The sequence below is a fragment of the Lynx canadensis genome, chromosome D4, assembly GCF_007474595.2.
Source record: "Lynx canadensis isolate LIC74 chromosome D4, mLynCan4.pri.v2, whole genome shotgun sequence".
NCBI lineage: Eukaryota > Metazoa > Chordata > Mammalia > Carnivora > Felidae > Lynx > Lynx canadensis.
Window position 1 is genome coordinate 91,261,804 of NC_044315.2, and position 138,602 is coordinate 91,400,405.

General features: G+C 65.9%; 1 protein-coding gene and 1 long non-coding RNA gene across 4 annotated transcripts; one reads left to right on the plus strand and one right to left on the minus strand.

Annotated features, from left to right (window-relative positions):
* The first annotated feature begins 4,417 nt into the window (after positions 1–4,417).
* On the plus strand, positions 4,418–6,699 carry LOC115500086. The gene is made up of 2 exons (XR_003964378.2): positions 4,418–4,600; positions 6,279–6,699. It is a non-coding gene; the product is annotated as an uncharacterized LOC115500086 (long non-coding RNA).
* Positions 6,700–10,318: 3,619 nt separating this feature from the next.
* RXRA (retinoid X receptor alpha) lies at positions 10,319–106,534 on the minus strand. 3 transcript variants are annotated; one of them, XM_030293541.1, is made up of 10 exons: positions 106,449–106,534; positions 38,138–38,403; positions 32,698–32,848; positions 32,200–32,379; positions 24,250–24,419; positions 21,398–21,527; positions 19,538–19,670; positions 17,355–17,446; positions 15,539–15,644; positions 10,319–13,937 (listed from the first exon to the last, which is right to left on the minus strand). In XM_030293541.1, exons 1-10 carry the CDS (start codon positions 106,474–106,476, stop codon positions 13,790–13,792), a joined length of 1,404 nt encoding a protein of 467 aa, XP_030149401.1. In that variant the 5' UTR covers positions 106,477–106,534; the 3' UTR covers positions 10,319–13,789. The 3 variants fall into 3 exon arrangements, with proteins under 3 accessions (XP_030149401.1, XP_030149402.1, XP_030149403.1); XM_030293542.1 differs by lacking the exon at positions 106,449–106,534 and adding an exon at positions 61,874–62,024; XM_030293543.1 differs by lacking the exon at positions 106,449–106,534 and adding an exon at positions 39,603–39,624.
* Between the last annotated feature and the right edge of the window lie 32,068 nt (positions 106,535–138,602).

The window sequence follows — 138,602 nt, forward strand, 5'->3', positions numbered from 1 at the left end:
TGCCTCTGGTCACGCAGAGCCGTCACGGCCCTCAGCCACCCCCACACCGGGCACCCGTCCAGAGACGTCCCCGATGCAGATTTCATCTTCTGATTCTTTGTGGACACATTTTGGAAGATCCGTACCTAACGGCTTTTGTGAACACAGTGGCTCTCCAGGCTGGTCCCCGGGGAGAGTTGTCAAAGCAGGTAGCACCCAAGCGGGCTGGCCTGGGCCCCGGCAGCAGCGAGAGACTTTCAGTTCGGCCTAACGAGGACCAAACAAGCAGGAACCAGATAATCCTACCGGCCCTGCCTGCTTACAGACAAGTCTAGAGAATCCCCAGGTAACACATAGGCCAAGGTTCTGGAAGGTTCACAAACACAGGCACAACGGCCCTGTAAGCAGCAGTGGGACCAGGCCAATAGAGCTCAAGATTTGGGGCCCACCTGGCATAGCTGAACCCCCAGACCTCAGTGTCTCTAACAAGAAGATGGGAAAACATCAGCACTGGCCCCAGCGGTAGAGATAAGCCCTAACAAGAGGGCTTAAGCCAATGGTTCCTTCAGGAGCACCCGGTGGGGCGGTCACTGAAGGTCCTTGATTTCTCCAGACTGTCCTCGACCGTCATGAGCCCCACCCGGGGTACGGGGAATGGAAGCCGAAAACTTTGCGCTCACTCAGAGAACTGCCTAGTCATCCTTCAGTGCCCAGCTCGAAGGGGGAGCCTTCCAGCCCCTCCTCCGTGGGTTGCGCTCTCCTCTGTTCTCCCACAGGACCTTGAACGGGACCTCCTCCTGACACGCATCGGCCCACATTTGCTGCCTGCATGCAGCCCCATGAGAATGTTCTGGACTTTCACGGTCCGATACGCCAGCCACTAGCCACATGCGGCTTTGGAGAGCTTGAACGTGACTTGTACAAGTGGAGATGGGCTGGGAGCGTAAATATATACCAAATCTCAAAGACTTTGTACCCCCAGACCAGATGCAAAATAGCTCATTAGTAACTTATATTGCTTGCATATTGAAATGACACTGACTCTACATGCTGGGTTAAATAAAAAAAAATTATCAAAATTCGCGTGCTTCTTGACGTGACTACTGGCACATTTTTAATCCCGTATGTGGCCCACACTGCATTTGTGTCACAGGGACTCTGCTAACTGCTGTCTATGGAACCAGCTCAGATTTCCAGGCAATGTTTGCTGAATGAATGAATGAATGAATGAATGAGTGGGTGGGTGCTCAGGCCGAGGGCCCCGGAGCCTCTGACTCACCCCAGCGTGACTGTCCTGTCGTCCTGCAGCCCCCTCGTCCGGGCTACGGCCCACCCACATGTCACGTGCTCAGCTGTGCGGGGCACCTGGTCCTGTGCTGGGGTCTCAGGGCCCCCGAGAAGACGGGGAGCCCCCGTGAGCAAGGAGCCTCAGATTAGCATGTCCCTGACCAGCTGGGGACATGAGGGGGAAGGCATGGCGCTGGCCTTTTTCTCAGAGTCTGCGAGGCCAAGGAGAGGGAAGCAGGAGGGTCGTGGACAGTTGGTCGGGGGCAGAGTCACTTGAAAGGCGGTTGGGAGGAGGCCTCTGGAGCCATCAGATGTCTGGCTGACGCTTAGCCGTGTGGGCCTCATGCTGCCCAGCCTCTTTCCCAACCTCCTCCTGGGCCCCAGGCACAGGCTGCTTCCTCCCCGTCTCTACTCTGAGCAGTTCCTTGAACACCTGACACACTCCCGCCTCTGAGCCATCGCCCCTGCTGTTCCCTGCTGGGTGGTCCTTCCCTGGCTCGTCACATGGCTGGCTCCTCGTTGAGGCCTGCTCCCACTATGTACCCCAGGTTGTCTTCCCTTGATTCCTCAGAGTGCTTGGCTGGGGCTGATGGCCCTGGCCCCCCATTGGCCACTGGATGCCCTGCAGAGGCTGCTGGTATGTCCCTCACTGCCCTTCTCTTACACGACTTGCTCAGAACTGGAAAGGTGCCCTCCTGGGCCTTTCTGCAGGCTCTGGGGACAGGCCGGGGGCATCACCTTGGGGTCCAGGGTGGTCACAATTCATAATCACGTCACACCGGACAAGGTCTGGCCACGGAGGGGCTCCCACTGGACCTCCCCCAGGCCTGGGGGCCTTGATCCCCTCGTCCTGCATCCCTCCCCGCCCCCCCCCCCCCAGCAGGTGCAACCTCCCCGCCGACTCCCTGCCCTCCAGGTGTGAGATGACCAGCTGGGAGGCGCATGCAGGGGCTCTGCGGGAGGGGGGGGGGCGGGGGGCAGGCGAGGCAGGTCACAGGGTTCCCGGGGCCTTCCTGTCTGGCTTGGAAAGCTCCCTCTCTTGTTTTCCGCTCTGTTTCCAGAACAGGATGTGGGAAAAGCAAGCATTTAAGGACAAGAGGACCCCTCAACCAAAATGAAACCAGAGATGCTGATATCGGGCCCCTCGACGCTTCGGGGCTCCGGGTCGGGCAGCTCCCGGGCCCCAGGCGCGCGACAGGGCGCCGGCGGCCCCGGACCACCCCGCAGGCAGCGCGGGGCGCCTGGACGCGGGGAGAGGGCGGGCCGGAGACGGTTGCCAGGGAGACGGCAGGCTTAGCCAATCAGCAGGGTCCACCGCCGGGCGGCGGGCCGCGCTCGGCGGGGCGACGCTGCCCTCTGGTGGCGGTCGCGGGTGCCGACAGCCTGTGCTGCAGTGTCCCCAGACACCCGAGGGAGGCCTGACCTCATTCCAGGTGCATCACACCTGTCCTGAGGGGCAGGGGCTTCTCGGGGAGAAGGCTGGAAACCTCCAGGTGTGGCGAGGTTCCCGTCCATCCCGTGCTCCAGGGACGTCACTTTTTGTCGGAATCACGCCCACGTGCAGCCCCACAAGTCAAGGAAAGGGGTTTGCAGGGACTACAAAGAGCTCGTGAAATGTCTCTTTGAATTTGACTCCGTTCAGCGCCGTAATCCGCAGAGTTCAGCGTGTGCAGAGATCGGCTTTACTGAACCCGCTAGTTCCATAGCATATGTATCCCCTAAAGTTGCAACATCCAGGGACTTCCAGCTTGGAATAATTGGATGGCGCCACCCACTGTCCACCCGGAGATGTGCAACCCAGCTGTACAAGCGGCAGTAACTCCTGGGCTAGGGGAGGGGGTCCGGGACCGTTGGAATTCCTGGAGCCCTAAGAGGGCCTGTCCAAAGTCACAGGGGTGGCCGCCCAAGGGGGCTGGCTCCAGACCCTTAAGCCGGCTGCCCACTTGCCCCCTCACCCCCAACTGACCCAGGGGAGCAGGTGCACAGTGACAGTTCCGGCTGACTGGCTGGCGGGTGCCCTGCCTCCACTCTCCTGAAGCCGCCGCAGACCCAGCCCGTCAGGCCTCCGTCTCCTGCCCCCAGACAAGACCTCAGAGTCCTTCTCAGCACAGCGCTCCAGGCAGCTCGGCCATTGGTTGGAACCGGCAATCAGCCCGCCCCCCAATCCAGTCCGTTTCCTCCTAACTCGTTATTTGTGTGTGTGTGTGGATTGCTTTTGTTTTCCTAATGAAAATCCATTTGCTGTTGTAGCCAACGGCCATTGGAGTTGTCCTCACTGGCAGACTCCCACGCCCCTCCCTCCGACCTGCTCCCCCCACCCTGGGGCCCTCTGAGACCTCATGGCCCTCCGGCAACGCCCGTATCTTGGTCCTCGGCCCCGTGGGCAGCCTCCACTTGGCTCACCGGGGACCCTGCAGCCCAGGCAAGTCCCGCCTTCCACTCCCACCCCCCACTCCCCACCCCCTGCACTGACGCCCTGCTTGCTCTCCCCTCCTACGACCGTGGCCACCCAACCCCGGACGGGGAGAAACTCTCAGAAACCCTGCCTGTCTGGAGGGAAGGCTTGCCTGCAGGTTCCTGGCTCGGGGGCCCCTCCACCCCGGGTCCGGCGGGCCTAGGGCTCGGCCAGTGTTGCGGGAGAGCTGGGGGCTGAACCACAGAGCGTAACGTGCGCGCGGTGTGGCCCCTGCTTCCGAGGTCCCCAGTGTGCTCAGGACCCTGGGCGCCCCTCCTTTCACTTCCCTTCCCCCCCCCCCCCCCCCCCCTCCCCCCCCCCTCCCTTCCCCTCCCCCCCCCCCCCCCCCCGCCTCTAAATATGAGATACTAATAAGGGCGTGCTGTGGCATCTTTCTGGAAAAGCCAAGTCTTCACTTACAACAGCTGGAATATCTCACAGGGAAACGCATGGGTTTCCGTAAGTAAGAGCTCAGACAACAGTCGATGACTTTTTTTTTTTTGTATACATGCCGCTTCGATTTTCTAAATAAACTTTTTGAATTTCGAACAGCATTAGATTTACGGAGAGGTACAAAGACGGCTCAGCGGCCCCCCACGCTGAGCCCCCCCGCCCTGCCCCCCAGCGGCCTTTCCACGCTGTCCTGTCACGCTGCTGGGCACATTTGTCCTAACAAACGAGCCAGGACTGGTGTGTCGGGACTTTGTTTTTCACCCAGTGCCCACTTCCTGCCCCCAGGGTCCCCAAGACCCCACGTGACATTTAGCCACCACATCTCCTTGGACCCCCCTGGAAGGAGAGTTGCCCAGACTTCCCTTGTTCGGAGGATGATGGGCCGGGCGTCCCGTAGAGTGTCCCTCCGGGGGATCTGGTCCCCAGGTGGGTGCTCAGGTGCGTGCTTAGGTGGGTGGGGGTGGGGACCACCAGGTGAGGCACCGTCCTCACCACATCCTCTCGGGGCGCACGCTGTGGCCGTCACCGGCGGTGGCTCTGGCCACTGGCCGAGGTCACATTGCCCGGCTTCTGCACTGTGGAGCCCCCTTCTCCCCTTCGACACCGTCCCTCGGCCCAGCCCGCGCTCGGGAGCGGGGTCAGGCACCACCTCCCGGGCGCGAAGCATCTTCGCCAACTATCTAGCATTTTTCTCACGGCTCTTTGACCGCCTCCCCGTTATGTGTTCAGGTGAGCACGGACGGACTCACGGGTGTCTGTGTCACAGCTGGAGCCGTCGGCCAGCATGACCTCCCTCCGGCCGTCCTGGGCCACCCGGAGCTGTGCGGGTCACGCCCCGTGTCCGTCCGATGAGCCCCACTCCTCGGCCTTCGCTGTTCTGGTTGACCGGACCCCTTTCCCTCTCTGGCCCCGAGACGCTCTGGGCTCCTCCGGTCCGTCTCCCGCCCGCCCAGCCCTAGAATCGTCCCCATCAGAGGCCGGGGTCTGGGTGCCCGCCGGCGGCTTCTGGTCCCCTCGGCTGATGGCGCGGGGAGGTCCCGTGTGCCTCCCAGCAGGAGCGCGCACTCCCGTCTCCAGCTCTGACCCACCGCGTGGCGGCCGCAGCCTCTGTCCCCGCCAGCCTGTCACCCCCACTCCAACAGGGACAGGCCCGGGCCCCCCCACTTAAAGGCACGTGCCGGATCTGGCACCCCACATCCCGGGAACGGCTCCGTGGGCCCCAGCTCGCCCGCACACGCCCCCTCCGCCTTTAGCTTCGCAAACCCCCACCTCTGCCCCCCCCCCGCCTCCCCCCGCCATCCGTGAGGCGGCCGTGCACATGGCACTACATGCGGGAGCCTGTTCTGCGCCCGTCTGCCTCCGCCCCGCATTCTCCGGACGGCCTGGGGCCCTCGGTTTGCACACCGCAAGGCTCCCTGCTGGGGCGGCCAAGGGCTGTGGGTTTTGACAGGCGCGCAACGCCACGCACCCACCGTTTCGGGGCTCGCCGCCCCAAGGGGTCCCCTGCGCTCCACCTGCCCAGCCTCCCCCTGCCGAAACCAGCGTCTGCTCGCCCGCTCGGTGGCTTTGCGTTTTCCAGGAGGCCCGGCGAATGGAGCCACACGCCGCGTCGCCCTCTCTCTCCCCAGCCTCCACCGGCCGCCAGCACGCGTGCGCGATGCGTCCAGGTCCCTCTGCGGCCTGACAGCTCATTTCTCGTTCTCGCTAAGGGTGCTCCGTGTCCATCACCTAACCGGGAGGGGGGGCGGGTCTGGGCTGCTTCCCGTGCGGGACGATGGTGACCAGAGCTGCCGTGAGCGTTCGTGCGCGGGCTTGGGTGGGCGTGTCGTCAGGGCCGTTGTGTAAACGGCCAGCCGTGTGATCGCTGGGCGACATCTCGCTCTGGGGGAACCCACCGCCCCGCCTTGCAGCCTCCTCTGAGGGAGACGACGTGCCGAAGCCTCTCCACCTTCGAAGCTCCCACCTGGCCTCGGGGAGCTAGAGCGTCCGGTGAGGGGAGGTCCGCAGGCGTCGGCCGGCCTGCTCTTCCCCCGAGCGCTGCCTGGAGGCCGCGGTCCAGGCTCCACTGCCCTGTGCGACCCTGATTTGTCTCCTTCCCTCCGAGGTGACTCTCAACTCGGAGCCTTCGCGGAGCACGCTCTCAACCGCGTTCACCCGGCCACAGACAGAAGACTGAGGCCGGGAGGTACGCGTTGCACCCCCAGATCTCCAGCTGGGGTTGGACCCGGGGGCCCGGCTTCCTGACCCTCCAGCCTCCCGGGATGGCCCTGGCCACCGTGGCAGCTGCTGGTGTCGGCAGGGCAGGGGAAGCCAGGCCCTCTCCCGTCTGCACCAGAGGCCTGTCGTCCCCACCGCCGGGGAGGCTGTCGAAGCTGCTCCCCAGCCCTGCTGCACCGGGACACCCCCGAAGGGCAGGCGGCCAAGGAAGGTGCCATCTGGTTCACTCCGGCCCCTGCCCCATGATCCTCTCTGGGCAGCGGGCCACACTGGCCCGGAAGCTCCCAAGCAACCCGTGCCCGTACACACCGCAGCCAACACCGGTCCCCACGCCGGTCCCCACGCCAGTCCCCCAGTGGGAGCGGGTTCTCAGCCCCCGCGTGTGCAGCGTGCTCTGCTTCATAGGCGTTGGTCACAGACCCCACAGCCAGCCCTGCCAGCTTGGGTCAGGGTCACCAGGTGTCAAGACAGGGCCTGAGGCTCAGGGTCAAGAACAGCTGTGCTCGGGTTGCAGTGTGGAGTCCAAGGGGTGGGGCGTGTCGTCCAGTGAACGAATGAATGAATGAATGAATGAAGTCCCCACCCTCCAGATTCCCACCGCCCCCCCCCCCCCCCACGCAGGCAGCTCCAACCTGCCCTTGGATTTTCACCTTCAAGGGCACAATGATGCCCCACCTTCTGGGTCCCCATCTCCTAAAGCCACCTCCTGGGCCCCAGGCCCCAGAACCCGGGGCCCACAGCCCTGGCCTTTCCAGAGGTGGACCCCCGGGGGCTCTCTCTCTCTCTCTAAAGGCTCCAGCCCCAGCCCCTGTCCAGGTCCTCGCCCCGTGTTGGAGTCTCTTCACAGCAAAATAAAACAGCATAGTGGCAACTTCAGAGCATCTGACCCGGATGACCAAGGTCTCGTACACCCACATCACAGTTCTGGGGTGTGAGGCCTTTTGCCTTCATTGTGGGGGGGGGCGGGGAACCGAGGTCCAGGCGGAGCACACAGTGGCTGGGCTGCCTGGGCCCCCCCCCCGCCGGGCGTGTCCACAAGGCACATGTGCCGGCTCCACCCCAAACCGTCACATTTATGGGCTCGGGGGCCGGGAGCCGGCTCCTGGGGACGCTGATGCACAGAGAATTAGGAGCCGCCGCGGGTAGGGGCTGCAGGGGCGCCTGCTGACGGACACGGATGGGACAAGAAGGGAGCGGAGGAGGCAGGGTGAGCTCTGCCCCGGCACCTCCAGCAGAGGGCAGTGCCGCTCTGTGCCTCGGGCACCCAGGCGCCAGGGGTTGGGGTCTGGCTTCCCGACCGGGCTCCCCCCACCCCCAGAGGACTCCCCAGGGGCTCTGCATGCATCAGGGAGGCTGACCTGGGTGCCCTGGGCCCCCCGGCTGGAGGGCGGCTGGAAACGACGCGATGGCGATGTCTTCCGACACTCCCAGAACACAAGGTCCCCAGCAGCCCTTGAGTTTAGGGACCGATGGGACCGTTTGGGCACTAGGGGCTGGGGACTGAGATCTTTACATGGTCTCCCCTCCCGAGCTCCAGCCCCTTGCTGCCTGAGGTCCCCACGACTTCCCTGACCAGCTCCGAGGGGTTCCTGTCACTGGATGCTGCCGTCCTCATGCCCAGCGATGGCACCAGCTCCTGTCATGTGTGTCCTAGGCAGGGTCTCTCCCCTGCAGCCGCCACCCCCCCCCCCCATTTCCCATCCTCCCATCACACTGCCGGCTTGCTTTCTGATGGCAGGGCCAGCCCCTTCCTGTCACTAGAGAGTGAGTGCTCAGCACCGTCCCTCCAAATCCCCCTGCCCCACACTCACCTCTCCCGTTACCAACCCCAAGCCCTGCTGGGCCCATCCTGCTGGTGGCAAACCTATCAAGCCCAGCATCTCTGGTCCAGGTGATGGCCCCAGGCAGGTGTCACGGAGGCAGCTGGAGGCAGCAGGGAGGCCCGAGGCCAGGTGGCCGTGCCGTGTGGGCCCATGCGGAGCCCGGGGCCTCTGCTGGACCGCTGGAAACTCAATAGCACACAGTGGTGCTCCCGCTCCGGGGGGTCACCAGGGCCCCTGCTCACCGCAGGAAGTTGGTGTCAGAACCTTGCCCACCTGCACTCACTTGCCTCCTGGCCCCATCCTTCAGCCTGACTCCTCTGTGCTCCCTCACCGGGATGGGGCGGGGGTCAGCACGCTGTCCCGGGTGTGCTCCCCAGAGCCTGCGTCCTGGAGAACACTTGGGAGGACCCTGGGTTGGGGCAGGGTGGCCCCCACAGAGGTCATCTCAGACCCCTGGCCACCCGGGACTGACTCAGACTGACAGAGAGGGCCAAGCAGCTCGGCCCCTGCCTGGAGCGCTCCCCCGCCCCGCCCCCCCCCCCCCCCCCCCCCCCCCCCCCCCCCCCCCCCCCCCCCCCCCCGCCCGGCTCATTAGGAAGACACAGGTCTGCCCTCCGAGCACCAGTGCAGGGCCTGGGGAATACTGCTTTCCTGGTCTCCCGCAAAGGACCCTCGAGGCCCCTCCTGGCTCTGCAGCTGTCCGGGCCGCTCTCGGACGGGGACATGTACACCTGGGGCCCTCCCAGCCCACAGGAGCCCTCCCCACACGACCACTCCCGAGGGCCTCGTCCAGAGCCGGGCTGGCACCTGCTCGGGGCACACGACCGCCGCTCAACAGTGGGTTTGGTCGCGTGGAAGGTAGGAGAAGGGGTCCGTCAGCAGGGAGGAGCCCTCCCAGTTCTCCAGGCCCTCCCAGGACTGACCCTCTCTCCAGACCAAGGAAGCGGCCCCCCGTGGCTGGTATACACGTGCTTTCGACAGGAACGGAGCGTGGGCCAGTCCCGGCGAGGCCCAGAGTGGGGGTGCTGTGCTGCGGGGAGAGGTGGGGCTCCCCGTGCCCGCCCCCGTCCAGGCTGAGCTTGTCCTGGCTGAGCTCCCGCGGGCAAGGCCAAGGCCTTGACCCAGGGGAGGGTACACGGAGGGAGCACACCAAACCACGTCGTCACTTGCTCTAGTCCCACGGGTGCCCCCGACCCAGCCCTGGGGCCCGGGGAGCGACTCGAGGTGGCGGTGCGGCCGCCTCGTCAATAAGCCCCGGGGGGGAGAAGGCGGGTGAGCCGCTCCCGCTGCGACCGCCTCGCACGTCCTGGGGCTACTGAGGTCCTTGCACCCGTGTGTGGGTGTGTGCATGTCCTGTGTGCACTGTGGGAACGTACGTGTGCGTGCACACGCGTCTTGTGGGTACGTGTCGCGTGGGGGGCCAGTTGTGCACGTGCACACGTGGGTGAACGCACGCACGTTGTGTGTTCGCGTGTCGTTTGTGTGCACGTGTGTGTGAGCACATTCGGGGGGGGGGGGTAACGAAAAGGGAGCCCCCGGCCTGTGGTCGGCTGCACGCGTTCTGGCCGGGAGCCGCCCTCACCCTCGGGCCAGCTGTCTGGTGCCACAGAGCAGGACCCCGCCCTCAGGGCTCCCAGAGTCTCCCTGGGAAGGTGCCCGCTGGACAGAGGGCACAGGCACCACCTCCAAACCGCGGCCTGGCCCGGCCCGCAGGCAGCGTGGACGCGAAGAGCATTTATCACACGGGACGCAGCAGACGGGGTGTCATCACCTCGTTATTAACGGGGCAGCAAGGTGACCTCCTTCGTTTTGTGGCCTGTGTGTGGACCGCTCCCCCGTTCGGGCTCGGGCAGCCTGGGGCAAAGCAGGTGGCCGCTTGCCCAGTGCCCACGGATGTGGGGGGACCCCTCTCGGACCTGTGGCCCGGCCCCGGGGGGCTCTGGAGCCGAGCAGACCCGGGAAGGCCCCGCCCCCCCCCCCCCCCCCCACCGCGGCAGCCGGAGGCCCCGCTCGCCCCTCGCGAGGCCGACTTCCAGACCCAAAGCGGGAGGCCTCCCCGCCCCCCCTCCCCGCCCCCAGAACAAACGAGAACCGAACGGGGACGTATTTTTAAACGCTCATATTTTGTTTCTCCTCTCAGTTTTTCTGTGTTTCTTTCCACGTTCTGACACCGTTGTTCGTCCGTGCCCGGCACCTGCGGTGGCGGTGTTCAGAGAACAATCACGCAGGGAAGGAAGTTCACAGCCAAACAGAGTCTCGGGAAGGCCGGCTGGCAACGGGGGCGGGACAGCGCAAGGCTTTAAAGACCTCTCGGAAGGGGAAGAAAACCCTTGAACGTCTCGGGCCCACCTCCGCCCGAGGGGGACGTCTGCGCGCAGAGGTTCGTACAAAGCCCGTGCGCCGCGCCCCAGGCTTCGCGGGGAAGCTCTCGCCTCCGTGTCCAGAAGCAGAAACAAAACAGGTCCCACCCCCCCTCCCCCATCATCCAAGTATACATGAGGGATAAAATTACATTTGTACAAAAATAGATTTTTTTTTTTTTTTTTTTTACCTTTCCCGATGCTTTAGACATTTTATCTCTGTATGTACTTGTCAACCTCTCTAAAGCGTTAGCTACGCGTCCCAGCTAAGGCATGGCTAAGGATCGGGGACTGATGAAGCTGCTTGCTCCAAAGCATCTTAAAATAGATGCACTCCTTGCCTTGACATATTCATTCGAACCCGGATTTCACCAAAGGAGGGGTCCTTATTACTTGCTCACATGAAGCAAATGTACAGGAACACGGGAGGAGGGGGAAAGTCTGGATTAAAAATGAAAACAAAACGCTGGTAACCGCTACGCGTGTGCTGCGTGTCGACGGCGTGTGGCTCCACGCAGGTCCTCTCTGTACAGCACGGACATTTTACACCACACCCCTGCGAGGGCAGGGACCAGGCCACGCGCCCGAATTCCGTGATGGGGACAACATCAGCCGATTACCCACTGACTGCACGTCTGGCCGGGCCCTCCTAGGGGCCCCCTGCAGAGGAGGGAGCCCTGCCGTGGCTCCCCATGCTTGCCGCCGGCCCGAATCCTCTAGGAACGCCGAGACTTGGAAAGCCGAGGGCGTGGGGCCATCTTCCCCCAGAGACCGTGTGTTTCCAGGTGACAAGGGCAGGCTGGCTTCCAAGGAGACACTTGACGGGGGCTGGGGGGGGGGGGTGGCAAGCCAGAGCCTGGCTCTGCGGACACCTTGCAGACGCGGGACGCGGTCATCTGGGCTCCTCTGCCGTGGGAACCCCGTCTGCATGTCAAAGCGGGGCAGTGAGTCCGCGGAGCAAGTACGCGGAGGCACCTGCAGGCCGGGGCCCGGGCGGCGTCCGGCCCGGCCGAGGCGGGACGGGCAAGAGGTGGCTAACGAGCTGATGTTAGTGCTATCTTTAGAAAATTAAAGATTGTCCCACCAAAATAATAATAATAATAATAATAATAATAATTACAAAAAAAATCACCTTAATGGAACCAGATTGGTAATACTATTAAAGGTCTGGTCACATAAAAATCCTACCTCTCTACTGAGCAACGGGCCGTCTCCCCATCTACCGCCTTCTCAAACAGCACAGGATGGATGACAAGGACAGCAGACAGATGGAAGAGAAGGGCAGCCCAAGGCCCTGGGATGCTGTGCCTGCGGGCTGTGGGGGGGCGGGGCGCAGAGGGGCTGGGGGTTTCTGGCTGTCGAGGTGGCGGGAACCCGGGGGCCTCAGTGCTTTACGGACTAACAGCCGGGGCCCCCGAGGCCCGGAACGATGACGTTCCCACATGCCCGAGGGGGCGGGGTGGGGAGGACCGGGTGCACAAGGCACCAGGGATGCTGGGCGAGGGGCAGTCTACCATTTATTTCCACGACCGGGGACCCCGCGAGGGAGTCCCCAAGCGTCCCTGCGCCGCTGCTGGTCACAATGGAGCCCCCAGAGGCTGCTGAGATTTGGGGGAGCGTCTGGGAGCTGGGCAGGCCCCAGCACACCCCGCCTCTGCCGCCCGCCCAGCAGGGGACACCTCCCCACGTGATGAACGGGGTGGACGGTGGAGAAAGGAGAGTTTTGTGCCACCTCAGAGCCTCTGCCCGGAGCCTCACTTTCCAGCTTGGCCGGGGACTCTGGAAGGAGAAGAGCCACAGCTACTTTCCCCACGGAGGCCTGAGGGCCAGCAGGCCTGCCTCTCCGCATCCTGCCTCAGGACCCCCCCCCCCCCAGGGTACAGGTCATCCCCTCAAGGGCCAAGAGGGCAGGAGCTGTCTGCATCCCCTCACCCCCCATCCCTGCTCAGGCCCCCACTAGTGACAAACGCTGGGTTCATGGAGTATGAGGGGCGAGAATGGAAAGTACTCAGACCAAAGGGAGGGCATTACAGTGCAAAAGAAGCCGGTTCAACCTGAGAGAGCCCCTGCACCCCCGGAGCTCGGAGCGTGCCCCCCCCCCCACCACCCAGGAGGCAGCGCCCCTGCCCGGGTCGGCAGAGATGCTACGGAAGCAGGTGCTGGGCTGGACTGGGGAGCCATGAGCCGGAGCAGGTGTCCGATGGAGCCCCACATAAGGCTGTTGCCCAGACAAGACAGCAGCCGGGCTGGCTGTCCCCGAGGGGCATCTAGCCACAGGCCCGAGGACGCTGGCACGCGACGTCCCCGATTCCAAGAGGTTCCTACACACAACAGCCAGCCAGCAAAGGGGGCCTCTGTCCCAGCAGCTCCAGGAAGCAGCCCCCCCACCCCTGCGGGCCTCCCCTCCTCCCACCCCTGCGGGCCTCCCCGGAGGCCATCTCTGCCCGCGAGGTCAGCTGAGTCACACCAGCGTGGCCCGGACTTCCAGGAAGGCCGGGAAGCGGGCTCGCCCTCCAGGAACCGGGCGCGAGCCCGCCCCTCCTCACAGGCCGAAACAGAAGGCAGAACGGAGACGGGCCACACACTGGGTCTGGCTACCCTGGGTCGGACGGGGCTGTGCGAGCGAAGAAGCTGAAACCAGGGTGATGCAGAGAGAAAACCGAGGTGGGAAGGTGGGTGACCCCAGTCCCGGCAGCCTTGAGGTGGCCCCAGAACCCCGCACGGAGGTCAGTTCCCGTTCCGGTCGGCTCGGGGGCGAAGTTGCAAGCCATCTTTGGGAAGGGGCTGCTGGCCCGTCCCTGCGAGGGAAGGGGAGCCCGGGGCCCCGGAGCCCCTCTCAAGTGCGCCGGGGCGGGGACGGTGCAGGCGGGGTCGTTGGCACCCCGCCACTGACGCTGGGCGGGGCGCGCTGGCCGGGGGGGCACCTGACGGGCGGCGAAGGGGCCACTGCAGACACAGGAGGGTGGCGCGGGATGTTCCAATCACCAGCGGCTGCTACAGCTCCAGGGCAGGCCGGCGGCCAGGTGAGCCGCGCTGCCCTGAACGTAAGGAGGCGTCGGCAACTCCGAGGCTTAGCAGGCTGCGCCCCCACGTCGAGCAGGCCGGGCGGAGAAGGGGCGGGGACGGGGCTCCGCCGGGACGAGCAGCTGGCGGCCAGGCGGGGTGGCCAGGCCGGGGGTGGGGGAGCAGGCGGGCGCGAAGGACGGGCCGCGGGCCTAAGTCATTTGGTGTGGAGCTTCCAGCATCTCCATGAGGAAGGTGTCGATGGGCGTGTCCCCGATGAGTTTGAAGAAAAAAAGGTGTTCCAGGCACTTGAGGCCGATGGAGCGCAGGGCAGGAAGGCGCAGCAGCAGCTTGGCGAACCTGTGGGAGGGCCCGAGGAAGAGGAAGCGGACGGCCCTCCCCCCTCCCCCTTTCCCCGTGCCGGTGGCCGCCCGCTGGGCGCCTGGGGACAGGACCCAGGTTGGTCCTGCGCCCACCGCCCACCGGTGCTGAGCCCGAGGGGGAGGTGGGGCCGCTCAGCCGGCCAGGGCCTGGGGGCGGGAACAGGCAGGGTGGACACAGAGACCCCGAAGGAAGATCCAGGGAAGAGAGACCTGGGATGAAGAGTCAGGGCCAGGCAGTGGCTGGGCTGGCGCAGGCTGAGTCGGGCGTTACGGGAAAGCTAAAATATGTGGGTTCTCTCTCTCCAAGGGCAATAGGGAGCCACGGCAGGATTTTAAGCCGGGGAGAGAGCTACAGAAACGGATCTGAGTATCAGCAGTGCCTTTGGCCACAGCGGGGAGACTAAGGTGGGGCCGTTCGTGGGCCAGGCAGCAGGTCTGTGCTCGAGCAAGCCTCACCCCATGAAGCGCTGGCATCCCGGGTGCCCCATGCCAACGCCCACCCCTTCCCCAGAAATAGCTCTATTGGAGCTGGGCCAGAGGCATGATCCCCAGGCCCTGCCCGGCCCCTGGGGGTGGGGAGGGGCAGACTGACTGGGGGAGGGAAGGGGGAAGGCTGGGGCTCTTGGAGGAGGGACACCAGGCTTAGCTGCTCTGCCACCAAGGATAGTGCCCTGTCCCCTCCGGGGATGTCCACAGCTGCCCCCCCCCCCCCAGCAACCACACGGACCCTCGAGGGGCTGCGGGGCCTCGTTAACTATTCACAGCGTCTGTATTTCAGGGGAGAAAGCCCTGGGGTTGGCTGCCATGCAACCCACGTTTTAAAGGCAAAAACGCAGCATAGAGGCTGGACCGGGGCCAGAGAAAGCGGTTTTCTGCTGAGCTGGCGAGATGGGCTGCGGCGTGCAGCCAGGAAAAACAAGCAGGCCTGCCCTCCGTCCTCCCCGGGAAGTTTCAGTTTAAACCAAACCAGATGAGGCTGGGAGGGAGCGGGGCACAGTCGGGTGCGCGAGCCAGCGGGCACCGCGGGGCGGGCGGGGGAGAGGGAGGTCTGGTGTCCGGGGCTGGGGGGCACACGCCCTGCCGGGAGAGGCCCTTCCGGAGGGAGGGGCTAGAGTAGGACGACAGGCACAGCAGCACCAAGCCACCTCCTGTGCGTCTGGCGCCGTGGACCCAGAAATGAGGCCCAGCCCTTCCGGTGCCCCCGTCAGGTGGGAGGCAAACTCTGAACACGTTTAGGAAGCACCCGCTCTGTGCTGGCCCCCGTCCCTGCTGGGGGCTAGCACGCAAAGGCCCCGCCTCTAGGGGTTCCCTTCAGGGGCGGAGGAGACCGCTGGCTTCATTTTCATACCCCACGGAGACCAGCACCTGCCGCGTGCGGACCGTTTCCGGTGAGTTGCAGGGGGGTGACAGCGCATCCGCGGGGTCCCCGCCCTCCACACACCTTCCCTGACGGAGGCGGTGCCGCCTTCTAGTTCCCACAGCCGTGCGGGAGAGCGGGTGGCCGTCCGGCCTGGGGCCGGGGGTCTGGAGTGAGGCCCCGAGGGCCCCCGGGGCAGGGGGCCAGGGCCGCGGGCTCACCTTCCCGGCTGCTCAGGGTATTTGTGCTTGCAGTATGCCTCCAGGGACGCGTAGACCTTCTCCCGCAGGGCCTCCACCTCCGCTGGGTTCGAGAGCCCCTTGGAGTCTGCAGGGGAAGGGGCTGCGGGTCAGAGGCCTTGGCCCGGGAGGCTGCACGGGACACCCGGGCACTCAGGCGAGCTCCCCGCTCGGACGAGGCCGGCAGCCGCGGGCGGGTGGGCTCTGGGTCCCGACTTGCCACTCGCTGGCCACGGGACCTCAGGCCCATCCCTGGACTTCCCGACACAGTTTCCCCATCGGGGCTCGGACGCAAGGGGACCGCCCTCCCCCCCCCCCCGCCCCGGTTACCGTGGCAACCAGGCTGATGTCCCACCCTTGCTGCACTTAGGACTCCGTTCCTTTGAGGTGGATGAAAGCTCCGAACCTTCACCCCAGCAACACCCCAGAAACAGCCGCCCGCCCCCCCCGAGTCCTGGGACCCTGAGGGCGGGAGCCCGGTCCGGAAGGGGCTCTGCCCGTGGACGGCGATGCCCGGGACCACAGCCACCAAAGCCTCCAGGACCCGCAGGTGGGATCCGAGGCGCACGGGGCGGGCCGGGGCTCGGCCGGGTGAGCGTCGTGGGGCTCCCGGAACCAGTCGGAGCCCACCGGGCCAGGCAGTTCCGTCCAGCGTCCTCTCTGCCTCCTTGTCTCCCGGGGCTTCCCAAGGCCCAACAAGCCAACGTCCGACGAGCCCATCTCTCCCCGCAGCAGCCAGCCCTTGGTGGTATCGCGCTACGGTTCACGAGGCCCCGGGTCTGGTCCCAGGCAAGTGTGGTCCAACCCGATGGCTTGGGGACCGGAGGCTGGAGCCCACCACTGCCCGCTTGCTGCCGTCTGAAGCCGCCGCGGCCCCACAGCGGCTCAGCCACGGGACGGGCCCGCCGTCGGGTCGCCTCTGGGCCCCAGGTCGGGGGGGGGGGCGCTCACAGCAGCACTGCCCTGGCAGCCTGACATCCCGGCAGGTGCGCCGAGGCCCGGCTTGAATGCCGCAGGAGGCCTGGGGTCCTGGGCCTCTCGGGGACGCGCCAGGTTTCTCCTTAGCTCAGCGCCCCCAGGCCCTGAGGAGGCCCCAGCTGCAGCCATCTCCTTCCTGTCCCCAGCAGCCCCACACCCAGGACTCGGACATCGAAGGGGCACCAGCGGCCGGGCCACGCACAACTTGAACGGGGACCCCACCCGGGCGGGGCCGAGATGGTGTGGCCCGGCCTCCCATGCTGGCAAGATCACAGGCTTAGAGCATAAATCTGGGGGACAAAATGCCCCACAGAAATGGGGTCTCCCCTAAAGGAGACGTTCACGGATCCACAGGCGGATCGCTCAGCACTGGAGCGGCCGCAAGGCAGGAAGGCAGGGGGGCCCGCTAACCCCCCCCACCCCCGCCCCCGCCTTCCCCACGGCCCGGCCAGCTCGCCCACCTCTTCCTAGAAGCCCGCGGCGGCCCCGAGCCTGCCCCCCTGCGTCCCCACCCGCCCCTAGCAGACCGTCCGGGCTCCAGACCTTCCCTACGAGAAGTTCACGAGGACGCTGCCGCTTCCAGCGACCGGGATCCTGGCGGCCGGTGGTGCCACGCCGCGGACGCGGGGCTCGGAGGGCTCGGCCACAGGCCCCGCCGCACCGCGAAGGAGGAGCGCGAGCCACTGAGCCCCACTGCCCGCGGAGGCCGCCACGCTCTCACGCTCACGAGAGCCATGAGGCGGCGGCGTGCCCGCTCCGCCAGCGAGGAGGCCGCGAGCGATGGGCCGCGAGCGCCCGGGGCGTGCCAGGGGGGCCGTACCGGGGTTGAAGAGGACGATGGCGCGCAGGCAGCCCAGCTCCGTCTTGTCCATCTGCATGTCCCGCATCTTGGACACGAGCTCCGTCAGCACCCTGCGAGGACGCGGCACCGCGGTCCCAGTCAGGCCGTGGCCTCGCCGGGGACCCCCGCGGCTTCCCCAGGGGACTCGCTCGGGAAGCGGCGTGGACGCCGGGCACAGCCGAGAACGGCCGGGCCAAACCGGGGGGCCGCCCGGCCGGGGCCTGACGTCCCCCGCGCCCCGCGTGTGGTCCCACCCGGAGACGGGCGGCAGGTGGGATTTGCCAGGAAGGGACCCGTGACAGCTGCACCGAGGGGAGCCAGGGACCCGGACACGGTGGGAAGAGTCCGCCGCCACGGCTCCCCACGGCTCGAAGCAGGGCCGTGGCGCACGGCGCCCACACCGCTCCTGTGGGTCCCCCGGACGTGGCCCCCCTTGCTCCCTCCCGGCTGCCCGAGGGGGCTTCACTTCCAGACCAAGCCACGCCACCTGTCACGGGGCGAGCCCCGACCCAACCTCAGCTGGCCCAGCCCCTGCGGGCAGCGGGCTCCTGGGTCCCCGGGCTGCCTGCGCTCCCCGACCTCGCCGGCCTGCTCACTGGCCCCCAGAACTCGACGGCCGTGTCCAAGAAGTGGCAAGTGGCTGGCGAGGCTGGGCCACAGGGGACCAAGGACGGTGACCTGGGAAGAAGCCCCCAAGGGTCTGCGGGCTGGAGAGGGGAAGATCCCAGGGAGCCTCGGGGACAGAGTGGGAGGGGACAGGCGCTTACGTGCCCCACCACCTCTGCTGCGGCCAGCGGGGCCCTGGGGCAGGGGTCACCCGTTCCATTCGCTCGAAGGGCAAGGAGGAGCGGATTCCTTCCGATGCCGCTCTGGGCCCACTCGGGGTACAGCCCCACGCCTCTGCCGCTGTCACCTCTCTAGCAGCTGTGACACAGAACTGGCGGCTGGGTGCACGGTTGGGGCTGCATTCCTAAAGCAAAGCAGATCCCAGCAGGCCATCCTCTCTAAAGAAGGCCTCTGTGGACAATGGTTGCACCCCGCAGCTGCCTTTGCTGACACCTTGTACGTCAGCCTGTTAAAGGCCCTGAGAAGTCCTGCAGCAGAGACACGCCTGTATGCTGTTTAAACCAGCACTCGCCAGGGTACGTGGCCACAGCCCGTTTGCACTTGACGCATCCCGGGGAGCTCGAGGGCCGACTTCTTGGTCCTACCGGAACTGCCCTACAGGGCAGCGTGGTTCCTACGTTTACTCTCCCGTGGGTGACGGCCGGGGGGCCCCGCTCACCTCTGACGTCAGGGCTCCCGCACTCGGGCTCCCTGGGAGCCCTGCCACCACCTTCCCTCACTGCTCCCGTGCTGCGTCCCCCGCCCCAGGGACCCTACGACGTCTCTCCCAGCCCTTCGTCTGCAGCTGGCCCAACCAGACACCCAGGTGCCTGCAGCCGGGGACGGGCAGCTCCCGTCCACCCTGCCGGGTGGAGCACAAGGGAGCTGTGTGTGTGGAGCCACCAGACTGGGGGCGCGGGGTCCCGCCACCCCCGCCAGCGCTGCCTCCCTGCGTGTACGCTACGGAGCGCAGGGGTGCGGGGAGGTGAAGGAGCAGCGGCCGACACGGCAGGGCGCTCTCAGGCTTCGACTATTAAAAACACAGCAGCTGCTGTAAGATGGTGACTCCTCCTTTTCAGAAAGTGCAGCGCTCCTTCCCCAGCACGGGAGTTTAAAGAGAGCCAGGAGGGGGCCCCTGGGTGGCTCCGTCGGTTGAGCGTCCGACTTCGGCTCGGGCCACGATCTCGCGGTCCGTGGGTTCGAGCCCCGCGTCGGGCTCCGCGCTGACGGCTCGGAGCCCGGAGCCCGCTTCGGATTCTGGGTCTCCCTCCCTCTCTGCCCCTCCCCTGCTCGTTCTCCCTCTCTCTCTCTCTCCCTCTCTCTCTCTCTCTCTCTCTCAAAAATGAGTAAACGTTAGAAAAAATTTTTAAATAAAATAAAATAAAGAGAGCCGGGAGAAAATAAATCAAAACGTTAGGCTGTGGCTGTTGGGTGCCCCTCGCTGACAGACTTAGGGAGACGCGAACCTTCGTGCCTACACTTGCGTGTCCGCATCTGACACCCGCGTGAACGGAGCCCACGCTAAGCGGGACGGGAATGTGGGCCGGGGGCCCCACCTGTCAAAGATGGCGCCCACCCCGGCGCTGTGGGCGCTGTTCCGGTGCACGTGCAGCCCGGTGGCCAGGAGGATCCCGTCCTTCACGGCGATGGACCGGTGGGAGAAGGAGGCGATGAGCAGCTCGTTCCAGCCTGGGGGGAGGAGGGCGCAGGGTCACGCGGCTGCGTCCGGGCCCCGGGGCCACCCGTCCCCCCGTGGGGCTGCCATCCAAGGCAGCCCGCTCCATCACAGGACCATCCCAGAGTGGGGTCTGGGGAACCCCTACATGAGCGTGCCACAGGAACGGGGTTCCCGAGCACCTCTGTTTGGGAAATGCCTCTTTCTTCTACGGTGCAAACTGCGGCGATAAAGGCCCTGAGAAGTCCTGCACGGAGCGCCCGATTCGGCTCTGTTTAACCAGGTGCTCCCAAACTCACGTGCCCAGAGAAGTCTCTTCCCACAAGGGTGCGCAAGCCACGGAGGATGTGGGGGACTCTCTCCAGGGCGACCCCAGAGCTGCTTCCGTGAACCTTGTCTCAGCAGCGAACTCTCGCGTTAACGTGTGCCACCTGGGGCACCACCAAATAGTACGTTATCAAAGTGAAATAAGGCTGAGCCTCAGGCAAACCGGAGCCTCTCTTTACATGAGTTCCCAGCGCAGACAGACCAGAGCAGGTATCTCGGGTCAGGAAAAGGTACAGAAGAAAAAGTTGAAATGGAAACAATTTCTGTGCTTGGTTCTCACTGACTCCTGTGGAACCGGGAAGCCCGGAGCCTCTTCCCCCAGGACAGCGAAATTCACAGCCACACTCCCAAGGGCTCGGAAGGCTCCGGGCTCCGTGGCAGACGGGATCACGTAGACCATCCCGTTCAACACTGACTACAATCCTACAACAAAACCAGGAGTGGCCCCGTTTTACAGAAGGGGAAACTGAGGCACAGCAGGGGTTACCCCACCACAGCGAGTCAGGTCAAGAACGTGGGCCTCTGCCCACCTTCCCCTGATGGCTCTGGGTGTTGGGTTTTATGCCCCAACTAGAGTGGGAGCTCTTGGAGAAGGCGCCCCTCCCCTCCCCGCCAGGCTGGGGGCAGAGCCGGCCCCAAGAGCACCTGTCCTCCCCAGCCGGCCCCAGCCCTGACACCGTGGGATCACTCAGGAGTCACTCTGCTCTCCCTGCCGCCCCGCGGGGCCTGCCTGGTCCCCTCCTACCTCTGGGCCCGGCTGCCCTCTGCCATTCCCTCAGCGCCCAGCCGGGGGCACGGCCGGGGTCGGGGTACGGCCCCAGCCGGTGGACACAGCACCACCCAGCACGTGCAGGTGGCCCGGTGGGGCAGGAGGCTGGCGGGTGGGGGTGCCCCTGCCAGCACCCTCTGAAGGAAGGCCCAGCATAGCTGGTTCCCCCGTCCCTGCTGTCCCTCTGGCAGGAACTTGCTCTGAGGACCCTAGTCTCACGGCAGAAACCGGCAGAAAACGGCACGCCCATCACGTGTCGGGAACTGGGCCTGAGCTGAACCCCAGTGCCGACGCTCCCACCCACCTGCCGGCATCGCAACCCCCACCCACAGAAGGAGCTGAGGCCTCGGTGTGGGGAGAGGGCAGGACACACACACAACCCCCTCACCGGGGCAGCCCGTGACAGTCACAGTCCCCTCACCCTCTCCAGAGGTCCCCAGACAGCGCTTTACCTCTCAGAAGGCCACTTAGAGACCCCAAACCCAATACCTCCTTCGGGAGGGCGGAGCGAGGCCAGACGGGGCAGGGAGCCCCACGCTGCGGGAGGATGGGGCGTCCCAGGGTCTGGCCCAACCACGGGGCCCCAAGGCCCATGCCCTCTCCCCTCCGATGCCTTCCCCGGCCCCGACCAGACCGGCCACTTACCTGCCCTCAGCAGGATGACCTGGTCGTCCAGGGGCAGCTCTGAGAAGTGCGGGATCCGCTTGGCCCACTCGACCAGGGTAAAGAGCTGCTTGTCCGCTGCCTGGCAGATGTTGGTGACGGGGTCGTTGGGCTGGGCGGGGGGAGGGGCACACAGTGAGTGCCCTGCTGGGAACGAGGCCCGGACCAGGTCCCCCCACCCCCCCGTGGCACCTGCCCCGGGCTGAGGAAGGCCGCAAGACCAATGTGCGAACGGGCCACTTTACATCTCCCTTTGGGGGCATGCCCCGGCGGGACGACGACGGAGGAGACCGGGTCAGAGACGGGAACAGTGAGCAGGAGAGACGCTCGCTGGAGGACGCGAGCCAAGGACGCCTCCGGCACCCGGGAGGGCAAGGGGGCGTCCTCCCCAGCAGGACCCAGCCCTGCCACACCCGACCCCAGTCCGCAGACACGGATTTGGGACCGCGGACCTCCAGGACCAGGACCGGAAGATACTAAAAACGCTGCCGTCTGAAGCACTCAGTGCGGGGCCCGGTGACCCTATGGCGCAGTCGGGGAAAGAGAAAGGCAGGTGTGAAGCTGGAGCTGGGCCGGGGGGACCCGGGGGGCGGGGGACAGTGCTGGCCCCTCCGTGCCATTTCTTCCTCCCAGCTGTGGAGACGGTATCCAGATGCGGGCATCAGAGCCGCTTCTGCAAAGTTCTAGCCAGAAGGGACCTCTCCACTCATCCTCACCGATGAGGAAACGCAGGCAGGCCTCCCAGGCTCCTGGCAGGCGGAGCCTCGGGTCCTGAGCGAGGGGGGGTGGGGGCAGAAATCCGTCGCTCCGGGAACCACAAGGGCCGGGGCCCCCTGGCAGGGGCAAAGGCTCCTCTGAGGAGCTTCCCCAGACAGCGGCCATCTGCCCTAAAGGGAGGCGCAGACTCAACACCCGGGGTCCCGCGGGAGGGGCCTGCTGAGGGCTTGCACGGGAAGCCAGGTGACAAACTGTCACAGAGGCCACCAGGTGGGGAGGGGCTGGGTGAGCAGGGGGGGGATGCGGGCTGTAGGAACAGGCGTCAGCCAGGGCTTCTGGGGCTCACGGACGGACCCCCAGCCCAGGGTGACGGCCCCCAGCACACCCCTATACTTGCCCTCACCCCAAAATCCCTCTGCTGCCCAGGGCTGGCCTGTGGGGGTGGGTGTTCCCCCCTGCGTTCCCTGCAGCAGATTCCGCGTCGACCAGAAGCCGGGGGCCAGGCTCTGCTCAGGGCACACGTGTCCCCACGCAGCACCCCCATCATCCACACTGGCACCAAGGCTGGCCTGCATGGGATCCCCAGCTCATGAGGGCGACACACCCAATAGGTAGCCTTGTCCGAGGCCACCCCTGCCGGGCTTAGCGCCTCCGGCCCCGTCAGGTCAGGTGGAGTGGGGCCCAGGGAAGCCTTGTGGAGCGAGGGGGGGGGGGCGCGTGGAGGAGCCTCAAAGCTCCTGGAGGAAGCCCAGGGAGCCAGCCTCCCTGGCCACCGGCTGTTGGCCCCCTAGGAGCCCACAAGGGGCCCAGCGCAGCCTCTGAACCACTCCCAGGCAGTGGCCTCTGCAGCTGGCCGCACAGGTCACGTGTCCCAAGAGATGACAGCCGCCCCCCCCCCCATCCTGGCCCCAGGGCGCAAAAGGTGCCACTCCAGAGTGAGCCACCCTCCTGCTGTCTGAGGGACGGGGCCTAATGAGTTGTCCAAAGGGGGGCCAGGCCGACCCAGAGGAAGCTGTAACGAGGCCAGCCACAGGAAGGCAGGCTGGCGCCCCCCAATGCGGCCAGCCCTCGCACGGCCCGAAGCTCCGGGCCGGTTCTGAGAGCAGGGGGAGCAGGGGGCAGCTGGTTTTTCCTAATAACGTCTGCACTCGACGGAAGAAAAACGTCGAGAGCCCCTGGTCTATCTCCCGATTTTGTCCCGGAGCTTCTGTCCCACCGTGAACCCCTCGAAGCCGCCCCCCCCCCCATCCCGGGGCCCTGAGGGGTGGGCTCGGTCCACAAGCAGAGTGCCGGACGCCTGCCTTCGGGCCCCGCGTGCACCTGCTCCCCGGCTGGGCGCCAGAGCGGAGGCCCGACAGGGGCTGTGGCCCTGGGCACCGGGCGCCCCCACGGGGGTCCGGGGAAGCCAGGTGGCCAGCCACGGCGGCCTCACAGTGCCGGGGCCTCGTGAGCACACGGGACACGCGTAGCCGGGGTGAGGGCTGCGTGCGAGCACCCGCGAGCAGGCGGGGTCCCTGGCCGGGGCCGGAGAATTAACCCACCACGCACCCCGCGACCGGCTGCCGTGTGCCGGGGGCCGTGAAGGGAGCTCTGAGCCACGCCCTGGGGCCAGGCCTGCCTTCACAGGGCCGTGGAGGAAGGCCACAGGGGGCAAGGGCCCCAGGAAGAGAGACCCCTGAGCCCAGACAGACGTGAGAGGAGGAATCAGAGAGAGCTGCACGTGCAAGGGCCCTGGCGGTGCACGGGTGGACGAACAGGGCGTGTCCAGCACGGTGGGAGCCGCGGCGAGCCAGGCGGAGGACGGAGAGAGAGAGGCCAGTGCCACCTTGGGGCCACAGGCTCTGGGCCCAGCCCTGACCCCACGTGGGGGCACAGGCGGAACAGCAGAGTGGCCTGCACACCTGGGGCACACACGGGACCCCCGACACCCAGCTGAGCGCGGGCTGCAGTCCCCGTGGGGCAGGACAGCACGTGCGGGGTCCCGGGCGTGAGCACGGCCCACGACAGATGGGGCCTCTCGCCCACAACGCTCACCAGGGGCCAGAGGTCCCCAGGCAACGCCGGCCCCTGCGGTCCCGGTGGGGAGGGGGGACCACATGGGCAGGGGTGGCGCTCACCGAGTTGGGGTTCAGCCCCATGTTCGCGTCCACGTACGTCTCGGTCTTGGGCTCGACGGCCAGCTCTGCCTCCAGAATCTTCTCCACCGGCATGTCCTCGTTGGCACTGCTGGTGGACTCCACCTCGTTCTCGTTCCGGTCCTTGCCCCGCTGCCTCTCCTCCTGCACGGCTGCAGGGTGAGGGAGGCCATGGTCAGCCCGCGGCTCCCTGGGCAGCGCCTCCCGCCCCCCAGACCAGGGGCCAAGCCATGTCGGCCCCGAGCCAGCGCGCCCGGCAGGGCCAGTGAGGGCCAGACCACGGCCCGGTCTCTGCCTCTCAGCAGCCACACACACTCACAGAGCACACCCGCCTCTCGTTAATTCATCCGGCTAATTCCACATCAGGACCTGTCTGGGGCCAGGCATACACAGGCCAGGGCACACGGGGCCCAGCTCTCGTGCAGCTGACGGATGGTTCAGCAGGGAGCCTAAGGGCTCCGAGAAGGGTTTTGATGGGCTCAGACAAAGCCAGGAAGGCTGCCCGGAAGAAGCGGCAAGGAGAGTAAAGAAACACGAAAGACAAGGGTAATAGTTCAGGCAAAGGAGGCAGCGTGTGCAAAGGCCCAGAGCCAAATCAGAGATACTCCTGATGAATGGGCCTCTTACACCAGCTGGAGACCCGGTACAAGGGGTACACGGGAGCAGGGGCAAGTTCCTGTGCCACAAGAAAGGGACAGGATAGGACACACACCTCTGAAAGTCCCATCCAGCTGCAGAAAGAAAAGGGGGGCCCAGGGGAGACCAGGAGCTGGATGCCAACCCAGAGCATCAGCCAGGATGGCTGGGTCAGCCCGGTAGGGAATGGGGCAGCCCTGGGGCTGGAGGGCTGAGCAGATGGGTGGACAGGGCATGGCCCAGTCCCTGGGAACCCAGGGAGAGAAGCCGATGGAAGGAGGCAGAGAGGGGGGCATTCACTTGCACACTGCCCCAAGGAGACCCACATGGACAGAAGGGAGGACACCAGGGCACCGTGCAGATGGGCGTTTACAGACCTCAGACTTCAGAGTCCACGAAGTTCAAACTGCCCTTCCCGAGAGAGGCCGGGACCCAGGGGTCAGGCTGTGGACCCCACCCAGAGCCCCACAAGCACCCAAGATGGCTCCTCGGGGCTGCCGCAGCCTCCTGGGGGACCCCCACCTCCACCCCTCCTCTCCAGTAAGAGAACTAAGGGCCCTGGACTGGGGCAAACGAGTCAGCCGTAGGGAAAAGTCACAGCCTGCAGCCCGGTGCGGGGCCAGAAAGGCTGTCCACACGGTACTGTTTCAGCCTGAGCCAGCTAGGAGTGTCGGGAATGCCCAGATGCTGTCACAGCAGCCTCCCCCGAGCCCACCCAAGCCCACCCAAGCCCACCCTCCTATGGTCCCCCTCCACCAGGCCCCTGGGGTGGCCTCGACCTCCTCAGAGCCGGCTCCTCGGCTCCCCCGCCCCCAGACAAGGTCCTCGGTTTCTTGAAGACCCCATCACAGAGTGGGAGCTTGGTGAGGGGACTTCCAAGAGTGTAGCACGGAGACTTTTGTCCCCAGGCCCATCTAAGCTGAGAGGAAGGGCCTGGAAATAGCCCCTCACTGCAGAGCCCAGAGGCAGGCCGACCCCTGGGAGGCCCCAAGGACCGAGAGAGCTGGACCCACCTCTTGCGGCCACATCCAAGCCCAGAGGGCTCCCGTAAAAGGCAGAAGATAACCCTGGGCTGGGGGAGCCCCACATGCCAGGCCCAGGTCCCCCACAGCACCCCAGGGGTACAGGCAGCTCACTCCCTTACTGGAAACCCGAGGGCTTTGAGACCTGGGCGAGTGCTTGTGGCACACAGTCCTCGGACTCAGCCCCTCGCAGCCCCCATGACTGCACCCGGCAGGCCACTCTGCCGAGCCAAGTGCCCAACAAACCTCACGAGCCCCTCAGAACCCTCACCTGGATGGATGCCCAGACCACCCGACTCAGAGCAGCTCGCCTCACCGTCCCGCTCCGGGATCGCAGGACCCGGACCCCCACCGTCCCGCTCCTAGATCGCACCCTGAGCTGCAGCACCAGAGGCCCTGGCGAACGGCCAGCTCCTGGGGGGCTCGTGGGTAGAGCACGAAGATAAAATACAGTGACGTTTGCAGGGAGCCGAACCTGCAGCCCAGGTCACGCTCCTGCATAGGAGCCAGCTGAGGTCAGCTGACTCCAACCGCTGCAGGCCCTCTGGACCACTGCCCAGCTTCCGGCCAGCCCTGGAGGTGGGGGCTCAGCCAGGGGGCCTCACGGCCCTCCCGAGGATGCTGGCCACACCCTCCTCCTCCAGCGGGCCTTTCCTTGGGCCATCCGGGTCTCCCACTCCCCATTGCTGACCAGTCCCTGATTTATATTCCCAAAGCCAGCTCAGAGCCCCTGCCCTGCAGACCCCAGCCTGGCATCCCTCCCTCACACCCTCACACTCTCAGGGCACTGTGCTCAGTGCCCTCTTTCCCGGTCCAATGTCCTGGGGCAGTGCCTTCTGGAGAGCGGAAGGTGCAGCCTGGCCTGGGGCTTCCTGAGTCAATGGCCCCCTGGGCCTCAAATGGGCTCATTCTCCCCTCCAGGACATCTCTGTGGGGCACAGCACGTCCCCGAGTCTCACAGATGCCAGCTGTCACGAGACCACCTCCTTGAACCTCCAGAGCCCACCCCCGCTGCCCTGGCTCTGAGGGCCCGAACTCGGGCTGCCTTACCAAGTCCTCTCCCCTTTGGTTTCCTGATGGGTTTGGCAAATGCAACGGACGGGCAGGAGGGAGGAGGGCGGGAAGAGGCGTCCGTGGCTCTGGCGCCTCCCCGCCCAGCCTCGGCTCTCACCTGCCACCTCCTCCCAAGGCCATGGCTCCTGGGGACCAGCCCTCCCCCGGGGATCCGTGAGCCCCCCTTCCTCTCTCGCCGCTCCAGCCCGGGGGGCATGAGGGCTCCCTGACGGTGCTGGCCCAAGGGTCCCACAGGCCTGCCTGTTCCCTGACAGCCCAAACGGACACCTCTCTACCACCCCGCGGGGCTCCCTGAGGGCAGGCGATGTCTGCCACGCCGGCCGGTGGCTATTTAGAGCCAACCCCGAGCCAGAGGCTATGCTCTCCGAAACCCAGAGCACGGAAGAGGGCCTTTGCACTCACAGAGTGCGACTCAAGGACGGGGGCCAGCTCAGCACCTGCAAATCGCAGCAGTTGGGCCGAGGAGCCAGGCAGGAAGCCCAAGTCAGAGTTTCTGCAAGGCCGGCGCTTCCCAAAGGCCGACAGCAGGTGGGGGCTGCGGGGGGCGGGGGGAGCTCCAGCTGGCGGGCAGGTGGCGAGGAGGCACGGTCGTGCTCCGGGCCCTCTCCAGCCAGGCTTCCAGACCCCAACATGTGGCAGGTGCCGAGCTGGGGCAGGGCACCTCCTCGTGGTCACCCTGCTGCCACCGTGCACGGACTGACGCTGCCAGCAGCTGGGGTGACGAACACAGAGTCCAGGCAGGCCCGTGTCCCCGAGACCCTGAGCGGGGGGGGGGGGGGGTCCCGGGGTCTGTGCTCTGGGCACAATCCGAAACCTTCAGGGCCGGGACACAGCCGAGAGGCATGCGCTTTGGCTCAACTGCCTCGTTCTTCCAGCTGGGGACGCAGGTCCAGAGCAGCACGGGGGCACGGCTGAGCTCACAGGACAGCGGGTGGCTCCGGGCGCCGTGGCCCTACCCCTGCCAGCTGTGTGGCCCTGCTTCCCCCCCGCCCCGGAGGGAGCACCGCAGCCCCGGCCCCGGGCTGGCCCCGCGCGGCGCTCCCGCCTCCGGCCCCCACGCTCCCCACACGCCGGTCACAGATTTCCTCCCACTGCACAGGCGGGCGGACGGGGCGGCCCGAGTGTGGGGGCAGCGCCCGGGGCGGCAGTGGCGGGTGGGGGTCCCCGGCACCTGCCTCCTCGGCGGGGGCGGCGCGAATTAATTAGCCAATGCTTCGTGAAGCACTTTGAAGCCGTGGAGGGCCGGCACCTCTGAGCGGCATCATTATAAATATTATGGTTGTATTTGTAGCTGGCAGAGGGGGCGGGAGGAGCCCGGGGATTTATGTTTTGCCAGCTCAGTCACCTTCTAGACGTAGTCATGTTTGACTTACGTTCTGCCAGCGCCGGGGAGCCTCAGGCGGGAGGCGTCTGCGAGCACAGGGCCTCGTTCCCTGCCCCCCCCACCCCCGCCCTGGGCCTGAGCCCCCCCCCCCCACCGCCCCGGGAAGACCAGAGAGGGGGCCGCCAGACATGCGCCTGGGAGGGGGGCTCCGCACCCGACAAGACCGGGGTCCCAGGCATCAAGGGAGACGCTGACATGGGGGTTAGGGAGCGGGGGCCACCCCGACCCACTGCCGTGTCCGCCGCACCCCTGCGGGCCGTGGGGGCTGGGCGGGAAGCCAGGCGGGGGAGGGGGTGGCTATGGGAGAAGCACCCAGCCCCGCCGCCTCCTCTGTTTCCAGCACAGAGACAGGCAGGCCTGGCCCAACGCCCCTTCTTTAGCCGGGGCCACTGAGACCCAGAGAGGGGGTGTCCTGCCGGAGGGGCTCTCTAGCTCAGAGGACACGTTCCCCCCTTCCTTCGGGACTCAATCCAGGACAGTCAAGGGGTCTGTACTCGAGAGCAGCCACACACACACACACACACACACACACACACACACACACGAGGCACTGCCCCCTCTGCACCCCGGTCTTTGGATTGGGAGACGGAGCACAGAAAGCAAAGGGAGGCAGGAAGGAAGCAGGGAGAGGCCTTCCTGGAGGAAGAAGGAGGAAGCAGAGAGGCATACAGAGGGGCGACCCCTCCAGCCTGGAACAGCACCACCCCTGGTGGGGGCCGGATCCCCCCCATCGGACCAGGAGAGCCAGCAGGCCCCCCGAGCCCTGCCCCCGCGTGCTCCAGCAGACAGGCCCGGGCTCAGCCTGGCGGACGGCTGGCATCTCCCCCCGGAATGCCGTGGAGCGAGTCCCAGGTGGTGCAGGTGCGTGCAGGCCCCGGCATTGCCCAACACAGATGCTATCTGCCTGCCTGCAGCGCCCCTCATCAGCCAGCACGCGGCGGGGCGGTCCCCATCCGTGCCCACCCCGACCGCGCCCTCCCGCGCCGCACTGGGCAGCGCTGCCTGGGCCCGCGCCTGGGTCCTCGCCCGTGACAGAGGCGTGATCGAGGGCCTCACCGACGGGCCCCGCAGCCCGGGCCAGCCTAGAAGCCAACACCTCACATCCTACGCGCTCCCCTACGGCCCACGGTCCCGCTGCAGCAGCCTTGTCCCCAGGGCAGCAGACAGGAAAAGAGCTGTTTCAGGACCAGTTCTGGGGGGGGGGGGGGGGGGGGGCTGGGGGCAGTTTCCAGCCCCCAGTCACAGGCCTCTTGGCCTGGGAGACCGTGGAGCCCCCTGTGGGGCCAGCACTAAAGCCACACTGCGGCCACTGGTCACCCCTCCCAAGGGTGAGGCTGTGGCCTGGGCCCTGCCACAGAGCTACACACGGGAAAGCATGGGTAAGAGTGCCGTCTGAGGCACGAGAGAGCTCCGGAGGAGGGTTTTTACCGCACGTTCGTGACTCATAAATCCAGTACGAGGCAAAGGGGAGGTGGGCCCTGACGGGATCAGGTATTTATCTAACGGCCCATAAATCAGGTCTCGAGGGCCGTGCGCCGCCTCGGGAATGCGCCCAAAGCACCAGATTTATCCATCAGGCGAGAGAGACAAACGGGCTGGTGCCACCCCGGACCAAGCCAACGGCTGCAGACGGGATTCGGCCTGTGCTGGCCCGGAGACCCCCCAGGTGCCCACCCCTGCAGCCCGTCTCTCTGTGAGTGAAGTCAGGGCAGAATCCCCACACCACGGGCAAGGGGGCTAGAGTGAGTGTGGAGACGGGGCCGGTGCCCAGTGAGGCCCCGCACGAAGCAGCTGTTTCTAACAGCCACTCACCAGACCCGGTCACTGTGGGCGCCAGGAGGGGGGTCAGACCAGGTCTCCCCAGCCCTGGGACCCAGCAGCATCCACTCTCTCCCAGACCTTCGGGAGGTCAGGCAGCTGGGGTCTGATGACGCTCAGGCTGAGGGGGCCTTAGAGAGAGATCCGCATTTAGCAGGCAGTCCCGGGGACCCACAGAGAGTGACTCTCTGGGGCCGGGAATGGCATCCAGGCCTTGCAGCATGCCGTATCTGCTGATGCCCTCGGCCTCTGCACACGCCATCCCTTCCGGCTAGGCACCCGGTCTACCCCGACACCCTTCCGCCCTGAAGGCATCAGCCTGACATCTGCCTGTAGCTGGGTCACCGCCTCCTCTGAGTCCCCTGCCAGCGCTGAGCACACCTGGGGGCCCCGCCTGGTAATGTGACAATCCCTTGCAGCGGACGCATGCCCACGGCTCGCTGCTGCGTGCCCAGTGCCCAGCGTGGCGCCTGGCACCAGGAGTGCTGAGCTCGGCCAGTGAGTGGTCTCGGGCGCTGACCCGAGCTCGCTCTGTGCTGGGGTGTCCTCAAGGGAGCCCGAGCCTCCCCCCAGCCCACTGGCACCTGGCCATCTGGCCAGTGCCCTACGCCCGGGGAACACACTCATCCACCACCCACCATGCGCCTGCCCCGCCCAAGTCCCCATCCCGGGAACACAGCTGTACGGGCCACCTCCGGCCAACCCTCCCTGATTACAAAGGGCACCCAGAGGAACCAGGGCCGGGTGCACACCTCCTCTGGCCCCCTGGATAGCGTAAAGGAACGAGGACAGCACCAGGGGCCTGGGTCCCGCCTGGCACGTGGCCTCGGACAAGTCCTGGACCTTCTGGGCTTCAGCTCCTCTGCCTTTCCGAGGAAGGGTGGGTGGGCAGACACTCCTCGAGGCCCCGGCCAGCCCCTGCAGCTCAGCGCTGCAGCTCCCGAAGCCCCCCCCCCCCGGCCAGAAGCAGTGCCAGATGCAGGACATCCCGTCGTCCCGCTTGCCCTCGTGGCCTCGAGGAAGAAGTCCCACAGGACCACCTGGCCCGGCTGGGGTCTCAAGTTTCCTAACAAGGACGAGTGGGGTAAAACAGGAAATGAGACGAGAGCCGCAGGCACCCCAGGGGACGGTCCTAGGTGGTGAGGCCCCACTGGAGGCCCCACGAGGAGGTCAGAGATGCACACCCTGACCCCACGCAGCACTTCTCCAGCCCCGTGAGGCGCCGGCTGCGAGACTGAGCGCAGAGGCAGACGTAACAGCGACCCAGGATGCAGGACTCATCAAGCCTGCAGACGGGGAAACCGAAGCCCATGGATGGCTGGGGGGCCGAGCAGAGGTCGCACCGCGAGTTGGGGTCAAGGGCTCAGACCCAGGTCTGGCTGAACAACTGGACGATTTCAATGACCTCAGGTGGCCTTCCCTACCTGCTCCGAACCCCTGCCCGTAACAAACGGTTGTCAATAAAACGGGCTCTGAATCCAAGGCGGAGACGCCCGCTGAAGGAGGTCCGAGGGAGGGGGCACGGGGCACAGGGCGGCCCCCCCGCATGCAGCAGGGCTCAGCGGCACCCCCCCGTGGCATCTGGGGCTCCCTGCTCCACTCCGCCCCCTCATCAGCGCTGTCCCCGCCACGGCGTCCCCGACTGTCCCCTTACCAGTCGGCCGCAACACGACCTCAGGACCCTCCCTCTCCCCATCTCGCACCTGCAGCCTCGGCCCTCGCCCGGGTCCCAGAGCCCACGCCCTGGGCCACCGGCACCTGAAGAGGCTTTGATCGCGTTCCCCCGCGGGGCTGAGAGCCGCCAGCGGGCAGGATGGAGGCGGCCCCCGCCAAGCCCAGGGCCTGGCGAACAGCAGGCGCCCGGTGAAGAGCAGGCGGGCCCAGGGCCCAGGGCGAGCCACGGGGCTGGCCCCTGGAGGGAGCGAGCGCCCCGTCGGCTGGGCGTGCGCGGGGCGGGGCCGTGGGAGGAGCCGCGGGGACGGCGCCGGGCGGGCCTACCTTCGCGCTTCATGCCCATGGCCAGGCACTTCTGGTAGCGGCAGTACTGACAGCGGTTGCGTTGCCGCTTGTCGATCAGACAGTCCTTGTTGTCCCGGCAGGTGTAGGTCAGGTCCTTGCGCACCGTCCGCTTGAAGAAGCCCTTGCAGCCCTCGCAGCTGTACACCCCGTAGTGCTTGCCTGCGGGGAGCGGGGCCGTGAGCGCGGCGCCCGGGCGCGTGCGGCCTCCTCCACCCCCGCGGTCGGGGTGCAGGGGCGCGAGGCCGGGCCTGCCCCCTTCGCCGTCGCCCCCCGCGACGGAGGCCTCCAGGCCCCGCCCACCGCCGTCCCCGCTGCGGCCTCCCCCGCTCGCGATCGCTGTGCTGCGAAAACACCAGAAGGTCCGGCGCGAAACCCCCTCCTGGGCCCGGCCGGCCGCCCACCTCCCCGCACCGCTGCGCCCTGCCCAGGGGGCGGTGGGGGCAGTCCTGCGGTCCCGCTGCAACCACGACGGCCTACCTGAGGAGCGGTCCCCGCAGATGGCACAGATGTGCTTGGTGAAGGACGCCATGTTCCCTGAGGGGTGGGCCGGGACTTTGAGGACACCATTGAGGCCCAGCGGGGGCTTGATGTCCTCGCTGCTGCTGACGGGGTTCATGGGCGAGCTGAGCTGAGGAGGGAAAACCGGGGGCGTCCAGGGGGGCACGTGCCAGCATCCCCCCACCAGCCCTACCATAGGAAGGCGCCAATGAACCTCCCCCCCCACCTTGCGGAGAGGAAACCGAGGCTCAGAGAGGGGCGATGCCAGCCACAGGCCACACAGCACAGGAGCGGCAGGGCCCAGCCCCGCTGAGCCCTGCCCTGCCCTCAGGGACCCCCCATGGCCTCAGAGGAGGACCCCCCCAGGGCCCTGCTTACACCCCCTGACTCTCACCCACCTCCCATCACTGAGTGAGCCCTGGACAGGGCAGCGTGAGCTCGCGCCCCTCCCCTGTGAGGAAGGCACTTTGTTTTGGGGACCCCCAACCCGCAGCTGGGCGCCGAGGCCTGGTCACAGCAAGGAAAGGGAGCTGAGGTCCACCTCGGCAGCACACCGCTGGGGGGGGGGGGGGGGGGAAGCTCGGATCACGTGACCCAAGGAGAGCAGGACAGACAGTGCCCCTCCCCCGCCCCGCCCCACCCGGAGGCTGACAGCCCGATGCTGCCCAGGAGGAAGCGCCCAGGAGGAAGCGTGGGAACCTCACCGTCACCCTGGCAACAGCTGCCGCTGCAATGACACAGCAGTTTTGGTTCCGCTGCATCCACCCCAGCTCTCCCGGCAGCGCTAGGGCCCAGGGGTGCTTCCCGCTGCGCCCACGGGCTGGCCTGTCTCCACTGGCGCCAGGACCCCGGCCCGGCGGCCCCCGGCCCCCCACTTCTGCAAACCCTGACAAAGGCGGAAACCGGGCGGTGTGCGCGCCTCTGGGAAAGGACAGCAGGCGCCTGGCTGCCCCCGGGTAGCCCCGGGCCCCTCCTGCCAGCGGGAACCTCACCTCCTTCCTTCCCCACGGCCCCGGACCTCCACCGCTTTCTCACGGGGCAGCGAGAACTTGGTGCTCCGAGCACACAAAGCAGAAGGCCCCCAGTGCCTGTTTCCACTCCGGCCAGGGAGGCTGGGAGGGTCATTCCAGCCCCTGTGGCTCTGGGCCCCTCCCCCGCCCGGGGCCCTGTGACTCTGAGTGCACTGACCACCCCCCACCCCCCCACCCGGGACTCCGGGGGGCTCCCTAGAAACCCCTGGGGGCCATCAGGTGAGAGGGCGCCACGGACCAGAGCGGCCTGTCCAGTGGCACCAGGGCGCACTCTGCGCACCGTCCCCAGGCCTGGGAGCGTTTCCCACAGGAAAGGGGACAGAGAAGGGGCCGTTTGCGGAGGGCCCTGTGCCCAGGTGCGCCACACACGTTCGCCTCTGCCATGTGGAAAACCCCCCGTCCCTTCCCAGATACGGATGTGGAGGCTCAGGAGGTCAGGGGCCCGGCAGGCAGGCCTCTGGGTAGCAGGCGGTGGGCACCAAGGCGATGCCCGCATGCTGCAGGGGGAACAGGCCCAGAGCCACTCGGGGACCCCACCCGTCACACGCCGTTCCCTAAGTGCCCAGCGACACAGGACACACAGCCCCGCGCAGCCCTGCAGAGCTCGCTGGCTCGGTGGGGACGGGGCGGAGGCGGGTGGTGGGAACAGCACGGCCTATGGCGGGGCCCCTGGATTATGCCCTCTTCCATCCACTGTGTGACTTTGGGGAAATCATTCAATCATTCTGAGGTTCGTCGAGGGCCAAGCTGAGGGCCGCCGTCAGGAAAACAGCCGACACAGGGGCAGCTTGCTGCACACACTCGGCCTCCAGGAGACGTTGCGGGCTGGGTCCCAGGTGGAGGGGCCGCTGAGCCGTCCGGGAAGGGCACGACATGGGTGCAGAGGGGGCCGACGGGGGGGAGTCACTGAGGACATGGGAGCGGGAGGCCTGCCCCCGCTGCAGCCTTCCCCACACTGTGGGAGCCCAGCCAGGACCCCACGTGGCTGGATCCACTCGAGGGCACCAGGGAGAGGAACCTGGGCATTTCCTCTTTCATGCTTGCCCACACCGTGCTGGGTGGGTGGCAGGCCACCTGCCCTGTCCCCCGTGTACATGCAGGCCCTAAGAACTAGTGACTGCCCTAGGTAAACTGAGGCAGGGCCACTGCAGTGAGGAAGGCTGGGCGGGCCCCACGTGGGAAGGAGCTCCAGGCGGGAAGGACAGTCAGTGCCGTGGCTGTCGGCCATGTGCCGGAGGCATCCCTGCCCTCCCGGCCTGAGGCTTCCCAGGGGCACAGCAGTCAGCCCAGAGGCCTCTGGGAGCCCTAGCAGACCCTGCACACGTGGGGAGACGAGGCTGGCTGCAGCCCCCCACTCACCACAGGCCTGGGGCCACCCACATCGATCCTTTGCCTCAACTAGTAAACGGTGCCCATAAGGCCACCAGGGCCAGGCTGTGCGGGGTCAGGGGTCACACTTCGCCCTTCCCAGCTCCAAGCTGATGCGCCTTGGGCTGGCCCCCCCATTCTTTGAGGAGCTGTACCCCTTCCCCCCTGCACCCCATCCACGGTGCCAACAGCCCCTGGCTAGGGCCTGGAGGCCATGTGGTGTGGCCAGGGCGGGGCCCGGTCCTATTTCCCCTTTCATATCCTTGGCATTTTTTTCAGTTCCCACTGGAGCCTACAGGACTCGCTGAAACAACCAGCAGCCTCATCAGGGCCCCGCCAGGGTCTCCTGCCGCCTCTGGAGGCTCCTCTCTTCTGCACCCGCCACGCCCTTCCTCCTGAGCCAACAGCAGGCTTCCCCGCCATCCGCGGCCAGAACTGGGGGTGGAGGCTCAGGCCTGCCGCCGCGGGACCAGGCCCTTGGCCTCGCCTGCCTCACAGGACCCCCAAGGCAGGGGCAAACCGTGGGGACGCCGTGTCCTTGGAGGCCTCACGGCCACAGGACCGCCGACAAAGAGCAGGCAGTGCCAGCCGGCCCACTGGCCTGAGCAGATCCCCCACCAGGGAAGGTCTGCCGGGCTGGCGAGGGCTACATGCTGTGGTGCCCACGGCAGGCCCGGTGGGGCCGGAGGGCTCTGGGGCGCGGTGGGGGTGCTCCCGGGCCCTGTGCTGAGCCCCCAGACCAGGAAAGGCACAGGGCAGCCCGGGTGCCGGCGCCTGGGATCTGGACCCCCAGGCACCCATTTCTGGGCAGGGAGGGCGAAGCGAGGCAGACGGGGGGCGCTGGCGGGCCTTCTGGGCTGCGTGGACTCAAGCAGGCAGCCCTCGGCAGGGCGCCAGCCCTTCTCCGGCAGCAGAAATCGGAGAACCTCGCTGGTTCCGCCAACCATGACTTCGCGGTTGTGGTTTTGGGGCAGAGGGTGGGGCATGCCCCCCTTTGAACTCCACCCACACTCTTCGTGAACATGGGGAACCCCAGGTTTCCAGGATGAGCTGCTGAAGCCCAGAAGCTCCACTCACTCCAGGAAGGCGCTACCGGGAAACTGAGGCCTCGCCAGGACGGGCAGCCACGGGGGAGGCCGAGTGCGTGGCTCAGACCGTGGCAAAACTCACTGTGGCGCGGCTGACTGATGGACAGAGGGACACGTGGGACGGGTGGCCACAGGACAGCAGTGACCATCTGGGGCACAGCGGGCTTGCTCCCCACACCCTCTCCCAGGCCTGACTCTTGCCCCAATCCCCTCATCAGCCTCAAGGGGCCAGGGGCCCCTCACTCACACGCAACCTGGGTTCAACCAGCACCACCAAGTGCCAGGAACCTGGCTGGGTGCCGAGGATAAGAGAGAACAGGACAGATGTGGTCCCCCAAATCCCTCAGTCCCCAGTACTACCCCGCCCCCGCTCCCAGACGGGCAAACAGTGCCATGTGGCAGGTGACCCCAAGGTCTGGGGGACACCACTGCCACGCCCAGGCTCCTGTTGGACACGAGCCCTCAGGGCGTCCAGGGCAGGTGGTAGGCCTACGACCAACAAGGAGCCTCATGGGGCTGAGGGCCAGCAGGTGACTGCCTCTGTCGCGGTCCCCAGGGGGGCAGGTGCAAGCTCAGTCTTCATCTGCCCCCTGGCTCGCTGTGCAGCCAGCAAGAATGGGGGTGGGGCGGCTGTGCTAAAAATAACCTGGCCAGGCCCAGCAAAGCAGCCGAGCCTCCCTCAGGCCAGCACCTCAGGCCTCCTGCCTGCTCCGGGGGCCAGGTGACGCGAGAGGAGCACGGGAGCTCTGCACTGACGCCTGAGACCGCAGCTCTTTTGCTCCCGTCCCCCAGACACAAAAGGTTGACAAGGTCACTCTGGAAAAGCCAGCAAGATTCTCCCCCCAAGGCCGGCTCTGGAGGCCCAGCGAGAGGGGCAGTGGGCTGGCTCCAGCTCGGTGGTACCCCGGGGCCAGCAGCAAAGGCGACTGCCCCGCAGGCAGGGGCTTGGGAGCCCACAGGATGTGGCTGTCATGAGGGCATGTGTGGCTCTGGGCAGGGAAGCCTGCGCCCAAGTCTCTCCCCAGGAGGCTGTCCTGAGGCTCCGTGGAGATGTGCCCCGAGGCTCTCCACCACGGGGCTGTCATCTCGGGGCAAGAATGGCCGAACCCAGCCTTGGACTCGGACCTATTTCAGGAAGGACGGCTCGAGCCCCAGAGAGAGGGAGGTCCCGCTGGGATTCAGGCAGGCCCTCTGGCCGCCCAGCAAGAAACCCAGCAGGAACCGCACGCAGCTGGGAGAGAGGACACCCCGCTGGGCCCCGGGGACCCGTCACCACCCAGGGATCTCCAGAAGAGCTCCGGACAGCTCTGCAGGGGTTTGGACGACAGGTGCCCAGGGGAGGGTGGACTGGGCCCCCACGGTCCCCACGGCAAGAACCAGACCGAGCCAGGCCCGCCAGGCACCACTTCCTTCCTGATTCAGAGACAACCCTGAAAGCCAGACTGTTCCAAACCCACGCCCGTGGAAAATCCCACCGAGCCCTGACAGATGAGCTGAGACTACCGTGGGGCCTGGGGCCCGGCCTGAGGAGAGCACATCGACACAGCGCCTGGAGACACCACCCGGGGCTCTGGGCCCGGGGCGCCGGAACCACCTGGTGTGGGCATGCGCGGCGGCCAGGAGGGAAGGGCCCAGAAGGGACAGGGGCTCAGGGGGGTGGGTGGGTGTGAATGCTGAGGAAGGCGGCACCCCACCCTACAGAGCTCCGAGTCAGGGGAGCAAGGGAGCCCCCCGCGGGGGGGGGGGGGCACACTGGAGTAAACAACCAGCAGCGGGGAGGCCGGCTGATAACCTCGGAGAGTCGAGGTCAGCCAGACCCGGGCTCAAACTCAGGCCGAAGCCACCGCTCGCTCTGAGGCTCGGCTTCCCAGACATAAAGGGGGGAGAGGACCCCCCGAGGGTCCGCAGGACGGGGCCCGCCTCTGCACTTACCTGGGGGCTGCTGGTGCCGAAGCCCAGGGTGGGCGTGGTGGGCACTGACATGGAGTGGGGGCCCATGGGGGAGCTGATGACTGAGAACGGTGGGCCCATGCCGTTGATGGGCGGGCTCAGGGTGCTGATGGGCGAGTGCAGCTGGCCGGGGGAGCCGAGCGAGGAGCCGATGCCGGGCCCCAGAGAGGGGTGCAGCGAGGGGGCGGCCATGGAGCCACGCCCCGTGGGGGAGTTGAGGGAAGAGGAGTTCACCTGGGTGGAGAAATCTGCAAGACAAGAAGCCAGAGGCGGGCGGTCAGGAACCCACACGGCCCGGCCTGCTCCCCGCAGGGCACAGAGACCGCGGCGAGGCCGGGCCCCAGCGCCCCCATGGCGATCGTAACGGCTCGGGCCGCAAATTCCCCCCAACACGAGGTCCGGCCGGGCCAGGGCTCCGGAAGCTCCCCCTCCGAGGTGGCCCCGGTGCTGGGGCTCAGGCTGGGCCGGGGGGGGGGGGGGGGGGGGGCAGACGCCGGACAGGCAGGGAGACGGGAAGGCTGCCTGTCCGCCTGGGATGCCTGGTCACCACGAGCTGCCAGTCCCTTTGCCCATATGCTCAAGGGGCTGAGGTAAAGGTGTGGGAACAACGGCACAAAGGACGAGACCAACGCCTCAGGGTGCCCACGCCGTGGCAGAAACCAGCCCGTGTCCTCAGTGTAGATTAATGCAAGGGAGGAGGTGGGAGGCCTGCGGCAGGCGCTATTATCACCCCCTTTAACAGACGGCACATCTGGGCCTGTGTTCTTACAGTGCCCAGGGCCCGGACGCTCTGGCACCAGGAGGCGCCCCAGCAGCCGGGGCCCTCTGCCCCACGAACCCCAGATAGATGCGCACTTCCTGTGTGCCCCAAATCCGCGCTCCCGAGAGGGCTGGTGCTCCGAGCGAGCAGCCCACAGAGGCTGTGGGGAGGGGCCGGGACCTCCCACACACAGACTTTCATCTCAGGGATTTCAAAGCCCGGCAAGCGCTAATTAGGCCTTAGGCCTCCGCACCCCAGCCTGGGGGCTCAGCAGGAAGAAACCTCCCCGAGGGAGGCTCTCAGGTGGTGAATGTGCTGCCCACAGGGCGAACACTCCAGCATTCCATCAGGAACCGGCGGAGCCCGAGGGCGAGGGCGGCAGAGGCCAGTGGACTCCACCCCCCCCCCCCCCCCCAGGCAAGCAGGGGCCCCTCTGGGCCTCAGCCTTCCTGTTGGCAAAATGTTCCCTCGGCCCTTCTCGCTCCAGCCCACGGTGACCACAGGTGCTTCCGCCAGGTCGAGCGGGACCACAGACACGATGGCGTGGCCTCTGTCCACATGCACCCCAGGTCAGGGGGCTGCACCCCTCGACGGCCCCGTGCAAAACCCGCCTCCGCCAACCTTGCAGTGGCCGTGTCCTGAATGTTCCCTGTGCAAACGGTCTCGGGGGGGGGGGGGGGCACGCACCGTCACACTTCAGGACAAAGCTGCCAACCGGCAGAGTCGGAGCCTGGCACTCGTGACTCCAGCCGAGACCCTCATGCAGGGATTTATGAACTTGTCCCTGGAGACGCTGGGGGGAGGGGGGGGGGATCAGCCCGAAGGGCGCGGTGGGCGGCTCCGGCAGGAACACAGCAGGCTCTGCCACTCTGCCAGACGCCCTCCTCTGCGAGCCTATACCTGCCCCCATCGCGCGGCCCCCTGCCCGCTGGGCACTTCCCGCTCCGTGGAACCAGAGTCCCACAGTGGAGTCGGGGGTGGACGAGCCCGCCTGCCACTGCTCGCCGTCCGACTCCACTAGTGGGCAGCTTCGTCCGATCCGTCTGAAATCCCAGCCATTCACAAAAGTGGAGATCAGCCGCTTTGTTGAACTTGAAAACCCAAACTGAAGAATTCCAGAGCCGGATGGTAGCAGCACCTGCTGGCAAGGATGGGTACTGCAGATCGGCCCTACTAGTCCTTAAGGGCCCCAGGTCCGCAACCCGGGAACTCCCGCGGGAAGCCTGCGGTGGGGGGGCAGGGCTGACGAGAGAGGACAGGCAGGGAGAGGCCAGGCGGTCGAGCACAGCAGACGCAGGCCCGGCTGCAGATCTTGGATCTCACGGAGCTCCCACGTCCCTGCCTACCCACTTGTGACAGCCGAGGGTATTGAGGCACAGAGAAGGCAGCGGACCCGCCCAAAGACAGGAGCCCAGAAACCCGCAGCTGCCCCTGCACCAGGCGAGCACTGTGGCCCGCCTCTCCGGCCTGCAGTCGGCTTCACCCCTACCCGAGGCTCGGCTTCCCCCTCCGCACGCCTGCTCCACAGGAGGTGGCCACAGCCTGGACCAGGGCTGTCCCCTCCACGCGGTCTAGAGAAGCACCTGTCCGACTTCTGGGTGGCAGGAAAAGGGGAGCAAGATGGACCCTGCAAAACAGGCTTGGCGGACGCCTCCCAGGGCAGCACAGAGAGAGAGGCAACGCAGGCAGGGGCGTCTGGGGCTCCCCGCCTCAGGATGGCGTCCCTGGGGGAGCCGCCCACCTTCCTTCCCACAAGTGGGAAGGAGACCATGATTCCAGGGCCGAGCAAGAGAAGCCACTCCTAGATTCCAACCCCCCCCCCCCCCCCCCGGTACTCCTGGGGGCCCTTGGGCCCTGATTAGAGCAGGGCCCGCAGGGTTTCTCTGCGGCTGTTCTCCATCAGGGGCCGGGTGCAGCCGTAGCCACAGCCACTGGGAGGGGCCTCTGCTGCCACCAAGGCTCACAGCTGCAGGGGCCGGTGCCCCCGGAGCTGCTGGTTGTTTGTTTGTTTGCTGCTCCCCCCCAAGGAAAGGGAGGGAGAGGCAGGAGAAAGCTTGGCCGGAAGGGGGGAGGGTGGCAGGGAGGGAGGCCGGGAGGGAGGAGGCCTGTTTGACTGCCAGCCGCCAGCCTGCACCCCAAAGCTCCCCAGCCCCCCAAGGCATTGCCTGCACCCAGCCCGAGTCTGCGAACCAGGAGGAGGGGAGCCCATGGGGGAAGGAGCACCCCCCTCGAGCCTCTGCAGCAGGCACCCTGCCCACCCGGCCGGAGGCTTCGTGCTCAGTGTCCAGCAATCGCTCCACCCTGCTGTGAGCCCCTGGGGCTGCTGGGTCCCAGGACCCCACCCCACCCCAGCCCGCCTCCTCAGGACCCCTGCTGCTCCCAGGCCCCCCACTCTGGGTGCTTCCTGTTTACATAGAACATCCACAGAAGACACTTTCCCGGAGCCTGGGTGACAATGGGCTGGGTGTGTTTTCTGGAGTCTTCTGGAGAGAGACACTCTGGCCAGGAAGGGGAACATTAGAAAGAAAAGGCAAAAAAATGCCCAAACATCCTCGGCTCGCAGAGGCCCTGCCCACCCCCTTCCACGTGGGTGCAGGCCCCACCGCTGCCATCCGCCCCTACCCGCTGATAAGCGGAGGCGGCGATAAGGCCTTATTCTTTAAAAGTCATACTTTGGACTTGCTGGGGCCTTGTCACTGGCTGATCGCCACACACTTATCTGATCCTCGCTCAGTGGGGCTGGGGGGGGGGGGGCGGGGCTGCAGGACATCAAGCTCAGACACGGGGGAGCCAGCTGACACCCAGCCCTCCCTGCCCAGGGGGGTGCAGAGGGGCATGTGGGGAGGGGCGGCGCCCAAACGCCGAGCCTCACACCCTCAGCACCCCCGCACCTCACACCCCTTCCACCGCTCCCCGCCGCCATGCCCTCTTTGGGACGATGAGGCATCAGTGGGACTCGGGAGCTCATAGGGACCTCCACGAGACAGGCCTCTGTCCAAACGGACGGGAGGCCCAGCAGCCCCCACACAGGCAAAGACACCTGGACAGGCTGCCAGATTCAGTCCAGGAAGGCTGCACGGAAGAGGTGGTGGACGGATCTCTCCTTTAGCACAAAACATACTCGAGGCCACAAAACTGCATCTCACACACAAATACTTGGAGGGCAGCCTCAGAGCCACGGGCAGAGGTGGGAAGCCCTGGGCTCTCAGCCCCAGAGCAGGCGCCCAGAACCTCCCTGAGCCCCAGAGCCTGGGGGTTAAGAGCTATGCTTGATAAAGTTTGAAGCCGAGAACGGTCTCCTGGGGACAGACAACGGCAGGGGCCGCTTCTTCCGGCGGTGGGCTCTCGGTCGCGGCTGCTTACAAGCGGAAACCACTGCCACCACTCAGGAACAGGTGGCCCAAGGTCCCTTGGAGAGAGGGAAGAGACATCTCCGCTCTCCAAAATTCCACAGCCGCATGGGGTCCCGCCAGGACACCCCCCCCTGCCCTTGGGACCCCACGGCAGGAAGCCGGGGAAGCCCCACCGCCTCCTTTCCGGTGGCTGCATGGCAGGAGGGAGGCGGGGAGGAGGCAGGAAATGCCAGCCTCACCGCGGTGGGGTGGGGGCGCGCCCCGGGGGCTCCACCTCCCCCAGACAGCCAGGGAACCCCTGACTCTTAGAAAGGGGTGCTGGGGCTCCTCCAAGGCCCTTCTTGGCAGGACCGATCGGGGCAGGGTCCAAGCAGGCCACGGGCTGGGGCCGCGTGTCCAGTGGGAAGGAGGAGGACACTGGGCGGGCCACGCAGGAAGCACCGACTGGGGAGGGAGGGACAGGAGGTCCAAGTGAGGGAGCCCGGGGAGGGGTCCCACTTCGGAGAGGGGCAGGAAGGCCGGCGTGGGGGCGGGAGCGAAGGTGCCCAGGAGGAAGAGGGAAGAACGTTGTAAGAACAAGAACAGTTCTGAGCACAAGCTCCCCCCACCCCTGCAACGCTTCGCCCCTGCCCGGGGACCCCCCCCCCGGAACCGAAACCCCACATCGAGGAGCTGGCAGGCCCTCAGGAGCGTCCCAAGACACCCACCTACAGCCCCCACCTTCCGGAAGGACTGCTTCCCCGAGGCCGCCAGGGGAGGGAGAAGTGGCGGCCTGGTGGGGACACGGTGAGGACCGCGGCGCGTCTGGGTTTGGGGGAAGCTGCGAGTGGCTGGAACACAAGGAGGGGGAGAGGGGAAGCTCCTGCTGGCCCCACGGGGCGAGGGGCCTTCAGGAACTGAGGCCGGCTGGGCAGATGGCCCCTGACATGCGGAGGCTCCAGCCACAGGGAGAGCGGACCGCTGCCGGGACTCAGGGCCCCTGGCCTGTTTCCCCTTCTGCCAACAGAGTGCACCCAAGGCAGCAGCTACTGTGGTGGCCCCTGTGCCCCGTCCGTGCCTGCTTCCCACCCTGCAGAGGGTGGGCTGGGACCCAGGGGCCTGTCACCTCCGGCCCTCGGAGAGCATGGCCCACCGACGACCTCCTGGCCCAGTGTCAGCTTACGGCTCAGGTGGCTCAGGCTGAAATTTCAGCTCCTCTGGGGTCACTCTGCCCTCTCCCAAACCAGTGGTCCCAGCCCCAAGTCTCAGCCCCTGCTAAGGAGGACACAGGTGAGCTGGGCCTTTACAGAGGTGAGGAGAAACCCCAGCCTGCCTCTGTCCTGCCCCAAGTCAGGGGGCCTCGAGCACGAGGGTCTCTGTCCTGCCCCAAGCCCAGGGGCCTCGAGCAGGGTGGCGAACGTGCCAGGCAGGCAGCTTCGGGGGTCTCGTTCTGCCGGGCTCAGCGAGCACACGGACCCAAGGGGGCCAGAACGTGGACCTGCCCAGCTCTACACAGGGTCCGGGGTGGCCCAGATCCACCCAGACCCCAGAGAAGAGAGGGAGGGAGAGGACAGGGACAGCAAGCCAAGACGTGCATTCCTTCACCCTGCCCCCACATGCCCACAGGAAACGGCTCCAAGGGTTTTGGTCCCTGGGCACCCAACAGGGACTTCACCCCCATGGGTCCCATGGAGACCACCAGCTGGCCTCTCCAAAGTCCTATTTCCTGGCACGACCCCACCCCGCCCTCTGCAACAGACAGGGATGCCTGGGGGCCCAGGAGGGGAGGGGTGGAGAGGGGGCAGGCAGGGTGGACACCGAAGGCCAAGGGACGGACATCATGACCCTGCCGGCCCCAAGGCCTTGTGTTGGCCCCAGAATGAGCAGCCACCACGGACCTAATAGGTAGAGGCTCTGCCCGAGACTCGGAAAGAGTCAGGGGCTCCCTTAAGAGCCTCAGGCGTCCTCCCCTCAGAGTGACGCCGGGTGGGCTGGGTCAGGTCAGGGCCCTGGGGCCCAGCTGAGCACAAGGCCTCAAGAACTCAGAGACGCCAAACCTGTCTTTAAGGCCCCTGACCCCACCCACATCAGGCAAACCAGGGGCTCGGCTCCTTTCCCCACCCCAGAAGCAGCCACGCAGCTGGGCTCTCCTTCCTTGAACTCATACCCTGGCCCCCAGGATGTGATCAGGGGCTGAGAGTAGGAGTGTGGGACGCACGGAAAAGCGAGGGGCTGCGCATCAAAGCCCCTCACAGGAGGGTGTATGACACAAAGCATGGCTGCTCACACGTCTGGACCCCCAGGGGAAACAGATACAAAGGCCAAGAGTAGGACTGCAACCCCGATCTGTAGGGCCCCAGTCAGGCCGCTCTCCCGAGGAACTCCCTGGCATCCCAGGGTGTGAGAACAAGAAACAGTAACACAGGCGCTGGGACTTCTGGGTCCCAATGAGGAGACACCAACCTAAAGCCCTCAGCCCTGACCAACTTCAAACTCCCAGGGTAGATGGAACACTCCTTGCAATGCGCCTCATGGAGAAAGACCCCAGAAAGGCCCAAAGGGTCTAACAGGGGAAACCACTCTCTGTAACAAAGCCCAGGGTAACACAACGTCTGTGCTGATATCCACTGAGCGCTCGATGACAGATACGTCTATACCATCACCATCAACATCACCACCATCACCATCATCACCATCAACCTCACCACCTAAGCAAACCCCTGTCCTGCCCCACGGCACGCATGAAAGCCTAAAGCCCAGAGAGACTGACGCTAAGTGGGTTTTGCCGCAAGCAGCGAAAGGGATGGGGTTTTGGGGTTCTGCTGGCCATACTGAGCAGGCCAGGGCTGGTGAGGGGCAGGGGAAGAAGAGTGGCGTGGCCGCCCTCGCCCAGCCACCTCGTACGGAAGGGGTATCGCAGCTGGGCCCGGGGGGCAGCAGGTGTGGCTGGAGTCCAGCCACCGTGGAGGAAGTGAGCAGCACGGCCGGGAGGCAGGGGGTGGCCAGGAGGGGCTCAGCAGCCAGCCAGTGCCCGGGCCCGGGAGGTGCTGGAGAAAGAGCTGAGGACAGCACCAGTGCTCCGGGGCACTCCCACCGCGGTCTTTGCCGGAGGCTGCCCGCCGGGGCCACACCAGGCCCAGCCACAGAGTCAACCAAATGCACCTGCACCCCTTCCCCTCATTCTGGCAGCAGGGGGTGTCATCACCCCCCCCCCGCCCAGGCTGGCAGTGCTCTGATGGAGGCCCGCGGCGAGCACTATCTGGGGTACCTGAGGACGAGCTGCACACCCAACCTAGGGAGGCACCACTCAGACCACCACGGAGCAGAGAGGGCGGGGAGTCCTGGAGCGGCACACAGCCCGAAGTCTTCGCAGCTTAGGGACACACGACGCCAGGAGCACAGCGGGGCCGCGCTCCCGCCGGAGCCCTGCCTGTCTGGCCCAGCCCCGTCCTCGCCCGGCCACCCTTGTGTGCCCAGGTGCGACAGGGAGAAGGCCCCACGGGCCGCTCACAGCTTCAAGGTAGCAGGTACCAGGACCTGTCGCACAGACAGCCCCAAACGCGGCCCAGGAAACGCCAACTCCCCACCTTCCTTTCCCTCTTCCCCGTGACTCCAGAGCCTCCCAGGACCCAGGGTAGGGCCAGTGTTTCCAGAAGCCACGTGACCACGGGCGATGGGCAGGGGGGCGCTGAGCACCAGCAGACAGGTGGTCTGCAGAGGCCTAGGGACTCGGAGGGGCAGTGGTCAGGACCGGCGGCGTCAGGTCAGTGGCTGTGGGACAGAAGTCCCATCCCGAGGGCTCGGGCAGCCTCCTGTCCCCGGTGCCGTTCCTCCATCCATCCATCCATCCATCCATCCATCCATCCATCCATCCGACAGGCAGAAACCTCAAAGATGCCCGGCCCCCGAGTGCAAGCCACACAGCCACCACCTAGGGCCCCCAAATCTTGAGGGGCTCCAAGGCATCTGATCTCACCAAGAGGTGCCCACATCCCTCCACCCCAGAGACAGTCGAGGGGGCAACAAGGCTGCCGGTGGCCTCGCCGATGGGGCTACCCACCAGCCCAGCAACCCCGGCCAGCACTGCAGGGGGAGCCAGGAGAGGGCCCCAATCATCAGTACAATGCTCCCAGAAAGATGCCAAGGAGCCCCGGACAGTCCACAGGGCTGGTTTCCAGCCCTGTGGCCAGAGACCCCCGGCAGGCTGGCCGGGCCCGCGTCCCCGGGCGCAGCAGGCAGACCTCCCCACGCTGCGGCCAGACATCCAGGCCACGGCCCCGCTTGGCAGTCTAACACACGCTGCCTGCTGGACGGCCTGCCGGACGGGCCAAGAAGCAGCAGCCGTGGACGCCCCCAGACCTGCTGGAATGCCGGGGGAGGAGGCGCAGGGACAGAAACGGGGGGGACAAGAGGAATGCGGAGGAACCGGCAGCCTGCCCGGATGAGCCTGCCGTCGGCACCCCGGCCGCTGCAAATCAGAGATCCCCACGCACGCGAGCCTGCCCCGCGGCCCCGCAGAGGGCTGTGAAGTCTCCCCGAAGACACCCCCGTATCGCAGAGGGCGAGTCTAAGCAGGACTCGACAGCACACCGGCCCCACACACCCCGTCTGATCACGGGAGCTCTCGTCCAGCGGGCAGGGGGAGGGCTCGGTGGGAGAGGCTCCTCCCGAGCCAGAGCCAGAGCTGCCGGCCAGGACCCTTCGCCCTCACGAAGACCCCCCACGGCCAGCGGGGCGGCCGGGCACCGAGCCGCAGGCACAGAACCTGGCGCCCAGCAGCGCCGCCCACCGTGGGGACGGAGCGCAGGGAGCGGGAAGCGCGCTCACCTCTCCGAGGCCAGGCGAGGGCTCCTGAGTGCCACGGCCTCCCCTCCAGGCTGTCCCCTCCACTGTCCCCAGCACCTGTGGGGCGCTGCCCAGACTGTGGAGGAAGGTGGGTGGGAAGGGGGGATTCCTGGTGAAACCCCGCCTGCGGCAGGAGAGCTTGCGGGGGAGAGAGGGCCCCGAGTCTGCGGGCTGGTTGAACCAGTTTCTTCTCAACAGGAAAAGAAATGATTCTTGTTTCATTTTGAGCCACGTTGCCCTGGCTGGCGCAGAGGCCCTGCTCCGTCGGGGAACACGCCTGTGCGTCCTGCCCCCGACAGCTGTTTGTTCTCACTCTCACGTGCATCCCCGTCGGGCCCTGGAACACATCTGCAGACACCAGGGCTGAGCCTGCCCACACCCCACCCGCCTGTGGTGGAGTGTGGGGGCCTCCAGGCAGGTGGCCGGGCAGGTCAGAGCTTTCCGGAAGGGCCAGGGAGAGGAGATGCTCCGGGTGAAACTCCTGTGGGCCTGGGGTGGGCGGGTCGCACCTGGAGACACTGCCACGTCCCCCCTCTGCCCAGGAGCACCACCGTTTCACGGCCGTGGGCACGAATGCTCAGAGCCCGGGGCCGCACGGTGGGTGGGGCGCGGCCAGGCCAGGGGTCCCCGGGGAAGAGGGCATCTGCTCAGCTCCCAAGGAGTTCCCGGAGGGCTTCCCATGACCCCCACTGCCACGTGCTGTGAGCCCTGGCCACGCTCCCCTCGGCAGAGGCTCACCCACGCCGCACCGACTCAGCCAGCGGCTCCCGGCCGGTGTCAGTCGCGTGCGGGGGCCCGCCTGGCGGGGCCCTGCAGACCGGAGACAGGGCCTCACCAGTGACACAGACCGAGAACCTGTCGTCTGCCCGCTGGAGCAGGGGCTTCCCCGTCTCAGCTAGAGCAGGGGCACCTCCCTCCGCAGGCGAGGGCCTCTGTGGGTGCTCACCTGGACAGCACAGCAGCCCAACCCCCGCTCCCCACCCCCCGGGCCCTACAAGGCCAGGGCAGCCTCTTCAAAGGTCACCCTGGCACGCCACCCCGCCCCACCTCTGCTGAAAACCCTGCCAGCTCTTCTCTGCTCTGGGCAAGAAGCTTCTGTGCAGGAGCCGCTCTGGGACCAGCACAGGCTGACCTGTGAGCCCCTCGGGGCCTGCGAGGCCGACGGGCTGGGCTGGGCTGGACTGCCAAGCTGAGATCTGCCGGGGACCCGCTGTGTGCCAGGCTCCGCCCGCTACTTTCCCCTCTGGGCCCCCAGCAAGAGCAGGAGGGGGGAGGCAGAGGCCCCGAGGTGGCCGTGTGAGCACAGGGCCAGGCCTGGCTGACCCCAGAACCTCTGCCCTGTTCACAATCCAACCACGCCCCCAGGACACCGACTCCTGCCGTACCTGGGGAAGGGCGGGGGGGGGGGGTGAGGCCATGGAGAGGGACAGGCGGCATCTGTTCCCAAGCACCCAGGACAGGGCTCCAGGGAGCACCCCCGGGAGCGTCCAGCCCACAGGGTCCCCAGGCAGAAGCGGGGATAAAGAGACTGACAGACGGCCCAGGAGGGCTTCCTCCTGGGCTCTGGATGATCACGACCTCCATCTGCCCAGCTCTGCCCCCGGCAAACGCCCACCAGTCCCCCTGGTACAGAGGCCCGGCCGCGGCCACCTCGGCACGGTGTCCCCATGGCCACCCCCGCCGCTGGTCACCTGGCAGGATGGTCATGGTCCACCGTCACTCCTAGAACCTACCATGGCTCCCCATTATACAGCCCCCAAATCCCAAAGCCCCCGGCCCATCCTGGAGCCCCGGGGAAGCCCCGTGGCTGCCCAGTGCTCCTGCCTGCTCGCCCCGCGGGGCCGGGGCCTCCACCCGCACACTCGCTGCCCCCGTGCCCCTTCCTGGCCCCCTCGGGCTCACCAATGTCCACTTCCCTGGGTGTCACGAGCAACCCCCAGGGGGTGGCCAAGGCCAGAGTCAATGTGGGGGAGGGAACCTGGGGAAAGTATGTTTCCACCATTTGGTACTGTCCTTGGGAATATCTGAAAACAGCTTCTATGAACTACCAACAACACGCATTTTTGAATGCCTCGGGGTGGGGGAGGGTAACAGGGCTGGGGGCCGGCCAGCCGCCACAAGACGAGTCAGGTGACCAAGTGTGCTCCCCGCGGCAGGGCTGAGGGGCCCAGGTGACCCGGGCCCCGCCCCGGGGCGCTGGAGCTCAGTGAGGCCAGGCGCAGAGCGCTGGGGGGAAGCCAGCCGGCAGATAGCTGCACCCAACTGTCACCCCAGCCAGGGACAGCGGACACCCTGTCGGCATGAGAGAGAAGCGGCGAGGGCCCAGAAACACGCCTTCTCAGACGTGGAACCCACCCCACTTCCCGAAACCCACACACAGTCCATGCAGCAGCAGCCCCTGCCAAGTGGGAAAAGGGTCTGGATCCTTCCAGCAAACACACAGCTCGCCGGATGCCTGGGGAATCCCTACCACCTGGCCCCGCGGGCGCCCGGCTGTGTCACCTGGACTGCGAGGACGTCAAAGAACAAGCTGGCTCCGTCAGAGATCTCCCACCCAGACGTCGGAAGACCCCAGATCCAGGTGCAGAAACACCCCAGAGACCAGCAAAAAAAGCCTCAAGCACCCGCCACAGCCCCCACTGACGGACTCCAGAGCCCAAAACCCATGCACTCGACTCGCGGAGGAAGTCCTTGCTCAGAGCCTGCGGACGCAACGCCACACACAAGGCGAACACGCCGCTTCCCAGAGAATGAACGATCGGAAAGCGCTAAACGTGGCCGCGAGAGGTGGGAGGTGGGGGACGATGGGATAAGTCTAAACGTCCGACAAATGCCCAGCAGCCAGGCGCCCGCTCCAGGCAGACCCCGTGCTCACCTGCACGTGGCCAGAGCGCTGTCCCCGAGCCGTCCGCAGGGGAGACGGTCAGCAGGCCCCGCGGGACGCTTGGAAAGCCCGGCCCGGTCACCAAATGCCCACGATGACCCCTTGCCACGCACACGTGGGCTGCACCCACAACGCCCCGCTCGCACATCTCACACCCGCCTACCGCTTTCCAGCTGAGAGCCACCCAGCCAAGTGGGACAGGTTCGCCTGTCCCACGTTGTTGCCCAGCGGCCATGTTCTAACTTGGGTGCCAGGCCCAAAGCCCAGTGGTTCCCAGAGACCGTCTTGCCCGGCGCCCAGCACTGTCCACACGGCACACCACGGGCCGGGCCGCGGCTCTGGACACAGAGACGCAAGCAGGAGCCTGAGACATCATGGGCTAAACGCCCACCAAGTGCCAAAGGACTTTAATAAGAGGGCTGGAGGAGAAGGGCGCTTGGGCGGCTCAGTCAGCTGAGCGTCGACTCTCGACTTGGGCTCAGGTCACGGTTCGTGAGTTCGAGCCCCCCGTCGGGCTCTGTGCTGACAGCGTGGAGCCGGCTTGGGATTCTCTCTCACCCTCCCTCTCTCTGCCTCTCCCCCCCCCCCACTCTCTCTCTAAGTAAATAAACTTAAGAAAAGGGCTGCAGGAGCAAGGTGGTCCGAGCTCCACCCCCAGCCGCCCAGGTCTGTTTGAGCCCCTCGCGAGCCCGTGTGGCCCTGGACAAGTCACCGCACGCCCGAGCCTCAGTTTCCCCTGAGCCTGGGCACAGAAGACGGCATCCTCCCAGGGACGTCTAGGAAGGTAAGTCAGCAGCCTCTACAGGTCCTGGCACAGGTGAGGGATCAAGACACAGGCATCCTCACAGCGAGCGGAAGAGACACACGGTGTGAGCCGGGAAGGCCAGAGGTGCAACCCCCGTCACCACGAGGGGCTCGACTGGGAGCGGCTGGGGCTCCAGCCTCTCACTCCTCAGCAGAGAAGGGCTACCAGCCACCCCCACAGGCCTCCTCCCCACGTACCCCGCGCTCAGGCCACCGGGAATCCACACGCCCCACCCCACCCCCGCCCCCAGTTAGACCAGTGCCACGGTCCCCGTCTCATGTGCAAAAGGGGAGTGAGCCAGACCCCGAGGCGCCCTCCCTGGAGTCCAGCGCGCACATATTGGGGGCAGGCCAGACACCAGGAGTCCGAGCCCGAGGCCATCGGGTCTACAGGCCAGAGGACCCCAGTCACGGCCGTGCCCACGGGACCTCAGACAAGTCTCCTCTGTTCACGCGTCTAAAGGACGAGGCGCTGAGAGAGGCAGCCAGGGATGCTGGTCAGAGTCGGGAGGGAGCAAGATGCCCTCACCTGGGCCCCCAGGCAGACGTTCCACCGGCTGAGCCCCACACCCCACAGGCAAGACACTGGCACCCTCCCAGGCCGGGTTGCCCCCAGGCCCGCCCGCCCGGCCCGGCCCTCACCTGCCGGCCACCTGCGGTCCCCTGCCCGCCAGGCCAGGCCCCCTCCCGAAAGAGAGGCCAGGAGGTGCAGCCTCATGGCGAGCGTGGGAGACAGGTCCCACCACGGGGGCGGCCCCATCAGCCCCCGGCCCGCTGGCTCGGGGTCCCACGGCCTCCGGCGATGCAGTGTGGCGGCACACGAGCGGCGGCGGGAGCTTGGGTGGGGAAGGAGGCCCGGGAGGCCCGGCGTCTCCGCAGGGCAGCCGCGAGCCTCAGGAGCCAGTGGCGCTCAGGCTGGCCCAGCGGGCGAGTTCCCCTTTCCCAGGGCCCGCCCGGCCCACCACCCTCACCCAGACACCTGTGACCACAGGCAGCTCCCATCGGCCGAAACCGGCACTTCTTGGAAGAGGACGCGGACCCCAGCCTCGTTTCCTCAATCTGAGCCTGCAGATGGTGAGCCAGATGGGCAAAGTGCCCGGCAGGGCCCGGGGCCGGGGGACGGGGCAAGGCCCCGACACAGGCGGACCAGAGCCCCACCGGCTCCCCTGCCGGCCAGCTGCCGGCTGACCCGGCCAAGCCCCCTTCCCCGGCTGCACGCCGTGAGGATGGGGCGCGCTTGCCCACGTGGTGCCAGCCGCCCGTGGGGGCTCCTTCGTCCTGACGGACCGTGCCTGTCCTGGCCGACCTGCGATGCCGTCCTCCCGCACCCCGGCAGGAGACACTGGGCACTGAGCCCTGGGAGTCTTCCCCTTGCAGGACTGAGTCCCAGCCAGGGCAGGGGGCGGAGGGGGGCGTGGGGGAGCAACGAGGAGCCCCACAGCCGGGGAAGCGGGGCCTGAGCCGGTCTGGGTGGACCCCGCCTCCGGGGGCCACAGGGACTCAGCCTCTGAGGGGAGAGGGTCTTCGGGAAGGCTTCACGGCCCCCGGCCGCTCTTTCAGGCCACAGAATGCGTCCCGGGGCCCATCAGCCCAGGGCTCAGGGCCGGCTTTGGGAGTGGGGGGCAGGGGGACCACAGCACGCAGACTTCGGCCCGACGGGCCCCCCGCCAGGCGAGGAGCCTGAGGCCCAACCAGGTCTATCCACGCGGGGCTGCCCTGCCCAGATGGCAGGGGCCCGGGCGGCCCCCAGACCACGCCAGCGCACCCCACGCCTGTCCACCAGCTTGCACCACCCTCCGCCGGAAAGCCAGCTGGCCGTGGGACTGGGGCAGGCCCCTGCCCACGGGGCGCCCACCGGACTCCCGAGGCCTGGCCTACCCCCAAGGCAGGCTCCCCCCGGCGCTCGCGTCCCCACGGCCTGTCACATCCTCCAAGCCAATCCTGTCACGTCACCAGGGACCCACGTCACGCTCCAGTCCCCCATGAATATCTGCCCAATCTGGGGTTCCAGGATCCGGGGGGAAGGCCCCAGAAGTCGCGCTGCAGACTGGAGGGGCCCGGGGCTCCCACATCCACGGTGGGAAACGGCACGTCACTTCCTGCACTTTTATTCGGTTTGCGTTTGGTTTGCGACGCACGTGTTGTTTTCATGACAGTGCCACAACCCACCTCTGCAGCAGCCTGACTTTAGCAAGACTCTGGCCACACACGAGACCCAGGCTGCTGCTGTCCGTCCTCCGGGTTGGCCGCGATCCCTCATTCACTCCCGGTCACACCTCCCAGCGCCTGTCCGCCTGGTTCAGGGCCCGGGACCACACCTGCATCAGATCACCCCATGGACAGGTGCAGCGAGGTCCTGCCTGGAACCAGCACCACAAGCCCAGCCCAGGAGAGGCGACATGGCAGCCCAGCTGTGGCCGGTGGTCCACTGCGTCCCCCAGATCGTCCTCAGCTGCCTGTGGCCTGACCAGCAGGCCCACGCTCCCAGGGCAGGGCAGTCCCTGTGAGACCAGCGCCCCAGTCACCAGTCCCCACCGTGGCCCGCCCGTGTGCGGACACCCGGGGAGGCCAGCCGCCACCCACCCCCTCCCAACATACGCACACAAGCAACATCCATGTGGGTCACGTGGCCCCAGAGTCCTACCAGCACGGCCCCGGGGCTCCCCCCGACCAGACCCCGCCTTGAGTGGGCCCATCCAAAGGCACTCAAACAGTCAGCAAATGCCAGGAATGCGGTAGGTGCTAAGCAGAACCGGGAGTCTGGGGGGCGGACAGAAAAGCGGCAGGGGTGGGGGTGGGGGTGCCGCCCAGTGGGTGCGCATCTCCTCCCGGTAGGCGTTTCGCGACGTGAGACATCGTCCATCGCTTGAGGTCGGCCGCGGAAGCATTCGCAGCACAGAAACCAGGAGACACCCCAGATCAGAGCTCCCTCACCCCACCCCACCCCGGAACCACGGGGACACCCCCTGCCGGCCTCGGCTTCCCTGTCTGTAACCAGAGGGGGTTGGTGGGACCTGAAAGGCTCCTCCCATCCCCCCAGCACCCCTCAAGGCCGCAGACCTACTGTTCCTCCCGGGCGCAGGGCCCCTTCTTAGCCAGTCCCCTGCCTCCGGTCCGCCCGGCCAGTGCGGCCACATCCAAGATGGCGGCCCAGAGGCCTTCTGCCCACTCAGGCCCGCGGCCCAGCCTCCCCCTCCCACCAGTGGGCCAGATCCGCCCCAGCACCAGGCCCCGGGCCCCTGCAGCCCCCGCCGCCCGCCCCGGCCCGGGTGCCCTGTGAACAGCAAACCGGACCTCAGCTTCCTTCCTCTCCACACGCGGCGGCCGTGAGGGAGCGGCAAGAAGGGCGAGGGCTGGGCAAGAGGTGCCAACCCCACCGCAGCCACTCGCTCCCGTGCTGCCAGGGGCGGGGGCTGCCGCAGAGGCCAGCTAGCCTCCCCCATTCCCCCGGGGCCGGGGGGGTGAGGACATGCCCGGGGAGGGTCCGGGACAGCTGTGCCCAAACAGCCCCCACGGAGGACCCCCTCAAGGCAGGGAGCCACCCGTCAAAGCCCTGACCAGGGCTGTTGAAGACGGCTGACCATCAGCTTGGAAGCCTCAAATTCACCCAGGGGTCTCCCGTCCATCACCCGCACCAGGGCCAGCCCACCTCCCTCTCTCAGAGGGGCCACAGGGGCCTAGCCCCCCAGCCCTCTCCAGTCAGTATGCCCATCGGCCCCTCCTAGCCCCCAGCCCTGGCCCTCAGAGCAGGCACAATCATTCACTGTGGGTCTTCCTGCCAGGAACACCTCCTCCAGGAAGCCTCCCTGCCCCTGCCAGACAGAATAAACGGCTGGGACAGAGCCTCAGCCCCAAAACCCTCTCAGAGCACCAACTCCTACCCTGTGGTCGCCGGCTTAGGTCTGAGCCCAACAGCCCAGGCTGGTCATCTCCCACCCCTGCCCCTAGCCCAAGCTCGGCCCTCTGGTCACCACTCCCAGCCGTCTACCTCTTGAAAACCTCTGAGCCTCAGATCTGCTCCAGCTGCCCCCCTCCCCTCCAGGACCTCCCTCAACCAGCCCAGCCTATGTCTGCCCTTCACAGAGGTACCCGGATGGCCCTCCGAAGGTCTGGGGCTCTTTCCTGAAAAGCTGTGCCCAGGTCACAGAGCTGGCAAGAGGTTCTGCCAGGCTCAGGCCCTTACCAGTCCGCACCTCTCCCCACAGTGGGGGAGCACGAGCCTTACGGCCCACCCTTCAGGGGCTCTGCTGTCTCTGCAGCAAAGAGGGCCTTCAGCAGAAGCTGTGGCTACCGTCTACCTTGGGACCTGCCGCTCCAAGGCCCCCGATCCCAGGACTGGTGGCCCTGAGCCCTGCCGAGGGCCTCTTCTGGCCTCTGGCCCCCAGAACCAGGTGCAAGGGATTGGCAGAAGGTGAGGCTGCCTGGCCAGTTCTATCCCTGCCCGGCCCAGGAACAGGACTGGGGCAGCACAGGCCTGGTAGCCGTGGGGCACAGGCCCAGGAGGCCCACCCTTCAGGCCCACTGCACTGCCAGGCCTGCCCCCTGCACAACCAAGGACGCGGACCCACCCGACCCAGGGGCCAGACTCCATGTTTTCTGCCTTCCTGCCTTCCCTCCTCCCTGCCCCATGGGTTTGCTGCCCAATCGCAAGGTGGGCACGAAGCAGCCTCTGCTCCTTGGGCGGCACCGACCCGGGAGGCACCAACTTCTCACAACCAACCGCCCGGCCTCCCCGGCCCACAAGAGAGCCCCCCACCTCCCACCGCACAGCCTGGTGGGAGGCGGGGTCTCTGAGAGGGAGGCCACGAGCAGGCCCCCACGCACCCGCTCCCCCTACTCCCCCGTGCCAGGTCAGCGGCACGTCTCAGCACGTTACCCCACAGCCTGGCCCCTGCCACCCCCGCTCCTAGGATCAGCGTGACTCACGGGGCTGGAACGCCGCCTGGCCCCCAACGCAGGCGGCCGCCCTCTGCACACACACCTGTCCAGACTCGATGCTGGCAGATGGCAGGAGGGCCTGGGAACTGGGTGTCCCCAACGCTGTGGGGCCGGCCAAGCACCGTGTCACGGAGGGGCTCCCAGGAGGGACGTGGGAAGGTCGTGTTCGGGCAAGTGGCTCAGGAAACGCAGCCCCTACAGGGCTGGAGGCCCGATCCCGAAAGCCCGAAGGCCCAAGGGCCTCCACGAAAGGGCCTAGAACTCAGATGGGGCCACTGCCTCCTTGACTCACCCGACCCAGAGGCCAGCATGCCAACCGAGCAGGGAGAGTCCCAGACCCTCCAAGTCCAGGCACAGGGGCCACTGCCTCCTCCCACAGGAGGCCGGGCTTCACCCTGGGGGGCCAGGCAGATCTACAGGCCCCACCCCCACATGGAGTTTCCGCTCAGGCCAGGCCAAGGTCTCGGCTGTCCATCAGGGGTGTCCCGTCACCTCCTGGGAACGAGGGATGCTTAGAAGGGGCAAGAGACAGGAGAGCAAAGCCCGGCCAGCAGTCAGGGGCGCACGGGAACACCCCCAAGCGGGCAGCCACATCTTGGCTCAAAGGGCCAGAGCTGACCTCTGACACACGAGGGCCACCGACAGCAATGCCCATTACCCTGACTCACCACCCCAAAGGTGGGGGGCCACTGCGGCCCCTCCTGACCACAGGCCCCCCCGAGGCCATCCCTACAGATGGCCAGAGAACAAGGGAGTCCCCATCCCGGGATGCCTCCAGGAGCACAGAGTGCCGGCCACCCAGGTCTCCCGTGCACGGGTCACAAAGGTGTCCTGAGATGGCCCCGACTTCACCCTTGGGGAGCCCACGGGAAGTGGGCAGAGACCTTGGAGGAAGATCTAAGGGGCCCCACTTAGTGCGGGTGAACGGGGCCAGGGACTGAAGGAGAAAAAAAGGAGAAGGTACGGGAAAGAACACGGCCAAGGACAAACAGGACACGGATCAGCCAGGCATCCCCCCTGGGCCGGTGAGACAGGAGGGAGCCGGGAGCCTGGCCCCCGGCCCCAGGAGCTGCGCCAGCAGGAGAGCCACTGACCGGGTGGTGAGCCCTGGCAGCAGGCCCTGCCCCACCCGTACCCCCCGGGGAGGGAAGGACAGGGGCTCACAGCCCCGCCCAAGGACAGAAGCGGGCCTCTCTTCCGGGCACAGGATGGAGTAGGACAATCTGACTCGAGGAAACAAAACAAAGTCACAGCCAAGGGCAGCCCTGCTCCCACCCTCCGCTCAGCTTGAGGGACTCACACAGGCAGCACGCGGCCAGGGGCCAGGACGGCCGCCTGCGTGCAGGACCTCCAGTGGCGGCTGGAGACAGACGGACGCACGGTCAGGCCGGGGCACCTCTGGGATCCGGAGCCCTCGGCGCGCAGAGAACAAGCCTCCCTCAGCAAACCCTGACTCTGAGGGGAGCCGCAGGGCAGTGCACCACCTGGGGGTCAGGGCCCCCCCCCCTCCCTGGCTGGTGAACCTCGGCCCTGAGCTGGCGCTGGATGGGGAGGTGGGGGGGACCGCCACCTCCACCTGACCCGGGGCACTGCCACGGTCTGGCTGGCATCTACCGCCCTCCCAGCGGACAGGGAACGCACCCCAGAGTCTGGCTTCAAACAAGCAAACAAACCAGCAAGTATCCTCAGTTCTCTCCAGGCCACAGTCCCCCCAGGGCAGACTATCACTTCCGCTCCACCTTGACAGGAGGGTGCAACCCGCCTGGGGTGGGGGTGGGGGGGTGGCATTAAAGCGGAGGAAAGTGTGGGGCCAGGGTCCCGGTGCAGGGCCCTGTGCATAACCATCACACTCGCGGTGGCCAGGCACCCCTGGGAGCTCAGGCCCTTGCCCGCACTCTCTCCCTGCCCTGGCCCTGCCCGGATTGCAGCTTCCTGCTGAGGGCGCCCCTAATCCCCAAAGGCAGTCGGCCAGGCCATGCCATCGGCAGCCCCACACCGGCCCTGCCACCCCTGCATTTCCCCAGGCCCCCTGGGGCCTTGCTCAGTGCCCCATCGCCTCCCCAGTGAGGCTACGACCAATGAACACACACACACACACACACACACACACACACACACACACACGAGCAGAAAGGAGAGAGCAGAAGCCGTGAACAAAAACTCTAGATCTCCGGGAGAACAGGGCAAGATCCAACCAGGGGGAGATGGCACGTGTGGACCAGGCCACGCAAGACTCTGCTTCGACCCACGGTGACGACACTGGGGGCAGGCTCCCCCACAACCCCCCCCCCCCCCACTACAGACACCCAGCGTGGAGCTCGCGGCCATGGCGGAGAAGGCGGCGGTGCCCAGACCCCGGGGCCACCAGGCCGGCACAGGGCGGGCCTCACCAGGCACAGTCCTGCCTCCAGCACCAAGGACACTCACACATGACACCACACAGGCAAGGGCTTCAGTAAGGACAAGCACCTCAAGAGGCCCTTGACGTGAGGTCCAAGAAGAGACAGAGACACAGAGCGACAGCTGCCAGGACAGAGGTGATGGGGTTGGTGGGGGCCGTGTGGGGTCCCCAGGCCGAGAGGTCCCCAGAGCCGCACACAAGCGGGATGGATGTGCAGTGTTCATGGTGAGCACATTCGGCCTCGAAGCAAGGGGCCGGCTGCCCACGGGGGCCGCACAACGGGGACCCTGCCCCGGAGCGAGCTCCTTGGTCAGGTGATCAGGAACTCAGGCCGCCACCCCTGCGCCAGGGGACGGCACAGGGTGACCGGGGGGTACCGGCCCAGCCCATCGGTGGCCTGATATCCCGGGAACAGAGGGAGGGCTCCCGGTCCCACAGCTCAGAAGCAACAAGCCTAGGGTTCCGCCCCCACCAGGTCCCAGACGCTAACCAAGACTGGCCAGGGCCCCTGCTCTCCAGTGCCGGCCCCTCACTAGGCTCACCTCCAGGCCGGGGGTCTCAGGGCCCCCAGCAGGACCCGCCGGCCCCAGTCAGGAACAGCAGCCGAGAGTGTGCCGGGGAGGAAGGGAGGGTGTGGGCCCAGGACGCACAGACCACGCTCGGCCTGGAGGTGAACTCAGGCCGGCCCACCCGCCCGGCCAGCCACGGCGAAGTGAGTGCGGCCCGCAGCCACTCCAGCCCTCCACAGGCCCAGAAACTCCAGGGCCCTTGGCCCTCACTGCGGCTTCCGGCCTCCCTTGAACCCCACAGACAACGTGAAACCTACCGCCCCTCTGAGCCCAGACGGCTCGTTGGTCTCAGGTGCAGGATGCTGGCCAGGTCCTTCCCGAAAGCCCCTGTACCCTCAGATGGCAAAAATGCCCCTGCCAGGTGCCCCAACGGCTCCTGTAAATGCCAGCCGGAGGGGTGCCAGAGTCCCCTGATTATCCCTGATGCGCAGGACCCCGCACTGGACGCTAATTTAGAACGTGCGCCTCATTCGGGTCTTTCAAACGCTCTACAGGCATCGCCATCTTTTTTACAGACAGAGAGCGAGACTCCATCACACAAAGTTCAACCTACCCAACGCCACACAGCTGGTCGGTATGGGCCACACTATGAGATCAAGGCTGCCCGGGCAAAGGTGCGGGGGGGGGGGGGGGGGGGCAGGAGACAGCCGTGTTAGGAGACACAGCAGAGCTGGGCAGCAGGGGCGCTGACGTCAGGGGTGCTGGCGGGAGCCTGTGCCCTCACGGGTGGGTGGAGATGACTGAGGCAGGGCAGTGAGGCCTAGATAGGCATGAGCACACGCACACGCCCCACAGGCACGCCCTGCTGGGGGTCCAGTAGTCCCTGGAAACCCCAACCCCGGGCGAGGCCCTCGGGGAAGCGGGAGGGCAGCGACCAGCACGGGACCCCCAGGGTCCTGGGTCCTCTCCAGGAGCACCCTGGTCCTGTCCTCCACTGTCCATGAGTCCTACCAAAAGGCCAGGTCTCCTTCCTCCCCCAAAAGAGGGCAGGCCGCTTCTATGGAACGTTCCAACTTTGACAGAAACCAAAAATCTGGACTCCGTTTTTGTTTCAAATGTAAACATCGGGATATGCCGCGATCTATCTGCGCTCGAGAAAGAGGCTGACCCCAAGCAAGACGCCCGCGGCACTAACCTTGGCGGTGGGGGGGACGCGGTAGCTGCTTTTCGCTTTGGCTTTGGTAACAGAGTCGCAGGGTGTTTGGTTTGGGGTTTTGGGGCGGTGGGGGGGGAAGTGCTGTATAGAATCTCAGCATCCCCCTGTCTGCCGGCCCCTGGCACAAACCCCCCACCTAAAGCCCCTCCACACCAACACAGATTTGATTTTCCCCAAAACTCCACCCACCCAGGAGCCCCTCCAACCCCGCCCCCAGGTGAGCTGGAAGAAGCCCTGGGAGCTCCCTGCCCGGACCCCCGCCCACTCGCCTCTCCCCGCCCGTGGTCCTCGGCCGTCAGGAGGAGAGGCCACTCGGCAAACTCGAACGCCAGCCCATCCGAGTGGTCCCTGGGCTGACCCAGACGTGAACCGGGGTTTACTCTGGGCCGGGGCCCGCGGGGGGGGGCCTCTGCCAGCTGCCCAGGGCCAGCTCCCCCCAGCATGCCCCAGAGCTCCAGAAAGGGCCAAGGCCCACGAGGAGAACCACCCCCCCCCGCCCCGCCCCACCTCCCAGACCCAGACCGCACCAGCTGAGCACCCAGGAGCCGCTCCAATTCTGGAAGCAGGAAGGTTTCCTGTGGTACCCGGGCCGACCACGGCCACAGCGGCCACCACCCCACCCCGCCCCCCGCCCTCCTCTTGCTCGTGCTGTCTGGGCCTGCCCACTCTCCTCCCCCAGCCTCGGGAACCAGGTCACTTCCAGGAACACGCCGGCTCTCTGGCCTCTAGGCTTGGACAGGGTGTTCCCTGGGCCGAAATTCCCTCTACGTGTCTCCTGGCTCTCTCCAACCCAATTTAAACAACACCTCCTCCAGGACGCCCTTATGATCCTCTCAGCCAGAGCAGGGACCCCCTCTACCACATACCCCGGAGAGGGCCCCCCTGCTGGCTTGTCTGAGGCTGCTAAGGTCTGGGGGCTCCTGAGGGTAGGAGCCCCAACTGGTCCATCAGGCATCCCTGGGGCCTGGCGCGCAGAGGTCGGTCCCCCATGAAGTCTTATAAATACGTGGGCAGGGTGGTGGTGAGAGAGGTAGGAACGAGCCAGGGCGGAATGCAGGATTCACCGAGAACCAGCCAAGCAAGCAGCAAGTTTTAAAGAGATCCCAAAGCACCGACAAGCTGCGCAACCCCCAGCAGTTAAACCAACCCCTCTGAGTTTTTATTTCCTCTTCTGCAAAGAGAGGTCATCACACATGAAGAAAAGGGGCTAGGGCACAAGTGGAGGAGACGAGGGGCCACAAAGCTGGCCTTTCCTCATCCGTCCCCACAGATGGTGAACACAGGTGGAGAGCGGCCAGCGGCCCACAGCCAGCAGACCTGGGCTCCACTCCTGGCCACATGACTCATGGCCAGGTGGGGCCGCAAGCATCTGACTCAACCCCACTGGTCTCAGCGCCCCTGTCCTCAGAAAGGCTTCTGCTCCCTTCACATATCACGGAGTGCCGCCAATGAGACACCTGCTCCCCACTGACACCCGCGCTAGGAATAGGCAGATAAACAAGGCCGGGCCCTGCCCCGGGACGCGTAGTCCAGACTCACACGGAGACCCTTCCAGGAGCCCACAGAGAAAAGGTACTCTTATCTGAGAGCAGACATCAAGGAAGGCTTCCTGTAAGAGGAACCACTCGCCTTCCTCCAGCTATAACACAGTAGATTCCTATGTTCCCCTCCAAACCAACCCCTGCACTCTGTGCAAACGGGACAGACACCCCTGCCACAACCCCAGGGAGGGCGGCAGACAGATGCAGGGACCCCTGCTAGCAGGAGGCATTGAGACCAGGGCCCAAGTCCAGTCCTACCCCCTCCTGGCCATAAGCCACAGGGAACGATGTCACCCCCCGGGCTAGGACATTCTCATCTGGAACACAGTTCAGGACAGAAGCGGCGTGGCTGAGCACGGCCCTGGGGCACGGCAGGTGCTCGATAACCAGGAGCCACTCCGGGGGCCACGGGCCTTCCCACCACGGCAGTCCCAGCCCAAGTGTCACCCGCATCCTCCCCACCCCAACCACAGGGACTCCCACCTTACCAGAGCCCAGGTCTCCCGACACCCCCTTCTCCACGGCCCCTGGCTTGGCGGTTGCCTCGCTGTGTGGCCCAGACCCAGCCCATCATCGTCTCTGGGCATCTGCTTCCTCCTCCATAAGAGACCAGTTTCCAGCGCCCCTCCCCTGCTGACGAGCGACAGTCAGACGCCGCAGCCAGGGTGAGGCCTGACCACAGGTTCCCAGAAGCCCGGGCCCCTCCGTCCCCATAGCAGGGGCCTCGTTGTCCTGCGAGGCCCTGTCCTGCTCGCCTACACCCAGAGAGCCAGACCTTGGAAGTGTTCTCAACCAACTCTGTGCCGGGGTTGGCGGAGTCCCCTTGGGGGCCCTGGGCCACTCGCCCGAGGTGGCCCACCTCAGAAGGGCAGAGCTGGGGTGTGCCCCCGAGATCACACTCTCCCACCATACCGTGTCCTCCCAGTCTGACCCAGAAGAACCCCAGGGAGGGTGGCCTTCACCGTCCAGCAGTGTGGACGGGGTTTCCTGCCGACTGGCGGTGTGACCCCAGCAGGTCACTTGGACTCTCGAAGCCCCATTTCCCCCCTAGACACCAAGCATGAGCACGCAAACCCTAGGGGTTAAGGGAAGGCTCCACAATCCCCCCAAAGTCAAGGGCCTGGAGCACAGGGGGTGACCAGTCACCACAGCCATCGCGGCCGCTGTCTGCCCTCTTGCAGGGCAGTCCCAGGCACCAGGCCCTGTTCCAGGGCTTTCCACCATCTCCTCAACAGGAGGTCAGCCCAGAAAGGGGCACACGCTCAGCCAGGCCAGTCCCCAGGGGGCGCAGGGGCCGGGACCCTCGGCTGCACCATCTGCTGCTACCTGACTGGTGCACGCCCACCAGGCTGGAGAGATGTCCCCGGGCTGCCTCCGCTCCTCCTTTCCCTTCCCTTCCCTTCCCTTCTCCTCCCTGCCCTGCAGGCCGCAACAGCACAGGCTCCAAGCTCTGGGTTCAAATCCTGCCCCTTCCCCCAGTCCAAAGCCCAGTGATCTATGGAAAATGGGCAGGTCACAAGGACTATGTGGGCCCGGAGTAGTGTCACCCCCTCCTGATGCCACGAGCGCTGCCAGAGCCCCGGGCGGCCTCTCCTTGTCTCCTCGGGGAGGAAGCGGGGAGCCGGGCACCCCGGACCGGGAGGCGCAGGCTGCACCAGGCTCCCGACACCGGGTCCTGTGACGGGCTGGCAGGATGTTGGGAAACCCGTGAGCACTTATTTCAACACCACCGGCCACGTCAGCGACTGGTTTCAACACGCAGGCACCCGGGAAGGGTCACTGCCATCCTGTCAGGCCACCCGCCTGCCACGCCGTGCCACGCAGGGGGGATGCTGGCCTCGGGCACAGCGCTCTCGGCCCCCTCCCCTCACCGTCCCCCAACCTGGGTGACATCCCTCGTCCTCAGGGACTCGCGGACACAAGGGTTGGGTCATTTCAAAGGTGCAGAGGCCACCCCCAAAGCCAGTTTGCCACACCCCTGCGCCGGGCTGCAGGCCCAGTGAGCCAGGGGGCACCGGGCCTAGCATCAGCCACCAGGCTCTGTCCCAGGCCTGCGAGCCACGGCTGTGAAACAGCGACAGGAGTCCCCTGCGGGCCTGCCGGGGCGAGGTCGGGGCTTCGGGGCACCCCGCCAGCCCAGACCTTGCCAGGCCATCTCAGCAGACACGGCGGCCGGTCAAGTGGAGCGAACACGCGCCCCTCTGCACAGCCCAGCCCAGGGCCTGCTTGCGGCCTACGCCGCTTTGCTGAGTTATCAGCAAAATGAGAGTGGGGCCCGTGCTCCAGGAAAACGGTCCCACTGAACTCTCAGGGAGGTCCCGCCCCACAGAGGAGGACACTGAGGCCCCGCGAGGGCAAGGGACTCCCCCAAGGACACACCTGCAGGAGCGGGCCGGCAGGGACCCCACTCTGACCCACACCCAGCTGCCTCCGTGGGGCCAGCAGGAGGGCAAAAATGTGGTTGGGGTGGGGGTCTGGTGGGAAGGCAGATCAGCTTTAGGGGTAAATCCCTGGGGAGCGGGGACCGTCTGCTACCGGCCTAGGGTCCTGCCACCTGCTGACCCCAGAGCCGGCCCAGGGGCCCCAGCTGCAACCAACTCCCCGCCCCCCCCCCAGCTGTATCTCCAGCTCGGGGGCTAAGGTTCCCGGCACCGCCACCCACCATTCAGCTGGACGTGGCCTTGCCCCAGGCCCTTGGTACACATCGCATCCCGAATGAGCTAGCAGAGCGGACCCCGGGCTGGCCACTGCCTCCTTCCGTGACTGCGGTACGCCCTCCACCACCTCCCCTCTTGGCCGTGTCCTCTCCTAGCAGGGCTGGCCCAGGAGCATCCCTCCCTCCAGGCCCCCCCGCCCCCGGCCCCCAGAGCCTGCCTCCGCCAGCCCCGCCCACCCTGCAGCCTCACCACCGGCTCCAAGGGGCCACGTGTCTGTCTGGGCGCCCCCACCCCCTGCATCCCGCACAAAGCACAGATGACTGCCGGGGACAGCTCGGGGTGACGAAGAAGGATGACTGGGGCTGCCAAGCTGCAACTGGCTCCCTGAAATCCCCAAGGGCTCAGCACAGCCAGGCCGCACCAACAGAGAGACACAGAACTCCAAACGAGGGGTGACCGGCCTGCCTTCCACACCAGATGCGGGGACACGGCAGAAAGCCCACTGCGGGAGACGGAGGGTGAACCAGCACGCAAAGGAGGGAATTAGGGGCCGAGGGGCAGGGAGGCCCGGTGTGGTTCTGGGGACCCGGAAGGGCTTCACGGAGAACCGGGAACAGGAGGGGCCGGTGGGGCCGAAGGCAGCCCGGCGCTCAGGGCAGGGGAGCAGCCGGCCAGAGGGGAGCCTGTGTGGGGAGAGCAGGCTCTGCCAGGCGGCAGTGGAGCCAGGGTTCAAGCTCAGGTCCGAGGACATGCAAACCGTCAGCCCACACGGCCCCCTGAGGCCCCTGAAGGCATCCGCTGGGTGAGGACGGGCGGGCCTCCTTCCTGTCCCCACATCAGGAGACCGAGGCCAGATCCGGGGAGTCAGGCAGTCAGGCGCCCCCCGCCACGTGCCCAGCCGAGGCCGCCACCTGCTCCTCACACCGGCCCACGCGAGTTGGGGTCCCCGTGCGAGCGTACATGTGTGTGCGCGTGCGTGCACACCCATGTGTTTGCGTGAAAGCTTCCGGGTTAGATGGGGCCTTGAGCTGGGAGGAGGGGTCTCCCGATTCGGCCTCCCCGACCCCCCTTGCCGCCTCCAAGCCATAAGGCTGCAGGAGACGGTGGGGCAGCGTGGGGTCGGAGGCCCGCCTGGCCCAGGGGGAATGCGCCAAGGTCACCCAGCCGCCCCAGGTGGAACCGTGGACCAGGCCCATGACTCCCAAGCCCAGGCAGCACGTGCGGGGAAGGGGGCCCTGGGTGGGGAGCTCGTGGGGACAGCAGGGCCCAAAAGGCCCTCAGAGGTGTGGCGGCCACCAACCCCCACAGCCACACGTGCACACACACGTGTGCACCACCCACAGAACAGGACACCTGCTCTCTCTCTCGAGGCAAGACAGCCAACTTTCCAGAACCTTCTGCCGCCTGGGCCTTTTCACTCCACAGGGAGCATCTCTACCGCATCAGAGCACAGGGAGGCCCCCTGGCAGGGGGTGACCGGCGCTGGGAGGGAGCCCCCGGGCCCACAGGGGCACCCTCATCGGAGCCCTGGGACCGCTGCCCTTCTTTCTGGAAGGAGGCCTGGCCACGCCCCCGTCAAGCCCTGAGCAGCCCTTCGCGGAGCCTGTGGGGGCACCGGGCAGCCAGGGAGGGAGCAAGAGCTGGGAGCAGGCAGGGCCACACACCCAGGCGTGTCCTCCTTCACTGGGAGGAGGCCGCTGCAGGGACAGGGGCCCGCTCAGACAAGGTCCAGGACGAGGTGTAGCTTTACGGGGACCACCGCCCTGCTGTTCATCTTCTGCAGGCTGCTATTCCCCAGGATGGGGCTGGGGAAGCCCCCCGCTTCACCCCTCAGACACTGGGAAGAGTCCCCAGGGGCTGGGGAGACACCCCCCCCCCCAGATCCATACCCGCTGCAGCCAGGCTCCCGGGCGTCGCAGAAGCGGGGTGCCCTCGCGGCGCAGCCCAGGCCTGGAGCACAACCACACAGGCGGCCTCTCCGAGGAGGGGAGAGGTGGCTCCAGAGCGAGCCGAGCGGTGTTTGTTTAATGACAAATTACGCCAAGCAGGCAGAGAGCGTCTTATCGCAGAGTCTCCCGCAAGGCCGATACCATCAACTGATGTCAGGGAGCTCTGGGAACTATTAGCTTAATTAGCAGTTCCTGCCGGGTCAGCGAAAAGTGCTGGCTGAGCGGGGCTGCCAGAACCGGGCTGGGCAGGTCCCGGGGTGGCGCCTGGTGAGGGAGAAGCCGGCACGGCGTCGCCCCTCGAAGCCCTCCACCCGCCGGCGCCAAGGACGTGCTGTGCCCCTGGGCGGGTGCATGCGCCCACACACGCCCACCGCCCAGGGGGGCAAGTGAAGGCCTGGGAGGCAGCATGAAGGCAGACTCCACGCCCAGGACACACCCCAAAGGCCCCGACGGCCTGGCAGGGGGCTAAGAGCCCGCCTGGGTTCACACCGGGTCTCCAGGCGGCCGGGTCCCGCTCTGCACCGCCCGCCCACCGAGGCCCAAGGCCGCCGCCCCGGCTGCCCCTCCAGGGTGCACGGCGTCCACAGCCCCGCAGGGCCCGCCAGGGCACTGCTCGGCCTCAAGCGAGGGATCCACCTCTCTGGGGCGCAGTTCCCCGCACGCCCACGTCGTCGCAGCTGTCGTGGGGACAGTCTCTCCGGGGCCCTTCACACCCTGAGTGAGGCTGGATTTCCAGGTGCTACTCCCCCGAAGCTGGAAGACCAGGCCAACAGAGACCCTCTCCAGCCCCACCCAGCTCCTCATGGGCGGGGAGGGGGGCACACCCCCCCTCCCACGGCCACACTGGCCCCAGGCCGGCCTCTCCCGTCCAGGGGGGCCCAGGGCGGGGGGCAGCCGCGGCCGGTGCTGGGGAGGGGGCCGCTTCCGCTGCCCCCGGGAGCCCGCCGCGGCCGGCCGCTGTGCCACCGACACCCCGAGGTAACGCGATCCAGATGTGGCCGGTGGTGCGAGAGGGGAGCGGCCCCGCGCCCTGCTGAGGGAGCTGGAAGCGGCCTGAGATAATGTGGGATTCCTGAGCCCGCGCCCAGGCCCGTGGACCCAGGAGGGTGGGAGAGCACAGGCCGCTGCCCCTCCCCGCGCGTGCTCGCCCGAGACCACCCAGGCGGGACGGGAGCAGAGACACCCCCCACCCCGGGACCGCAGCCCGTCCGCTGCGGCCCCCGCATCTCCGAGCCTCAGTCTCCCGTCTGTGCCCGGCAGGGGCACCTCTCCCGGCCTGCTGCTGAAGCACCCGGGGGCCGGCCCGAGATGCTGAGGAGGTGCCCACCCAACCCCTCCAGGAAGGAGGAGGTGCCAGCAAAATCCCGTGGTCTTGAGGCTCCAGCCAGGACAGAATACTGCTCCTAGAGGTCACTCACCTGACCCCTGGCCCCCGATCCACCCCCCACAGAAGACCCAGCTTCATTGCTGAGCATTTGCATGTACCTCCCTGGCCAGCCCCACCCCACATGGGACTCCTTCCCCAAATCAGGCCTGAGCCGGACAGGATGACGGGGTGGGGGGATTCTTTCTGCCTGACACATGTTCCTTTCCTTCCAAGTGCCCCTACTTGAGTCTGCCTGGCCCCTCACAGCCACACCTGGCCAGGGTCTGCAGCCACTAAGGTCAAACCAACTGTCCCATCCCAGATGCACTGAGGGTCAGTAAGAGCCCGGTCCACACACGGCACAAACCCCGGGGCCTGGCACTGGCCTCGTCCGGCTAGCAACCGCTGAAGAGGGTGGAGCAGGGGGCCTGGCCACACACGGCCCCAGAGCCCCCCGTCCACACTGAGGCCGGTGTGTATAAGACCCCAGATAAGCCAAGAACAGTCAGCTCTCTCGGAACACGTGGTACAGCTGCTTTTCTCGGAGCAGGTGCATCTGCCAAAGCGTCCCCGAGGCCGGGATGGCCGACGCTCCGGGGGCACCCAGGACCCGGGCCCCAGCTACCTCTCTGGCTCACCCGCCCAGGTACCACTGCCCCCCAAAGGAAAGAACAGGTGGGCAGAGGGGCTTCTGGCCAGCTGCTGGTGGGCTACTGGGGTGTGGCCCTGAGTCTCCACCTCTTCATCTTTAAAGGGGGTTCTCGGGAGGACCCTGTGAGACGGCACGCATGGATGCTTTCCCCGGGGCCTGGGGCGCAACCTGCACCCCGACCCCAGCTCCGTTCCCCACCCGAACCCGCACAGCCTTCACCGTAGGAACCCCCCCACCCCAGACACTGCAGGACCGGCCCCTCACACAGGGTGCCCGGGCACAAGGCACAGCTCTCTCCGGCCTGCCTGCTCTCCTCTGAGAGGCAGGGGAAGCAGCGAGAGGGGACGGACGTCCTCATCCATAACGCTCCCCAGCCAGGGCCAGGAGGCCAGCTCCGCCTCGGGCACTCAGGGCCCACAGCCACCACCTCCCTGACCCCGGCCCAGGTCACCTCCAGCAGAAGCCACCCAGAAGTCCCAGAGGAGGCCAAGGCCAGGCGAGCAGGGCAAGGCCCCAGTGAGAACCCCAGTCCGACCTGTTAGGGCCTCAGCTTCCAAACTGTAAACTGCCCCGTTAGGCTGTTTCGACCTGAGAAGGGACAGCGCCCGTGACAGGTAGGCACCCGAAAGGTGCTTCTGTCATTAGTGTCAGCAAAGGCCCATCCTGGATCCTCTTAGCAGATCATCTGGCCTGTCCCCACTGGGGTTCCAGGCCCCCGCACGTCGGACGCTCACCTGACCTTCCCGCCCCACGGCTCCTGCACCCCGTCCCCGAGCACCTGCACCTCAGACAAGACGCCGTGAACCTTGGAAGCTCAGCTCAGTGAGAAGAGGCCTTGATTCAGCTTGAGATTTGGAGGGAAAGAAAGATCAGTCACAACACCACGGTAGGGGTCTAGAGGCCAAGAGCAGAAAGCCCGCTCGCGGTGTGGACCACCGCCTCTCAGCTGTAACGTTCTCAGGGAAGACTCCTCCCCGAACTCCTAAAACAAGTGGGGATTACAGAACATAGGGAGCCCGAGGCTCACTCCAGAGTCCACAGCCTGAACCCGCGTGCGCCGGAAAGCGGGCGCCGCCCTGGACGTGAGGAGGACCAGCGCGCCCTCCCGACCGGGCGCCCTCAGCGTCCGTGTCCGCGTCAGCAAAGGGCAGCGCAGGGCCGTCCCGAGGACCCAGGGGCCACGCCGACCGCGCCCAGGCAGACGGGCAGCCGTGCCACCGCATTAGCCGAGCGCCGACGTGCACTCAGTACCCGGCCCGGCTCGGGATGCCCGGCTCCTGGCGGCGTCCTCGCCGCAGCTTCACACGGCCCTGTGGCCGCGGGCCTTCCTGGAGATGGTGGCAGAAAGTCACAGAACCCATACGGCAGCAAACAGCCACGCAGACACGGGAGCCCCCGCAGGGGTGAGGGGTGAGAAGCGGGCCAGCACTCGGTAGAGAGCCTGCGTGCCGGGTCCACCCCGAGCCCGCCAGGGATGGGTGCTCAGATGGGAAACCGGTGAGCGGCGAAATCAGTGGATCCTCTAAATGGACGCTTTCCGCCCCTCCCCTCCTGGCAGGGAAGGGGTGGGCGGACGGCCCCGTGGGCTCCGCAGGGAAGGGGACGCCTCGGAAGCAGGCAGGCCGTGGCTGGATGTGTGGGGACGGAGAGCCACGAGGTCCTGCCGCCCCACTGGCCCGCAGCCATCACTCGGGTTACATCCATCACCGGACATGGTGCCCCCCGGCTGGGTCTGTGTCCCCAGGCGGAGCACTGCAGAAATGAGCACCCGGCACCGCCAGGAGGGGAGGCGGGTGGGAGGGAGGGGCTCCTGGTGGTATAACAGTGTCAGCAGAGCCTGGGCAGGAAGAAAGGGGTGTGGGAGGGAGGCAGGGCACGGGCTCGGGTGGGCGGTGAGAGCGAGGTGAAGCCCCGTGGCCTGGCTCAGCTTCGGCCAGCAAGGGACACACAGAAAGTAGTGGTGGGCCCGGCTCCCACACAGACCCCAAGTGTCACTCCGGGGGAGCCTCTTGCCTCTCCTGCTCAGAGGGACTGGCCGCAGGGGCCCCTGTGCCCAGCCTGGCGTGGCTCCTGCCCCCTCAGGGCTCACAGCCAGCTGGGGACAAGCCACCAAAGCCATGGCGCTTGGGGCACAAGGGAGAGATGCTGGGGGCTGTGGGAGCATCCGACGGGGACCCCGACTTGGGAAGGGGTCGCCCCCGTGGGGCTGGTCCAGGCTGCGGGACACGTGCACCTGGGCCGAGGCTCCAGGCGGGGCAGGGGCTAGGGATGCAGGTTAGCCCAAGGACAACGGGGACCCACAGAAGGCAGGCGGGGCAGCACCACCGCAGCATGGACAAGCACCGCTCGCCGTCCGTCCGGAGCCGCGTCCCCTCCCAACCCACACGGGAAGTGGGACAAAGGCCAGGAGAGGTGGTGCCAGCCAGGGGCGAGCTCAGGGCTGGGAGCGAGCCAAGTTCGATGGCTGCACTGCGGGGCTGTCCCTACAGGAGCCAAGACGCCCGCCCAGCAAGGCTGTGGGAACATCCCGGCCCCCCAGGGTGCTCGCTGCAGGGGACACTGTTGTCCCCAGTCTGCAGACTGGCAGGGGAATCTCCAGCCCGGGTTAGACCAGGAGGACACCCAAGGTGCCCAGGCTCTGAGCTCTTGCTCTGGAAGCTTCTACCACCACCTGGTCACTTAGGCGGAAGGAAGGCAGCCCTGAGAGCCACAAGCCTGTTCCCAAACAAGGAACCTCCAGAGCCATTAGGTGCTCGCTTGGCAATTAAGAGGCACAAATTATGGTGCCACAAAGCTCGTTACCAACGAATGACCGTGTGACCACCAGCAGCACACAGTCCCTGATGAATTGTGTTAGGGGTGTTCGTCTCCGGGAGCCCCAGCACCTCCATGCCTGCAGCCCTATCTGTCACCTGCACCCGCCCGACACTGTGTCCCAGCCCCAGACAGCCCGCGCCCCCCACCGGATGGACTGGGGCTGGATGGAGCATGGACGCCACACGGGGACATTTAGGGAGAGAAGGATGCGGTGGGATGCACGGGACAGTGGGGCAGGTCCTCAAATGAGCCTCCGGACGCAGTAGGCCCTCAGCTCGAGCTGGTCATGGGACCCAGGGTGGTGTCCAGGGGGGGTGGGGTGGGAACAGCACAGAGACAGCCACCAGCCTCGAGGGAGGCCTCAGTTTCCCCATCTGTGAAATGAGAACATTAAACAGGATCTCTAAGTTCCCCTCTGGCTCTGAGACCAGGTGCCTGACCCAGAGAAAGTTCCAGAATCATTAGCCGATAAGCAAATCAGCAAAACGGTTACTACGTTAACGTGATGAGTCAGATGGCAGGGCACGTGGGAAAGTCAAGTCTGACACCAAAAGGCCCGCTCTCTGCCATCAGATAAGACCTGGCTAGAGCCGGGGAGAGGAGGAGCTTACGAAAGGCAGTGGGGGGCCCAAGCCAGGCACGGTGTGGGGGCTCCTCCGGCCAGAGGCACCCCAGAAAACTTGCCAGGCTTCCTGGATTCCAAGACCACCCGGAGGGGGCTCCCGGACCCCAGACCAGAAAGACAGGGCTCAGCTGGGGCTCTGACAGCCACTGGGGAAGGGACCCCCTCCCCACAGCCTCCCCTGCCCCAGATCGCGGTCCCAGGGGGCCCTGCCTTCCTGAGCGCCCAGCGCCCACTGGGGCCTGCCCCACCTCAGCCCGGATGGAGGTCCCAGGCCGTGGCCCTGCTGGGGGCAGCCCCTGCTCACACTGCCCCCCAGGGCCTGGATGGTGAGACCCCAGGCAGCGGCCTCAGATCCCAGGTCTGGCCCCACACAAGGCAGGCCCGGCGGCCAAAGCGCCGCCTGCCCGACGCCCGAGCAGGTTCCTCCGTTGCTAATGAAGCTTCCACACACCCGAGCCGTGAGCCACGGTGGCAGCGGCACCTGCAGGGGCGTGGGCACCCACACCGGGGAAAGGAAGCGGGCTCAGAGGGGCCACACTCGCACCCGAGGCTGGTGCAGGGCCACCGGGCACCATCCCGTGACCAGCAGGGGTGGCAGCGGGAAAGAACAGCTGCTTCCTGCCCGCTCTGCCCCCACCCCTGACAACAGGCGAGTGTGCAGGGAGTGTGGCGCTGGCCCAGCACCCCGCGGCTCCCGGCCCAGCCCGGGGATCCTGGGCCGCCCCCAGGCAAGACGCGGTGAAAGCAGGGCCTCAGGGAAGGGCCTCCTCCAAAGTGGCCGAGAGGAAACCGGCCTGCCGCGTGCAGCCTGCAGCGGCACTTAGCCCTGGGAATGACGTCACTGCACCACTGCCCTGCCTGGCTCCCCGCCCCCTTGCCAGCCTTGGGACCCCGGGCAGCTCCAGAACCTTCTGCCGCCCTTTGGTGGGGCGATGAGGAAGCCGGGCTGCACGAGCCCCTTCCCTGCACAGGCCAGGCCCGTCCAGGGCCCCTTCCAGGCTGCCCTGCCCGAGAGGGAAACAGACGGGAGGCGGCCTGGGGCCCGGGCCAGGGCACCAAGAGCTGTCACAGGACCTTCCACACCCCAGTGAGAGCGGGGGTGCAGCCTGCCAGCTGCTCCCACGAGGGCTCAACCCCAGCTTGTTCTGGACCCCGATGCCACACGCACCCAGCCCTCTCCTAGGATTCAGGCCACAAACGATTCTATGTATTCAGCGGACTCAGTGAGCCGTCTTCATCCAGGTCAGGAAAAACCAATCCAGGCCCACTGATGGGGAGAGGGGGTTGGCTACCTCCCTGGGGGTCCCACCCTCAGTGGCCCAGCACCTCTAGCAGACAGAGCCACACTCCAGCGTCCCCTGAGGCGAGAACGAGGGGCTGGGGGGCTGGGAGAGGGCAACCACCATGACTAATTAGCTCATTACTGCCGCGTAATTATCTCAGGGCCGCACTCCAAAACACAAGAGGCCCAAGGGCGCCCGGTCAAAGCCACTGAACCCGACACGCCCTCGTCAGGGTCTACATGGCCTTGGGTGTGGGTGTCCCGTGCTGGGCCTCAGTTTCCCCAGCTGCAGATTGAGACCAGTGGCTTTCAAATGTGGCCCTAAGGTGCCCTCAGATGGAGCAGGGACCCCCCCCCCAGAGCCCAACCCAAAGGAACACTTGCCCCCTCGCTCTCACCTACAATGGCCCGGGACAGCTCTCCACGGCCACTTCTGCACCTCGCTCCTCACCCAGCCTCCACCCAGCCCCCCGACTCTCTGGCTGCAGACCCGAACTCTTCCTGGGCCTTCCCCAAGCTTCTCCTGTACCCAGGCGTGCTCAGTAAATGCTCCCCGAACAGAATGGGCCCCACTGTCATGGCGGGGGGCGGGGGAGGCTTGGCCCACGAGGGCTCCACCTGCACCTCCCTTCTCCTGTCCTGGGACCCCCACCCCTCCCCTGAGCCCAGGGCCGCCCATCGCAGGGCTTCCACTCCCCCCACCCCCACCCCGCCACCTGAGCAGCACACTCTCACACACAGGCCAGGCTCAGACCTGCCAACACTCCCAAGGCGGCCGCGCCACCTCACGGAGACCCCAGCCCTGGCCCAGGCCCGCCCCAGGAACAGCCCGTCTCCGCCAGGGCTGAAGGCCCTGCCCTGTCCTGCTGACTGATGACCAGGCCCAGGAGAGCGGGGGAGGGAGGGCCCAAGGCAGCTCTTCGCTGCTGGAACCACACCCAAACAGAAGCCTGGAAAGCCAGATCCCGGGATTCCTGGAGAATTCTCTGCGCCTGGACCGTCTGGTTCCCGCACACAACGCTTCCACGATTCCCACAGGGTCAAGTCCAGACTTCATACGGGGCCCCTGAGACCCGCCAGGCCTCAGCTCTTGACCTCCCCGCACACACCCAGGACTCCTCTCTGCACAGGCCTCTGCATAGGCTGCTCCCTCGTCTGGACCTGTAGACTGTCGCTTCTTCCAGGAAGCCTTCCCAAAAGCTCCACCCCAGCCCAGGTTAACGGAGACGCTTTTCACCCAGGACCGCAACTGCCCAAGTCCCGTCCCTCACCTCAACTACACCCTGCACCCTTGCCCACCTCCTGCCTGAAGACTGTGGCCGCTGACAGTCTGACGGGCCTCCTGGCCGGCTTGCGGCTCATTGAGCCGGGATCCTCACCGGGCAAGGACACCCCGGCTGGGCTGGACAGAGTCTGCCATTTCAGCCCCGACGGGGAAGAGAGCTCACTCTTGGCCCAGGCCGGGGGTGGGGCACCAGGGCGGCCTCTCAGAAGCGACACGTGGCCTCCTGTGGGGACCGCCGTGAAGGAGATGACCCTCGGGTGGCGGACGACCAGGGTCTGTCCATGGGAACACACGGAAGCATCACAGCTCATTCCAACCATGTCCCAGAGTCTCAAAAAGATCCCACGATCCGTTTCCCCCACGTGCCCGTGTCCCCAGGGCACCCTTTCACTGGGTGGCCCAGGTCACAGTTGGTATCTTCTGCCTCCTCCTCGGCTGTCACTTCTCCCTGCTAAACTCGGGTTTGCTACAAACTGTCCCCGAGGTCTTGTCCTATGATAAGATAGGTCAAAGGTCACCAGGGCAAAACTGATAAACTTACTAAGAAACCATGATTTACGAGTTTCTAAGAACAGAGGATCCGAGCTGAGGGTAGCCCTTTTTGCCTCCTTCTGGCACATGTCTGTGTTCCAGAAGGTTCTGACTAACAGAAATCTGACTTCTGGCTGGGTAGGGCATTTTCTACCTAAAATCTGCTCTCGATTATGTCCACCAGCCAGTCCCCTGCTCTGTGCAAAGCCCCCTTTCTCAGGACCCGCAAGGAGCCTACATGAGCCGCCTGCTCTAGGCAGTGACCTCCGGCCAGGTTCTCCCCTCCACCCTGGGCAGGAACCAAACCTGTCCGACTGGCCCAGACAGTCCTCGCCTGACAACTATCTCTTCATCGCATTTCCCCACGGCACCAAGCATGAGATTGCAACAGGCCCCGGAACAGATAAGAAGACTCGGGGTGTGGGCTGGGGGCTGGGGGCGGATTCTTGTTTTGTTCTGTTTCTGCCCTAGATGCGCCTCCACTGCTCCCCAGCCCTGCGAGGGGCCCGAGGCCTCCTGGGGGTGCCCTGCAGGAGCCTGGGTGCTGGGGCTCCGGGGCCGCCTGCCCGCTGGGTGCCGGGTAGGGAGGAGACAGGCGAGCGGGCCCCAGGGAGCCGCCCTCCGTGACAAGCTGGGGGCTGAGCCAGCCCCAGGGCAGGGTGAGGCTGGCGCGGTGTGGCCATACCCCTGAGAAAGCAGCTCTTTCCCAACTGTGAGGACACACCTGCCACCAGCCACGCGGTGCCCTTCCCTTCCAGCTGGCCCACGATGAGAAGGTCCACCATATGCCCAGTCTGGGGCTCTAGGGTGTCAGGTCAAGAGCCACCGAACAGGACCATCACCAGTGCTCTCAGGCCCTTCACTGGGGGACAGGGGCTGGTGCCCTCGGGTGAGGCACTAACTCTCCCCGAGCCTTCTCTAGACAGAGGGGCGTCTGGCCCAGGCACGCTCATCTGCAGGGCTCTGCGGCGGGTACACAGTGGGGTCCCTCAGCCCCCTTGGTCTGGAGGTCCGTCAGGGACCGTTCTCATGGGCCCGGCCCGACCGCCCGCATGTGTCCCAGGCGTGAGCTGGACAATTCCTTTCCGCTCGACAAAAACCCAACACAAGACTCTTTTCCTCCCAGTTCACTGCTGAGGAAAGCCTGGCTCAGGCCATCTGAGTCACCTGCCCACACGCCCTGCTCCCCAGTGGGGGTCGCCCACAACAGACCGACGTAGTCCACAGGGTGGGGTGCTGGGAAGTCGGGTGAAGGTGGGGCGGCTCCCAAGGAAAGCCCCCGCCTGCCCCAGCCCCCAGCCCCCCAGGACGGCCAGCAGGGTTCGTGGTCTTCCAGCCCCGAGAGGAGGGAGACCTGGCCTCAGACAGGCCCTGCCACTCTGCGGGAGGGCGGGGGGGCGGGGGGGGGGGGTACATCAAGGCCCAGCAGCCGTCCCGGAGGGCAGGTGGCCACTCCAGAACCCAGCCACAGTCCAGCCTCCCCCACTCAGGGCTTCTCTGACCCTTGGGAGCAGGGCAGAGCCCAGGGCCCTGGGAGGAACCCCCAGCAGCGTTCCAACCTGTACGAGGCAGCCGGGTCCCTGCCTCCATGGTGTGGCAAGGACCCGCCGCCCTTCCAGGCTGCCATGCATGGAAATGGAAGCTGGGTGCGCCCCCCGCCCCCAACAGCCCTCATCCGGCCCTGGCCACAGAGGGCACTCTGAAACCTCGCTGCGGACAGCTGCTTCACCAAGCCCCTTGTTCCGGGCCTGGGCCTCTCCCTCCCTGCGCCACTCGGGACGTGCAGCCCCAGGGAGGAGTGACCCACACTGAGCAACAGCGACCCCTGGGCCGGGCTGAGCCGTGAGCACTCGAGCATCGTTCGCCAACCCAGCCCTCCCGAGGGCAGGACCAGGACGCCGAGGCCAGGAAGGCGCGGGGGTGAGGGTGCTTTCCAACACCTCCCAGACCCACAGCGAGTCTCGGGCTGGTTTTCGCTGACAGGCCGGGGCCCGCCGGACAAGGGCTCCCTGCCCCCTCCAAGATGGACAAGCCGCATGGCCCACCCAGCACTGCTCACACTGACCCGGGGAACCCGCGGCACAGATCCCAGGGCCTGGGGACCGCGCTTCTGCCACATGAGGGGACGGACCCAGGGGGGGGAAAGAGACAGAGACACGGGCAGCAGGGGCCTCCCCAGCAAAGCCGCTGCCCCTCTCGCCCAGGGGTGGTGCCCAAGCACTGTGCGGGCAGAGGGGAGCCCGACGTAGAGGAGGGCTCAGGGGTGCCTAGCCCCAGCCCCACCCTGGACCCCAAAGGCCAACATGGGCAGATGAGAGAGGGATATGCGTTCTTCACGGAATTCTGCGTCCTGGGCCTTTCTACGACGGAGACCCCATACGTGCAGCTTCCTGAGAGCAGGGGGGCCCGTTTCTCTGGGGGTCGCTCTGGTCCAAACACGCCAGAACTCTGGGGCAGTCTCCCAAACTCCCCAGTGACACTTCCTGTGGCCCCTGCAAGGACAGTCAGAGTGCACGGATCTACAGACAGAAACCACAGATTGAGGGCTGGGATAATCATCGCCTGAGGAACACGGAGGGCCCGGGGCCCGGGAGGGCGGTCTGACCCAGATCTGAGGCTCACGGCGACAACAGAGCTCCTGAAGACTGCAATCTCACGGATGCCCGGCGCTCACGCGGAGCCGTGCGGAGGGCGCCCAGGAACGCGACCCGGATGCCCTGAGCCGGTGGGGTCTCGACCTGATGGCACGTTAGGACCCGTCAGGGAGTCGCTGAGAAGCCCCAGCGCCCGGGCACACCCCCGGGGCCGCTGGTCTAGTTGGTGTGGGGTGTGGCCCGGGCACAGGGTGCTTTGCAAACTCCACCCGTGGCCCCGAAGGGCAGCCACGGCGAGCGCCACGGGCTGGCCCACGCGAGGCTGCAGTTCGTGCGGGAGATCCGTTCACCCCGGCGCCTCCTCCGGAAGGCCTCCTCCGCCGGGCTGCTCGAGGACAGAGGACGTGGAACCTGAGGCGGCGAGCAGCCGACGATTCTGCACGAGTCAGGACGACGACGGACGCGGCCCCCTGGCTCAGCTCTCGGAGGAGGAGCCCGGCTGCAGGAGCAGCGGGGGGCCGAGGACCCCGGCCAGCCCCGCAGGGCACGTGCCTCTTCCTGTGCCGTCCTCCCGGGCACACGCCACCAACCCGGCACGGCACACCCTCCTGCCAGGGCCCAGACCCAGACTCCTCACTGCCGAGCCCTGTTTATTCAGCCCACCGGAGCAAGGGTGCCGGCCGCACGCGCCTACCGTCTTCCCAGGTAGAGGCGTGGGGGCAGACATGTTATGGAGGCAAGAGGTCACGGTCTAGTCCTGGCTCCCTTTCTCCAGGGGCCTGGGGGCCACTGCTCTCGCAGGCGGCACCTCTCCCTCACCCCGACCTTATCCAAGCCAGCACCTTCGGAACACTTTCCCCCGACCGGCAAGGACGGTGGATGTGTGCGGAGCCGTCCCCGAGTCTGGCCAACATCACCCGGCCCAACAGAGGACAGGAATCCCGGGGGGCTTGACTTACCAAAAAGGTCCACCCAGCCCTGTAAACAGATCCCGTTCCGAAGGCACCGCTTCCCTTCCCGAGGCCTGGCATCACCACACAGAGGGCCCCTCGAGCCCCCTGCCCAGAGACAGACGAGGAGGGGCGGACCACCTGCTGACCTGGAGAAGGAGGGGCGTGCCCAGGCGCCACCTCCAGGAGGCCCGGAGCGTGCTGGGGACACACAGGTTCCAAGAAGGTGACAGGACACCTCTGGGTAAAGCCAGCGCTCTTTAAAGCAGGTGAAGGTCTGCTTAAAGCAAGGAACGCCAGGCCGCCAGAAGGGAGACCGGCCTAACGCGTACAAGTGTGAGCACACGTGCACGTGGACAGATGTAGGCACGCACGTGCACACGTGCACGCCTACAGCCCAGGCCACCTGGGCTCCCCAGGACCCCACAGCCCAGGCCACCAGAATCTCGGCCTCCCGGGGACATTCGGGAGCACACCTCCAGCACCCCTTCCCCGCCGAGCCAGCTCAGGGGGACCCCGGCCTCCAGAGCCCCCTCTGGGCCTGCCCTGCCCAGCCTGCGCCACACGGCCCGAACCACCGCGCTCGGCAACGAAAACCACAGGACCCGCCAGGTGTAAAATGCCCGGTGATGCCCACGACAGGAAGAGGGGCTGAGTCCCCGGGGAAAGAAAACAAAGGCAAGGAGAAGACGGGACTGCGGGCTCAGTGCTGCAGGTACGGGTACGGTCACAGTTGGGAGAGAGAGCAGAGGTGCACCAGCCCCGCTTCGGGTGACTCGGCCCCCACCTCCCCCTACCCGCCAGAGAGGCCAGCCGAGGCCTCAACGTCCCCAAAGGGAGTGGGGCACCCTTGCTCCCCCGGCTGACTGTGCAAACAGCAAGCAGGACCCTCTCTGCGCCCCCGCAGGACGCACATGTGGACATTAAGAACTGAACGCAGAGCCGCACCCCCAGGCGGGCGCCGCCCCCTACCCCGGCCTCAACCCCTCGGCACCTGCACCGGGAAACCGGTGGCCCGCCCGTCAGCAGCCGGGATCAGCTCCAAGAGAGGCCCAGCAGGAGAATGGCTGGAGGCTGGGTGGTCCAGACACTCAGCCTTGTGCAGTCTGCTGCCTGGCGAGGGGCCACTTCTGCCCGCCGCTGGGCAGGAGAGAGGCAGGGAAGGGCAGGCCAAGCCCGGCGCGCCCGCCGGGGGGCCCAGAGCGGGGCCCCTGCACCCTCCCTGGTGCCTGAGATGCACCCAGGGCCCTGATGCAGTCTTTCGGACCCTTGGGGGCCCCGGCAAGCAGCCACCTGGCTGGATGCCCCCACCTCCCTGTCCTGACCCGGTGCACCCCCCAGGAACCCTGACGTGCTCACCTGGAGTGGTGGCACTACCCATTCAAGCACAAGCTCCCTAGGCCCGGAGGCCGCGTGTCAGCCGGCCCGCCCCTCTGGTCTTGCCAGGCACCCGTCAATCCACATGGGCAGCCCCGGAAAGAGGCCTTCTCTCCCTCGGCCCCAGGGCCCAGAACACCGTCCCCCTGCTGCACCCGAGCCCTGCCTACCCTTCCCACATCACACCCGGGACCCTCACCGTCCCCAAGCTGCCCGTGTGACCTCACGCCCCCCTGGAGGGCTGCCAGGGCTCCGGCTCTCCAGGCGCCAGGCAATGCAAGCACGACAGGTCTCCCGACCGGCGGGAAGCCAGACCTCAGCCACCCAGGCCCTCTCCAGCCCCACACGTGCACACGCACAGACGTGCGCACACACAGAGACCGGACTCTCCCACCCAACCCTACGTATATGCGCAGACCAGAATAACCCCACCAACGCATGCCAGCACGCGCCCAGGCCCCGCCACAGCCTCTGCGTGGCCTCCACCGAAGACTCGCAGGCCCCCCGCACGCCCGCTCCGACAGCCCTCCTGTGCACCGTCGCCTCTCGCTCGGACAGTCAGGGATTCATTCACGGCAGCAGATTGGTTCTTACGTCTTAATTAAAGAAGGCCGCGCAACGGCATTTTCAACAGCGACGTCACGTTCTAGCAGACATGGCTCCGTCACCGAGAAAGATGCTCCAACGGGCCGGACACAGAGGCGGCGCCCCTCCTCCGCCCTCCGGGAGCAGCCCTGCTTCAATTTTTAATCCGTTGATGAAATATTCACAGGCCAGGGAGGGGATCACATTTCCCGAGGTGTCGGTTCCCTGCTCTCTCCAGGGGCTCCCCCAGCCAGGAGGACACCAAGTTCGGGGGGATGAGGTCAGGGCGGCCTGGGGGAGCAGAGCCCAGGGGGCAGAGGCTAGACGCCCGCTGGCCCCACAGCCAGCATCCCGCCCGTCACCTGGGTCGTGGGTGCTGCCCTTTCCCGTGTCCCGGCTCTGGGTGCCTCGCGAGCCGTGCCAATGGTGGGGGGCCTCTAGTGGGTGAGTCCCTGCGGGAAGTCTCCAGCAAGACCTCCCTGGCCACAGTCCTGCCATGGCTGGACCTCCAACGCCAGCCCGACCCTCCGGAAGGACCAGCCCCATCCCTAGCACTGCAGTTTCCGAAGCAAAGCGTCACAGGGCCCGGCCCCTAACGCCAACACTCCCTCACGATCGGTAAGTTATGCCTCAAGGTTGAGTGTGCTGTCCCTGTTTTACGGGAGGGGACACTGAGGCAGGAGAAGAGAGGCCCTGCCCACCGTCCCTGGGCGCCTGCCCAGCCTTGCCGAGGAGCAGAAGCGTGGCCAAGCTGTCAAGTGCGGGCCCTGTCCCCTCACGGAGCCACCACACAGCCCACGAGGGACGGTGCTTCAACCAGCAGTGGGACCCTCAGCTCCCCGGAACGTGTCCCCATGTGCACTGGTAGCAGGGCAAGGACACCCGGCCTCCCTCCCTCCCACCTCCACCTCTCAGCAGAGAACAAAAACATCTCAGATGAGCAGCCCCTAGTGTGGCCAGGAGACCCCCGCCTGGAAGGAGAGGAGGGGGAGGGGGAGGAGAGGGAGGAGTAAGGGGAGGACGGAGGAGGGGAGGGGGAGGGGAAGAGGGAGGGGAGGAGGGAGAGGATGGGAGGAGGGGGAAGGGGAAGGGGAAGAGCAGGAGGGGAGGGGAGGAGGGAGTGGGGGAGAAGGGGGCAGAGGAGGAGGACAGAGATGAGGGGGAGGGGGAGGATGGAGGGGAGAGGGAGGGGAGGAGGGGGGAGGGGAGGGGGAGGGGAGAGGGAGGGGAGGAGGGAAGGGATGGGAGGAGGGGGGAAAGGGAAGAGCAGGAAGGGAGGGGAGGAGGGAGGGGAGGAGGGAGAGGATGGGAGGAGGGGGAAGGGGAAGGGGAAGAGCAGGAGGGGAGGGGAGGAGGGAGGGGAGGAGGGAGAGGATGGGAGGAGGGGGAAGGGGAAGGGGAAGAGCAAGAGGGGAGGGGAGGGGAGGAGGGAGCGGGGGAGAAGGGGGCGGAGGGGGAGGACAGAGACGAGGGGGAGGGGGAGGATGGAGGGGAGAGGGAGGGGAGGAGGGGGGAGGGGAGGGGGAGGGGAGAGGGAGGGGAGGAGGGAAGGGATGGGAGGAGGGGGGAAGGGGAAGAGCAGGAGGGGAGGGGAGGAGGGAGGGGAGGAGGGAGAGGATGGGAGGAGGGGGAAGGGGAAGGGGAAGAGCAAGAGGGGAGGGGAGGGGAGGAGGGAGCGGGGGAGAAGGGGGCGGAGGGGGAGGACAGAGACGAGGGGGAGGGGGAGGATGGAGGGGAGAGGGAGGGAGGAGGGGGGAGGGGGGGGAGGGGAGAGGGAGGGGAGGAGGGAAGGGATGGGAGGAGGGGGGAAAGGGAAGAGCAGGAAGGGAGGGGAGGAGGGAGGGGAGGAGGGAGAGGATGGGAGGAGGGGGAAGGGGAAGGGGAAGAGCAAGAGGGGAGGGGAGGGGAGGAGGGAGCGGGGGAGAAGGGGGCGGAGGGGGAGGACAGAGCCGAGGGGGAGGGGGGAGGACGGAGGGGAGGGGGAGCAGCGGCAGCGGTGGCGGAAGGACAGGTGGAGCAGAGCCATGCTGCAGCCCAGGCCGCCCGGAGAGCAGGGCTCCCCACCCGGCAAGCGCCCCCCACTTCCGCACAGGCACCCGGAGCCGGGGCCGGGGGACACAGCCGCCGGCCCCGCGCAACCCTTCCCGGGCCGTCGCCAGGTCCTCACCGGACAGAAACCACGGGCCTCCGAGGAGGAGCACGAGCCCCTCCAGCCGCCGACACACCGTCCACACGGTTCCGCACCGCCTGTAGAGACGCCCTCCCTTGCAGATGGGGAAACTGAGACTCCGAGGGGCAAAGGGCCCCCCGAGTCCCAGCTGGTAAGTGGGGGCCCGGGCACGGGCCCGGGGTCTCTGACGCCCACCCCCTCCCTCACCGCCCTCACTCCCTCCCTGCCAGGCGCCGGGCGGCTTCCACACCTCCTGCCACGCGAGCCTGACGCTGACCAGCTGCCCAGTCACCCCGGACGGGTTGTTCAATCAAAGCGCGCGGTGGGCGTGACGCCTCCTGGTACCTTCGGGCAGAGGAGCCCGCCCGGCCATCAGCTGGGCCCGCTTTTCCCGACCCCGGGCCCGCGCGTGCTCTGGACAGAGGCGTGAGTCAGGGCTCCGGGGTGCGGGGCAGGGGCCCAGCAGTGCCAGGGACCTCCAGGCAGGCCAGGCCAGGAGGACAGGGGACTGCTGAGGTCGGGGCGAGATGGCGGGTGCCGTCCACGCGGCTCTGCCACAGACGACCGCCGGCCCGCCTCTGAGCAGCCTTCCAGAGCGGGCGGCACCCGCGGGCTCGGATCCGTGCACACACAGCCGCGGTTCCGGGGTGTCCCGTGGCCAAATGCGCACTCAGACCCCAGGGCGCAGGCAGCCCCAGGTGGGACTACGGACCCCCAACGTCGCGAGACCAGATGGCTGGCCGGAGGGATCCGCGCCCTCCCGATGTTGCCGGCCTGCCCCACGCACGCCCAGGCGGACGCTGGCGCCGGTCCCCGCGTGCCCTCTGCACATGAAGAGCTTCAGGGGCTGAGGGACCCCCGCCCCCAGCCCAACCGCCGCGGTCACCACCGCCAGATGCAGGCACTTCGCACCCAGAGGCACGACTCCCTCAGTCCCACGGAACCTCAGAGGCAGAGCCTCAGGAGGGCACCGCCCCCCCCACCCCGGCCCCGGGGCACGCCCCAGCCCCCCCCAGCCGAGGCCCACCGACACACAGCCCACCCGAGCAGCCCGCCTTCCTTCGCTCCCTCCCAGACACCTGCCCCCGCCTCCAGAGCCCCCCACAGGCCTGGTCCACGCCCCACTTCCCCGCCCACGGGTGCCCTCTCTCCGCTCCCACCAAACCTGGCCAAGCCCATCACCCGGGCCGAGGTGCTCCCTGCCCAGAGCTCCCCTGACCGGAACCACCAACAACGCGCAGGTGACGAGGCACAAAGCCCGCAGAGTGTCACCAGGCACGACCCACCTGGGGCACGACCGGGTCTCCGGCGTGCCTGCGCCCCCCGCCCCCGGAGCCTCTCTCCGCGGTGAGACGGCACGGCCCACGCTCAGCCAGGCAGAGCCGGTGTCGGGGGAGAAGCCCGCCCTCGCCGGGGCCCGGCTGCGCCCCTCGGTGCCCCGCATCCCCGGGAGGTGCCCCAGCGAGCTTCCGCTGCCTGACAGCCAAGGGCCAGACACACCAGAGCCCCGGGACCCCCGGACCAGGCGCGGGTCTGACACGCGGGAGCGGCCTCTCTCAGGAGGGGAGGTGACTGTCTGAGGAAGAGTCCCCACAGCCGCCGACCTCCGCTAAACCGAGCTCCATGGTGCGTGTGGCTCCCCCGGCCACGACCCACCCCAAACTGCGGCCACCCTCCCCGCACCCATCCCTCCATGGACACCGCGCCGCCACGCCAGCAAAGGCCACTGCCACCATCCGGAGTCAGCGGACGGAACGCCGCCCCTAGAACGTTCTGCGCTCTGACCGCAGACCCCGGAGTCCCAAGCCTGGGCGGCGATGGCTGCTGCTCGTGAGGCCCTGCCGTCCTCAAGGCCCACCCAGAACGCCGGACCCCGCCCCCGCCACACCCCACAAACAGCACCCCCACCCGGACCCAAACCTCTCGGGCAGCTCAAGCCCCCGGAACCCCGCCCTGGCCTGTCGATCGTGGCTCTAATGACAGCCCAGGTTCACGAGCCACCCCCCCCCACCTCCTCTCAGCCTCTCACCCAGGCCAGGGTCCCCCAGACTCCCGCAGAGTCCCGCTCCCCGCTGAGCCCCATGAGGACTTTGCATGGCTCTCGGGACAGGCCCAGCAGCCCCACCTGTACCCCAGCCGGCTTCGTCTCCCGCCGGCCCCGGCCCCTGCCCCCGCCTCGTGGCGGGACCCGGCCTGCGCGCTGACCCTCGCAGGCCGGGCTCGCTCCCATGTCAGGGCCTTTGCACGCGCCGCCTCTCAGCCCGGAACGCTCTTCCTCCACGGCTCTGCCTGCCACCTCTTCCCCTGCTGCAACCCCACCGCAAACATCACCCCCACACACCCGGGGCTTGACCACAGTCACCGCAGGCCCCGGGCCGTCTTGGCCTAGCCCCCGAGCTCCTCTGGAGACGGGGGTGCAGGAGTCAGCAGAGAGCCTCCTTCTGGAGCCTTCCTCCTCAGCAGATGCCCCAACGCTCCTGCGGCGGCCCCTGGCGCTCCGGCTCCCTGACCGTCCGGGCGGAGGGCGTGGTACCTGCCCCTCGCTCTCTGGCCTCCGGGGCCGGCAGAAGCACCAGGCTCAGGGGCGTGGAGACAAAGGCAGGCTGACCACCAGGAGCCCACAATTAATCTTGGTCAACACCACGGTGAGGTGGGTCGTCCTCCGCCCCACGATTTACATTTTTATTAAATCACGACGGAAAATTAGAAATACAATGACTTCGCTCAATCTTTAACCCCTTCTCCACCAGGCTCTGCACCCAGCTGCCCGTGCCATCCGTCCGAGGGTGATTCCTAGGCTCCCGCCTCACCTCTGCCTGCCTATCACCTCCACGGTGACCTCCTGGGGCCCTCCCCGTGACCTCAGTGATGGCCAGGGGCCCTCCCCCACAGCCCAGGTCCAGCCCAGGATGTGCAGCCGGGAGGCGGCTCCTCTCAAACCCTCCCCCGAGGCCTCAATCCAGGCCAAACGCCTCCCCTTCAGGCCTCAGTTTCCCCCCTCTACAAACTAAGAATCAGGACGTGGCTGGAGGGGTCCCGGCCAGGCCCCCGGCGTCTCTCATCTATCCAGACACTGCCCAGCTCGGCCTCCCAAACCCCCGAGGCCCCCGAGAGCGCTCACTATGCAGAGCCCAGCAATGCCGCGTGGGCCGTCCTCCAGAGGCAGCACCTTCCCTTCACCCCTCCCGAAGGGCACCCCACGGTCTCGGCAAGGTTACGAGCAGGAGGAGGCAGAGGGCAGGGGCAGCCACAGACCCCAGAAGTGGGGCTCAGCCGCGTTCCCGCTGCACCCACCGTGAAGGCGTGTGGATGCCAGGATACAGGCCAGGATACGGTCCCTGGGGCGGCCACAATCCCAGAGCACACCCGCCTGTCAGGGGGACAGACGGCAGCCCCATCAACAAACCCTCAGAGGCTGAGGTGGCTGAGGTTCACGGTGGGGGTGAGGCCACGGCAGTGAAGGGGTCTGTGGGGGGGCGACACCCAAGCGAGACCGGAAGGAAGGAAATGGGCCACGGGGCGATACGAGGAAGGGCATTCGGGGAAGGCGCAGCACGTGCAAAGGCCATGAGCAAGGAGAGGGCTGGGAACATTCTAGCAACAGAGAGCAGGTCAGTACAGCTGGTCCACCCCCCAGCAGGGACGAGTGCCAGGGCCAGAGTTGGGACTCCAACCTAAGGACCATGCCAGCGTGGGAGAGCTCTAAAACGCACGGCACGATCAGGGCCAAGCGGTTGGGGACAAGTGTCAATGCAAGCAGGGGGTCCCTGACAGCACATCACGCCCCCACGTGCCCCCCCAGAGCTGCTGCCTGGCCCCAACTTGGTCCCTACGGGGAAGGTGGGGAAAAGACACCACCAGAGGCAGAAGACACTGGGCCTCAGGGGTGGGGAAGAGCCTCCCAAGTGGGGGTTATCGAGGAGGGCTTCCTGTCGGAGGGGGCACCTGGGCACAGCACACCAAGCGGGTGCGGTCGCCCTGCCGCTGTCCCGCCGTGTGGCGCCCGCTCGTGCTTATCTGTGCCGGGAGCTGACCCAGATTTAGTCATGAATGAAGCGAGTGAGTCGAGACTCTAATTACGTTTCGCTCTCCCTCGTCACGCATCGCGCACTGATGGTGAGTGGGGGGGCGGGGGGAGGAAAACCACGCAGCGCAATTCATTTCAGCTTCAGTCGTCCCCTCCCTCCTTGCACAGGCCAACCCCCCACCCCGGGGAAGAACCTGTTTTAGCTCATGTTTTGCAAATACCTTAAGGGATCAAGCAGGCAGCTGGCACCGTGGGGGCGGGGGGGGGGGGGCACTCAAGCGGCCATCAGGCACGGAATCAAGACCCGGCAGGCGCGGCCAGGCCCCGAACGCGAGGTCAGAGTGACAATGGCACGTACCCACCAGACCCTGCTTGCGGGGGGCCGCCCAGACCCCGAATGCAGCTCTTCAAACCCAGGCTCCACACCCGGCATGGCCACCCCACGCCGGTCCCAGGGTGGGCACGAGGTGCGCCCACCGCTGGTGGCCACGGGGCCGCGGAACCCCGTCTCTGCATTCAGCCCAAACCCTCAACCTCCTCCCCAGCACCTCCACCCCCAGGAGCAGGTGCAGCCCCAGGCAGTGCGGACATGGGCCCCCAGACACCCCGACGGGGGCTGGTCTCCCCACCTGACAGTGTGGAAACTGAGGCCCTGGCCCCAAACCGCCCCCTACCGAGTACTCACGGATGACCCCTGGGGCGCATCCAGGTCCCTCCCCTCCGCAGACCCTCCGTCGGTGGTCCAGACAGAGGAGCCACCACACACACTGGACTGGGGCAGACGGAGCCTCAGGGGGCCGGAGGCACCCTCTCCAAGGAGCTCGAGCAAAGGTCCTGTGACCACCAGCCCGAATGCCCTGCTAGGCAGCCCCAGGCCCCAGGAGGCCGGCCCCGCTAGAGGGCTTCAACGCTCCCTTCCACATGTACGTCTGACCACGGGGTCCAGCACGGATGCCGAGGGGGCTCCGAGCTCCACCCTGCCACTACCACCAGGGTGATGGTTCGCCGTCACTGCTGCTGAGGGCCGGAGGAGACACAGCGCGGGAGGGCCCCCCGAGGAGGCCGCGTACGTGCGCACTGGACAGAGCAGGAAGCTTGCAGGTGAGGAGGCGTGGGGCCCGGAGGCAGAAGCAAGCCTTGCTCCTGAAGACCGAGGGGTATCCCAGGTGGCGGCAGGAGGGGCAGGGCGGGCAGAAGGAGAGCCAGGCCGGGAGGCAGTGAGAACTTCCTCCTGTGAGCACTGGGGAGCCACAGAGGGTGGTATGCAGGGGAAAGGCAGTCGGGGGTCGGGGGGTGGGGAGACACCCTGGCTCCAGCCCCAGCCCCCATCTTCTGCTGGGAACCCGGGGGCAGGAAGCAACCCCACTTCCCACCTTGGAGAGAGCAATCTGGGCCCTGTGGCGGATGCCCAGGGTTGGGGTTTTTGTGGAGAAACCTCCGGTTTCCCCTACCCTGCGGCTGCTGAGTCAGGAGCACAGGGGTGGGACCCGAATCACAGACCCTTCCAGCAGTGTGGGCAGGAAGCCAAGTCCGCTGGCCCCAGGCCCTGCCAAGCACCTACAGCACACTAGCCAGATCCCAGCTGAGTGAGCCAGCTCCGGGCCCCCTGCCACCACAGCGGCCACCCCCCACCCCGAGGACCATAAGCCACACCGTCCTGGCTCCTCAGCGCCGGAAGGGAACACCTGGGGCTGGGGCAACTGAGGTGCGGGGTGAGCCAAGGCAGACTTGTCCGCGCGTGGCCCGATCCCCTCCCGGGGCGCGGAGCAGAGGAGCAGTGGCAGGGACCCTCACAGGGCAGGGACACGCAGCTCAGGTCTGGGGACCAGCTGCAAGGGGGGGAGGAGGCTCACTGGAACCGGGGTGCAGGGCTGGAAGAGCTGGGGCCGGGCAGGCACGCCAAGCAGAGGGAAGGGCCTGCTCAAAGGCTCAGAGGTGGGAGCGGCCAGAGAGAGGCTCGCTCTGCCAGCGGGGACCCCCGGGAGACCGCCAGGTCCCGGCCAAGGGGGACCTGGGCCGCCCTGGTGGGGCCGTGAGGACGGGCAGAGGGCGGGAGGGCACTGCTGGAAGGAGGGCAGGAGGGCAGGAGGGCAGGAGGGCAGGAGGGTGGGGGACGTCACATCTGCTGACCAAGCCCCCACCCCCGCCCGCCTTCGGGGAGAAATGCTCTTTCCCACAGTTACGAAAGATCCTCTTTGCTTTGCCGGAAGAAGGGGAACCCAACCCAGAATCACTCCCTTGCAGGGCTCAGTGCTCGCTCCCTGAAGCTGGGGGCCGGGACGCTACACAGGGAGAGACCCGCGGGGACTGCACAGGGGACGGACCCCCCAAGTCCATGCCAAGGTCACACCTGGCAACGGGTCTCGCTTCCCGCCCCTGGAGATCCCTGGTGCCCAGGATGGTTCTGGAGCCAGCTGCCCCTGAAACCGCCCCCTCCTAGGGGAGAACTTTGGCCCAGCCTGACACCCAGTGCCTCCCACCTTCCTGGTGCCACCGGGCACTGACGGGCAATCCCTCCCAGGCCCGGGCCCCAGAGCGAGAAACTCCTCTCCCCACCCCGCAGACGAGGACACCGAGGTTCAGAGGGGCCCCCTGCCACCAATCCTCCCTGCTCCCAGGCAAGAACTGAAGGTCTGTCCCTACTCGGACCCTCCCCAACGGCCAGTGTCACTGCCCCACTTCACAGGTTTTAACAAAGTCCAGGCCCCGAGAGGGCGATGCTGGCCCAGGCCACACAGCTAAGGTGTGACTGCAGCTGCCCCAGCTCCCCAGGGCCACCCTACCCACACAGGGCTTCCCAGGCCCCAGGAGCCCCCCACCCTGTAGACCCACCGTCCAGATGTCCCCTGCCCACGTACGCCACCTCCCAAGGGCAGGGCGGGGATAAATCCTGTCATCTCTGGGCCCCTCCAGGGAGGGAGCACCCCTCACCCGCCTCAGCTGCGGGATTCGGTCTCCTGGCCTCTAATCAAGGGATCACCAACAGTCCCGACACCCACACGTGCACGCGAGAGCCACCCACGTCACCCACACGGTGGGATTTCGGCAGAGGACTCTCCTGAGCCAGCCAGGACAGGAAGGGCCAGGAGGGAGGCCGGGCAGGTCCGTCCACTGCCTCCTGGGGCCAGAAGCCCCCAGACCCACGCGGCAGGCCTGAGCGCTGCTGGGGCTCCCACGTCAGCCCGGGAGACCACACCTGTGCCCTGCAGAAAGCGGGCCGCAGGCCCTACCTGGAGCTCACCCCTCCCCTTCAGGATGGCAGAGGGTCCCAGTGGACCTCGGCAGGGTGCAGTTCGGGACCCGTGGCCGCTCGGCACCCGTCGCTACTGCCAGTGACGGAGAGACAGACACAAAGCAGGCACCCCCGGGGCGGGGCCAGACCCGGACAGCCCCACACCAAGTCTGTGTCCTTCATCAGTCACCCCGGCAGCCCTCCCGACCATGGAGCCCTAAGCCCCGTCCAGACCCACCCGTCCGCTCTCCGGCCGGCCACCGGCCACCTGGCCCGGCTCGCACCACGAGCATCGGCAGGGCGGGCCTGTCTGTGTGGCAAACGTCTGTATCCCGTGTCCCCATCCGGGCAAGCAGCGCCCCGACGTCAGGGCCACGCGGGCCTTCCATTCTGATGCTGCAGCCCTCCACCTGGTGCATGACCCCCAGCAGGTCCTGGGTAAACCTGCTCCCTTCCCTCAAGCCCCTCCCCCGCCCACCACCACCACCACCGAAGGCCCGGCACGGGCAGCACGGGGTGGGGTCCCAAGCTGCCACCCGTGGGACGGTGGCAGCAGCATTCCGGCTTCCTAGGCCTCGGCTTCCTGGTCTGACGGAGACAAGGAGAGGGCGGGGGACTGGCCACCCCACACCCCGAGCTGTGTGACCTTGAGAATCTGCCCAGCCTCTCTGAGCCCAGGCCTCACCTGCGGCGGCTTTGGCACCGGCCGCACTGGGCACCTGGTGGGCCACAGCTTGGCTGGTCCCGCACCCCAGCCCCACTCAGCCTGGGAGCACGGAGGGTCGGGTGCCTGGTCTCACAGTTCAGGACCCCAATCCAGCAAATGCCGGCACACCACCCAGCTGTGCTCACACAGGCAGGTACGGTCCCCAAGGCCCCTCACCCCAGGCTGGGCCACGAGCCCCCGGGGAGTCGCCCCCTAACCTGGGGTCTCCATGTGGCCCCTAGCCAGCAGCACCCACCTCCGATGCTCCAACAACCCCCACCCTGGGGGCGGGGGGTGCTTTACTGGCCCCACAGCATGGCCGGTCTCTCAGCAGGTTGGCCCAGGGCCCTTGGTGGACACGGTCTGAACAAGGCCAAGTCCAGCCCTGCCCTCGGCCCGCCCTGTCCAGTCCAAGGCAGGCACACGGCATATTTATTCACCCACGTGTCCACAGCCCACCCCACCCAGCACACACACCTATACCGGTCCTGCCTTCCCCTCTGTCACGGCCACCGCCAGCCTCAACCTCCAGCTGAGAACCAGGCAGGGGTGTGAGGTGACTGAGTCACACACCAAGGCACACCCCACCCCCCCCCGCCAACCCCGCCGGTGGCTGGTTTCAGAGGATGGAAAGGGGCCACTACAGAACTGTCTGGAGAGGGAGTGAGCTCCCCATCGCCAAGTGAGTGCAAGCCAAGGCCCGAGTCCCTCCCCCCACCCGGAGCCACACACACTCATGTTCTCTGAGGCCCCAGGCCCGGGCCAGGAAGCCGGGTGGAGCCTGGAGGGCGGGGGCCTATCTGACCCAGAGCTGCTAAAAAGAGCCAACGGGGAAGTAAAAATAGGAAATAAAAATAAAATTGCTCCAGCCAGCCCCGGCTGTTTGTGTAGGAAACAAGGCATCTACGGCCCCACCGGGCAGGCAGGCGGGCTCAGCAACCGGGCCCCTCCCAGACGAGGAATGTCTCCCCCAGCCTCCAGCTGCCCCCAAGACGTGCCTCAAAGAGGAATCCCGAGAACCCCGTTCAAACCCCAGCTCTGCCACCAACCAGCCAGTGGCCCTGGGCAAGGAGCCGAGCCCCCCTTGTCACCCGTGGGGTAAAAACCCACCTCCTGGGTACCGAGAAAGGCACAACATGCAAGGGTCCTGGTACCCCACACGCCTCTCCGCCAGGTTCTCCCCCAGGTGTGTTCCCCTCTGCCAGTTCCCCATCGGCTCGCTCACCCCACCGCCCCAGGGGGGCAGTCAGAAAATAAGAGCGCCGGCTAGAGTAAGACATTGAACCTGGCTCCCGGCTTGCGCCAGCTCACCACGGACGGGGCAATCGGACCTAAACGTCCTCACAGAACAATCGGAGGAAACCTGCCTTCCTATCCTTTCCTACTGGGCCCGTCCAGGATGGGCACGAGGCTCGTTCATACTAAAGTGAGCACGACTGACCCTACCTGCAGGACTGGCTCGCCCTCCAGGGTGTATAGACCTAGATGCCCGGAAGGCCGTGAGCGGATCCTGGAGCTGAGACACCCAGCCAGAGGGCAAGGAGGGTCCACCTGGGCCGAGGCACAGCTCATGCACGCGGCCCCCTCCCCCTCCTCAGCTCTGTGAGGACCCTCCCCTACTGGCTCCATTCAGTAGGGCATCCGCTGGGTCAGTGCTCACCGACTGGTCGAGGGTGCCAAGGCGGGACCTCAAAAGGGGCTCTGAGGGCGGCCCCCGGTCAGCGATGCTTGCCACAGCCTGGGCCCGCGGCAGTGGGCACGCGCCACGGGCGGGCCCCAGCAGCCCCCGTTACTCCCAGGAGCCCTCGCGGGCCACCACTGGATCTGACGCTCACAGCCCCCTCCCGGGGGGAACTAACGTAGGCTCCAGGGGCGGGGGGGCTGGCCAGGGAAGTCTAACGGGGACGCGCCCAGCCTCACCCAGCGTCAGCCGGCCCCAAAGCGCCCTCCCTGCGACGGTCTGCCAGCTTCCCAGAACACACCTCTGCTTCCGACCCTCTCCATCCTCTGGCCTCCACGAGTAAACCCCAGGTCTTCGCGCAGCTCAGCCGCCCGCCAGCCCCCGCCTGGCTCACGTCGGCCCGGCCTCCCGGCAGACACCTGTCAGCCCTCGCCGAGGGAGCCAGCCCACGGGGCGGGGGCGAGCCCGTGTGCAGCCCGGCCAGCGGGAGGTAGGGGCAGAGGGCACACGGGACACACACACACGTGCACACTGAGGCACGCACACTCCTACGGGCTCACGCACTCACACGTTCTCGCACACACGCGTGCAGCGCGCCCTGACTCCAGACAGGGGTGACCCTGCCAGGTCCCCCTGCCCCGTGTGGCTCTGCCTCCTAGTCCCTGAGGAGAGTCTGGGAAGGACGGGGTCCCCAAGGGTGGGGGTGGGGAAGAAAGACGGAGCGGTGGGCAACGTGCCCTCCACCCAATCCCGGCCTTTCTGCCCAGCACCCTCCAGCCGACAGACCCTCGGCACCTGCCGGAAAGTGTGGGGTAGGAGCCCCCATGGCTGGGAGCGGAGGACGAGAGGTAGACCCTGGGCCCCGTGACCGCCGGGTCCTGAGGCCAAGCCTGGGGCCGGAGACGCCAGCAGCCCACCGGCCCCAGGCACGTGGGCTGGGGACCCAGATCCCAGCTTGCGGTCCCAGGTGCTGGCTGGTGTGGGCCACCAAGCACCAAGCGTGGTCCAGGCAGCCAGGGGGACGGCAGTGGTGACAGCAGTCTCCTTGTTCTCTGAAACTGGGGGGGGGGGGGGGGGAGAGGGGTGGACACCCAGAGACGGAAAGTCAGCAGGGCAGGGAGGCCCAGGCCCAGGCCAGACCATCTCCTCGCTCTGGGGTCCCTGAGACACCCCCAGGTCCCCACGAGGTCTGATCGCTACCCCAAGGCCATGATCTGCCCGGCCCCTGCCCCCCTCCCACCGGGCTGAACGGGGCACAGGGCCTGACCTCCATGCAGGACCGTAGTGATGGCCAAGGGGGTGAGGGACACTGGCCGGCCCCTCCGATAAGAAGCTCTGCGGCTTATCGGCCACGTCCAGGGTCAGCGTGGGCTCCGGAGCCGCCCCTCCCCCACTCGGGCCCAGTGCAGGACACGCAGTAACTGTCCACGAGCAGATAGGTCTCAGGGACGGGCTGTGGGCAGGGAGGGCACTCGGGAGGGCACGCCTCTCCCAAGACTTGCAGCCAGCGAAGGCATAAGGAGACGTGACCTCGCCCTGTGACCCTGGGGCTGGTCGGAGGGGTCAGGGATAGCGCCGGGGCTGGGGGCCGGTCAACCTGGAGCGAGCGCTGCCCGCGGTCCCATGCTGGGAGGACTCAGCCCTAACTCCTGACGGCCGTGGCCTGTTCTCTGAATTCCACCAGACGCAGCCAGAGGCAGTCGGCAGGAATCACCCGCCTGGCGGTGGTGGGTTCCGGGCGGAGGGCCGGGCCCGCAGACCCGCCCACCCCTCCAGCCCGAGGAGGGTCACCAGGAGAGGCTGTGCTCCCCACTGGGCCTGCAGCGCCCCGTCTCCTATAACCCTCAGGCGCCCTGGAGCTAGCGTGAGCCCTGCATGCAGGTGCGGACACTAAGCTGGGACCCAAACCAGGCCGCGAGGCCAAGGTGCGTGCTCCGCACTGCCCAGCTGCCTGGGCTCAGGTGGCCGCGGCCCAGGACAGTCCTCCCGCGTCTCAGGTGCCTGGGGCTGGCCCTCCCGGCACGCGCCAGAGAGGCGCCCGGCGAGGAGCGTGCCGGGTGCGGTGCAGGGGGACCCGGTGTCCAGCCCGGTGACCCAGGACGCGCCACACTCCGGCGGGGCCCCCCAGCTGCAGCGGGGGTGGGGGCGGGGGGGGGGCGGAAACAACCTCTCTCGCGACGGCTGCCACATTCTTCCAACGGGCCATCAAAGAGCAGAGACCCTGGGCTGGGGGCAGAGGGGACGAGCCACGGGAGCCCCGCCGGCGCGGAGGGAAGTCCCAGCACATCTCCGCACCCCTCCTCAGTGTGGGGCCGGGGGGGGCTGCCTCTAGGAAGAGGCCACTGCAGCTCTGCGGCCACAGATGCAACTCCCCAGCAGGTGCCGAGAAATGAAAGGGAAAGGGGAGGGGGGGTCCCGCCTCCAAAGCCCGGCGCAAACAGCACCTCTCCCTGCAGGGGCAGCCCGGGGGGGCCCCACCCCGGCTGGGCTCAGGACCGCCCCTCCGGGTACCCCCTCCCGCCGCCCGGGCTTGCCGACCCCCTGGGGCACCGCCCACCACAGCCCGGGCCTCTCCCCTGCACTGCGGGCCCGCACAGCCACTGCCTGACCTCTCCCGGGGGTCAGAACACCTCCCCGGCCAACAACCCGACCGCCCCCCAGACCTGCCCCCTCTACCGCTCTCCTCGTCTGGTAGAAGGCACATCATTCTTTCAGGCACTCGGGCCAAGAGCCCCGAGACCACGGCCGCCTGGCTAGGCTCCCCCGCCCTGCGCTCCGGCCCCGCTCCTCACACAGCGGCAGAGCCTCCTAGGAAGCACAGGCCAGATGCCGCCCTCCCTGGCCCAGGAGCCTCCCCTGGCTCCAAGTCCCTGGAGGCAGAGGACGCAGAGCCTCCCCCGTGCCCTCTGATGCCAGCTCCCCCTGCTCCGCTTGGCTGTAGCCACACGGGCGCTCTGGGGTGGCCCCTGACAAAACAAAGCTCGCGTGCACATCTGAAGATACAGAAACTGACCTCTCGCAGGTAAACTCCTATTCATCCCTCACGACCCAACTCACAGGGCCCAACCCACCAAACACCAGGGCAGGCTGGTAACACTTCTCCTGTGCCCCGCCTGCCCTCGGTACCTCTTCCTACCACACTCACACCATCTCCTTCCCCAGAAGGAGAGCAGGGATCACATCAGGCCAGTCGACCTCAGCTCCACTCTCACTCCAGGCGACCTGCCCTGACACACCATCAGCCCCACTTTGCAGACAAGAAAACCGAGGCCCCGAAAGGCTTTAAACATCGGGCCCAAGGTGACCCGCTGTCGACTGGCAGCACTGGGTCCCTCCCTGTTCTCTGACCCCATCGGGGGATGGGCCTCACTCAACTCTGCCTCCCCAGGGGGGCCAGATGTCCATGGACACACAGCCAGTCAGACGAACAGACAAGAACAGCAGGCAGGCGAGAGATTTGCTCCGGACCTCTTGGCCAGGCCTTAATCCCCTCCCCCCCCCCACCCCCCACGACCCAGTTTCAACAAGACGTGCCGAGCAGCAGAGGAAGGAACCAGGTCCCGACACGGCTGGTCATGTGGGGCTGAGGGGCCTTCCACACATGCATCTGCGCATCTGGGCCCACGGGAAACCCAAGATCTCCCCGGCAGCGGGCAGCGGCTGGCATCCATGGGGGTCCACCGGGGGGCTCGCCCCGTGGGCAGGAACGCACACGGCCGCAGGCTCCCTCAAGGGTGCCCGGGGGACCCTCCAGGGCAGGGGCCTGGCCCACTGTCCGGCCTCTCCCTGTCCCCCTCCCAGGCTACACACAACGGGACCCCCCCTCCCTCGACAGCCAGCAGACCCCGGAAAAAGAGTGATTCGCGCCACAGCAGCAACTGTGAAAGTCAACTTCGTGAGGGGCAGGCTCCCCCCACCACCTCTCTGAAGGGCAGAGGGCAGGGGAGGCACCTGCGGGAAGCACTAATTCAATCAACAAACATTTCGCAAGGCCGGGCAGCGCCTGGCACCGTGGCTTCAGCCGCAAACGGGACCAGAAGCCACCCCACGGATGAGGAGGGACGCTCCGCGGGCCGGGGACCCGCGGGGGGCAGAGCCGCTCCCAGGCAGCACGGCTGCCAAGGGTCCCGGCCGGGAGCAGCCGCCAGCCGCCACACTTCCCACCTCCGGCCCCAACATCCTTCCTTCCATTTGACAAACGAGGAAACCCAGATAAAGAGGGAGGAAGTAACATGCTCCCTGTCACAGAGTTCACGTGGCAGAGCCGGAACGGGACAGGCAGGCGGGCCACCCGTCCCCCGGGGCCCCCGGTCTCAAGGGGTCAGCCTCTCGGGGGTAAGGCTCCCTGGGGTCCCAGCCTTGGGGGCAGGCGGGCCCCGCAGCTCAGGAGGACTGGTACCCTGACCCTGTATCCCCGAGACAGAAGGAGGAAGAGGGAGGTCCCGGCTGCCCTCCCCTGGCTGACCCCCCATTTGGGCCCAGGAAGGCCAAAGCCAGCACTGCCCTGCCCCAGGGGTCACGCACCCAATGCCTGTGGTCCCCACCTCCCAGCCCTCCTCCCGACCTTGGTCCTAGGCAGAAAGTCCAGGAGCAGGGGTGGGGTGAGCCACCTCCCGTGGACTCTGGCCCCATCGGTTTTCTCTTCCAGGCAGCGCTCACGCAGGAGGCCCCCGGGAAATGACACCTAGCTGCCACGGGGGAAGGGGCAGGCGTGCAGCAGGGGGCACCGCGGAGGTGGACCAGGGATACGGGGACGGCCAGGCGGGGTGGGGAAGGGACCCCCGGCACCTCCACCCGGAGAGGGACGCGGCAACGGCCACTCACCCCAGGAACCAGAGCTCTGAGCTGGTGTAACACGCGGTGGGCCAGCATGGGTCATGCTCCAGACAGGGACATGTCAGGGCCTGGAGGTAGAGGGGACATGAGGCCAGCGGGCACCCAGCTCCGAGGGGCTGCCTACAGCCGGAACGGGGTCCACCAGGTGAGAGCCAGGCCTACCGCCACCCTTGACTCCTCACGGGGTTAATTATTCCCAGACCAGCTGACCAACCCCTCCCCCCCCAAACCAATGCTCCCATGGTTCCTCACCAGCACAGACAGACCTGTAACCCAGCCAGCAAGGGGCAAGCCGCAGCGGCCCGGCCACGCAGTCAGATCCTTCCGAAGTTCTCCAGGGAGAACGCCCGTCCACACAGGCATCCCCTCCCCACACCCTTGGCTGGAGCCAGAAATCCCCAGGGAGAGTCCACCCCTTCTCTCTACCTGGACTCCCTTCCCAAGCCTACCCAGCAAACTCCTATTCGTGCCTCAAAACCCAACTACAACAGTACCTTTTCCGTGAAGCCTCCCCAGGCGGTTTACAGGTGAGGAAACTGAAGGCCAGACAGGCAAATCTGCCAACCCAGGGCCACACAGCCCCCACCTCAGAGCTGGCACTCACTCCTCACACAGGACGGCCTTCGCCAGCAAGCTACAAACACGAGAAGGCGAGGAAGGAGTGGTGCTTCATGAGGCCGGAGGGGCTACGGAGTCACGCGACACTGAGCAGAGGCCTGGCCTCCATGCTGGGGGCAATGGGGAGCCATGGAGTGTTCCAGGCAGGGGAGGTCAGAGCCCAAGAAGAGCCTGGCTTGGCCTCGGGTGGTGACAGCATGCCCCCGCCGCCCCCTACGATGCCCAGCCATTCCTAAGGCTCACCATTTCCCCATTACGAGCAGCTCACCCCGAAGTGTTTTGCCCTAACTCTCCCAGCTCAGAACCAGAGCCCCACCCTAGCCAGCTCAGAGCCCACGCTTCCCAGCTCACGGGCAGCCCACCCCCAGCCCGGGGCCCGTCCCCCTCGGCCCAGGGAGGGCACAGAGCCAGTTCCGGAGAAGCTGGTCCACAGCTGTGACGCCCCAATCAGACGGCCATGAGCTTACGGGAACAAGGCCAAGGTGCCAGGAGGGAAGGGCAGAAGCCTCTGGCAGCCAGAGAAGCCCAGGGAAACCGAGGCCAAGAAGGAAGAAGGCGCCTGCCCAGGCATGCAGCAAGCCGGTTCGGGGAGCACGGCACCGCCCACCCCAGCCCTGCGCCGCACCTCTGCAGGAAGCGGCTCTTGGGCCCCGAGGAGGCAGGGTGGGCGACCAGCCGCCCACCCGAGCGGGCTGAGACAAGGGGGCTCCAGGGACGCCCCCCACCCAGCACCCCTCCAGAGAGCGGCAGCCACAGCCTCCGCCGGGAGCACCCCAAAGTTGTTCTGGACAAAGCCAAGCCACAGGGGGTACCAGGTGGGCACCAACTGTCCCAGGGAAGGACACCCGCCTGGCCTCAGACCCCAGAGTTAGCCTTCGGGGCCAACCTTCCCGAGCCTGAAACCTCCACTGCAGAATACAGACGAAACAGCCCCCACGCACGGGCACGGACACGGCTGAGCGGGAACACGGCTCAGGACGTGGCCCCCACGGCGGCCACCGCTGTCACCCCGACGGTCACTGGCCAACGCTGCCCGTGCCCAGCCCCGCCTCTGAGGGGCCACCAACCAGCAAAGCGGGTCCCGCAGCAAAGCGGGCCTGGGTTCACTGGAGAGCGGGGGCCGGACCCACCCCCCCAGCCCCTCGCCAGGACACTGGGTGCGGCCCACACAGCGTGGGAATCCAGCTGCCACCGACGGTCAGTCGCGGGGTCTTCTCCGTCCTGGTCCTGAATCAGCCGGGCGCTGCCTGGACCCCCGTGCCGGGGGCCGCGTGACTGCACACGCCTGAAAGGGCCCTGCTCTCAGGAAGCCTCGGGGACCACGGAAGGCGGGGTGGGCGGCCAGCACGTCAGGAGCCCACAGCAGGCGGCCTCTAGTCCCCCGTGCGCACCGAGCCGGCTCACCCTCCCGGGTCCCCACGAGGCAGCACGATGACCCCGCGATGGGCACGGGGGAACGGCAGGGCCAAGGGCCGGGAACCGGACGGCGGGGCCCGAGCGCCCAGCACGCCGCACTGCACTCTGCGCACAAACCGGCTCAGGCTGGGGCAACACGCGGGCCTCCAGAAGGCCACGGCTGAGGACGCGACTTTAGGGCAGACGCCACAGACAGCGCGGGGGGCGGGGGGTGTCCAGGCGGGGGGCACAGCACCAGCCAGGCCTGACGCACCCCTACTCCCCAGAGCTTCGGACGAGGCGGCCGTCCATCGGGAGCCCGCGAGCGCGGCGACTCGGGCCACCTGGGCTGTCACCGCCTGACCTCTGCCCGGGGCCGGTGCGGACACTTAAGCTAAATTGGTCAATTATGGGATACTTAGATCCCTCCCCGGGGCTTCCCAGCCTCCCTCGGTTCTGGGCCGCAGCACCAGGAAGCCTGTTGAATCAGTAACCTCATTACAGCCGGGCGGCCGCACCCGGGCCCGGCTTTGAACTCCACGGGTTTATCCGCTGCGCTGCAGGATTTACACGCCGCCTGGCCCAGGCCCAACGCGCTCTCCCCTTCTCTTGTCTCCCCTCTCCTGAGGCCCATCGCCACCAGCACTGCGCCCCAAGCACCTCAGGGAAACCGAGGCACGGCTGGAAACCACCGCTGCTCAGATGGGCCCACGGAGGTACAGAGAGGCTAGGGCCAGGCCCTCAGTCACCCCAGGAGCAGGGTCTCAGACCAAGGGTTCCCCTTTTCACCCCCAGCCCCAGCTAGCAGAGGTAGAGTCCTCAGGAACTCAGAGCCAAGGGCCAATTGTGAACATCTCAGGAGGGGACCTGGAGGTAATGCCTCACACTGAGGCCCCAGGGGCTCCAGCCCCATAAAAGCCTCCCAGTGTCCCATTCCTCGGCCCCAAGGCCAGTCCCAACATGGCCCTCGGGTACCTGCTCTGAACCCACGAGGCCCGGCCACCTGCCCGCCATGGTCACCCCATCCCCTCAACTTGATCGGGTACCCTGGGCCTGACTCCTTTTCCGGGACTGGGCTTGAGCCCTCTTGACCACCCTAGTGTCTCATCCTCTTTCCCAGAGCCCCACTAGCACCCCAGGCCCTGGGACATCTCAGTTAACGTGGGGCAGGGAGCACAGGCTGGAGAGCATTGCCCCTGAAGGACAGGCCAAGGGCCCCAGGGCCCGGAAGGAGGGGAGCAGGGGTGGGGAGGGAGACAACCACTCTCCCAACCCCATGACCAGGGGAAGGCAGAGAGACCCGCAGCCAGCCCAGAGGCCTGGCCTGACCCTCAGGAGGCTGCTACTCGGGGCGGCCCGGCCAGGGCAAGGTCAGCAGCCCACACCTGCCACGTCAGGTTCCAGGCCCACCTGGGACCCCTCCTCCTTCCAGCCCCGGCCTGCCTCCGGCCCACCCTCTGCACAGAGCTGGACGCCTAATTCCAGCTGCAAACATCACCATGCCCATGGTGCCCCGTGGCCCCGGGCCCCCACACACCTACCTGCATCCCAGGCCCTCGCCGGGACACGTGACATGCCGTCTCCTTTCACAAGGCACCATCTCTCCCAGCTGCAGCCACGCAGGCCCAGAGGACTGGCCTCGGGCCTTTGTCTGGGCTGTCCCTGCCACCTGGAGTCCCCTCCCCTTGCCACCTGTTGCAAGGCCGCCTCTCGTCCAGACTCACGACAGGGACCAGCTCCAACAGGAAACTCTGCCTGCCCTCTGCTCCTCAGGCCCACCCCGGTGGGACGGCAGGACAGGCCAGCACCCAGCAGGTACGCCCCAGGTGCCGTGCGGACCGAGGCCAGCCAGCAGGCCTGGGTCCCCCTAAGGAAAAGCTCGTGGAGACTTTGTTAGGATAGGCGGCAAGGCCCGGCGTGTGCACGTGTGCCTGCATTTGAGTGAGCGCGCGTGTGTGTGCATGTGCACGCGTGCGTATAAACGCGTGTTGGCGGGTGTGTGCAAGTGTGCATCTGTGGGTACGCACCTGTGCGTGCATACGTGTGTGTTTGTGTGTGCGCAGGCATGCGTGCACACGGGGGTTCATACGCGTGTGTGCACATGCCCGTGTTCGTGTGTGCGTGTATGCACATGAGTCTCCGTGCACACGTACTTTACGTGTGTGAGTGTGTGTGAGGGCAATGGTGATCACAGAGACAACCAAGGCCCCGCCCTGCCCCGGAGGCCCGGTGTGGCCATTCTAGCCCAGCGATCACCATGCAGCTCCCTCAGGAATTTGTTCCTGGACAGCTCAGTCCTGGCGGGGTGAGGAGGCGGGCACCGGGCCACAGGGGTCCTCAGGCTGTGCCTCTGGCTGCCGACCCCACCCACAGCTTTCTGGCCCATCAACAGCCCCGATCCTGCCCCACCTCCACCAAGGACAACCCTGGATGAGGATCGGGGGGGTCTCTGCTGCCCAGAGAGCCTTCAGTGGGTACAAGGGGACAGAAGGGACATAGCGAAGTTTCAGTCCTCCCCCAAGTCCCACAGAACAGAGCACTCATTCACCTGTGGGCCCAAGATCCGTAACAGAGCTCCTAGGCAGCCCAGTCGGGGCACAGATCCGGGCCCCGGGACGCAAGCGTCTTCTGAAAATGCTACCTGACGGTCAAGAGGCCTGAGGGAACAGCACTCCCAATCCTGGGGAACGGTCCTGACCCAGAGGCCCAGCAAAGGCCACGTCAGCCCTCATGGGAGAGCTCAATTTCCCCATGTGCTCAGTGGGCCTGCCTCCTTGCAGCCTCCATGAGGTCCTGAAAATCAAGTCCCAAGTACACAGCAGGTGCCCAAAGACTGGAGCCATCAGCACCCTCGAAAGGGGCAGCCCAGGGCCCAGAACTTGGGAGAGATTTAGACAAACGGGGTGGGCAGGGACCACGGAGGCCCGTCTGGCTTCTAGAGATGAGGAAATCAGGCCCCCAGCGGCCCCCTCGCTCACCCAGGGGCACAGAGACCCAGAGATGTAGGGATGCGGGGACACAGATCTCAGGGACACGTAACACCTCCTGGTGGAGCACCGGGCAGGGCCCAGCTGCGAGGGCCAGAGCCACCTGACAGGGAGAATGTGAGCGTGAGCGTGCACACATCCAGGCCCTGCACGCTCGTGTGCGCCCCGCCCCCCCCGGCCGCGCCAATCTCATCTAGCTGCTTTCTGCCCCATTTCGCGCTCGCTCAACTGCCAAGCACCATAACTGCTTTGTAACTCCAGGGTGCGATCTCCCCGTGCGTGCGGCCCCGGGCACAACCGTGAGCCTCAGAATGCCTCGCGCCAGGATGGGAGGACGGGGAGGGGTGCCCGCGTGTCCGCTGCCCCACCCGCCTGCTGGGGGCCTCCAGGAGAGGGCCGGGGGTGAAGGCGCCCGGCAGAGGGGCCACAGTGCTCACTCAACTCACGGAGGCCGGGGGCGGCCCTCCCTTCCGCGTCTGCTGCCTGCACTTGAGAGCACCGGCCGCGGTCTCTGCTCCGGGGTCCTGTGTGATCCAGCTCTCCAGGCCCGGGCCCGCCCTGACCCAGGCAGAAATCCCGTGGGGCCCTTGGCCACAGACCTCACCGTCGAAGAGGGGCCGTCAGGACGAAACGGGCTGCCTTCCCCAGCACCCACGTCCATTTTACAGATGCATGCTGAGGCTTGAAAGACAGGCAGGCAGGCCCCACGCACACACATGGCAAAGAGAGGACCGGACCCCTGGCGCATGACCACCAGCCCGGCAACAGGACACGGACCCCCACGAAGGTGCTGCTCCTGGTCCCTCCCACCCCCAGGGACGGTCGGGTCGTTGCAGAGAGAGCAGGCGTGGGGAGCAAGTGACAGAGCGGCGTGATAGGAGGGGGAGGAGGAGAGGGAGGGGAGGGGGCTGGAACTGCATCGCACAGAACATAAATGTTGCGGGCAGGGCCGCACACAGGAGGGAATGTACAGGCGGGACCAGCTCTCCCCACCCCGCCCTCCAAAGCGTCCCTCAAATCAACACGCTTAATGAGTATCCGGACAAAGGTCTGGAAGGGGATCCCCAAAGGGGCACCAGCCCACCAGCCGCCCAGGCTCTGAGTCCACACACACAGGGTTTGAGGGCCCGGACCCCTTCCCCATCCCCAGCACCACCGGTGGCCAGTTCCCACGGGAATGGACACCTCAAAGCCCCAGCCACCAAAGCCCACAACGGAAGACACACTTGGAGCCAGTGGAGAAGGGAAGGAGCAGGTCTAGGCTTACAAAGCCTCAGCCCGATGACGGCGCCCAGACTGGGCCGGCTCAGTGGCCCCTGCTCTGTGTCTAGTGGAGAGCAGCTGAGCTGGGCCCAGGAGCCCCTTCCAGAGGACGGGCCTCCCTCGCCACTCGAGACCACGGCCCTAAAACACACCGTGGTGGCAAGAGCCACGAGGCCCAAGATGCTAGAACTCTGTGGGAGGCTCCACGGGGTCTGGGCCTTTAGAGGCTTTTAAGACCCCCCCCCCCCCCACGCCACCTCTGTGCTGCCCAAGTCTGGCCCGCCTGGAATCACCACGGGGCCACTCTCCTGACGCCCAAGCCCCTGGCACGGGCACCCGGCCCCGCCCCATCACCCACTCTGTGCCCGCACAGTCCCACAGCCCCCCCCTCCTCCCTCCCAGGAGAGGAAACAGAGGGAGTGAGGTGGGGGCCAGGGAGAGCAGGTAGAGGGCTTCCTGGAGGAGGTTCAGTTCCCCGCAGGCCCTGAAGGACACGCACAGCTGGAAACACTACCCAAACTCCCCAGCAGCCGCCCCTGTGTGAGCAAGTCTACTGGCTCAACCCTGCCTAACCCTAGCTCCCGGCCGACGGCGCTCCCAGCACGGCCCTTCCTGGGGCCAGCCCATTCCACCCACGTCTGGGCAGAGGGGGTCAGGGGTGCACGCCGGGCCCAGGCACGACAGCTAGATGCAGGCAAGTACGCAGGCCGCAAGGCCTCGGCCACGGTCAGGCCGCACCGAGGGCTGTTTTTCTCGCCCTGACACTTCTCCTGTCAACAAACAGAGCCCCCTCCGGAGTTTACCAAAACAAACGCCCCAACAGTCGGCAGTGCCCAGGCCTAGACAGCACTGCCTCAGCAGGCCGGACTCCAAGCCCGGACTCCAAGCCCAGCCTCCCAAGAGTCATGTGACCCTGTTATTTCGGGAGGCCCCGGAATGTGCTCTATTTTGGGTCCCTCGGGGCCCTGATGTTACCAGAAGCCCCTCACCAGGGCTCCCAGCTCACTCGGGTCCCTGAGAGTCCCCCAGAGAATGGCTGAGGGGGCTTATCACTCTGCTACTGGCTGCCCCATCCCCCCAGGCAAGTGAGCCACTACCAGCCCAGCAGGGTCTGGCCAGGCCTGAGACCTCTGGCCGCCTGTGCAGGCCCGGCCTTCTAGCCCCACCGCCCGGGTGGGTGCCAATGCAGGCCTCCTCCATGGGTGTGGGGGGCACCGAGGGGCAGGGGCAGGAAGCAGGGGCTGCCCTGGGCCACCTACCAGCACCAGTATCTGTACCCTGGGCTCGTCCCTGCCCTCACCAGGGAGTTCAGCGGGCAGTAGCTGGGGGACACCCAGGGAGATGACGGCCAAGTGCCCAGACCCGCCAAGCCTGGAGAGGCCCTCTCTGCCCAGGGCCCGACACGTGAAAGAGGCAGGTGGGTCAGCCTTCCCAGCAGCGCAGGGCTGACCTAGGGTGCCAGCCGGGCCCCGGACGAGTGCGCGGGGCCTTCTGAAACTCACCCCCAGGAAGGATCAGGCTGTGTTTACAAAAGAGCCTGGGCAAGTAACTGCTTCAACGGGCCTTCAACCCCACTACACTTCAGAGCAGGCCACAGCTCAGAAAACAAATAAAATGTCATCAGAGCCCAGGACTCTCCACTCAAGCCTGGGGCTGGGACTGCTGGGCAGGCGACCAGCCTGGTGGAGGCGAAGCCTGAGTCTCTGAGGAACCCGTCCAGGTTCCCGGGGCCAGGGCTCAGAGGCAGGACCTCGCCTCTTCGGGGGGGACTCCAGCATGGCAATCCTGCGACCTGGGCCCTGCACATGTCAAGTCCCAGGACCCTCCCAGGACGTCAGAGACCCAGACCTTTCCTGCTCCCAGTACCCAGCCAGGGCCCTGCCACGTCGGGGGCGGGGAGCCAAGACAGAGCGGAGCATTCTTGTTCCAAAAAGGACCCTCCGGGAGGGCCTAGCTCTGTGTGCGTGCGAGCGCGCAAAGCTTTCACGGGGGAAACGGAGCCATCGGCCCACACGGGGCCCCGCCACCCCACACTTAGCTTTCTTTTCTCTTCCCCACACGCAGGCACCCACCTAGGGGTGCGGATCCAAAATCTACCACTTTGTATACTGTGGCCTCAGTTTCTCAAAGCCAGTCTGCAAAATGGGCAGGAGTGCCCACCCCTGGGGGCTCTGGGAGGAGCTTGGCGCCTGCAGAAGTCATCACCTTAGAGGCAGAGAGGGGGTGTTCCCAGATCTGACCACCCGTATCCCAGTGTCCCTGCAGCGTGCCCTGTTTGTGAGGTGGGGGGGGGGGGTGGCTGGGGTGCTCAAATCCTCACCCTGACACCCGGGGTTGGGGGGCACCTGCTGGCTCCCCGCCACCTCCCAGTCTCAGCAAACGTTCCCACAGCTGTGCCGGGTTCTGGCTGCCAACCTGGTGGCCAAACTGCGCCCCAGGCTGCAGGGGGGCGTGCAGGCAGGAGGGACGACTGACCGAGGGGTTTCATTCATAATCAGCTGTTTGAATTTCCATTCAGCACAGATCCTTCACCCACCCTCACAGCCTGGCTGCCGGCCCCACCACCAAATTAATATCCTTCCCGGCGCTCGTTCATAAAGTCTCCCCACCCCCTCCCCCCTTCCCTGCCTCTCACTGGCTCCCAAACCCCAGGGAGGGCAGCGGCCGCGGGGGGGTAGGGGGGAGACGCCTGGCCAAGCCCCTTCCTCCTGCTACGTGGGTCAGGGCCTGGAGTCGGGGTGGGGGGACAGTCTGGGGTAGGGAAGCCGCTGGGCGGGATGGCAGCAGGAGGACAGGAAAACTGAGCCTCCGCGCCTCAGAGGTGTCCTCCCCCCAAGTGCAGGGCCAGCCCCCCCCCCCCGGAGAGCGCCCCGCACGGCAGCCGGGTGCGCCGGAGTGAGGGGCCCCATTTCTGGAATGGGGCCTTCCCGGGTCTGAGGCTCCCGGTGCTAAGGCCCCCTCGTTGACCCTGCCCACCCGCGCCCTGCTCCGGGGGAGGAGGGGTCCCGCGCGTTCCAGGGCCGGCGGCCTGCTGGCCTCGGCAGCCCGGGCGGCGGCGCACAGGCCGTCCCGGTGCCAGGGCGGCCGCAGGCTGGGAGCGCACAAGTTGCTCCGCCCGCCCCGGCCCGGCCCCTACGCAGCCCGGCTGGAGCTGCGCGCCCGGGGCCGCGGGCGGACCGGCGTAGCCCGGGAAGTGGGGGGCATGGGGGGGGGGAACCGGGGCGGGACCCCCTTCCCCAGCCGCCAGCCGCCCCCCTCTTCGCCCCGCCGCCGGCCCGCTGCCCGCTCCCGCCCCGAGACCGAGTGGCGGCCCGGCGCCCGCGCCCCCCGCCCCGGCCGGCCCGGGAAAAGTTGCCCGGCCGCCCGCCCCGGGCCGGCGCCCCAACAACTCGGCCAGGGCCGCGCGGAGGGGGGCGCGGGGCCGAGCGGCCGGGAACGCGCCCCGCCGCCCCGCCGGCCCGGCCCCGCGAGCACTCACCGAGCGGCAGGAAATGTTTGGTGTCCATGTCGGCGGCGACCGCGGCCGGCGGCGGGACGGCGGGCGAGCGCGGCGGCCCCCGGCGCGGCCGGCCGGGCCCGGCCGGCGGGAGCCGGCGGCGGCGGGGCGGCGGCGGCGCGCGGAGGCCGCGGCGCGGCGAGTTGTTGCAAAAGTCGCCCAACAATGTAAACTACTTGAGCTGCGCGCCGCCGCCGCGCGCCCCGCGCCCGCGCCCCCGCCGCGCGCGCGCCCGCGCCCGCTCCGCTCCGACCGCGGCGGCGCCGGCGGGGGGGCGGCGGGGGGCCCGCGACGGGCGCGGACTCGGCGCAGCGCCGCCGCCGCCGCCGCCGCCGCCCCGCCCGGCCCGGCCGCCCCCGCCCGGCGCGCGCCCCCCCGCGGACCCCGCGCCCCCCGCCCCCGCGCGCGCCGGGCCGCGAGCGCGGAGCGGGCGCCGCGCAAACTTGCGAGTTGGCCGCGGCCGGGCCGCCCGGGAGCCGCGCGGGGGCGGCGGGGGAGGGGCGCGCGCGCGCGCGCGCGGGGTTCCCTCCCCGCTGTCCCCAGCCCTCCGCGCGGAGGGGGGAGGCGGGCGGGCGGGCGGCGGAGCCCTAGGCGGCCCGGCCATTGTCTGGGCGGCCACACAAAGCGGCCGGCTCCGCCGCGCGCTGCCCCCGCCCGCCGCCACGTGGGGAAACTGAGGCTGGCGGTGGCCCGAGCTCCAGCGGGCGCACGGGCTAGGCCTCCGCCAAGGAGTCCTCCAGTTTCTGGACGCGTCCTCTGGCCGGCCCCCACTTTCACGCCCATGGAAAGCCGCGGTCCCCGGGTACCCTCTGCCATGCCCCGCGGCCGGCCCCACCAGGCAGCCGGGCCAGGCCGGGGCTCGCGCTCCCTGCACGCTGGCCGGACTTCGGGGACCCCTCTTTAGAAGCACCGGGCTGGGGAGGAGCTGCCGTGAGTTGGGCGCTGACTTTGAGGCCGGTGGCTACTTCCCTACCCTGACTTTTAAATTTGTGATTTGTTTAAAAACGGAAGGAAGCACGCTGGCCCTGAGACCGGGACCGCCTGGCAGCAGGACTTGGGGTGCATGAGTTACCTGCATGGGGCGACCCTCCCTCAGCACATGCAGCCCAGGGGCGCCCCCTCCCCACCAGCCCCCAGGAGCCTGGAGCACTGCTCCAGGATCTTTGCTGTGGAGACCCACCCAGGCTCCGGGAGGTGGAGGGGCTTACCGAAGCCACGCTGGCTGTGCGCGGTGGTCCTGGGGCCGCCCTGGCCTGATGTGGAGGGAGATGATGACTGGATGTGGAAGGCCTTGCTGCCCAGAGAGACCCCAGCCCTGACAAGGAAGGGGGGATCCTGCCTGGTGCGCCCCTGAGCAAGCCTTGAGACCCTGCTGGGCTTTACCTTCCCCTCTGTGAAATGGGGAGTAACAGGACCCACCTCCCACCTGACGGTCAGGAGCTGGGTCTCTGGAGGGCCATTTGGGCCTGTCCAGGAGGGAGCCTCTCATTCCACTTGGGGCAGGAGGATGGTGCGGGGTGGGGGACAAACACTGTTGGAGAGCTACCCCCCACAGCAGAACCCCCCCCCCCCGGCTGGTCCTGTCCCCCTGGCTCCTGCTTGATCCACACTCCCCTCCCCTGCTGCAGAAAGCCTCCCCTTTGCTGGCCCTTGAGCCCCCCACCTGTACCTGTAGCCCCCCCCCCCCCAACCTGCAGAGCTCCCTGCCTTCCCTTCAGCCTCGGCCTGTTAAACTGTGGCCTTCAGCCACTGTCTTCACACCCTCCTCACTGCCTGGGACACAGCTTCAAAAACTCACTTCCTCCTGCCAGGGCCAGGGGCAGGCAAGCACACAGGGAAAGTTCCCAGAAGGAGCAGACGGAGGCACTGACATGGAGAGCAGTTCTCAGGCCTGCCTCTATCACCCCCCGCGCATCCTTGGCCATGGTGCACGGTCAGGTCCCTTTGGGCCCCGTCCTCCCGGCCGGCACCATCAGACCCCACCATTCCCGCTACAGAAGAGGCCAGATGCCCTTTTCTTGCAGGGACCCCACTGGGCACAACTGACCAGGAAGAAGCTCCCCAGGACCACAGCCCCCACTCCTCTGCCTGACAGGGTCATCCAACAACCCAGGGGCAGTGGACGGTACAAGCCACCTGACTGACGAGAACACGAGGCTGAGAGAGGGGACGTACGGGAACATGTCACACAGCAGTGAGGACAAAGTCAGGATTGAACCTAGGGCCCGTCCTTGGACTCTGTGCCAGGCCCGTGGGGGCCTGGGTGACCATCAGTGACGCTGCCTCCCTAACACCTCCTGTATGGACAGCCCGTCCACAGTCCAAGGCTCTGGGCCTCAGGACAGAGAGGGTGAGGGTGAGAGTGAGTGGGGAGGAGCAGGAGAGAGAGAGATAAGTAATCCCTGCTGTCCAATGTCGTGGATCATTCATTCATTCAACAAACGTCCGTTGAGCCCTTGCTCAGGCGGCGGTGTGGTCCCAGATGGACAGGCATGGGCCAGATCCCCGCGCTGCCCCTTTCCAGCCGTGCAGCCAGGCCAGGTCACCCCCCTCCCGATGCCTCAGCTTCCTCATTTGCAAAGCAGGGACAACATGCCCTCCTGCCTGAGTCACCGCGATGACGACATGAGATGGCACCAAGTGAGCTCGGTTGCCACTTGTCCTGCCACCACTATCATTAGGTGATGAATTAGGCCCTCTGGGAGCCCCAGCCCCGAGGAGAGCCAGGACGTGTCCACAGGGAACTCTCTTTTAGGTGCAGAGTAATGGGCACGCAGGAAGAGGCGTGGACGGTGACTGGAGGGCCAGGCCACGTGCAGCGGGGGGCCCTGGGCGCTTCCGGGTCCGGCTGGTCCTCCAGTTGGGTTTTGAAGGAGGGAAGTTTTCACCGGGTAGACGCAGGGGTGAGGACACTCCAGGCGGCCGGACCGGACCCGTGTGAGCGCTGGCCTGGCCGGGAGGGGAGGTACTGAGCTCCTGGAAGGAACGGCAGGCAGCCCGCTCGGCCGGCAGGTCGCAACTCGCTGGGCGCTGTGGGAAAGCCGGTCCTGGAGGCCTGGGAGGCTGGGCTCAGGCATCCGAAGTCACCTCTGACAGTGGGCAGCCTGGCTCCCCGCCCCTCCCCAGCCCCACCCCTGCCACGGAAAACTCGACGCTGGAACCATCGTGGCCTGGAGCCAGGGAGCCACAACCAGGCGAATTTCCATGTGGGCTCCCCGCCCCAGGGAAGGCACGGAGGCCAGGAGGCCAGGGGGTGAGGGGCCCTCTGTTCCTGAGACAGATCCAAGGAGGGGTCGTCCAGCCCCAGCCTGCGAGCATGTGGACAGGGGAGCGAGTGCGGGGTCCCGGGCCTCAGACCCACTTATACTCCTGCCTCAGGGCCCACAGATGCCGACCGACCACAGGTGCCCTCAGCCTTGCCTTCTGGTGAAGGGGTACAGGGCGCGGGGTGCCCTGGAGCCACCGCCAGCGGCCACGGGGCCGCAGCAAATCCGGCTCCTTGGTGGAAAATGCCTGTGCCCTTTCTATTTCTAGGTTTCGCTCCCCTGAAACCGGGGCTCTTTGTGGAAATGCTCCCACAGGACACCGCCCGGGACGGCGGCTGCCCCATTTGGTGTAGCCGGGTCCAAACTAACCATGGAAAAAAACACCCCCAGCCTTCCTGCCATGTAGTCTGCAGCCAAAAAATGTTTTTATAGTAATATCCCATCTATTTACAACCTGAGATCTAAGAGGGTTTTGTTTTTTGTTTGGGTTTTTTTTTTTTTTCTTTTAAACCATCCCTGAAGGATGCTTTTTAAGGTATTTTGGTCTGTTTCATGTGCCTGTCTCGGCAGAGCCTGGTAAACAGTCTCCGGAATCACTTGGTGAATAATATTTTTTAAAGGCCCACGTCTGCCGGGCAGGGGCCCCTGAGGCTGGTGTCTGGGTGGACAGCTCCCAGCAGTTCAGGGGACACCAAGGGGCACCTCGGCCACTTCTGGCTCCTTCCCGTAAACAGGGTCCACGTGATCCCGAGCTGGTGACCAGCAGGACCTCACAGGGGCTTAGGCTCGTCCTCATGGGTGGGTGGCCTGCCTCTGTCCCCAAACACCCAGCCCAGAGTGCCCTCTCTCACTGACTCCGCGGCTCTTCTGGGGGTGACGCTCTCTGTCTGTGCTGAGAGATGACTCAAGCTGAGAGGTGGTAAAGCCCAGAGAGGCAAGGGCTCGCCCCAGATCACACAGGGAGGCCTGATGGAGCTCCCCTCAGTCTCCCCCTGTCTCCCCCTCAGTCTGGAGGACACGGAAAGTTGCCTGTGTCCTCGGCCTCCAGTGTTGTGCTTAGCAGAGGGAAGGAGCAAGGATGGGAGAAGATGGGAGGGGGGAGGGGAGGGGATGGGAGGAGAGAGGAGGGGACCTGGGGAGGGGAGGGAGGGGGGAGTGGAGGGGGAAAGGCAGAGGACAGAGATAAGGGGAGGGGAGGAGAGGGGAAGTGAGGGGAGAGGAGGGGGAAGAGGGGGAAAGGGAGAGGACAGAGATAAGGGGAGGGGAGGGGAGCAGAAGGGGGAGAGGAGGGGGGAAAGGAGAGGACAGAGAGGGGACGGGAGGGTGCCTTCTGTGGCCGGGTTTGGCCCTCCGTGGAAAGCCAGCAGCCCTGCAGTCCCCACACCGCACCTGTCCATAGCTCCTGGCCCCAAAGGACAGCTGGCCTCGCACACCCAGGCCCAGCAGACCGAACCCCAGAAAGAGAGGATGGGTGCTGTGTGAATCAGGTGCCCTGAGGGTTGCTCCCTCACGGGGGGGTGGAAGCCCAGTTCCAAACCTCCAGGGAGCCAAGGGCGGTTTGGGCAAAGCCATTCAAGTGAGCCAGGCCTGAGGGGGGAGGGGCTGGTTTGGGGAGAAGGGCCAGGATTTGGGAGGACTGGTGGGTTCCTTCCAGGGCCCTCCAAAGAGACGCTCCATCTGGATTCCGAGGCTGCCTAGAAGCGGTCCCAGCTGCCTGGGAGGGGTTGGGGGGGGGGCAGCCGCAGGCCGGAGAGGGCCTGTGATTCCGTGAGGTCTGAGTCAGGAGAGGACACCGGTGCTTCCTAGGTGCCTCTCGGTGCCAGGCCTCTGCACCCTGCCGGGCACTGTCTCCCCCAGACACCCGGCTCTGCATTTCCCCATTTCTCAGATGGAGACACTGAGGCTGAAGGGAGCCTGGCTCCAGGCCGTGCGGGGGCTTCAGCACCAGGGGCATCAGCTGCTTACCGGGGAAGCCTCGGGACAACCACCGGCTCCCGACCCCTGCCTGGGGCTAACTGTCCCAGCGCCCAGCTCCTCACAGTGTGGGGGGGTCAGCTGGGCAGCACGGGGCGGGCAGAGTCCAGAGAGGAGGGCCAGGCAGCAACACTGGAAGGCTGGGTGCTGGGGTGGGTACCGGAAGGTGCAGCCACCAGCCCTCACGTGGCTCTCTCAGGTCCACGGCCTCCCATAAAACGGAAGAGAGGAGCCACCAGCCACAGAACCTTCCCGGCACATGGGGAGAACCTGTGCACGGCGGCATCCGTCCCAGGAGCCGCAGGGATCGGCCACAGCGTCCCAGCCCTGGCATCAGCCCCAACCTCGCCTGACTGGAGAGGGCGCGCCCCTCCCGGCCCCTCCCCTCCGTGCCCTCTTCAGACGCCGCCCGTCCGGCAAGAAGGCGATGTGTTTTATCGGGGGCATTTATTATCGACAATTGCCTCATGAATCTCCCTCTATACACATGCATATACATAAGAGGTGGGTAAGTATGCAGGGAAAAGCCACCGAGCCCAATCTCACTGATGGAGTCAACTTGCCCCCATAAAGATAACGGGAAATGATTCATAATATTTATTTGACAGACATGATATGAACCGTAATAGCCTGTTGGGATTAAAAATATCCGTACGTCTCTGTCATCCACCAACGTGGTTTAAATATTATATATGTGGCCACTGGGGCAACAGGGAGCTGGGAGCGGTTATTGATAGCGGCCATAAAAAGGAGTCGTTTTGCACTGAAGGATGGGGAAAGTAACCGAGGAGTTGGCCCCAATGCTCCTTGGGGCTCGCATCGAAAGAACCTGCACTTGAGACGACGCTCCCCGCCCCCCCAGACTGCCAGCACCCGGGGGCTCGGCCGGTGGCGGTGGTGTCGCGGGAGGGCCAGCCCCAGCTCCAGGCTGCAGTGCAGGGTCCCCACAGGGGAGGCCACTGAAGGCCCGGGCCCCACCCTCTCTGGCCGGAGACCCCCACAGGTCAGCCTGTCCCCAGCCTCCACCCAGCAGAAGAGAGCATCAGCCCCCTCCCCGCCACCCTGTGAGTCAGTCACTTCCCTGCTTAAAAACTCTTCCAAGCTCCCCACTGCCTTCGGGTAAAGTCCAAACTCCTAAGAGAACCTCAGCCCTTCCCACGAGCCACACCCCACCCCCCAGGCCGGCAGCAGGGCAGGACTGCTGCTCTGGACCACGGTCCCCAGCTGGCCACCCCACAGCACACTCCAAGGCCCAGCTCCGACGGGCCCCTCTCGGCAGTTTGCAGACCACCCTCCCCCAGCACGCACAACCCCCAAGCCTGGCTGGGGCTTCTCTGTGCCCCACGGCAACCTGCACCCCGTGTGCCTCCGTGTGGCCTGTTTCCTTGATATTCCCGAGGCCAGGGACCCAGGATCGGCAGCTTTCCATTCCTCCCATGGAAAGTCCCCCATGGTCACCAAGGGGGGGTGGGGAGGACACCGTTTTAAAGGGCCCTGGGCCCTGCCGTGGCCACGCAATGGCTCCCCCTCCAAGCCCTGGGGGTGGGCCTCAGGATCCTCGTTTATTGTCCAGCTAGGTCCTCCTAGACTTAGAGAAGTATTTCTCTCCCAGGACTTCGGTTTACCTCTCAGTACAGCGACCCTTCAGCATGGGGATGTCAAGGCCCCTTGAATACCTCACAGGAAGCCTTTTAGGGTTTGCTTTGGGAAGTGCCCACGGGCATTGTCACCAAGAAAACCTCGGGGAGGGTTAACCCCCTCCACCACCACCCTACCTCACCCCACCCGCCTGGCCCCCAGCCCTATCAGGGAGCCCGGACCCCAGGCTGATGAATTACCGGCTCCTGGTGACAATGGGCCTTTGTTTGTCCCACTAATGAGGGTCCCAGCTCCCTAAAGGAGCAGCCTCTGGGCTGAGACACCGGCAGGAGGGGCGGGGCAGTCCTGGAAATGAGGTCACCCGGGAGGAGAGGCCGGGGCCCCACTGCACACAGTGCCTGGGGTCTGCGCCCTGGGAGAGGACAGACGGACGGATGGGAAAGGTAAGAACCAGGCCAGAGCGTCGCTGATGAGCCAAAGGACACAGAGCACGTGTGTCCCAGCCTGCAGGCACAGACCTTCATTTTACCCCTTTTAGGGAGACCTGGTTCTTGCTAGGGACCCCCAACTGATGCTCCCAGCCTCCTGCTGTGTAGGCAGCGCTGGTCACGTGTGGGGCTCCCAGCTCTGCCAACAAATGCCTGGACCAGGCAGGAGCTCCTGCTGTCCACGTGTTGAACCCCCCGGGGTCTCCCTCAAGCAGGAGACACTCGCACTTCGGGCTCCCTCTGCTTCACCCACAGACCCTGCCAGAGCCCCGCGTGCAGTGGGCATTTGTGGCCCCGGCCCCGGTCCTCACCCTCTTCCCTGGGATGTGAGCATCAGGGCCTCCACCTGCCTAGGGGCAGTGGAAATTCAGAAGTGGTAGCGGGGAATGGAGACCAGGAGGTGACCGGTCCCATGTCCGGCCCGGACGGCTTCCCTGGGCTCAGTGTGCATCAGACAGGCTTAATGACATTTGACTTTTTTTCCCTCCTTAAAAAGATTGTCTTCAGGGTCATAAACTATTTCTACGGACGAGTGACCTAGGAAACACACACGCACCAGTGTGCCTTTGGACAAGACACCCTCCTACCCCTCCCTCCCCACTCCAGCATTGAGGTGGACACGAGATTGGAGAAATGAATACGGCAGGTGGAACAGAGGGAAACCCACAGAAAGGTTGGAGTATAGCATTTTGCTTGGTTCCATTTCCTCGGTGATCCTGGTCTGGAAGGGCAGGTGTAAGACAGGGGAGGGGCCGCGCCCTGGTTGGGGCCAGCTGGGGGGGCCCCCGAACCTGCCCGTTATCCCGTCTACTCCAGAGGGGCCGTCCAGTCACCGCAGAGTCACAGACGCCCGAATCAGGAGGGAACCCCAACCGACGGGGGGGGGGGGGGCGGGGAGTGATGGGACTGACCCTGCGGGGTTCAAGTGTGGATCAAATGAGATAATGTCTGCAAAGCCGCCAGCCCAGGCCTGCCCCAAGCTGGCGCTGAATAAACGGCCTGGCTAATAGGATCATCAGGCCCGGCTGGGGTGCAGCTCCCCACGCACATTCGGTCAGGGCACCGCTCAGCCCAGAGCCCAGCAGTTGTCTGGAAAGGCAACTTGCCCGAGGCCAGGCCCCAGCATTGCCCGATGGAGGCCCCGTGGCAGAAATTTCCAGATTGTGCTGGTGTTTATATGTCGGTCCCTGGTATCCCAGGTCCCTTCTAGTGACGTCTGTCCACAGATGGGGTGATGGCGGGTGGCTCGGGCCCTTGGGAGCCGAGCTGGTTAAGGGCTTTTCCCCACCAGCTGCGTCGTGCTGGGCGGGCTGGCTCTTGAGGAACACAATTCCTGGGCAGGCAGGAGGGGACAGAAGGGCCTCCCAGTGGGCCCCGGGAGCCTGCCCGAGCTGGCTGGAGGGCACAGGGTCAGCAGCAGAGAGCTGAGCTCCTGCCTTGCCAACGGCACACTGCATCCGCCGTGGGCAGAGAGCGTGGCGGAGAGCCCCTGGGGGAGCCACTGTCCCCACACAACATCCATGACCACCGGTGCCAAGGACCTGGCTGGCACACCACAGCCCAGCTGCTGGCCCTCTCAGCAAACCGATCAGACAAACATTCGCCGGAGGGCATGCCATCACCCTCTTGGTCTGACTGGTGTCGCCTCCTGGGGTTCAGACTCAGTGAGGCGCTCCGTCACTCAGCTCCCCCGCCCTCAACTTCCTCCGTTAAATAAGCCTGCCTCCCACGCCCCACCGGTGTGGGGTTCCAGAGCTCTCTCCCGGGGATGCCCTGGTCATCACGATGCCCCTCGGGGCACAGAGGGGTGCCTGGAGCAGAGCAGGAACCATGGGGAGCCCGGTGCCCCCCATGCCGTGAAGGGTCCTAGGGAAATAATCTCGGAGGACAGCCTGGGGGCAAAGGTGCTGGGGGAGGCCGGCCGGCGCTGCCTGGACAGCCACTGGGTTAGCCGGTTAAATAACGATTGGCCAGTTAAATACACAGTTGTGCAAAAACAGTGTATTGCCAAGTGAAAACACAGCGGCTTAAAGTTACATACAGAAGGATTCCAGTTAAGAACGCTCGCCCAAGAGTCTGGCGAGAACCCCCCACCCCCGACCACCGCTTATTCACGGTGGTGAGTTCTAGCCACAGAGCTGGGGGGGGCGGGGGGGGGCGGCGTCCAGATCTTCCTCCATAGTTATCTTCGTTTTCTGTAATGAGCCTTTATTTCTTTATAATCAGAAAAAAGTAGGGTTAACAAAAGTCTGTCTGCAATGCGTCTGAAACCCCAGCTCAGGTCCCGTCTCTCCTCTCAGAACCCCCAGCCGGCCCCCACCCCCGTGGCGCCCATGTGACAGCCTCACGGGCTCTGGGAGCAGTGGTCGTCTCCCCGGAGCCCTCTCTTCTCCTCTCTGCAGCCCCCTCCTTGTCACGGGGACTCCTTGTGCCCACCATCCAGCCTCCCTCCGGGGACAGGCTCTGAGCCACCCGAGTGGTTCTGGAAACATCCGTGACTACTTTGTACAGATAGGAATATGCTCTCCCTCCCCTCAATCGGCCGGGAGGGGGTTTGTCCGATCCGCCCACCTGTCACTGGGCCAGGCGGAATTAACAATACACTTAATTTCACAAGCGTGGAAGGTTGTATCTAAATGGCCAAAATATTTGGACCGCGGCAGATAAGTGAGATCATTTCAGTGGTTTTCAAAGCTGACACAGAAGCCACTTGGCCTTTGTTCCCAGCTGTCTGTTGCCAACACAGCCAATGGTTGAGCTCGTCCGAAAGGTTCTGAGCTGCAGGATGGAGCCCGGGACCCCAGCACCACGCAGATGCCACCGGGGGATGGGGGACAACGAAGAGGGAGAACACAGCCCAGGCCCCTCTTCCCTCCGCCTCCGGGTGACACGCTGCGTGACACCCCATGGGCCAGGTCCCACCATGCCACCCTGTGGCCCCCCGGAGAGGGGGCAGGGCACGAGACCAAGAAGAAAGAAATGAGGGTCAGAGACACCCAGAGGGCATTATAGGGCCCTCTGGCCAGGCGTTGGGGCACAGGGCTCCGAGGGCCTCAAGGTGGGCCAGGTCTGGCCAGGGGACGTGGGTGGGCAGACTGGGGACCTGGTACTCAGTGGGGAGCCACGGGGTGGCTCAGGTTCGGAAGGGCTTTGTTTGCCCAGCCAGGGGGCTGCTGAAAGGTGGGAGGGAGTCCGGAGGTCTGAGCCCAGGGGGACCCGCCCTCCAGGGGGTGCCATCGTTGGCCCCACTTTGCCAGGAGGAGCCAGGCTTGGAGATGCCAGGCGGCTTGCCTTACACCGGAGCTGTGCTAGGGCCCTGTCGGGAGCCTGGTGCCCAGGGCCGGGCTGGCCGCTGCAGGAGGTTGGGTGCACGCCCCCACCCCCAGCCCCACCCAGGGCGGCGCGGGGGCTGGGCCCACACTGTCCTGAGCCCCGAGAGAGCCTCGCCCAGACCGCCTTCCAGAGAACTAGCGAGAAAGATGCTCCCAGACCACCGTAAGTGGAACTCGGAGGCCCAGGAGAAAGGAGGGGCTTGTCCAAGGCCAGAAGCTTCCAGCAGAGGCTGGGCCCCTCCCTCTGACCCCCCCCCCCCAGCGAGCTGCAGAGGATTAGTGCCTCCTGGGGCCCATGCCACCTCCCCCCCGCCCCCCCATGAATGCTTGAGCTCTTTATCAGGCTGCTGCCCCAAGAGCGGCTTTGTCTGGGAGCTACCTCACCCAAGAAGGAGCCAAGCAAAGGGCTAACAGGATTTCTCAGCCCTGTCACTCGGGCCATGAACCCCCCTCGGCCCTCCCAAGAGGGATTAACGCTACCTCTCCCCCCTCCGCCCAGGCACCGGCCCTGAGCGCCTCCTGCTACCTCTGGTAGCTGGTCGTTGAGCCGGACTTCAGGCCCCTGTGACCCGAAGGGGTCACGGGTGCCAGGACAGACGGCAGGTCTCCCGTGGGTCGGGCAGCCCTCGGCCCTGCTGTTGGGGGGCCCACGGAGTGGGGTGCAGACAGAGCAGGGCCTTCCGCGCAGCCCGTGGTTGAACCCCCGTTCTGCCACGCCTCACGTGCCGGGGGCTGGCACCTTGGCCGCCTTGACCCTGTTTCCTCCCCCTGACAGCGAGGGCCTCGGTATGGTGTCGATACCTGCTCGGTGTCACCGCCGTGACTGGATCAGTGACGCTCCAAGGATGTGACTCTGAGTGTCACGTCTCGTTAAAGTGGCCTCTGTGCCGGGGACTGGGTTTCCCGGGTCCCGCGACGACAGCTTCCTGAAGGGACCGGAGCTGCCCCCACGGGTGTCCCAGGGTCTTTCCCTGGGCTGGCATCCACGCCGGTCTCCCCGGCGAGGCGGTGGCTGGCCTCCTCTGGCCCAGAGTGACACCCTAAAGGTCCCCTTTGCCCTTTTCCCTCCCACATGGGACCCACGGGGCAAGACCTCTGTGCCTCCGTTACCCACATTCTCCGGGGCTCTGCAGGGCAGGCTGCAGGGATCTATGGCTTGGCCTGAGGGGCCCGGCCGACCCGGCTGTGTGTCCTGTCTCTGAGACTCGGTTTCCTCACCCACAAAGGGGGCGTGGCAACCCCTCCAGTCATAGGTCCAACGATCGTGGCACGGTGCACATGCAGAGCAAGCACTCTATAGGTCTTGCTTCAAACAAAAATAACACTTGACTGTTGGGAAAAGAAACGGGACCCCCGGTCACCCCCCCAAACTCATCCGTGGGGGAGGCTCTTCTCCCGGGAGCTGTGCGTCCACGCTGAGCTCCTCCAGCCCGGCAGCTGGCTCCCCGCCTTCGCTAGGGTCCTTTCTGGAGGAGGCGCCCCCTCTGATTGGGGGGGGGGCCTGGGACCAGCCCCCGGCCGGTGTGCCCAGCAGGAACGTGCAGCTTCCACATCCGCCACAAGCCGACTGGTCACCAAGAGCGCGCCCAGTGCGTGGGGGGACGTGGCAGGTTTGTGCCGGACTTCCTGCTCCCCCAGGGATGAGCCCTGTGACGGGGGGCCGGGACCAGACCCCCAGCACGTCTGAGCCTCCGCTCCTCATCGGTGAAATGGGGAGTAGGGCCTCTGCAAGGCTGGCTGTGAGGAGAAGGGAAGATTTTCGTGATGATCAATCAGGCTGAGTGACCCACAGCCTAGGTGAGGAGGCAAGACAGACTCTCAATTCGAAGAAGGACGGGCTAATGGCAGGGAGGGCCTGCCATCAACCAGGAGGGCCAAGACATTGCCTTGACCAACGAGGAGACAGGCCCAGAGAGAGGAATGGACTCAGGTACAAGGCACTGTGACCAGGGGCCTGGAACAATGACACAAGAGGAGTCCCAAGGCCGGCAGTGACAGTGGCCAGAGCAGAGATGGCAGCACAGCTTCTGAGGAGGAGGGTGGCGAGTCTGAAATGGGTGGGGTGGGCGGAACCATCTAGCAGGTGACCCCGCCCTCTCCACAGTGGCCCAAGGAACTCACAGCATCACTGGGCGACTTCTTCCCTTGTGCCTGGAACTAGGATCACGGGTACAGCCTGTCCTCTCCAAATACAGGCAATACATTTGCAATCCGAAAATAACCCCATGTATCAAAATTTATAGGTGCAGCTAAAGCAGTACTGAGAGGGAAATTTATAGCTTTTAATGCTTATATTAGAAAAGAAGAAAGATCTAAAATCAAAGACCAAAGGTTTCACCTTAAGATGAGTTTGAAAAAAAAAAAAAAGAGCAAACTAAATCCAAAGTAAGTAAAAGGGGCTCCTGGGGGTCCCAGTCCGTTGAGCGTCCGACTTCGGCTCGGGTCATGATCTCGCGGTTCGTGGGTTCGAGTCCCGCGTCGGACTCTGCTGACAGCTCGGAGCCTGGAGGCTGCTTTGGATTCTGTGTCTCCCTCTCTCTCTCTCTGCCCCTCCCCTGCTTGCGCTCTGTGTGTGTCTCTCTCTCAAAGATAAAATAAGACATTAAACAAAATTTTTTCATGTGTTTTCAAAGATTTTATAAGAATCTGTATTAAATTTTTAACAAATTAAATCCAGCAATATATAAAAGGGATACCTCATGACCAACTGAGATGTATCTCAGGGACACGATGTTGGTTTAACATTGGAAAGACAACCAACAAAATTCACCCTATTAACAGACTACAGGAGAAAACTCCTGTAAAAATATGATCATTTCAAAAGATTCAGAAAAGCATTGATAAAATTCATCACCCAACCATGACAGAAACTCTCAGAAGATTAGGTTGGAAGTCAGAGAAGTTCCACAAACTGAAAAAGAGAATCTGTAGAAAATAAGTGACGTAGGGGGCACCCAACTGGCTCAGTCGGTGGTGCGTGTGGCTCTTGATCTCAGGGTCATGAGTTCAAGCCCCACACTGGGCATAGAGTTTACTTTAAAAAAAAAAAATACAGGGGCGCCTGGGTGACTCAGTCGGTAGAGTGTCCGACTTTGGCTCAGGTCATGATCTCGCGGTTCGGGAGTTCAAGCCCCACGTCTGTGCTGTCAGTGCAGAGCCTGCTTTAGATCCTCTGTCTCCCTCTCTGCCCCTTCCCCGCTCGCACACTCTCTCTCTCTCAAAAATAAGTAAAAACCGTCACAAAACAAACAAAAAAAATTAAATACAGAAGGAAAAGAACAACTTATAACCAACATCACCCCCTTTCCTGAAGTCAGGAAAAAGCAGGGGTACGAGTGGCTTTTGTACGTGTTAAAAAGATGACCCTTGTCCCCAAATAGCAAGCCATGGGCTCTGCTGCCCCTGCACCCCCCCACCCACCCACGCAGGTCGCCCAGCACTTGGCTGCGTTTTCTTCCCAAGCCCCCAAAATAAAATACCGTTACCTCTGTGTGCTGGGCCTGCCTGACCGGAGGACCCTGAACTTCACCTACGGGGTGGCATTTGGTTAGATCCCTGCTGCGGCCAAACCCTGGGGCCCTGAGGCTCAGAAAGGCAACCCCTCGCCCTTAAAGTAGAAACCCTTGGGACTCCTTATGGGGTGGCCCCGTGCAGGCACAGGGGGCAGGGGCTGGGGGTCAGGCAGACCCGGCTCAGATCCTGGCCAGCATCGGGACTTCGGTCTGGCCCCTGAAAACCTCATCTAGGGCAGGAAAGGAAGCTGTCTTCCCCAGGCCAGTTCCGAGGCACCACCGTCTGTGCTCTGGGGCACTGGCAGCTACGCTCCCACTCCCTCCACACAACCTACTCCCCTTTTCCTCTCAGGCAGCAAACTCGGGACTCCTCGGTGGCTCCCTCTGTAGCAGGGCCTGGCGGGAGAGAGTACCAGGCTGCGGTCGGCTTGGGGACCGCCGGGGGCTGTCGAGGTGGCACCCTTCGGCGTAGCCTGTCCTCTGGGGCTGCCCTGCTAGGAGCGGGCGTGCTTGGGGGCCCTGGTGGTGCCCCGCCGGGGCCTGGGGGTAGTTCTTGGCTCGCACTGTGCTGGGCTCTTTCCGTGGCCTTCCTGTGACCACCAGCTTCAAAGCGCACGTGCCTTCCCCCAGGCTGAGAAGTCAGAGGGCTGGACGGCTCTTTGTAGAAAGTGGACCCGTATCGGCACAAGCCACAGGTAGGGGACGTAGGTGTGTGACGCTAGGCCAAGCGACACCTGTAGACACGTGCTCGTCTGGGATGTGGCCGAGACCAGACCATCTTTGCTCCAGTCGGCTGTCGCTGGCCAACACCAGATACAGAGGCTCACGGTCTTTCACAGCGTAGAGGTCAGGGATCCCGGCAGGGGGTGGCATTGGCTGGGCTCACTTGGCGGCGTCCAGCTGGCAGTCAGGCTGGTCTGGAGCGTCCAAGATGGCTTTACTCACAAGTGTGGTTCTTTGGTAGCTTGACCAGAAGACTGGACTGAGCTGGGACTATCACCTAGATTGCCTACACGGGGCCTCTCCGGTGCGGCGTCTGGGGATAGTTCGATACCTTGCGTCACAACTCAGGGTGCTCAGAAGGGTCTAAGAGGCCTGTGGGTCAGGGAGGCTCCGAGGCATCATCTGACCTAGACTTCGAGGTCACATGGCATCACTTCTGCCATGTCCTACGGGTCAAGCAAGCTGTGGAGCCAGCCCAAATTCAAGGGGAGAGGTATTAGACTCCGCCTCTCGGTAAGGGAGGGATCACTTTGGAGGGGCTCTTTGGCAAGGCTGTTTTTTTGCTTGGCCGTACAGAGAACCCACGAGAAAGGTGGTTTATCCTGGCCGTGAACATCATCACCGTCGTCACCACCATCACCCTGTGCCGTGCGTCTCTGAGACCAAGGCTGTTGGAATCCCTGTGGAACACGTGAAGAAACCCAGGCATGGAGTAGTTTGCCCAGTGTGACCCTGATGGAAGCATTGGGCCCCGGGTGCAAGTGGTTCTACCCCACGCCCTGCCCACCCGCCTTCCCTTTAAGCACCTGCTCCCGTGGTCACCCCAGAACTCTCACCACGGGCGGCCCGCAAATCCTCACCACAAACTCGCGAGGGAGGCTTTGTCACCCACCAGGTAGAGTCGGGGAGGCCAAGGCACAGAGAGGGACGGCCGGGGTGTGGCTGGAGGCCCGGTTTCCGGCCTCCAACGTTCGTCCTCGTTCTGCCGCAGCAGTCCGAGATGGGGAGCCCGGCGGAAGGGGGGGGATGCAGAGCGGATGCTGGCGGTTCTGTCTACGCGAATCGAGTTAATTGGATAATTGCCACTTCGTGGTGCTCGGTGTTGACACACCCTTGAACTTGGCTCTTCACGGGAGCTGTCCTCTGAGCCTCCCAGAGGCTCCCCTGGATGGCAGGTAGGGCCTCCTGCTCTCCCAGGACAGGGGCGGTGGGGCTCCCGATGGAGGAGAAGGGCCGAATGACTATCCCAGGCCACCAAGCCACCGTGGACGAGGCGACAAGACGAGCCTCGCATCTGCCCGCTGCCTCCAGCCCTGACAACTAAATCACCCCAAAGAGACGTGTGTGATTTCATTTCTATTCCGTCTGCAGGAGGGGGAAAAATCAATGTTTGCTAAATGAAAAGGAAAAAGATCGGCAGGAGGAAAATGTATTTTCAACTTTTAATAGGAAGGAAAGCAGCAGGCCCGTCTGGCCGTGGGGCTCGGCGGGGATGGGGTGCCAGGATCAGTGGGGAACCGTTGGCCCTGTCTGCCACGCCCGGGGTGGCCCCCGGCCTCTGGATGAGCTCCAGCTGGATGCCCCACACGGGCGGCGGTGGGGGCAGTGGGAGAGCAGGGAAGGCGCCCCCCCCCGCTCCCGGGAAGGAAATCAGAGCCAGGCTGGGGCCTTCCTGCACGGCCCACACCCTGCTTGGGCCACAAAGCGCGCCGAGGAGGGCAAGAAGGATCGGGCGTGAGGTGCCCCTGGCGGGAGGCACGCCGCCCACTCGGTCTCCTGTGGCTTCAGATGCCTACGCGGGGGGGCCTGTTTGGGCGACGTGGATTGGCAAGGGTCCGGTGTCACTCGTTTCTTGACTCTGGTGTCTCTTTAGAAAAGGGCGTTGAACTTGCATGTGGTGGGCACAGGGGGGACACGACGGCAGGGACCAGGGCAGAGACGCCCCGTCTGCGGGGTTTCCGGGTTGGCAATTACAGCGGTGGCCGGCGAGCAGGAGGCTGGGGCAGGGGAGCTGTGGTCCGGGGTGCGGGCGCCAAGACTGGAGGGACTTCCCGAGGGAGGGACACCTCTGCGGAAGCTTGTTTTCCGCCGAGGGAGTGCACGAACGGAGCCCCGGAGACCAGGAGGGCCAGCGAGGCTGAGGAACGGGCCGGGCTCCTCGGGGTCCCGCGGCAGGGAGAGGGGCAGGGGGTGAGCCGTGGGCCTCAGGGGTCGTGCCCAGACCCGCCGCCGCCCTCTCTCCGCCAGGAGTCCTCCTCGGGGGCTCGGACACACATCCACGTCGGGGCAGGTCCAGGCTTTGTGGGGCACGAGGCACACACACTTTGCAGGCCTCTTGAAGAAGATCAATCCAAAATCCCGACTGCAAAGTTAGGTCCAGGGCCCGACAAGCAGCCCCTGCGGGTGACCGGTGTTCTGGCTGGGTCTCAGGGGACAGAAGGTCAGCGTAGAGCGTTCCCCCCGAGCTGACACAGTGAGGCAGGCCAGAGCCGGCGAGGACGCGAAGGAAAGGCATCTGCAAACTGTAGAGTGCAGGGCACGTGTGTGTATTTGGTCAGACGTCCCTGTGATGACATTATGCCATCTGCCCGAGATGTGCCCTCTCTCCGCATGTGGTCCTAGGGGGCACGAGTTTGGAAGCTGTTTCCTTTTTAGACAACAAAAAGTGGGGGCAGCCTGGGGGGCTCAGCCAGTTAAGCGTCTGACTCTTGATTTCAGCTCAGGTCACGATCTCGCGGTCGTGGGCTCGAGCCCCGTGTCGGGTTCTGCACTGACAGCGTGGAGCCCGCTTGGGATTCCCTCCCTCTCCCTCTCTCTGCCGCTCCCTCTGCTCAAGCGTTCTCGCGCTCTCTCTCCCTGTCTCTCAAGATAAATACACTTTAAAAAAATAAAAAATAAATAAACCACAACAAAAAAGAGTCATTCATTGAAAAAGTCTAGAAAGCATACAAAAGTAAAGGATAAGAGGCAAAGTAAAAATACCAACAATCTCATCGTAAGTACTTTGGCTTTTCCACTAGTCTTTTTTTCTGCGAATGTATTTATTATATTATATTGTATTATATTATATTGTATTATTACATTACATTATATATTTTATATATTATCTTTATTGTTTAATCTAGAGCTCATGCTATATTTACCATTTTTACACTATTTTTCCTTTTTTTCCCTTAATTTTATTTATTTTGAGAGAGAGAGAGAGAGAGAGAGAGAGAGAGCTGTCAGCACAGAGCCCGACGCGGGGCTCGAACCCAAGAACCGCGAGATCATGACCTGAGCCCGAATCAAGAGTCGGGTGCTTAACTGACTGAGCCCCCCGGGTGTCCTGTACCCTATTTTTTCTAGAAAAATTACATCCTGTGTATTTCCCTGTCTCATTAAATACCCCAACTACTATTTATAACGGTTCCAGTGGGGTCCAGCGGGCAGATGTAATCAACTACTCCCGGAACTAAGGACCTCCGAATGTGCGTCTTGGGTTATCACGCCCTGGCGGTGGAACCCTGGGTCAGAGGTTGCTCACGGCCACCTGCCGCCACATGGCCGTTGGTCCAGCCCGTCCAGCCCGGTGCGGCCAGGAAGGGACCGGCCACCCGCTTGCACCGCACTCTGACAATTTTGTGTGTGTGTGTGTGTCATCTTGGGGTTTTGATCTGCATTTCTTGTACGACCAGGGCACGTGAGTACTGGTTCACATTCGCATCCACAGCCCCGATCAGAACCCAGGGAGATGGAATTTACAAGACCTGGGGCCGTCTGTCACTGTCTTTTGCCCACACCTCCCCCCGGATGCGCATCCGCTGGGGCCCCCTGCGCTGGCAGTCCCAAGCAGGGTCATTTGAGGAGCGCTCACAGGGGTGAGTATTTGTAGGGCCCTACTAGGCTTGAAGGGGCAAGGGGGAGGGTGCTGTGACCCAAACCCAGAGGGCTGGGGGAGGGGCCGGCGTTTTCCTACGGATTTGTGGACGCTGTTTATCACCTGAAATCCCAGCACGGGGGCACGACCTCCTGTCACCCTCCCCGGGGGGGCACGAGCCATCCTGCACCCCATCGGACGTGAGCGGGGACGTTCTTGCCATAGATGCTCGGGGATGCGGGCCTCCCTGCCTGCTAAAGAGACAGTGTCGGGCAGCTTTAAAAATGTCGCCTCAGGCAGAGAGATGGTCCCAAGGCTCGGTGTAGCATGAGTCATGGCAGGGCATTATCGTCGATTTACTTGTGGGGACGCGAAACAGCAATCAATCGGGGAGGGCTGGGGAGGCTGCGCTCGCGGACTCCAGAAAGATTTGGGTTTCCAAGGCAATTTCGTGAGTTCCCGCTGGTGGTGGGCAACCTCCCAGATGGTGCCCCTGCCTCCTGGTGCCTCCCCTTTGGTGGGGCCTCCCCAAGTGACCAACAGGGCCCAGTGGGGATGGCGCCATGTGACTCTGGGCTGGGTAGCGGGACGTTTGGCTGCCGCCCCTCCCTCTCTCTCCGCCACTGGCTCTGGGGGAAGCGGGCCGCCGCGGGGCGGGCACACGCGAGGTCCAGCGGGGAGGAAGTGAGGCCTCCCGCCAACGGCCAGCACCAACCTGCCAGGGAATGCGCGCCCCTTGGGAGCGGACCTTGAGCCCCCGATGAAGTCACGTCCGCCCAGCCGACACCTCGAGAGCCGGCGTTCCCGGCTAAGCGGCCCGCAAATTCCGGACCCCCAGAAACCGTGGGAGAGAAGCAATGGTCATTGTCGTCTCGGGCATTTGGGGACCTAATCTTGTGACGATGGATGACCGGCACAGCGCGTGACCGCAGACCTAGGGGACGGTTGGAAACCCAGGCTTGGCGTCCAAACCCTGGGTCTCTGGGTGCACCCATTAGATAGAAGCACCCACCAACCCAGGGAAAAGAGCTGGGGACTGAGGGTCGGCCATGGGTCACCGTCCTTCTCTGAGCCACAGTCCCCCATCTGTAAAATGCAGGAGCTGGGCTAAGAAGGGCAGCCGCGGGTCCCCGTGGACAGAACCCATCCCACCAGCCCCCTCCAACACCCGTCTGCCTCCCTCGACGCGAGCCAGGGTTACACCGCAACCAGTCCCTAAAGCACCAGGCACGGGACCCGCTCTGCTGTCTCTTTGGCCACATAGGAGGGTGTGGCCCCTGGCTGACCGCCGCAACCCTGCGTGGCTTTTTGCGTGTGTGTATTTTTTAGCTCGCGGCGTAATCCGCGAGCCAAGAACGTCACCCTTTTAACGCGTACCTACAGTTCACGGCTTTTAGCGTATCGAGAGTCGTGCAACCACCGCCACGCATCTCAGACCATCTCCGTCACCCAAAAACGAGGCCCCGTCCCACGTGTAGTCCCCCCCCCTCCCCAGCCCCTAGCAGCCACCCTTCTGCTTTTCGTGTCTGTGCCTTTGCCCGCTCTGGACACTTCACGGACGTCGAGTTACGCTGCAGGTGGCCGCTCGCGTCTGGCCTCTTTCGCTGAGGTGGCGTTTCTGAAGTAAACCCACACGGCGGCGGGTCAGGGCTTCACCCTCCTTGCGGCTGAGCGATAGTCCACTGTGTGGACGCGGGCACCTTTGTTTGCATTCACCTGCTGGAGGACGGCGGCTGTTACCGTCTCTGGCGGCCGTGAAGGGAGCTGCCCCCGGAAGGAGGGACCAGCAGGGAAGCCAGCCAACAGTCCTCTCGTTAGGGGAAATGTCAAGCCCCGCATGTACATTTTAAGGCTGATTTGTGAATTGACCCCCGGGAGGGAGACTACGCCCTTTCAATTTCCAAAAGCACTTCCTGTCCCCGAGCAGAGGCAAGGCCGGCCTGGACGCGGGAGTGCCGGGTTCCAAACCCCCCTTTCCTGATGCTCAAAGGAGGGTGCAGCTTTCCGATGGGCCGGCTGCGGCTCGGTGTCCCCATGGGGGACGGGGGCGGCTCCAAGGGGCCGGGGGTCAGGGAGGGGCCCTTGCCGGGACAGAGCTCCTCCTGACCTGGCCGCGGTGCCCCAGTCTCTTCATCCACAAAATGGGAAGATGACACCCACATCCCGGGGCCGTCAGAGAGGCCAGTGAGCCCATGCTGGGGGGACGCACGACGCGTGGCCGGCGGCTCCGGCGTGCGGGTAGTGAGCCGGCGGGCCGCGGTGAGAAGGAACCGGTGATGAACGGGTCACACGTGAATGAGCCCTGGGATCAGCGAGTGACGGAGCACAGGTTCACCTACGAGTGCTGGCAGCTACCTCTTGTCCTTGCGGCCAGAGTGGGTGCTGGCCTGGGGGTCCCGTCTGCCCCTCCCACACCGGGGCCGGGCCCACGCGTGGCCTCGCTGACCCTGGGAGACGTGGGGGGGGAGGGGGTGGGGAGGGAGCAGACGCAGACTAGAATTCGGGTCGAGGCTGTCGGCCGGCACCCACAAGCCCAGGTCAGGGCACGGGCGAGCCGTCTTCGGCCCTCCGTGTGACACCTCCTCCTGGAGGCCTTCGGGAGTGCCAGAGCCGGGGGGGGGGGGGGGGAGCGGGCCTGCCCCTCTCCCGGGGCGGGGTTCATCCATCTTGGTCTGACCCTATTAAAATGCATTATAAAGGGAAGAAAAGACTGGGCCAGAAGGCGGCGGGGCAGAAGATGCGCTGGTCAGGTTTTGGGTCGCTCCTCTTCCGGGAGGACCTCAGCAGCCAAGATAAAAGGGGCCTGGGGCTTTGTTCTCATGGGCTGGGGGAGGCCGAGCTCAATGGGCTGACCCTGGGGGAAGGAGTCACCCTCAAACCCCCAGCTGCCTGGGCACCCCGTCCCCCGGCTCAGGCGGCCCCGTCAGACCCACTGCGGGAAAATCATCCGGCCGCTCCTGCAGAGATGGGGCTCCGGAACCCTCCTGCCCCCGGAGCTGGCGCCCAGCTGTCTCGTGACAGCCGCCCACGGGCAGGACCTCCCCCAGAGTGGCACCGTGGGAGCTGACCCACGAGTAGCAGTGTCCTGGTGCCGGGGCGGGGGCGCAGCCGCGCAGAAGCAGCCGGCCCCACACGTGCGGGCACTGCCACCACCAGGAGGTAAAGCCACACGGCCTGCTGACGGGCCAGCCCCATAGTGTGGATGCCACTTGCCCCCGGGGGCCCCCTCCTGTGGCCCAGGCCGGGGGCGAGGCCTTTTATGACGGCGCTGGCTTTGACCCTCAAAATCGCACGCTCTGATTTGAATTCTGTCCCTCCTCCAGAAAGGTACGTGGAAGTCCTAAGCACCCCCTCCGCGTGGCTCACAATGTGGCCAGATTCGGAAATGAGGTCATTCGGCGTGGACGTACCCAGTGCGGCTGTGGTCGTGCAGGGGAAGGGCGGGCCCGGGGCTGGTCTGACGGTGGCCGCGTGAAGACAGAGACACGCGGGAGAGGGGCACGTCAGGCAGAGGCCCAGACGGGTGCAGCCCCAGCCAGGAGCATTGGCCGGAAGGGGCAGGACGCATGGTCCCCGACAGGCAGAGAGCGCGGCCCCTGGATCTGGGACTCTGGCCTCCAGAACTGGGACACGCGATGCTTCTGTGGTTTTATGCCGCTGGGTCTGAGGACGCTCACACGGCGGTTCTCCGACGGTTGGCACGACCCGCCAGCATCTACACACAGCCCTGCCCACCCCCCCCACCCCGTGCAGCTCCGTACGGAGCCCAGGGGGGCCCAAGACCAGGCCCTGCGGGATGCAGCAGGACACAGGACCCCTTCTTGTCACAATGCCCTGAGAAGGTGTTCACACAGCAGGGCAGGGGCCGTGGCTCTTGGGTTTGGGAAAATGACACCCTCCCTCCCCCATCCCGCTGTGAAGATTGTGCACAAACAGGGCTTTGCTGGGCCATGAACTCAGTCGGCACACCTGTATCTCAGGGTCAGAAAGCCCAGAGGCTGCCTCCTGTCCCTTCTTAGGTGCCCTGCAGACCCGCAGTCTCCAGGCCCAAAGCTGAGGGTCCTGGATACGTTGTATCAGCAGAGGGGGGCCCTGCAGGCGGGCTAGTCAGGGCTGCGCGAGCTGAGCTCCTGTGGAAGCTTTTCAGGTGTCAGTTGTAACTCAGGCCCATCAGCAAGCTGCGCCTGGGTCCCCTACCCCGGGGACGGGGTCCCGCAGATCGGCTCCTGCACTCGCTTCCCACGTGAGCGTCTCCGCGAGGCCGGGGCTCCCGTGTCTGTGAAATGCTGTCCCTGGGATGGACGGTCCACAGTGCAGGCCCTGCCCCGGCAGAGTTCACACTCTGGGAGGAGGGAGGCGGGGGTCACACCCAACGTGTTAGGGGCGGCCTGAATTCAGAGCGGGGTCCCCCACTGGCCTGGGGAGCCAGGGGAGGCTTCGGAGAGTAAGCGCCAGGCCTTGGTCAGGTGTGCAGGGAAGGGTGTACCGGGCACGGACACAGGGGACGGAGGCTGGAGAAGACGCGGCTCGTGAGAGACAGGTCTCGCTAGAGGGGAGAGTGAGGGGGGTTGTAGGAGGGAGGGGCACGGCCAGGTCCCAGGGTGCCTGGCCAGTCACATGGTACAGTATGGGTTTTTCTCTGAGGGCACTGGGGAGCCACAGAAGGCTTTAGAGGAGAGGAGGAGGGTCACTGTCTGCTATGAACTTCTAGAAGTCGCTCTAGATGCCAAGTGGAGATGGGGGGGGCGGCAGGCACGTAGGCAGAGAGCCCCTCAAGGACTCCGAGATGCAGTCGTGGGGGCCCCCGGGCCGAGTCAGTGGTATGGGCAAGGGGAAAAGCGGACAGGCCAGTGAGAACGCTTTCGGGCTCTGGCTGTGTCTGACCGGCCTGTTCTCTGGAAAGACTCTGCCCCAAATCGGGGACCGGCCACCCCCCGCGCCCACAGGCTGGTTCCTGGCTGACACCCTGTGGGGATTTGGGATTTCGGTCTACACAGTTAGTCTGCCCGGGGTGGGCCACGAGCTTGTGTTTTCTTAGGCCCTGGGACCGCGGGCCCACGGGATGTCCCCAAAACACTCCCAGCAGAGTGGGTGGAGCCCGCAAGGTTCAGCAGGGTCCTCATCAGAAAGTGCTTCGTGTGGTTGTACGGGACAGGCAGGGGCGCACTTGTATGTGCTGCGACTCAACACTGGGGAGAAAGGGCCTAGGAAGAGGCCTTGGTTTCACCGTGGAGGGAAACGCAGGCAGGAACGTGATGATTATGTGACGGCTAATTTTCTGCGTCCCCTTGACTGAGCCATGGGGTGCCCGGATATCTGGCCACATGTTATTCTGACTGTTTCTATGAGGGCATTTCTGGAGGAGATCAACACTTGAATCCGTGGCTTGAGTAAAGCAGATGGCCCTCGCTAACGGCGGTGGGCCTCGTCTCATCAGCTGAAGGCATGAACTGGAGGTGGCTGAGACTAACTGTCCCTGAGTAAGAGCGAATTCTCCAGCGACTGCCTTCATACTTTATCTGCACCTGCTGGCCCACCTTGCAGATCAGATCTGGACTTGCGAGCCTCCAAGCCTTTGTGTGCCGATTCCTTACAATAAACGGTTTCCTCTATCTGTGCGTGTCCTCCTGGCCTGTGTCTCTGGAGAACCCGGGTTAGCGGCACAAGGCCCCCCCACCCCACAGGCTGTCCGGGACGGAAGCCGTTCTGCAAGGCTGAGGGTCGTCCAGGCCTTCTTCCCACGCCCTTCGGACACCGGCCTCCAGGAGCAAGCGAAGCCGGTGTGGCGGCTCCGCGGGTAGGGGCAGGACCCCAGAAGGGACGGTGGTCTTTGATCGCGGCGCGTCTGGGGTCGCCAGCTGAGCGCCAGGCGTCATCACAGAGACCGGCCAGAGCGGGCTGCGCTGTAAACCGGCCCACGTGTGGGATGTGGCTTTGCTCGGGTTTGGAAAGAGGCCGTGTGTGGGAGACAGACCCGGTAAGAGGTGGCCTCAGGCGCCGTGCTGGAGACGACCCTACGGGGGGCCCTCGCTGGTGGTCCTCGGGGAGAGGCGCTTGTCCCACGTCTGATTGCCAAGCTGGGGTCAGGAGCCGGCCAGGCCGCATTTACTCCTCCTCGCCGTGAGCCCCGGCGGGCGGTGCGACCCCCAGCCCACCCTCCTCCCTGCCCACCTAGACTTTCATCACAGACGCCTCTCCCAGAAAGGAGTGACTCTGCCGCAGGGTGGCTCAGACGGCCGCGTGCGACCATCTTGCCGGCCTTGTCTCGTCCGGCTCGCAGCCCGGCACCCGGCAAGCCCGGGGTCAGCGTGTGGGAAGCGGGGCTCAGTGACCCACGTCGCCTCTGCCTCCACCCCCCCCCCAAAACCGCGTTCTACCAGCCTGATCCCTGGTGGCCTGGGGTCTCACGAGCTGCCCCCACCGCCCACCTGGTCCGCCAGGACGGCCGCTCTGTTGGTTCCGCGCATCGAGAACCAACATGCGTAGCTGCGTATCTTCTGCGCGAGATTCCTTTGAAGATTCACACTGCGGCTGAAACCACCAAATCGGGTACGCTGAGCCTCGGGGCACGGACACATCTCCCGCCAGGTGAGGGCACCGCATGAGTTACGGGAGCCAGGCCTCCGGCCAGGGCACCCGCCTCCGTGTCCTGGGGTCAGGGCCTCGGGGATCAGGTGTCTGTGAAAACAATCCCCAGAGAACCACCCAGAGCTCCATTTCCAGCCGGGGCTAGGGTTCCAGAGGTCGCCCCGAGCCCGACACGCACACGATGTATCGAATAAACCCCTTTCCCTCTCAGCACCTCTGGGAGACTGGGGGGTCTTTGTCAGTCCTCTGGTCTGTCAGGACTCCGGTCCTGTTGGCTCAGGGCTGGGGACACAGCCCCAGGCTTCAGCGAGTTTCCCGTCTGTTCAAAGATGGCCTGAAGCTGCCCTTTCCGTCCGGAATGATGTCATTTGCACGTGTGACAGGGCTTCGAAGGAGAAGGGGCCAGAGGGCCTGTGCAGCCCTCCTGCCCCGTCCCCTTGAAAACTCCCCCTGGCCAGGGCACAGGCGTCGTGGGCAGCGTCTACGTGGCCCTCGGCTGTGTCACAGTCACTCTCTGGTCATGCCCACTCTTCCCGCCATGCCCCTTCCGCCGCAGGCCCGCCCCCCCCGCCCCCAGCCCCTGACTCAGCCTCCCGGACGGAGCTCACCTGACTCTCAGGAGGCACTGGCCGGACCCCGCACCTGAGATGCCCTCGGCCTCCACGCCGTGAGTGGCACCTGGTGGCAGGTCCCCAGCCTCCCCGAACCAGCCGCGCGGCTGCACCTACGTGTCAGTTGCTGGAAGGCCCACGTTGCTGGTCTTTCCTGTTGGCTGCTAAGTGCCTCCCGAGGTGCTCTGGGGCACAGACCCCTTCGGCTCGGAGGCGTGGGAAACCCCCTCTGCCCCGCACTTCCTGTTGCATTTGCCTCCCCCAGACACGGGGCTTTGGACTCCGCCCGTGGCACCCCGTGGCCGCCCGTCGGGGTGTTTCCACGTGCGGTAGCAAACACATCTGCTCCTGCTTTGGATCTGGGGGTGCTGCACAGGGCGAAGGCTGCCGTCCGAGCCGGCAGATTCCGGATGGAAGCGGGACGCAGAAACCCACCTGAGGCAAAAGTACACGAGTGGGAACAGTCGCTGGTGATGGGGCTGAGGCCAGGACTCCCCCCAGCGCCCCACGGATCCGCGAGACTTGGGGTGCTGGGGGCTTCTGCTCCTACCTACGGCGGGGGAAGCCCCAGGACCCAGCTCCGTCTCCGTCCTCCCCTGCCCAGCACCACCGCACCCCCTCCCCTGGGGACGCCCTTGTTCCCCGGGCTGCAAGGATCCCCATTCCTTCCGGAGTCAACTCCCCCCGCTGCCCGGTCCCTCCCTGCCTCCCACCCAGGTCTCCTGCACGGATCCTGACGGGCGGATGTGCAGTTTTTAACTTCTACCTGGTTGTGGATAAATCAAGAATCTCAACACAACCACAAAATCCTCCCCCCAGTCTGATCATGGATGTGACCCCCGATGTCAGTGCAAACACACCCCCACTCACTCACAAGCTGACGGAGGACCTGCTACGTGCAGTGGCACCTGGGGCTCGTGCAGAGCGGGTGCCCCAGCTGGGGACGAGCACAGCCTGGGAGCCCCGCAGCCTCCGGTCACCTCCCAGCCCTGCCCCTGTCTGGCCGTGTGACCTCCCTGGTCTGGCTCACAGCAGGTGCTCGATGAGAGAGCGTGGACACATGACAGAGGTGACAAGGCAGCCTGCCCTCCCCGAAGGGACCAGACCGTCTCGTGGGGGCGTGACGGAAGACGGCTCAGTCTGGAGCCTGGGGAACAATCTGGATCTCCCCGCCGGGTGCTCCGAGGAGACGGCGGCCAGCAGGAAGCCAGAGCCTTCCCCCCACCCCCCGCCCCCCGGCAGCTCATACCAAGCTCTGTAGCACCTGTTCGCTGATGCCCCTCCCAGGCCCCAAGGCAGGAGTGGGGACACTGAGGCACAGAGAGGGGCAGCGAGTCGCCCAAAGCCCCCCGGCCCGGATTTAAACCTGGGCCTGTTCGATTCCCGAGCCTACTTGCTCGCTGCTGCTGCCTCTTCTTGGCAGGGACGGAGACACGGTGCCTCCACGGGGAGAGTCAGCCCTGGGTGCCCATCTCACCCCCACCACGGAGCAGGGTTGCTGGCGGGGGGTGGGGGGTGCTCCCGGGCTCAGGCTCAGAGCCTCGGCCCAAGACTGAGCACTTCTACGCGTCGGGAACAAATGTAGCCGGCGAGCTGGCGGGTAGATAGGTCACTGCCTTCTCTGGCGGAGCCTGGGTCCGCTCCTCGGTCAAGGGCCGTGGTGGGCGCCGGGAACTGCCAGGGCTGCTGGCCCTCCTTGGGGAGGGACTGGGGATGTGGCTCCGGGCCCCTGGGTACCCGTGATTCTTTCGTGCCTCTGCCCTTGCCGCATGGATGCCCGGGGCGGAGAGGGAGGCCCCTGGTGGTTCCAGGCTGCCCCAAAGCCCCATCGGAGCCAGCATGCCGCCCCCCCCCCCGGCAGGTGGGGGCCCTACAGGACCCACATGAAGCTGGGGACCCTGAGCCCGGCCCCGGTGTCTCAAGTGCAAACACACAATAAGTGTCTGGACCAGCACGTAGTGGAACGCAGTCCACGCGGGGGAACAGACGTGCTCACAGCCGTCTCCGCAGCCACTTAGAACAAACCCACACACTCGCACACCAACCCGCCCATGATGGCTAATTTCCAGGGTCAACGTGACTGGGCCACGCGGTGTCCCGATATCTGGGTGTGGGGGGGAGGCTTCTGGATGAGATGAGCATCGGAATCCGCCGACGCAATCAAGGCGCTCGCTCTCCCCAGTGTGGGTGGGCCTCGCCCAATCTGTCGAGGGCCCGGATAGAACAAAAAGGCCGGCTTGAGCTGGGACGTTGGTCTCCTCCTGCCCGCCCCCTGGGACTTGCTTCACTGGTGCCCCTGGCTGTCAAGCCCGAGGACCCGGGCCAATGGAAGGCGGGAGGACTTCTTAACCTCTACAATCACATGAGCTGATGCCGTGTACTAAGCCTCTCCCCTCCCTCTCTCTGCACACACACACACACACACACACACACACACACGCTCTTGTGCGGCCACGGATGACGGCGCGCTGGGGACTCTCTGAGTCTCCGTTAAGCCTCCCAGCGAGCGGGGGACACCAGCTCGGCCCCTGGCACTGTCTCATGCGAGATGCCTGGGGCTCAGATTCGGCTGCTCGCCAACGGCAGATCCGGGACTTCCCGTCCCAGGGAGGGGCTCCTCCGAGTCCTGCCGCAAACTCCCAAGGGCCTGTGCTTCACCTGTAGATACTGTCACGCACGTGTGCATCACAGCACGGAGACGGGCCAAAAGCCACGTGGGCCCGGGCCCCTGGGTGCCCCAGATACGCCAGGGTATGCGGGTACACGTGCACCCCCCAGGCCCGCGTGCGCCCCAGGCACGCTCACAGCTGCCGCAGACGTCCACGCGGAAGCCACGCGCACTCGTGCGGGGAGCAGGCCCTCATGCCCCGCCCCTCCCTCCCCGCACAGCGACGCCCAACCCCTGCCGGGAACCGGGTGGAAGACAGAGGCCCACCCCACCCTCTCTCCGTCCCCAAAGCGATGACATCTTTCTGGGCGCCTGCCGTCAGCGGCCAGGCTGATGGATCGCGCCGTGCGATGACTCAGCAGCCGGCAGCCAGTCTGTGAAACGGCGTTCATTCTGCCAGGGTCACCCCGGCGCGTCCATCAGAAGGCGAAGTCGTGCAGCCCCCCGGCGGCCTTTTGGGGAAGGTGAAACGTGGGCCCGACGCAGACTCCGGCTCCGGGAGCTTTGAGGGACAGTCCGGGACCTAGGCAGCGCCCCGGGGGATGCACCCCCAAATCCCAGCTCCTCCAGTGGGGGGGGCAAGGGAGCCCCCAGAGCAGTCCCACCCCAAGAGCGGCCCCAGAGAGGGTCAGAAGGGCCCCCGGCGCGTGCCCTGGGCTCAGCGCGGGAACCATATTCTCCAACCCAAGTACATGCCCCCGCCGGCATTATCGCATCTCCCGTGGGGCATAGGGAAGGCCCACGTCTGATGAACGAGCTGCCGCCATACCCACGACAACAGTAGCGACAGCATCCACCTGTGCTGACCGGGGAGCCGCCCCCCCCCCCCCAAGAGCAGACACCTGGGCCTGACTCCCTGGCTCGAGTCCTGCCCTCGCCGCTTAGCAGCTCCGTGGCCCCGGGTTGGTGATGTCACTGCTCTGTGCCTCAGTTTCCACGTTTGCACAGGGAGCCGATAACGGAACCCTCGCTGAGTCCGCCGGAGGAGCCAAAGTTAACGTCGTCAAGTGTCGTGCCCTAGTTGGGGTGAGGGCCTCCCGGGGCTCGGCGTGCAGCCGAAAACAGGCTCCAATGCAGCCTCGCACCAGCCCTGGGGGCTCTGTGGTCTTTACCCCGTTCTCCAGGCGAGCGGAGGCCCAGGAAGGCCCGAGACCTGCCAGGGGACGTGCCATTCACCCAGGACGCCGGCGAGGGGGTCGCCAAAGCCCCGTGCTTAATACTCACAGTCCAGGATCTGAATTCGCCCCGAGCCTGGAAAAGTAGCCCCAGGGCTACAGCCAAAACCTCAGAATTGTGGGATTTCATTGGTTCCTGGGACAATATTTCTCAGATCAAAGCCATTCCAGAAAAATCCACAGGGTGCATTTGCCCTCAAAAAAGGTGATCATTTGGAGGATTTTGCTCTCTGAACAGGTCTGGGCCACCACCGGCCTGGGCTCCGGGAGGCCCGGCTGCCTGCCCCCAGGCCACCAGAGCCGGCTCCCCGCGCTGTCCTGTCCTGTCCCGCCCCGGGGCTCAGAGAAGCCCTCTGAGTCCGCCCACCGCCCCACCCGGAAGGCCAACACCGACGGACTGCCTTGTTTCCCGCCCACATCATCCACCCGACGTTGCCCCACGGCCAGGAGCCCAGCGATCATGGCCATGGGGCTGCCCACTTCGACGGGTCAGGCCCCGGCACGGCCGCTCGGCCACAGAGTCTGGCCAAGGTCAGTCTGCGCTCTGGGTTTGCTCGGGCAGAGCCCCCTGGCCATCCCAAAGCGCCCTGGCCCACCCTTTCTGTCAAGGCCCCCGTGACTCCGAGATTCTCCTGCAGGAGAAGCCCCCTTTGTCTCCTCTGCCCCACGGAGGGGAAGGGGGCGGCTGTCGCTTCCTCTGGGTGGGGGAGGGCTCGGTTTTATTAATCCCCAGGGACTGAGTCCCCCGCCCCAGCCGGCCTCGAGCCCAGGTGCGTGAGTGTCACCAAGATAAAAGGGACGTAATTAAGTTCCAATCAGCAGAGTGATTTGTTATCATAATGTAATATTCCCCTCCAGCCCCTGGGCCCGCAGATCCGTCTCCGTCAGGCCTGCCCGGGTGGGGGCTTCCGTGCGCCCGGGCTCCAGGCCTTTCCTGCCACCCTGGGCCCAGCTGCTAGAGGACCAACCGCCCGCCTGCCCGCGCTCTGGGCCACACTCGTCCCTCCCCCAACTCCAAGCTGCCCAAGGTGATAATGAAGTCATTTTTCTAAGGAATGTTCACCTGGAAGACAGCCCCGTCCGCACGCCGGCGGCTAATCGAGCTGGGAAGGCAGGCCCAGGGGAGCAGGGGGGCGGAGGGCGGCGGGAAAGGTGGGGGCGAGGAGGGCCGCTGGGTCGCCGTGCTGCCGCTCGGGGTGATTTATGGGGGGGGCTCCCCCCCGGAGCCAAGCCGCTGTCTCCGCCTCTGCCCCGGCCGGAAGCAGCCGCTGTGTCGGAAGGGAGAAAACCCGGGGCCAGACGGGGCCCCCCAGCAGCCTGGCCCCCGGTGGGCAGGCTCCAGCCCGAGCGCTGGGGGTAAGGCGGCGCCCCGTCTCACGTCTGGAAAGCACGCAGGCGCCCCATCTCTGGCGCCCCCTCCAGCATGCACCTCTGGGCGGACCTGGACGGTCCCCTTACTCTCCTCTTCCTAAACACTCGCCGTTCCCACACCTTTGCTCAGTCCCAGCATGGCTAGGAGCCTTGGGGCGGGGAGCCAGGCAGGCCCTGGTTCGTGCCTGGGGGCCCCTGGCTCCCGACATGCCCCCCACGGGGCCATCGCGCCTCCCCGAGCCTCAGTTTCCCCTTCTGAGAAATGAGCACCAACAAGACCAGGGCAGGAGGTTGTCGTGAGGACAGAGAGCCCGGGCGTGGGGCCCGAGGGCTCGGGGCTTTAGTACAATCGAGAGTGGGAGCGGCTAGGAAGGAATAACCCACAGGGCAGCGGACTCCTGGAGGCCAGGGGTGGGGAGGGGGCCTCGGGACAGTTTGTTTACGACTTTCTGCTTTTCTGTGGCTTCCACGTTGCTAAAATGGGTCTGTTGACTCTCGGCGGGGGAAGCATGGGCTGTGTGTGGCCAGGATCCTGGCGGGCGGAGGCGGCCGTGGGCAGCCGCAGCGGGCTGGCGGGTGGGCCCCACCTGGGAGGCGGCCGGGCGGCGTCTCCGAGCGCAGAGCGCGTCCCGGCGCCTCGGCTCACAGGCTGCAGCCCCCGTCGAGGGGAACGGGCTGTCGGGTGACGCGTCGGCGTTAATACCAGCACCCCCGTGCCAGCTGTGCACGTGCCATCTCGAGCCTGGGCTCCGGCAGGGCTGTGCCCGTGCGTCTGGCACGCCATCATCACAAGGGGCCCGTTCTACCCCCGATTTTCTTGGTGCCCCGTGATTCCCCCAACACCCCAGGCAGGTGCATGGCTGTGCATGTCACGGGGATAGGAAATGAGGCCCAGAGAGGCTGAGTAACTGCCCAAAGTCACACAGCTCCGAGGGCTAAAACCCAGATTCAGACCCGAGTGGACAGATCA

Coding starts and splice junctions, on each gene's coding strand:
- RXRA (XM_030293541.1), bottom strand. CDS start 106,476: ATGGACACCAAACATTTCCTGCCGCTCG. Junction 21,528..24,249: donor TGGGGCTGAACCCCAACTCG/GTGAGCGCCACC, acceptor CCCCCCGCCCAG/CCCAACGACCCCGTCACCAA. Junction 13,938..15,538: donor TACCCTGAGCAGCCGGGAAG/GTGAGCCCGCGG, acceptor GCCCTCCCACAG/GTTCGCCAAGCTGCTGCTGC.